This window comes from Pongo pygmaeus, chromosome 11 (genome assembly GCF_028885625.2).
Source record: "Pongo pygmaeus isolate AG05252 chromosome 11, NHGRI_mPonPyg2-v2.0_pri, whole genome shotgun sequence".
NCBI classification, from domain to species: Eukaryota; Metazoa; Chordata; class Mammalia; order Primates; family Hominidae; genus Pongo; species Pongo pygmaeus.
Genome location: NC_072384.2, coordinates 133519158 through 133632115, shown reverse-complemented (window position 1 = coordinate 133632115; position 112958 = coordinate 133519158). Strand labels below are relative to the sequence as shown.

The window sequence follows — 112958 nt, the reverse complement described above, 5'->3', positions numbered from 1 at the left end:
TGGGATGGATGATTTTGCAGTCTGAGGAAAGGCTGTGACAACAGGGGTGGCCCAGCTTACGGATGCCCGTGTTCCTCTATCACTTACCTTGAGCCATCAGATGTTGAGATTGACCAAAGGGAGGACTTAAAGGAGGATATGACAAACGTGACCTCTTTTCCATCTTCCTTTTCCTTCATGTATTCCCCCTCGTCCGTCCAGAAGGATCTGTGGTACTTTGGGCCACTGTGACCCTCAGGAATCCTGGGATGTATTGGCAGGCCCAGAGCTGACCACAGAAGCACTCCCTTCTTCCCTCACCTCCTCAGCACGCGCTTCTCAGGTGCACATCCAAGAATAGCAAGAATAGCCAGGCTGTATTCATTTTCTGCTGCCACTATAACAAATGGCCACAAACTTGGTGACTTAAAACTACATACATTTGTTCTCTACAGTCCTAAAGGGCAGAAGTCCTGAGTCTGTTTCACTGGGCTAAAGTCAAGGTATCTGCAGGGCCACGTTCCCACAGAGGCACCAAGGGAAACTTCCTTGCCTTCTCTGGCTCTAGAGCTGCATTCCCCGGCTGGTGGCCCCTCCCTCCATCTGCAAAGCCCAAAGCCGAGGATCTCACTTCAGTGCTCACAAGGCCTTCTTCTGTATTGAATCTCTCTCTGCTTCCTTCTTACAAAGACCCTTTGATTACATTTATGTCCCACCTGGATCATCCAGAATAATCTCACCATCTCAAGAGTAAGTGAATCACATCTGCAAAATTCCTTTTGCTATATAAAGTAACATTCAGAGTTTCCAGGGATTAGGATGTGGACATCTTTGTGGGCGGCGGGGGCCATTATTCAGCCAGCCACACAGGCCTTGTCAGGGCCTTGGCTCTCTTCCCCATTGACAGGTATGCCAACTGCCATGCCCCCTCCCCAGCCTTGGAATCCCTTCCCCAGTGGCTTCCCAGGGCTGGTCTCTCAGGCACCAGAAGTCCAGGTCCCTCCCCCTGTCCCAGCCGGGCCACAAAACAAACCTGGAGAGGCACCTGTGACCCGCCTGGCCGGGAAGGCCACAAGGCCATAGAAGGTGAGATGAAAGATGGAGTCTAAAGGGGATGGCTGCACCAGGGCAGCTGCTCAGAGGTGAGGTGAACAGTAGCAGCCCTGCCTCAGATATCTACAAGAACCAGGGCCATGTGGGCTCCCCACACCTGGAGCTCCAGTTCTTCCTGGTCTGTGTTGAGGGGAGTGTGTGGATGAGGACCGGGCTCCACTAATCCCTCTGTGTCTGCACCCCGGTTGTGGGGTTGCCAGGTGGAACATTGAACAAGGCTGGTCCACCAACCCCAAAGTTGGACTGGATGATGGACATCCAGCGTACATGCATGTGTGTACACACACACCCCTACACCCCAACACCCAGATGTCCCAGGCAGTGGCGTTGGGCTCAAAGTTGACCAGAGTAGTCCCGGACAAGGTGCCACAGCCTGGACATGGAGCTCTTGTAGCAGATTTGAAGGCCACCTTCCTGGGCTCCAGAGACTGAACTACTTCTTCCGTCATTTACACATCGGCAGTCTGAGGCTGAAGCACACATTCTTTGTGGTTGCTTATTTATTTGTTTAGAGGTGGTTTTTAAGGGAAGCTCTGGGAAGGGAGGACCTTCTGGAGCTGTGTGTATCAATCTGTATATGTGTGTGTCTCTAAGGATACAAATTTATTACAGTAAAAATTCTGTTTTACTAAATGTATCCTGGATTGGATCCTAGAACAGGGGGAAAAAAAGGACATTAGTGGAAAAACTGGTGAAATCAGAATAAAGTCTAGAGTTTAGTAAATAACCATGTACCAATGTTAATCTCTTTATTTTAACAAATGTACCACAGTTATGTAAGATGTCAACATCAGGGGAAACTGGGTGTGGAGTATACAGGAACGTTCTGTACTATCTTTGTAACTTCTATGTAAATCTAAAATTATTCTGAAATAAAGCGTTTATTTAAAAACTCACTTTCAGCAGGGCATGGTGGCTCATACCTGTAATTGCAGCACTTTGGGAGGCTGAGGGAGGAGAATGACTTGAGCTTGGGAGTTTGAGGCTAGCCTGGGCAACATAGTAAGACCCCATCTCTACAAATTTTTTTTTTTTAATTAGTGAGGCATGGTGGTACGTGCTTGTAGTCCCAGCTACTTGGGAGGCTGAGGCGAGATCGTTTGAGCCCAGTAGGGAGAGGCTTCAGTGAGCTGTGATTGTGCTACTGCACTCCAGCCTAGGTAACAGAGCAAGACCTGGTCTCAAAAAAAAAAAAAAAAGGCTGGGCACAGTGGCTCATGCTTATAATCCCAGCACTTTGGGAGGTCAAGGCGGGTGGGTCACCTGAGGTCAGGAGTTCGAGAGCAGCCTGGCCTACATGGTGAAACCCCATCTCCACTAAAAATACAAAAATTTGCCAGATGTGGTGGTGCACAACTGTAATCCTAGCTACTTGGGGGACTCAGGTAGCAGAATTGCTTGAACCGCCTCCAGCAGGCGGAGGTTACAGTGAGACGAGATCATGCCAGAGTCAGATTCCATCTCAAAAAAAAAAAAAATCAATTTTAAACCCAATATTGAAATTCAGTTGAAACCCAATTTCAGTTTAAAAACCCAACATACAATATTGCTTTGGGAGTTAAACTAGCAAATCTGCTCTTTTGTTCAATTTTTATTTTTTATTGAGGTGTAATATATATGCAGTAAGGCACACAAATCTTTTGTTTTGTTTTGTTTTGTTTTTGTTTTTAGACAGAGTCTCACTCTGTTGCCCAGGCTGGAGTGCAATGGCACGATCTCGGCTCACTGCAACCTCTGCCTGCTGGGTTCAAGTGATTCTCCTGCCTCAGCCTCCTGACTAGCTGGGATTACAGGCGCACGCACCAGGCCTGGCTAATTTTTGTATTTTTAGTAAAGACAGGGTTTCACCATGTTGGTCAGGCTGGTCTCAAACTCCTGACCTCATGATCCACCTACCTCGGACTTCCAATGTGCTGGGATTACAGGTGTAAGCCACCGAGCCCGGCGGCACACAAATCTTTTGTGTATAGCACATCAAATTTTTACACACAAAATCATCCACATAACTAGCCCCAGATCAAGCAATAGAACACCTAGCAGCCTCCCTCTTGCTGTGTCCCAGTCAACAGCTCCCCTCCACCAGGAACAGCCACTATCCTGACTGATAGACCATAGTTTAGTTTTGTCTGTCCTTGAACTTCATATAAATAGAATAATAAGGTGTATACTCATTCGAGTCTGATATCCTTCACTCATCATGTCTGAAAACCATCCATGCTAGCGTGGAGAGCAGTAGTCCACTCTTTCACTGTTGTGTATTATAATATTCCACTTCATGAATATGCCCAAATTTCTGGGGTTTTTTTGTTTTTTGTTTTTTGAGATGAAATTTCACTCTTGTTGCCCAGGCTGGAGTGCAATGGCGCAATCTCAGCTCACTGCAAACTCCACCTCCCAGGTTCAAGCAATTCTCCTGCCTCAGCCTCCGTAGTGGCTGGGATTACAGGCACCTGCCACCACGCCTAGCTAATTTTTTGTATTTTTTGGTAGAGGTGGGGTTTCACCATGTTGGCCAGGCTGGTCTCAAACTCCTGACCTCAGGTGATCCACCGGCCTTGGCCTCCCAAAGTGCTGGGATTACAGGCATGAGCCACCACACCCAGCCCCTAATTTACTTATTTATTTTACTTTCTATTGACATTTGGGTTGTTTCCAGTTTAGGACTCTTGTAAATGAAGCTGCTATAAACAATCTTCTATGTGTCTTTGGCAGCTATGAACATTCATTTCTCTTGGATATGTGCTCCAGAGTAGAACTGCTAGGTCATGGAGTATTTACATGTTTTGTTTTGGTGGATTCCACCAAATTGCTTGCCAAAGTGGTTGTGTCAGTTACTTTCTGCCAGAAATATACTAGAGTTCCAGTGGCTCCACATCCTTGCTGATATTTGCTGTTGTTAATCTTTTAAATGTGGGCATTCTAGTAGATAAGTCTCTCACTGTTTTATTTTGCATTCCCCTGATGACTAACGATATTGAGCAATTTAGTAGCTTTTAGAATATTCTCCTTTGTGAAGTGCAAGAGGATATATCCACATCCCAGAATCTATGAATGGGACTTTATTTGGAAAAAGGGTCTTTGCAAATGTAATTAAGTTCAGGATCTTGGGAAATAAGATCCTCCTGGGCCGGGTGCCATGGCTCATGCTTGTAATCCCTGCACTTTGGGAGGCTGAGGCCAGTGGATCACTTGAGGCCAGAAGTTTGACACCAGCCTGGCCAACATGGTGAAACCCTGTCTCTACTAAAAACACAAAAATTAGCTAGGCATCATGGTGCATGCCTGTAATCCCAGCTACTTGGGAGGCTGAAGCAGGAAAATCGCTTGAACCTGGGAGGTGGAGTTTGCAGTGAGCTGAGATGGTGACACTGTACTCTAGCCTGGGCAACAGAGCAAGACACTGTCTCAAAAAAAAAAAAAAAAAATCACCCTGAATTATGTGAGTGGGCTGTAAATCCAGTCAGTGACAAGTGTCCTTATAAACATAGAAGAGAAGACACAGGAGGAGGAGGAGATGGCCACGTGAGGACCAAGGCAGGGATTGGAGTGATGCGACCACAAGCCCTGGGAGCCGGCAGAAGCTGGAAGAAGCAGGGAAGGCCCCCCTCACCAGGGTCTCCAGAGGGCACAGAGCCTTTCAGACATGTTGATTTCAGGCTTCTGGCCTCCAGAAAGAACTGTGAGAGAACAAATTTCTGTTGCTTTAAGCTACCAAGATTAAGGTAATTTGTTCTGGCAGCCCTAAGACACTAATAACAATGACTTAAGCTTGCTTAATTCTCCCAGACCCTGCCTTACTGCCTGCAAAGCTATTCTCCATGCTGTCTGTCCCAAAGCATTGGCAAGGACACATACACAAATACACACACATGAACAAACATGGACACAGACACACATAGACACACGAACACACAGGCACACACAGATGCACATGGACACACACAAACACACATGCACATGCAGACACACATGGACACACGTGAACACACATGCACACATGGACACACACAAAAACATGCACATGCAGACACACGTGGACACACATGAACACACATGCACACAGTTGAACATGGACACACATGAACACACATGCACACACAACACACTGACATACATGAACACACAGGCATGCAGACACATGGGCACACACGAACACACACAAACACATGGACACACATGAACACACATGCGCACACAGGCACACATGGGCACATTTGAACACGCATGCACACGCTAGCACATATGAACGCACATGCACATGCAGACACACATGGACATGCATGAACACACGTGTGAACACACATGGACACACAGGAACACATGCACACGCAGGCTCACATGAACACACATGAACACACATGCAAACACATGCACACATGGACACACACGAACACACATGAATGCACATGCATATGCAGACACATGGACACACATGAACACACACAAACACATGCACGGACACACATGACACACAGAAACACATGCACACAGAGACACATATGGACACACACGAACACACATGCACATGCAGACACACACAGACACACACACATCTCTGCTAATTTACACCATGGTCTTCCATCTCAGTTCTTCCCCAGGAACACAATGAGTGGTTCCCAAGAAGGAAGGGGTTGAACTAGGAAATTTGTCAAGACCTACACAAAGCTGGGTGTGGGGGACAGGCAGAGAAGGTGACAGCTGCGCTGCAGGACCCTCCACGCCTTCCCTATGGAGGGGCTATGGGAAGCCAGGCACTTTTGGTTTCTGGGCTGAAAATAGAACCTTTTGGGAAGACTGGAACCACGCAGGAGGAAAAGAGCAAGAGGTGCACCTCTCTCCACACACGGGCGCCAAAGGGAGCCCAGAGTGGCCCCCACGTCCAGGGGCCACGGGAAGGAAAGGCAGCCGCAGAGCCTCCCAGCTGGCTGTGCAGGTGAAAGGCAGGCCCGTGTGGTGGGCACCATGGGCTCACTGAGGCAGGTACTCAGCTGGGAAGGCTTGCTTCAGGGTAAACATGAGAAAGACAATCTCCTCGTAATCATTGGCTTCGTACAGACACCCAAACAAGGGGGACCCATCGGGGCCGGTGCCCATGCTCTGGAGGTCTGAGTAGGCACAGCTGCCCTTGGCCAGCAGTACCGGCTCCGACCAGGCCTCAGGAGCTGGAGGTCGCGGGTTGAGGTAGGCGCCCAGGTCGGCCCTCTGCCAGGAGTGTGTGGGGTGAGTGTAGAGCAGCCACTGGGCTGGGGAGCCAGGCCCTGAGCGGGGGCTGGGGAAGCTGATGATACTCCCCTGGCAGCCCTGGGGCGGCGGCTCTGCCAGCTTCTTCACCAGCTGAGACTCCTGGAAATCAAGCCCATCATTGGTGCTCTGGGCCTGGACCCTGGCTCGGAGGTGGCTTCTCGCGTTGAGGGTCACCACCCTCTGCTCCCCAGCCTCGACTTCAGCCACCTGGCACTCCAGGGTGTCCTGGGCCACAAAGTGCCCTTGCGCCCATGTGTGCCCATGGTCATGGCTGAGGAAGCAGAAGGCAGAGGGGCTCGGCCTTTGGATGGAGTGAAGGTTCCGGTAGGCGTAGGCGGGCACCACCAGGCTCCGGGCCCTGTCATGAAGCTGCAAACAATGCCCGGGGCCCACCGCAAAGGTGGACCACTCCCGGTAGGCTGGGCCGATGGCTGCATCAGTGAGGTCTCTGGGGGAGCTCCAGGTCCTCCCGTGGTCAGTGCTGGTGACTTGGCACAGCCGTGTCACATTGGCCCTGGTCTGCAGCTGCTGTTGCTCCGTGACTTGCCCAGGGATGGCAATGAAGAAGAGGAAGAGGGTCCCCGTCTGCGCGTCATACAAGGGGCATGGGTTCATGGACCGATGGCCATCCAGCCGGGCCTGGGCCACCACCTCCTGAGCTTGCCACTGAGTGGGGAGAGAGAAAGAAGAAGGCAGCCTTGAAACAGCTGGGGATGGTGCCAGGAGCTGCACGTGTGGGAGGGGTGAGCACGGGCGTGTCTCCCGAGTTAGAGTCAAAAGTCATTGAGGAGCTCTCTTCACCCAACACTCATATCCTCCTTGCAACATTTCCCCAGAGCTGCGGGGCCCGGGGTGCCACCTTACCCCTCCAAGGCAGCCACACTCGGCTGAGTGATTCTGTTCCTTCCATTGCCATCAATATGCATTTACAGAACACCCACCTGCCAGACCACAAGATACGAAGATGACTCGTGCATGAGCCATTCCCAACTTCATCCTGGTTCCTCCACTTCCCACCCCAGTCCAGCTCACCATCCTTGAATAGCAAAGCCCTGGCAGGAGGTGCGATAACCTGACCAGTACAAGACAGAATGTGACAGTCACCTCTCACCTTCTACACTCCATATCCTACTCATATAGTCACCTCTCACCTTCTACACTCCATATCCTACTCATATAGCCAAGGAGGAGTCACATTGAGCTTCCAGAATCCCCAAGTCTATGTCACGTGTGCTGTCTGTCCCCATTTATTAACAGCTACCCCCATTGAGCAATTCTAAGCACAGACACAGCGCCAAAAGTCTAACATCCACGGTCTCATCTAATGCCTCAATCCCTGGGGAACAGGTGTTAATAGCTCCATTATTACAGTGAGCAAGAGACTGCGACAGGGAGGAGGAGTTGCCTAGGCCACACCTCTGGTCAGTGGCAGAACCAGGACTTGAACCCAGGTCCACCTGCTTCAAATCCCATGCTTTGAACAGCTGTGTAGTAATGACCACAAAGGAATGATAATAATATTAGACTCTTCAAATATGATCAGCCAGCCTTAGGTGCTGTCATCAGGGTTAATTATTTAATCTATAAGATGGAACTTCAGGACACAAGCCATCACCCCACCCCAGGTCCCCAAGTTAATTTTACTCAAATGACACAACCCCCTATTATGCAACACTGAACTATTCCTCCGTGAGGTCATCAAGGATGCTGGGCAACTCATTCAATCTTTCACGAAAACAGATGGAGGCCAACTGGACTAATTCACAGTGAACCCAGAGGTCCAGGTGACCACCAGGGGCACTTTCTCTGCTCTATCTCTCCTCTGGACCGCAGCCATTGAGGGATAAAGTTGTCCCTGTATTTCTTGAGATCCAGGCCTGGCCCCTGATCACAGCAGCAAAGGGTGTGGCAGAGCCCTGGGGAGCCAGTGCAGACACCTCCTGCCTCACCTGAACCTGGCAGGTGGGTGCATCGTAGCCTCCTCTGCGCAGGACAATCAGCTCCGCGTGCTCATCCTTCTTGCTTGCCCGCTGTTCCGCGAAGGCCAGCAGGGTCTGCTGCCCAGGCAGGTAGAGCAGGGCAGGGATTCTGTAGGCATGGGCTCCCGACTGGAACACGCTCTCCTTTTGCAGGACAGGGAGGGACGCCATGGGGCTGGGGGTGGACAGGAAGAGAAGATGTGTCACCTGCAGCCACACCTGAGATGGGCCCAGAGTCATTCACCAAGACAAGTCGGGGCGGCCTGTCCTCCTCCCGCGTGGGGTTCATTCTCCTTTCCTACATCTCAAGACCCTGCTTCTTAATTATGCCTTTGCCTCGGTGGATATCGGGAGCGCGTATTGCAAAAGCGTGTTTTGGATTCGATTTTTATTATAAGTTAACAATGCCCCTTACAACAGATTTTCGATAACCTCCCGCTGCTTTTGCCAAACCCAGCCCATCAATCCAGGGGCAGACCTTGGGAGGACAGCAGTGCAGGCCGGGTGGCATTCGGCAGCTGCCCAAATGCTGGAAAGTGACACATGGGAGCTTTTTATAACTCCAGAGCCCTAGAAAGTTGTTTCAAAAAAAAAGGAAAAAGAAAAGCATGGCTTCTAAGACTCCGCTCCCCAGGCTGCCTGAGGCTGAGGCCCGGCTGCCCCCGCTGCGTGGGCTTTCCCTGAGGCAGCGAGGGGGCGGTGCTGCAGTGGGAAAGGAAGAAACAGCGGCTCCTGACAGCTAACCCAGGCTGGGGGCGTGGGGTGCTCCAGAGGTCTAAGAAAATAACAATTAAAAATAAGTCTTCAGCTAAAAAGGGTAGGGAGGGGACAGAGGTAACTTGGGGACAGTGAGTGACAGTGATTTTCGGGCTGAGCTGCCTAGGTCCCTTTAAGAGGATGCATCCCCCAGCTCTGGGGAGTGTTGGCTGCAGGGCCCTGGCCTGGGGAGGATGGACCAGTTGTTCCCAGATGAAGAATCTGCCCCAGGTCATACCCAAGAAGGGCTGCGTGGTGATTGGTCCACCCAGAGCCTAAAGACCCTCTTCCTGACCTCCTGACCGGGAGCAGTGCGGCTCCAGAGCTCCCTCGGGGCGGCTGGGCCTTCCCTGAGACTGCATTGCAGCCGCCTCTTTCTCTGCTGCTCCTCCCTTTCCCCCCGGAGTCTCCTGCCTGCCGTGGGTCTCCATGTCAGAGCCAGCGTCCTGGGCACCCCGTCTGAGACACAGCCTTTGCAGAGGGCAAGTGGGTGAGGGACCAGCAAGAGGGGCAAGGTTTGCCTTTGTGCACCCTTTCGTCCTGCTCTCATTTTTCTACCACACGCATACGTTACCTATTTAAAACTTAGCTTCTTTGAGAAATAAATGTAATCTATCGGTCTTTCATTCAACCACAGTGAACGTTAATATTAGGACGATGTGAAAAAATAAAACAGAAGGGCAAAAGCTGCACAAGGAAAAAATGTGCTATTCCCTACACTTGGGTGGGAGATTCATGGCTTGGTGATAAAATCTAGTCCTGCAAATTATAATCCAAGAAAACAGGCCTTGATAGACATCGGGAGGCCTATGCTGAAACGTTGTTAGAAGATGTCAGCGGGAAAGAATCAAATATGATAACAAGTGAAAATGAAAATGGAGAACTATGCAGTTTCACGGTGTTCTCTTGAAAATTGATGAAGGATTTATTTAAGCTCCATTGAGTGGGCTCTGGAAAGTGTGTCCTTGATGGAAATTCAGCAGAGTTGATATAATTCAGTTTAAAATGTTTGTATTTAAAATGTCCTCAGGGCCAAAATTTCTGTACGGATTACAATGGCTGGCCTTCTCTATACAATGTGGGAGGAAAGGAGGTAAGAAGGTTAGCTAAGGAAATTTTTTTTTTTTTTTTTTTTTTTTGAGATGGAGTTTCGCTCTTGTTGCCCAGGCTGGAGTACAATGGTGCAATCTCGGCTCACTGCAACCTCCGCCTCCCGGGTTCAAGTGCTTCTCCTGCCTCAACCTCCCGATTACAGGCATGCACCACCACGCCCGGCTAATTTTGTATTTTTAGGTTTCTCCATGCTAGTCAGGCAGGTCTCGAACTCCTGACCTCAGGTGATCCACCCGCCTCAGCCTCCCAAAGTGCCGGGATTACAGGCGTGAGCCACCACGCCCGGCCAGCTGAGGAAATCTATAAAGACATTCCAGAGGGAAAACAAGACAGAGACGTCTTCAGGAGGAATCACAAGGCAAGACACACACCAGGCCTTTGGGGTTGAGTGGGGGTCCAGCCTAAGGCCTCGGAAAAGGGCTGGTGGGCTCCATGAGGTGAGTGTGACCAGAACTGGTGGCTCATGCCTTAGAGAGAAGATGGGGCAAGGGAGAGAACAGGGGCTTCAGGCTAGAACTAGGGAGCGAAGCCACTGGCTGGCCCACCCTCAAGAAGAGAACCACTCTCAATGCTTAAAATTGAGATATGTGGCCAGGCACAGTGGCTCACGCCTGTAATCCCAGCACTTTGAGAGGGAGAGGCAGGTGGATTGCTCAAGTCCAGAGGCTCCAGACCAGCCTGGGCAACATGGCAAAACCCCATCTCTACAAAAAATACAAACATTAGCCAGTCATGGTGACACATGTCTGTAGTTCCAGCTACTCGGGAGGCTGAGGTGGAAGGATTGCTTGAGCCCGAGAGGTGGAGGTTGCAGTCAGCGGAGATAGCACAACTGCACTCCAGCCTGGGCAACAGAGTGAGATCCTGTCTCAAAACAAAAAATAAAATAAAATAGAGATATAATTCACATACTATAAAATGTACCTTTTAGAAGTGTTTGATTCAGGCTTGGGTGCAGTGGCTTACGCCTGTAATCCCAGCACTTTGGGAGGCCGAGGTAGGTGGATCACCTGAGGTCAGGAGTTTGAGAAGTGTATGATTCAGTGGCTTTTTAGTATTTTCATAAAGTTATACAGCCATCACCACTATCCAATTCCAGAATATTTTCATCACCCCAAAAGAAATCCCATACCTGTGAGCAGTCACTCCCCTGTCAATGAAAACAGTCAAACTCTCTAAAATATTTGAAGAGATTTACACTATACTGTACTATTTATACTATTTGGCTATAAAAGAGATTTATAGCCAAATATGAGTAACAAATGGCTCGTGACACAGCCCCAGGAGATCCTATGTGCCCAACGTCGTCAGAGTACAGCTTGGTTTTATACATTTTAGGGGGACTTAAGACATAAATCAATACATGTAGGATGTACATGGGTTCCGTCTGGAAAGGCGGGACAACTTGAGGTGGGAGTAGGGAAGGCAGTTTCCAGATCATAGGTAGATTCCAAAAATTTTCTGATTGGCAATTGGTCAAAAGAGTTTATCTAAAGACCTGGAATCAGTAGAAAGGAATGTCTGGGTTAAGATGAGCGGTTAGCCAGGCGCGGTGGCTTACGCCTGTAATCCCAGCACTTTGGGAGGCCGAGGTGGGCGGATCATGAGGTCAGGAGATCGAGACCATCCTGGCTAAAACGGTGAAACCCCATCTCTACTAAAAATACAAAAAATTAGATGGGCGTGGTGGTGGGCGCCCGTAGTCCCAGCTACTCGGGAGGCTGAGGCAGGAGAATGGCGTGAACCCGGGAGGCGGAGCTTGCAGTGAGCCCAGATTGTGCCACTGCACTCCAGCCTGGGCGACAGAGCGAGACTCCGTCTCAAAAAAAAAAAGATGAGCAGTTGTGGAAACCAAGGTCTCATCACGCAGAGGAGGCCTCCAGGTGGCGGGTTTCAGAGCTCTTCACAGACCTAAAAAGATGCCAGAGTCTTAGTTAATTCTCTCCTGGATCAGGAAAAGGCCAGGAAAGGGAAAGGGATTCTCTACAGAATGCAGATGTTTCCTCACAAGAGACAGCTTTGCAGGCCCATTTCAAAATATGTCAAAGAAATACATTTTGGGGGTAAAATACTTTAATTTCATTCAGGACCTGCTATCTGTCCTGTGATGCTATACTAGAGTTAGTTTGGAATTTGGTGTCTTATTGCTACAAAAAGTCTGTTTCATCAGCCTTAAGATCTGTTTTAGCCAGGTGTGGTGGCTCACGCCTGTAATCCCAACACTTTGGGAGGCTGAGGCGGGTGGATCATCTGAGGTCAGGAGTTCAAGACCAGCCTGGACAACATGAGGAATACCTGTCTCTACTAAAAATACAAAAATTAGCCAGGCGTGGTGGCACACACCTGTAATCCCAGCTACTTGGGAGGCTGAGGCAGGAGAATTGGTTGAATCTGGGAGGCGGAGGTTGCAGTGAGCACTCCAGCCTGGGTGATAGAGTGAGACTCCGCCTCAAAAAAAATATATATTTGTTTTTATGTTAATGCTGGTCAGTTGTATCTGAATTCCAAAAGGAGGAAGGTGGGAGACATGTCTGACCTCTGACCCCCACTTCCCATCATGGTCTGAACTAGTTTTTCAGGTTAACTTGGGAATGCCCTTGGCTGAGGAAGGGTCCATTCATTTCATTGGGGGGCTTAGCATTTTACTTCTGATTTACACTCCATTACCCAGTCCCCTCAGCCCCTGGTAACAACTCATCTATGTCCTGTCTCTCTGGATTTGCCTATTCTGGACATTTCATGTAAATGCAGTCGTATGCTATGCGGCCCGGGCAACTGGCATCTTCCACCAAGCACCATGTTTCCAAGGTTCGTCCAGGTTGCAGCATGTGTCAGTACCTCATTCCTTTTCATGGGTCAGTAATATTTTATTGTATGGCTACACCACAGCTATGGTTTGAATGCTTGTATCCTCTTCAAAATTCATGTCAAAACTTAATCCCCAACGCAATAGTATTAAGAGGTAGGACCAGGCCGTGAGGATGGAAGAGACTAGAACCTTTATGAAAGAGCTTGGGGGAGTGGTTTGTCCCCCTCCACCATGTGAGGACACAGTGTTCGTCCCCTCCAGGGGATGCAGCAACAAGGCGCTGTTAGATATGAGTTCTACATTTCTTTTCAAAGAATTAATATGTCAGTATGTTCAATTCTTTGCCTTCTACTTTTAAACTTAACTTCCTCGTAAAGCAACCTTTTTCGATTACCTGCTCCACCCTGACTCATTCCGATTACTTGCTACCTGGTCTGCCCTGATTCCCGCCAAAGCACTTATCCCATAATTCCCTTTAAATTGGCCAATAGGAATTAGTTTAGCTTGTGCGGTCATAACCCTAGCCAATAGGGGAACGACGCAGCAGCAGGGGCCACGTGAGTCAGGGATAAGAACCCCTTCACCTCCCTTGTCCAAGTGTGCACTCACCATTGCTCCATCTGTAAGGGCACACCCTTCTATAGAAGTAACTTGCCTTGCTGAGAATTAAAAAGAAAATTTTATATTCGAGTGCTATTCCTTTTGTGGCACCAAAACTTTATATGTAAGAGCACCATCTTGGAAACAGAGACCAAGTCTTCACCAGATGTTGAACCTGCTGGTGTCTTGATCTTGGACTTTCCAGCCTCCAGAGAAATAAATTTCTATTATTTATAAATTACTCAGTCTGTGGTATTTTGTTACAGCAACACAAATAGACTAAGTCACTTTTTTTTTTTTTTTTTTTTTTGAGACAGAGTCTTGCTCTGTCTCCCAGGCTGGAGTGAAATGGTGCGATCTTGGCTCACTGCAACCTCCACCTCCCAGGTTCAAGTGATTCTCCTGCCTCAGCCTCCTGAGTAGCTGGGATTGCATATTCGCACCACCATGCCTGGCTAATAAGTCACATTTTATTTATGAATTCATCGACGGATGGGCATTTAGGCTGTTTCTGGTGTTTTGGGCTATTTTGCCTAATGCTGTTATGAACACTAGTGTACAAGTTTTTGTGCAGACATATGCCTCCAGTTTTCTGGGGTACCTGCCTAGGAGCAGAATTGCTGGGTCATACAGTCATTTTGTATTTACCTTTTTGAGGATCTGCCGAATTATCTTCCACAGCAGCTATACCACTCCACATTTTCACAGGAAATGTGCGAGGGTTCCAATTGCTCCACATCCTCATCAACACTTGTTATTATGCCCTTTTAGTTATTTTGATTCCAGCCTTCCTAGTGGGTGTGAAGTGGCATCTCACTGTGGCTTTTGATTTGCATTTCCCTGATGACTAAGGAGGCTAAGCATCTTTGCATGTGCTTCTTGGCCATAAGAGTTGGATTTTAGCCTGGAGGCAATGGGAAGATTTCAAACATTTTTAGACAAGGGAGCGACCCAACCTGATTTATTTTTAGTAAGTGCCCCTTTTGGTTTCAGGGGGAATAGCACAGAAGGTGAGCGTGTTGCAGTTTTCCAGGTGAGATCAAACAAAAACCTGGATGAAGCAGAGACAGTGGTGACTAGGAGGGGCCTGGCTCTTAGAGAGCAGAGGAATCAACATGATCAGGAAAGCAAACTGGGGGAGGCGTTGGGAACACATGAGGTTAAAGTATTTGGAACTGATTTCCATAGTGTCTGTGACTGTGTTCCAGATTCCTCCTTTAGATTCTAATCTCTCTTTTTTTTTGAGATGGAGTTTTGCTCTTGTTGCCCAGGCTGGAGTGCAGTGGCACCATCTTGGCTCACTGCAACATCTGCCTCTAGGCTCCAAGCCATTCTCCTGCCTCAGCCTCCCAAGTAGCTGGGATTACAGGCTCCCGCCACCACGCCTGGCTAATTTCGTATTTTTAGTAGGGACAAAGTTTCACCATGTTGGTGGGGCAGATCTCGAACTCCTGACCTCGGGTGTTCTGCCACCTCAGCCTTCCAAAATGCTGGGATCACAGGCATGAGCGACCATACCCGGCCTAGATTCTAATCTCTTTGAGGATGGGGACAAAGTTATTATTTCTTGTAGCAAGTATTTACTGTGTTCCTACCATGTTCCCGGCATGGATCTAGGAACTTGGGTTACATCATCAATAAACCAGACCAAGATCCTTGCTCTCGTGGAATTTGCATTCTTCGGGGGATGGAAGCATTACGATTGTTGCCAAACACCTAGCTAGGGCTTGCTAGGACCAGAACCTGAACCTGTACAAGCACTTTACAGGGATCGCCTCATTTGCCCTCACTAACCCCAGACTCTGTAAGACCTGGGAGGTGTGGAGTGATGCTCCTTATTGAAGAGATGACAGTGTGGAGGCAGAAAGCTGTGGACTCCTCCTCACCCCAACCCGTACGCAATCTGCTGGTCTTTCAAATGTTTGTCTTGTGTGTGTTGAGACAAAGCCGGGCACTGGAGGTTGGGGAGGAAAAACAGGCCCCCAGGGTCAGCTTGAGGGCTCTTATCTCCCATCCTCAGCAATGCCTCAGCCCTGGCCCCAACTCACACCCACCCACATCAATCCCCAAGTGTCCTCATAAGAATAATACCAGGCTGGGCGCAGTGGCTCACACCTGTAATCCCAGCACTTTGGGAGGCCGAGGCTGGCAGGTCACCTGAGGTCAGAAGTTCGAGACCTGCCTGGCCAACAGGGTGAAACCTCGTCTGTATTAAAAATACGAAAATGAGCTGGGCATGGTGGCAGGCACCTGTAATTCCAGCTGCTTGGGAGGCTGAGGCAGGAGAATCACTTGAACCCAGGAGACGGAGGTTACAGTGAGCCAAGATCGTGCCACTGCACTCCAGCCTGGGTGACAGAGAGAGACTCTGCCTCAAATAATAATAATAATAATAATAATAATAATAATAATACCAAACACTTATATGACTTATACGGCCTTAAAGTGCTGGACACTCTTTCAGTGCTCTCCAATATTTTCTTAAAATGTTTGTAAATTGTATTTACAAATTTTATTATTGACAATACAACTGACAAATATTGATTCATCTAACCCTTGCAACACCCTACCAAGTAGGTTCTGTAATTATTCCATTGTACAGGTGAGGAAACCGAGCTCGCCTAACCCTCAAGTGGCAGATCTGGGACTAAAGACGCTTCTAAGCCCACACAGCACTCCCTCTGAGAGAAGTCCTGAAAATGCCTGCACCTCATTAAATTCCATGCCAGGCTTAAGCATGTCTTATAAACAGCTGGCTCACCTTGACCCAGCCCCCTGGCTCCAAACATTGACAGCTGCTCTAGGCTGATGTAGTGGGAAGAGAACTGAATTAGGAGTCCAAAAATTTGGATTCTGGTCCTAGGTCCACTCCTAATAGTTTGTGCACCTTTGGCAAGAATCTACCTTCCTGGATTCAGCTGCCCCATCTGGTGGGAAGGGAGCTATGTGAGGTGCCCGCCCAGGCCCCTTCCATTGCTAAGGGCTGAGCCTAAATGAGGATCAAGGGGGTGTGGGTCGGGAAGGAGCTGGAACCTGAATGCCCCCTGGTGGGGTGGACAAGGGTCTCAGCAAAACCCAGCCTCACACTCGAGTAGCCAGACAATGTCAGAGGTGACACTATCAGGTTGAATTCTGAGAAATTGCCATTTTGTAGGTTAAAATAGCCAAACAGGAGCAATTTCATAGGATCCCACTAAGGCTACCAGTGGCTGGTGCTGCTCTGGCCTTGCCGGTACCAAACCCAGAGCCAAGCGTCTCGCACATGAAATCTCACTTCTCCCACGCAGCCCCTTCACATCCTATCATAGATATGGGGAAACAGAGAAGTGGGTCAGAGAGGCTTCCCCAGGAGCGCACAGCCAGTTGGTGGTTGAGATGAGTGGATCTGAGCCTGGATCTGCCAGATTCCAGAACCCAACCACTGGGGTTTCCTGCCACGAGCCCCACAGCTGGGATTCTGATGTCTGAACGTTCTGTGAAGTCCCTGACAAAAGACAACATCGGGGGACCGCTGTCCGCCTTCTCTCCATGTCTTGTTGAGAGCACAACCTCGTGGGCACCTTGCAAAGCCTGGGGGGACCTCCCTGCCAGCATTCACCTTGCCCGCTGTGGGGAGATGCTTGGCATTTCACAGACCTGTATGGAGCACCTTCCAGTGCGGGAAACAGATAAACAGAGAAGCCCTGGTCCCTGCCTCCGGGATTCCACAACAACCAAAGGGAGTCAACGTTGTGGGGAGTGGGGAAGTGGTGCCCCGGGCAGATTTTCCCAGAGGAAAAGCCTTTGTTCTTGGCTGAGTTTGGGGTGGGACTTGACCTGCTGGCTCCCACATCAGAATAATGCCATCTCTCCCAACAGCAGGCAGCTCTGCCTCCGGTCAGCTCACCGCACTAGCAGAGCAACCCTGGAGGTAGCAAGCCCCACACATGGTCAGCCTCTTTCCCCAAGAAAAACCCATTTCCAGTGGGTTCCACAAGTCCGCTTGGCCAAGTGCTTTGCTGGAATTCCCAGGCCAAACTGAGAGCTGCGGTGTTGACCCCAAGCTGGTCCAGGACTGTGGGGCCTCCTTTTGGGAATTCAAACCAGAAGTGACTTTAGGACAGAATCAGGGAGTGTTCCTGAGCCGGCTGACCTGAGCCTTCTGCACACGGTCCCATCCAACATGACCGCTGGACAGCCCAAGAACCAAGCGGGGTGCAATCCCAGTGGGTGTGGAGGGGCCATGACTGTCATGCTCTTTAAAATGGCCCTCGTGAAGGCATTTCCAAGCATCGCACCCCGCTTCAGAATTATCCAGCAGGAACAACAACTCTTGTTTATATCAACAAAGGAACTGTGTGAGTCGATTTAGAGATAAGCCCTACCTCCAGGAGTGTCTCAAGCCAGTTCCAGATCAGGGCCCGGTTGTGAAGTCGGGGTGTGCGCCCAGAAGTGGTGGGAGCCCGGCTTCTAGAAGTGCCGTGGCTCCTGCATTCCCCCGGACTCTCCTCGAGTCTCAGGGCCTCCTCTATCAGGTCCATGCCCTATATACACCTAAGGGAGTCCCCAGCATCTGCCTCTCACTCATCTGGCCAAGCACGTTCCAGGAACGATGGCAGCATGTAGGCCCAGCCCTGGCCCAATTAGGATGCGAGGGCTCATTAGTCAGGAGGAAATCTGTCCAGCTCTCCACACAGGCAGGCCTGAATCAGAGGGTGAGCCATGAGCTGTTTCAGTCAAGGTCGCTCTTCAAGTGGATGCGCTGAGCAAAATGTGTGCTCAGCAGGATAGACTTCCCAGGGCCCGGGAGAATCTGGAAAGCTCAGGGGTGAGGAGCCAGGCGAGACTTGGCTGCTCTTCTGGTTCAGCCACAGACTACATGGGTGAGTGGGGCCACTTTTTTGGCCTTTTGGGATCTCAGTTTCCTCCTCTGAAAAATGAAGGTAAAAATGTCATAATAGGGCCTGGCACAGTGGCTCACGCCTGTAATCCAGCACTTTAGGAGGCTGAGGCAGGCGGATCATGAGGTCAGGAGTTCGAGACCAGCCTGGCCAATATGGTGAAATCCCGTCTCTACTAAAAATATAAAAAATTAGCCCAGTGTGGTGGCGGGCACCTGTAGTCCCAGCTACTCGGGTGGCTGAGGCAGGAGAATCACTTGAACCCCAGAGACGGAGCTTGCAGTGAGCTGAGATCGCGCCACTACACTCCAGCCTGGGTGACAGAGTGAGACTCCGTCTCAAAAAAAAAAAAAAAAAAAAAATCATAATAGACCCTAAGCTGCGTGACAGCAGATTCTGAATGCTTTGTTTACTGCTGCAACCCAGTATCTAGAACAGTTTCTGATACATCACTGTGGCCTGATAAACACTCATTAGTGAATGGATAAATGTTACCTTTCCAGGCAGGGCACATGTGAATCTCTCTACCCAGCATCTGGCCCATGGTAGGGACCCATCAGATTTAGCACCTGGCAGCGAATCCTTTTCTTCTCTATGCACCACAACCATGCCCGAAGCTCCCTGGGCCATGAGCTCATCCCCAGAAGGACGAGTCATTTGCTGGCATGCAGCCAGAAGATTTACACCACCTCACTGCAGGTGAACACCAGACAGTGTGGGTGAGGCTGCAGAAGCTGGAAAGATCGAAAGGTGGTCACATTTAGCTCAGGGTAGGCTTTTTGTCTTAGTCTTGAGCCAGGGATGTGGGAGGCCCTGTCCTTTGTTCCCCTCCCTTCCACTGGACGAAGTCCTTTCACGGGGTCTGTGGTTGGCTGCTCAGCTCCCAGTGGTTCCCATGGCTCAGAGCCAAGTGCGTCCATCACACCTCGGCCCCTCTTTTCCTGGAAGGTCAGCTCTCCCTGGCTGCCCCCAGGTCGGAGGGACCTCCTGGATGGCCTTTTCTGGGTCCTCTTGCTCCTGTTCTGGTCTACCCTCTCCCCAGTTCTGAGACAGATGGTCATGTAAGTCTGACCTTGGAATTTTCAGAAGTCCCTCCCAAAGGCCAGCCCATATCGGGGGTCCTCAGCAAACCCAGACTGCCCAGCCAGACTCACCCCACAGGAGCTCAGGGAATCACCTTAACATTGATGCCTTTAGATACAGCCGCAGAAGAGGTATTCTAAAGATGGGTGAAGTGTAAGGGACTAGGCGGGCGTGGTGGCTCACACCTGTAATCCCAGAAATTTGGGAGGCCAAGGCAGGTGGATCACTTGAGATCAGGAGTTTGAGACCAGCCTGGCCAACATGGTAAAACCCCACCTCTACTAAAAACACAAATATTAGCCAGGTGTGGCAGCACACACCTGTAGTCCCAGCTACTCAGGAGGCTGAGGCATGATAATCGCTTGAACCCAGGAGGCAGAGGTTGCAGTGAGTGGAGATCGTGCCACTGCACTCAGCCTGGGCGACAGGGTGAGACCCTGTCTCAAAAATCGAAAATAATGAATAAATAAATAAATAAAAGTCATTATTTAAAAAAAACTGGTGAGTAATATAATGAAAGCCTTTAAAATGTGGTTTAAGGGAGCCCATTAACTCTAACCTGGCCCGGTCACTTAGTAGGAACATATGATTTCAAAAGGACCTGAAAAGCTTGTACAAAGAAGCTTGATTCGGCATGCAAATTTAATGTATATTTGACTCCCAAGGATCAACTGATTGAGTGTTCAAACATCTTCACTGAACACACCCTGTGTAGCCAGCACCATGCTGACTGGGGAGGAGCAGGAGAGAAATATCCTGGGCCAAGTCCCAGAGCTCCAAGTGCTTACTATTTACCTGGCAGGAAAGACCAACACGCAAAAAAAGAGGCCAGAGAGGGCAGGTTTGGGGTGGACTGTGACAGTGACAGTGGGTGAGAACAGGTGCAGTCACGAAGACTTCCTGGAGGAAGAGGTAAGACCTGGGCTAGACCAGGAAGAAAAGTAAAATGTAAGAAGCAGAGGAGAACATTTCAGTGGAGAGCACAGGGCCCAGCGCACAGTGGGTGCTCCGTTGGATTCTGAGGAAGGGAGGGGAGAGGTGTGGAGAAAAATCCCTGTGGTCAGGGGACAGTGCCTGGCTTTCCAGGATCATCATTACTTTAATCTGTTTTCTTTTTGATGGCTTTTATGATTTTTTTCTTTCTCCTTGATGTTCTGCAGTTCCATTATGGGCTGTTCAGGTGTGAATTCACTTTCATTCACCCAGCCTAGGACTCAGCGCAGTTTTTCAACCCAGAATTCGGGTCTTTCTCCAAACCTTGAAAAATCCTCAGTCATTATTTCTTTGAATGTAACCTCTCCTCCTTGAGTTTTTAAAATTTATTCTGTAGATTTTGTTTTTGCTTCTTTCATATTTTCCATGTCTTTACCTGCTGGTGCTTCATTCTGGGTGATTTTCTCAGATATCTCTTCCAAATCATTAAATCCCACCAAATCTTCTTTATTATTATTATTTACTTTAAGTTCTAGGGTACATGTGCACAATGTGCAGGTTTGTTACATATGTATACATGTGCCATGTTGGTGTGCTGCACCCATTAACTCGTCATTTACATTAAGTATATCTCCTAATGCTATCCCTCCCCCTCCCCCTACCCCATGACAGGCCCCGGTGTGTGATGTTCCCCTTCCTGTGTCCAAGTGTTCTCATTGTTCAATTCCCACCTATGAGTAAGAACATGCAGTGTTCGTTTTTTTGCCCTTGCGATAGTTTGCTGAGATTGATGGCTTCCAGCTTCATCCATGTCCCTACAAAGGACATGAACTCATCCTTTTTTATGGTTGCATAGTATTCCATGGTGTATATGTACCACATTTTCTTAATCCAGTCTATCATTGATGGACATTTGTGTTGGTTCCAAGTCTTTGCTGTTGTGAATAGTGCCACAATAAACATACATGTGCATGATGGGTTGTATCTCAAAATAATAAGAGCTATTTATGACAAACCCACAGCCAATATCATACTGAATGGGCAAAAACTGGAAGCATTCCCTTTAAATCTCACTAAATCTAAAGTCGTCTCTATTTAAGATTTTATATATACGTTTGAGATGGAGTCTCACTCTGTCACCTAGGCTGGAGTGCCGTGGCGCAATCTTGGCTCACTGCAACCTCCACCTCCTAGGTTCAAGTGATTCTCCTGCCTCAGCCTCCCAAGTAGCTGGGATTACAGGCACCCACCACCACGCCCAGCTAATTTTTTTATATTTTTAGTAGAGACAGGGTTTCACCATGTTGGCCAGGCTGGTTTTGAACTCCTGACCTCAAGTGATCTGCCTGCCTTGGCCTCCAAAAGTGCTAGGATTACAGACATGAGCCACTGTGCCTGGCCTACATCAATATTTTTTATTTCTACAACTTCTACCTTTAAAAATAATAATTTTCTTTTCTTATTTGATAGATTGTATTCCTTTATCTCGTTAAGCACTTTAAGTGTATTTATTTCTAACAGTTTTACATATATTAATTTATTTAATTCTAACAGCAACTCTATGAAACAGGTGCTGTTTATACCCCAATTTTGCAAAGCAGAAAATGAGGCAAAACGTGATTATGTAACTATTCCAAGGTCACCCAATTAGTGATTTGTTGATCGGGATTTAAAAGCAGAAACAAAGGCATTTTAGCTGTTATGGGCTAAATTGTGTAATCTCAAAATTCATACGTTGAAATCTTCACCCCCAGTACTTCAGAATGTGACTATATTTGAAGATAGAGCCTTTATTTATTTATTTATTTAGAGATGGAGTCTCGCTCTGTTGCATAGGCTGGAGTGCAATGACGCAATCTTGGCTCACTGCAACCTCCACCTCCCAGGTCCAAGCAATTCCCCAGCCTCAGCCTCCTGAGTAGCTGGGATTACAGATGTGCACCACCACATCCGGCTAATTTTGTATTTTTAGTACAGACAGGGTTTCATCATGTTGGTAAGGCTGGTCTCGAACTCCTGACCTCAGGTGATCCACCTGCCTCGGCCTCCCAAGTTCTGGGATTACAAGCATGAGGCACTGCACCTGGCCAATGGGGCCTTTAAAGCGGTAATTAAAGTAAAAATTCGGTCATATTGGGTGGGTCCTAATCCAATAAGATCGGTGTCCTTATAGGAAGAGAAAATTAGGACACAAATGCATGTGCACACACAGAGGAAAGACAGAACACAGAGAGAAAGCCACCATGTGCAAGCCAAGGAGAGAGATCTCCGAAAAACAAACCTGCTGATACCTTGATCTTGAACTTCCAGCCTCCAGAACTGTGAGAAGTTTCTGTTGCTTAAGCCTCTCAGTCTGTGGTAATTTGTTATAGCAGCCCTAGCAAACTAATACACTTACCTTCTTCACACGCAAACATTTCTAACCTTTTCCTGCATCCAAGATCAAGTACTTATGAATGCCAAGTTTGCTAAAACTTTTTATCATCTGACTGAGGCCAGGAGAGACTTAATTGTTGTACTTTGAAATCCCAGGAAGGTAATTATGTCACACACCCACTTCTGAAATGAAACGCATACTTAGTTTTTAAGGTCTTTTTAAATATTATTCTATTGTTTCTATTTTCTCATGTGTCAACTCTCCCATTTTTGTGGGATGTATTTCTTTATGTTGGACTTTCTCAAATGTTTTATAATTTGTTATTATCATGTTTAATAATTTATATTCTTCATATTGGTCTTCCTTAAGACCAATATGTTTTATAATTTCTGCCTATGAGCTCATCTTCAATGGGAATTATCCTTTCAGTGTGATGGTGGAATTGTTCCTGCCAGTGACCCAGATTGTGGCGACCTCCCCCTAGCTGCCTCTGCATAAGTCTTAAGGGGTCACAAATTCTCAAATTTTTTTCTCCATTTCTATCTTGGGATTTTTGTACATCATGAGTACATATGTGGATCCAGCTTGCTCTCCACTTTCTTGTGGGTAATTCTATTTATATCCATGGCCTGGGACATTTTTTTACTTCTGATCTATAATCAACCTCTTCAAGCTTCCTGTTGTGTTCAAGTTCAGAGGCTTTGATTCTTGTTTCCCCATAACCATTAATTTATAACAAACACCATAAGGAATGCATGCTACAGTCCCTAAAGTACTCAGCTCACCAAGGTAAATATAGAATTATCTCTTCATTTATGGCACCTGAACATGTAACTTTCTTGTTTTGAATTGAATTGCATATTTACATTACAAAAATATATATCCAGCGTTTCTGTATGTTCCAGAAAATTTATGGGATCTCGGGAAAGCTATTTAACCCCTTTAGATCTGGCTTCCTCATCCTAAGACTGTAGGGATGATTAAACATGTTAATCCTTGTGAAGCACTTAGAATAGTGCCTGGTTCACAAGTACTCAGTAGATGTTTTGATAAGTATTCCTGCTTCTGTTCAGTTCTTTTTCTTAACCAGACCTGGCCTATCATCTTTATATAGTTAAATTTTACTTTTTCAAATAACCAAAACAATAACAATTAAAACATTTAGATTCTTCTCCTCTTCCCACCCCTTAAAGCAAACTTAACATAAGAAGGTATTTTATCATCTTAAAAAAAAGTCTTATAATGAATTAAACTCATTATATTAATTATTCAATTCCTACCAATGCAAAATTATGAAAATCCCTTTGAAACAATTGGCTTATGACTACTAAGCTCATTAATGATCTATCAAAATTATCACTCAGAAAAGCATCACAAAAGCTTCAGATCAAGGACACCCCAGGCCCTGAAAGGGATTTCTCATTACCATCCCAGAATATTTCTATAGCGCAACAGCCAACAGCCATTAAAAACAGTGAAGAACTTCAAAGTGTGCTAAATTGGAAAACCACCAAAACAGTAATACAGAACAGAACATACATGTTGAGATCCTGCCTAAGTAAAACAAAGGATATAGGGGTGTGTGTGTGTGTGTGTACGCACACAGACATGCAAGGGAGAGAGAGAGAGAGGGAAAGAGAGGCAAGGAGGTAGAGATTATGTATATATAGAACATTTCTGGAAGAGCACTCATAAAACTGTTAACATAGGTTATATAAAATGTTTTTGAGCAAGAAAGTGACAAGATCAGATCTGTGTCAGCAGATTCACATGGATACTGAGTGGGATGGGGTGCTGAGGGCTGGAAGCAATTGGGAGAAACTGAAGCCAAGAGACCCATTTAAAGGACACTGCAATTGTCAGGTAGGAGTTGATGGGGGCCTGTTCTGAGGCAGTGAGATAGAGCAAAGGACAAAAAAGGAAATTAGATTCACTTTAGAAAGCCACCCAATTGTAGCCCCAGGGCCTAGCACAGTACCTACTGGTACTAGGTGCTCAATAGGAAAGAAATGGTCTCCTGTGTGAAAGACTTATAATTTTAATTTTCAAAGTCATCCCACTGGGCACCTGAAAATGACAACCCCACTGGCCCCTTCACCTTCTTCTCACAAGTTCATTTCCTCAGCCCTGGGCCTGGGGAGCTGGGCTGTGGGGACAGGTCCACAGGCAGGTGAATCCAGGGCTCAGGCCTCTACCTGTGCCCGTTGCTGGCCCTGCCCACCCAGGAGGTCCCTGCTGCACCCCCATGATCCCACTCGGATCTAATCCTATACACACACACACACACACACAGGCTACCAACACTTACATTTAGGAGTTGCTTAAAATATATATTTTTTAATGAGTGAAACAATGGAAGAGAGTGAGAAGAAGGATGAGGGTCTCATAAGTGTGACATCTGATGATAGGTTGCAGGAAACAGCCGAAATTCCCAGAAGACAGAGCACTCAGTGGACACCTCTTCAACCTCGGCATGCAGGAAGGCTCTGTTGGGAGGCTTTGGTGGCAAGGGACAGAGAGGGGAAAGAGGGAGTTAATGCACTTATTCTAATATCTCTTGAGCCTAATGCAGGATCTGGTTTATAGTGCCCTGCTCAAATGTTTGTTGAATGAATGAAGGAAAGGTTGGATAAATGGGTGGATGGCTGGGTGGATGGCTGGATGGATATATGGGTAAATGGATGAGTGGATGGATGGATGCTGGATGGATGGATGGAGGGGTGGATGGGTGGATGGATGGGTGGATGACTGGATGGGTGGATGGGTGGATGGATGGGTGGATGGATGAATGGGTGGGTGGATGGGTGGATGAGTAGATGGATGGGTAGATGGATGTGTGGATGAGTGGGTGGATGTGTGGATGAGTGGGTGGATGAATGGATGAGTAGGTGGTTGGGTGGATGGATGGGTGGATGGATGGATGGATGGGTGGGTGGATGAATGGATGAGTAGGTGGTTGGGTGGATGGATGGGTGGATGGATGGATGGATGGGTGGGTGGATGGATGGATAGATGGTGGGTGGATGGATGGATGGGTGAAGGGATGGATAGTGGATGGATGGATGGTGGATGGATGGATGGGTGGATAGATGGATGGGTGGATGGGTGGATAGATGGATAGGTGAATGGGTGGATAGATGGATGGGTGGATGGACGAATGGGTGGGTGGATGGGTAGATGAGTAGATGGATGGGTAGATGAATGGGTGGATGAGTGGGTGGATGAATGGATGAGTAGATGGTTGGGTGGATGGATGGGTGGATAGATGGATGGGTGGGTAGATGGGTGGATGGATGGATGGATGGATGGATGGATGGATGGATGGATGGATGGTGGATGGATGGGTGAATGGGTGGATGGATGGATGGTGGACGGGTGGATGGATGGGTGGATGATGGATGGATGGATGGATGGATGGATAGATGGTGGTTGGATGGATGGATAGGTGGATAGATGGATGGGTGGATAGGTGGATGGAAGGGTAGATGGGTGGATGGATTGGTGGATGATGGATGGATGGATGGATAGATGGATGGAAGGGTGGATGGATGGATGGGTGGGTGGATGGATGGATGGGTGGATGATGGATGGATGTATGGATGGATAGATGGTGGGCAGATGGATGGATAGGTTGACAGATGGATGGGTGGATAGGTGGATGGATGGGTGGGTGGATGGATGGATGGGTGGATGGGTGGATGGGTGGGTGGGTGGATGGATGGGTGGATGGAAGGGTGGATGGGTGGATGGATGGGTGAGAGAATGGATGGGTGGATGGGTGGATAGATGGATGGATAGGTGGGTGCATGGGTGGATAGATGGGTGGGTGGATGGGTGGATGAGTAGATGGATGGGTAGATGGGTGGGTGGATGAGTGGGTGGATGAATGGATGAGTAGATGGTTGGTTGGGTGGATGGATGGATGGGTGGGTGGATGGATGGATGGATAGTGGGTGGATGGATGGATGGGTGGTTGGATGGATGGTGGATGCGTGGGTGGGTGGATAGATGGATGGGTGGATGGGTGGATGAATGGGTGGAAGAGTGGATGATGGATGAATGGGTGGATGGTGGATGGATGGATGGATGGATGGGTGGATGGATGGGTGGATGGGTGGATGGGTGGAGGATGGATGGATGGATGGTGGATGGGTGGAGAATGGATGGATGGATGGTGGATGGATGGATGGATGAATGGGTGGATGGATGGGTGGATGGGTGGATGGATGGGTGAGAGAATGGATGAGAGACTACTTCAATCTGGCTTTCAGGGACAAAACTGAAACTCATGTTTTGTGGCAATCAGATGGCTGTGGGAACTTTCAAAGATGGCCCTCAGGGACCCCCATCCCTGGTATTGTGCCCTGTGTAATCTCCTACCTTTGAGTGTAGGCTGTGCCTGATGACTTCCTTCTAACGAGTAGAATATGCCAGAAGTGGTGGAATATCACATCCTCGAGTATATTACAAAAGACTGACCTACCTCTTCCCAGACTCTCTCCATAGCCCTCTCTGATGAAACGAGCTGCCAGGGCGGAGAGGCCCACGTGGCAAAGGACTGATAGTGGCCACAGCTGACAGCTGAGAGGGGCTGAGGCCTTCATCCTACAGCCCTGAGGAACTGAGTCCTGCCAACCAGCAGCTTAGAAGTGGATCCCCCCAGTGGAGCCATGAGATGAGACCTCAGCCCCTCCAACACTTGGATGGCAACCTGTGAGAAACCCTGAGCAGAGAACCCAGCCAAGCAGTGCCCAGACTTCTAGCCACAGAAACTGAGATGACAAATGAGTGTTGTTTCAAGCCGCACACTTTGAGTTAATTTGTTTCCAGAACAGATAGCTAAAACAAATGCTGATTTGAGTTTTATATAAAGATGGATGTTGTAGCAATTAAACTTGGCAAATGATGGTAGTGGTTTCGATACTAGTTGGCTTGGATTTGAATCCTGGATCCCCAACTTACTAGCTGTGGGGCTTTGAGCAAGATGATCAATTTCTTGAGCCTCTGTTTCTGAATCTTTAAAGTGGGCATAATTCTCTGGTCATAGTAACAACACAAGGATTTCGTAGATTACGTAATATACTTAGCCCAGTGCCTATCATGTAGTAAGCACAGAATAAAAGGAAGCTATTAGAGGGAATAATAACAATAATAGTAATAATGGAGCAAGATGCCTTACAAAGCAGTGAGTGTTCCATGCCTGCAAGTGATTGAGTTAAGGCCAGATGGCCATGGCAGGAAGTGACTAGAACCCTGGAGGACCCCAAAGCCTTTCCCAAATCTCAGATTTGAGGGCTGTGCAGCTGGCCTGGCCAATGCTTGGGGTTGGTGGGCCAGGTGTGCCAGGGGCCCCTCTTGGTGTGACCATCAGCATTACCTTGCACTGGGCAGGCAGCGGGTATTCCAGCCATGCCCAGCCTTCCCCTCAGATAGCCCTTCCCTCCTGCACCACTTTTGTGTCAGGTGTGTGGCTGCCACCCTGACTCAGCCCGTGGGGCCCAGGAAGGTAAACACCCAGCCGGGAAGTGATCGTTATGGGCTCGTGGCCAGCTATGGGCCGAGGCAGGTCTAAAGGTCAGGAATGCTTCCCAGTGAGGCTTTTCCAGGAGAGGACAAAGTTTTTGGCTGTGGGCTCTCCGGGACAGAGTGGAGCGCCTGTGGATTTAGCCGGGGACACACCAGCCTGCTCGCAGGTGCCTGGACAGGACAGGGGACGAGAGAGGAACACTCTCTGAGGAAGCCCAGCTCCTATGAGCTCCTCGCTGGCAGGTGAGAGAATGGTTTTTGTATTTTTTAAAAAAATAAAATGAGATAAAACAAGAGAAGGAACAGAGGTTACTGCTGGGACAGGTAGGAGAGGAGATCACCACCCATCCATTCATTGAGGAGGAGCCCCCAAGAGAAACAGCAGCCCTGGAGGGATCCTGTCTGGTCTCGGCTTCAGCACTGCCCCTCCTGGCACTCGGTTTCACCATCTGGGAATCAGGGTAAGGACTCCTTCCAGACCCTCTTCCATTATGGCTGTGGGGTAAGTGAGATCAAAAACAGGAATGGCTGCATAATTGCAGGGCCCTGTGCAATATAAAAATGCAGGGCCCCTTGTTAAAATAGTAAGACTTTCAAAAGGACAACAACACAGCATTAAAGCAAGCCAGGGCACCTTCTAAGAACAGGGCCCTATGACTGCCCAGGCCCCACACCCGCGACGCCAGTCCTGATAATAAGCGTGTTTGTAAACGGAAGTACCCTGATTCCTGTGTGCCACAGCGCAAATCTCAGGGTCAGGAAGTGCACTTGGGAAACAGAAGTCATAGCCATGAAGTGACAGCCCACTGTGCTTTAGCTCCCCCAGCACTGCCTCCTCCTGCTCAGGAGCCCCTTTCAGAAAGACAGAAGCCCCTACCCCTCAGAACCTTCCCGATTTGTGCACCTGGCTGGCCTCAAGCCACAGCACGGTGTGACTGAAATGTGTGGGGACACAGTTTTCTTGGATGTGAAGGTGGTAGGTTCTTATTGTCTATCTTGATTTAAAATTTGGGACAGTCACACAGTCTCTGGCTGTGCAGAAGTGGGACTTGTGATTCCTGTGCTTGTGACAGCTCTGCTATGTTCCATTGATTATCAATGTATTTCTGCTTTTTGGGAAAATCCTTAATGCAATAAGGCCACTGGTGGGAATCTTCCGGCTTGGATGCTTGCCATGTGTCTTTGTCCTCCCTGCCCCTTCTCTCTCTCTTTCTCTCTCTCTCTCTCTCTTTTTCTATTTAGGCTTCCCCTTTGCCCATGTCTCAGGCTGCCCCTTGGCACTGCTTAGCTTTGAGGAAGTAGAAGCCAGGGTCCCTTTGGGGGTCAAGCTTTCTGGTTCATGAAGGGAGACCACAGACCACCTCCCTCCACCGCACTTTCCTCCCACATCCCTTTCTGGAGCCCAAATTGTCGTGGGAACCCCTCCCAGGGAGGGGCTCCCCACAGGAAAGCCAGGGGTTGATACGAATGACAGTGTGAGTAACATTCCACAGCTTTCTGCCCCAGTGGGGCTGGGGACACAGATGAGGCTAGAGATGGGGGAAGATAAATTGCTTTAAGAAGAGCTGATGCATGCCTGTAGTCTCAGCCACTCAGGAGGCAGAGGCAGGAGGGCTGCTTGAGCCCAGAAGTTATGCAGTGAGCTATGATCATGTCACTGCATTCCAACCTGGGCAACCAGGCAAGACTCTGTCTTTGTTCCTTTTTTTTTTTTTTCATTGCTTTAAGAACTTCCCTTGGCCTGTGGGAGACCCGAAGCTTGTACCAGTAACAAAATAGCCGAGATGTTGTGGGGCCACCCAGAGCCTCTCAAAGGAGACCAAATCTAACCACCCAAGCCTGCTGGCTCTACCAGGGTCACAGGAGCCGTTGTTTGTCCCAAGAAGCTGGTGAACCACCAGCACCAAGTCGGACATCCCATCTCCCAAGATGACGTCCCTTCCCCATCTGCATGGGCCCATTGCCTCCCGAGTAAGGAGTCAGCTCTGATGCTCTGAAGTCACCCCCCAGCACGACCCCAATGGCAAAAATTCTTTTATTCCTTCCTAGATGATTGCTGTGCACTGTGTATGTGTGAGGTTTTGAAGTGGGGCTGGGGACACAGATGGAACAATGGTGGCCCTCAGGCTAGTGGAGATGAAGCGATGCTATATCCCACACCCCCGAGGCCAGGCCAGAAGCCCCACTCCATGAAAAGAGCACAACAGCCCTCTCACCCCAACAACGGTGATAGGATCCTGAGGCTGAGAGGCACCATGGCCCAGCTGAGCAGGGGGTTCCATCTCTGAGCCTGGATGGGCTGCCTCTTTTCAGACACCCCTTCTCCCTACCCCTAAGCCCCCTCTGCCACCACGATGACATCTTCAGGAGGCTGCTGGGCCTCAGGAAAAATTCCTCCCCTTGGCCTGGGACCACCTCTCCCCACCTTGGGAGAGGTTGGACCAGGGGGTGGGATTCTGCCTCCAGACTGGAGGACCCACCCCAAGAGGCTGAGGTCTTCAGGCTTACTCCTCCTCCCTTTGCTTGGCAGCCATCCTGGAGGCCAGGGCCCTGGGAGACCACATGGGATCTGACCACTGAGGAGGGGCCATTTGCTGGAGCACCCTCTGTGGGCTGCTTTTGGGAAACTAGCTCAGGTGGTTGATTAAGGACCTGGGAGCCTGGGTGAGGCCATCTTGCAATCTTTCTGCCTCAACTCACTTTGCCTGTGGACAAGGAAAAAAAATCACGTGTTCAAATGAGGAGGATGGGCACCATCAAAGGGATGGATGATCAGCAAGGCCTGCGTGGAGGAGGTGGCCTCTGAGCTGGGCATCATTCAACAATCTTCCATCACTTATTAATTATTTTCCAGGAAGGGGAGAAGAACTGAGGGGTGTGGTTTGATGTATTATAAAGCAAGGCTCTCTACCTTGAAAATAAGATAGTAATTTTTTTCACACTCACTCGAATTGAATGCTGCAAGTTCTTTAAATAGCATACATTCACAGATAGCACATTCCAGGTGAAGGGACAGCAGAGTTTTAGCAAGAGGGAGGGAGCCCTACAGTTAAGGGTTGGCCCAGTGGAGGCAGAGACAGGGGAGGCATGAGGTCGTTTAAAAGATGCCGGCTGGGAGTGCTGGCTCACACCTGTAATCTCAGCACTTTGGGAGGCCGAGGCAGGTGGATTACCTGAGGTCAGTAGTTCAAGACCAGTCTGGTCAACATAGTGAAACCCCATCTCTACTAAAAGTACAAAAAATGCCATGGTGGTGGGCCCCTGTAATCCCAGCTACTCAGGAAGCTGAGGCAGGAGAATCGCTTGAACCCAGGAGGCAGAGGTTGCAGTGAGCCAAGATCACACCATTGCACTACAGTCTAGGCGACAAGAGCAAGACTCCAACTCAAAAAACGAGAGAGACAGGACAGGTGGATCAGAGGGAAGGTGGAGGGGATGGCCCAACCCAAGATGCCAGGACCCCAGAGGTCCACTGAGATGAGAGTGGGGGTCTGGATGGCCAGCGTGTCCCATGGGAAATTCATCCCTCGCTTCTGCACCCTGCACCTGCTGGCTGTGTCTTGGTTGCCTTCACTTTCGGCTGGAGCTTCATGCACCAGCACCGTGTTTCCCACAGCTAGAAGCTCTGACCTCCAATCATCCAGGAGTTTTATTTTTTATTTTTTTCCATAGAGATGGGGTCTCACCATCTTGCCCAGGCTCATCCCAAACTCTTACACTGCAGCAGTCCTCCCACCTTGGCCTCCCAAAGTGCTGGGATTAGAAGGGTGAGCCACTGCACCTGGCCCCAAGTTGCTGATGAGTTTTAAAATGGATATATGAACTAGGTGCAGTGGTGTGTCCTGTAGTCCCAGCTACTCTGGAGACTGAGGTGGGAGGATTGCAAATTCAGATCCAGCCTGGGCAAAATAGCAAGACTCCCATCTCTAAAAATAAATAAATAAATAAAAAGAAGCTTTTGGCAGCAACATGGGTAGAGGTGGAGGCCATTATGTCAAATAAGATAAACCAAGCATAGAAAGACAAATATCTTTTGTTCTCACTCATATGTGGGAGCTAAAACTGTGAAGTGGGTCTCACGATGACAAGCAGTAGACTGGTGGTTACTGGAGGCCAGGAAGTGGAGCAGGGATGCAGGGATGAAGGAGTGAAAAAGGATAAAGATACTTATTGTCACTGAACTGCACACTTAAAAATGATGAAGATGGGCCGGGTGTGGTGGCTCACACCTGTAACCCTAGCATTTTGGGAGGCCAAGGCGGGCAGATCACTTGAGGCCAAGAGTTCAAAACCAGCCTGGCCAACATGGTGAAACCCTGTCTCTACTGAATATACGAAAATTAACTGGGCATGGTAGCACCTGTAATCCCAGCTACTCGGGAGGCTGAGGCAGGAGAATTGCTTGAACAGGGGAGGTGGAGGTTGCAGTGAGCCGAGATCAAACCACTGCACTAAGCCTGGGCCACAGAGCAAGACTCCGTCTCAAAAAAGAAAAAAAAAAAAGATGCAGATGGTAAAGTTTTTTAAAAAAAGGAAAAAGAAATATCTATTGAAAAACTAAAAAGAAACAGAGGTGCCAATTCACTGTTATTTAATGAGTATGTTTCCTACCAGAGACAAATCCCTCAAAATATAGGCTCTGCAGAAGGGCGAGCAACTTGGACAGTGCCCTTCAAGGCATGAGAGAAGCTTGGGAACCACAGAGGCAGTGACAGGGGATATGGAAGGCAAGCTGGGCCTAAGGCCTTTGACCCCTAGGTCCCACCCCAAAGTGGCCAGGGTCAATCCCAAGGTGCTGACTTGGGGAGTGTTGCTCTATCTTATGTACAAGTTAGTGCGACCTGCTTGTATCAGTCTTTCAGGCTACATGACAGTGAACTCCATGAAGGCCAAATCCCTGGAAAGAACCTCATGCAGCCCATCAACAAGCAATTGCTGGGTGCAATTGCTCTCTGGGCCCAAAGTGAAAAGATGGCAAAACTGCCTGCTCCTCTCCCAAGCTCTCCACCATCATTTCAGGTCCCCGCAGCTGCCTCCATACCCTTTACCGCAATCCACATAAGCAGATCAAGAAAACTCAATTTCCTACTCTCAGCTGATACACTCAGTGTTGCTGAGCCAAAATAGATTCCCATTAAATCCCACCAATGGGGTGAAAAATTTCCAAGTATTTGAAGTTTTTAGAACCCTCGCATATGGGCTTTATTTTTCAGGTGCTCCCAAGTCATAAATCCACTCATGGGAGTCAGGACAAAGATCAAGACAGTTTTGCTCTCATCTGAGTGAGAAAAACATTCCTTGGTGGATTCTTAAGCGTTGGAGGAAAGCCTTCCTTTCTGCCAAGTTCCTTTTTAGGAAATTAGCTTTGGACTTTAAAATGATTTTAAAGTTGTTTCTGGATTGAAAAGGGCATCTGGTGCCTGGACAACTTTTCCTGGTGCCTGAGATATCAGAGCAGTCACTTGCAACTTTCTACAGTTTTCTGGCCTCTTTGGAGCCATTCCTAAATCAAGAGCAAAGTCATTCGCCATTGGCCACCTTGGGTTCCAAGTCAAGGGTAAGAAATGGAGCTCAGGGTCATAATGAAGTCGTTTGGATGCTCATTCTAAAATCAACAGGCTCATCTGGGCTGTGTTTGGGAAAACATTATTATAGCTAATTTGTGTATTCATTGGAGAAATATCATAGAAAATGCCAAAATCAAGTAGCATGCATAGACAGCCAGCATCTTCTCAGGTGAGCAGTGCTAGGGTCCTGCCAGGTTAAAAGCCCCTGGTGTGCATCCTCCTCCCTTTCTCAGCCTTCACTAGGAACCAGTTTGTGCTGCTCTTCTCTGTGAGTTGTCCCCACTGGAGACCCACGATCAGCCTGAGCAGGGCTCACACACAGAGCTACCTGGCGGGCCAAGGGGTTCTTCCTAGAAACCTAGGCTGGGCCATTATCTACCTTTGTTCCCCCTCCAAATTCTCTGTGATCTTTAAAGCTGTTTTCTTAAGAAACGCTATTTGCTTTAAAAGTTAGAATTGTATGTATTTATTTATTTATTTGAGACAAGGTCTTGCTCTGTTGCTCAGGCTGGAGTGCAGCGGTGGGATCATGGCTCATTGCACCCTTGGCCTCTCAGGCTCAAGCGATCCTCCCATCTCAGCCTCCCAAGTAGCTGAGACCACAGATGTGTGCCATCACGCCTGGCTAATTTTTGTATTTTTTGTAGAAACGGGGTTTCGCCATGTTGACCAGGCTGGTCTCGAACTCTTGGGCTCAAGCGATCAGCCCGCCTCAGGCCCCAAAGGGCTGGGATTGTATACAAGCATGAGCTACCATGCCTGGCCCAACATGTTTTAAATTAAAGGTAGTGAGAAACAGTTTAGAAATCATTCTCTTAAGCACTTTGCTGGAGCTGGGCTGCCTGGGTTTGAATCCTGCCTCCACCACCTGCTGGCTGTGTGACCTTGGATGAGTCGGTTAACCTCTCTGACCCACCATGCTCCATGTCCTCCTCTCTAAAAGTGAAAGAAATAGGACAAGTACAGTAAAGATCGTACAGGCTCGCCATGAGTGTTCAATGAGATGGTGCGTAGAAAGCTCTTGGCCCCTGCAAAATTGTAGTTATTATTTTCCTGATATGCCATGAGAAAGAAAACAGATCACTTTTTCCAACACAAAAGTTAACTTTCAGCAGCATTTATCAGTGAATTTATGAGTGCACATAGTTAGAGGATTGAGCTCTAAACAGGAACGTGTACATAAGAACCCTCAAATATAAAAAGAATCGGCTGTCTTGGAAGATTTCACCAAACCAGCTCCACATGCTCTGTGCTTGGCTAAGTTGGAGGTGCCCCCTTCTTTTGATGATGCCATTCAAGCTTACCTGTCATCAGTCCAGAAGCCTCTACAACCCCCAAATCTCCCTTGAGGCACCTGCACGTTAGACCCAATGATGACTTCCCTCCAGTGAATAACATTGCTTGAGAAGTGAAGGCATTTTCCCCAGCAAAACCCTGATGCTCCAATTTTTTCAAAAACTGGCTTGGTAAATGCTGGCGTGGAAAGAGTTTTGGGGAACTCAATAATGGTGAACCCCATAGAGCTAGAGCTCCATCAGTAAGAGTGTGTTAGCTTTCAATTGCTGCTGTCAGAAATTACCACAAACTGTGGCTTAAAACAACGCAGGCCAGGCGCAGTGGCTCACGCCTGTAATCCCAGATTTTGGGAGGCCAAGGTGGGCGGATCACTTGAGGTCAAGAGTTTGAGACCAGCTTGACCAACACTGCAAAACCCTATCTCTACAAAAAATACAAAACGTAGCCAGATGTGGTGGCGGGTGCCTGTAATTCCAGCTACTTGGGAGGCTGAGGCAGGAGAATTGCTTGAACCCAGGAGGCAGAGGTTGCGGTGGGCTGAGATCGTGCCACTGAACTCCAGCCTGGGTGGCAGAGCAAGACTCTGTCTCAAAAAACCAAAACAGAACAAAACAAAAAACAATGCAAATCTTACAATTCTAGAAGACAAGAAGCCCAACATGGCTTTCACTGGGCTAAACCTATGCTGCTGGCAGGACTGTTTCCTTCTGACGGCTCTGGGAGAGGATGTTTCCTGCCTTTTCCAGCCTCCAGAGGCTGCCCGAACTACTTTGCTTGTGGTCTCTTCCTCCATCCTCAAATCCAGCAGCATAGCATCTTCAAACCTCTCTCTGACTCTCCTGCCTTCCTCTAATAAGGAGCCTTGTGAATATACTGCATCCACCTGAGTAATCTGGGATAATCTCTCCATCTCAAGATGCTGAACTTTTTGCCACAGAAGGTGGTCTTGTAAGCACTTGGGCATCCACGCTGGAAGGAGTGGTCCTGTGGGTCAGGAGAGCCTCACCTTCCCAGGTGAGAATCTGGGCAGAAGTGTTCGGTAGGGTGGCTGCTTCCTGCTGGTGCTCAGGGCCTGTGTTTTGGGGGTGTAGAGACAGCCCCAAGGGCACTGCTCCCCCACTGCACTCTCCATGTGGGAACACATCTGCGGAGCAGCCTGCCAGCTCCAGCCCTCCTGATTGTAACCATGGGGCACTCAGAGCCCCGTAGCTGCTCGTACTGGGAACTTACCAGTCAATATCCCAGAAATGGCACATTGGGGGCATGCATGTGTTGGCGCTAATCCGTGCTAATGGTTGTGCGCAGAATCCGTCGAGGACAACGAGACTCAATCTAGGTTGGAAGGGAAAGTGTGCTGTGATAGATTAGCAATGTCTGTCATGACAAAGGAGTAGAGAAAGGTGGTCTGTGTCTGTCTGATCTGCTATCCACACTAGGAAGAAAGTCTTTTTTTTTTGGTATAAATTTAGGGGGTACAAGTGCAGTTTCGTTACATGGATATATTGCACAGTGGCAAAGTCTGGGCTTTTGGTGTAACCATCACCCAAATTTTGTACATTATATCCATTAAGCAATTTCTCACTCCTCACCCCCCTCCCAGCCTCCCACCCTTCGGAATCCTTAATGTCTGTCAGTCCATACTTGACGTCCATGTGTAGACATTATCTAACTCCCACTTATAAGGAAGAATGTGCAGTATTTGACTTTCTGTTTCTGAGTTATTTCACTTAAGATAATGGCTTCCAGTTCCACCCATGTTGCTGTAAAAGACGTGATTTCATTCTTTTTATGGCTGCATAGTATTTCATTGTGTCTATAGACCACATTTTCCATATCCAGTTATCCATGGATGGATTCCACATCTCTGTTATTGTGAACAGTGCTGTGATGAACAGGCAAGTGCAGGTGTCTTTTTGAAATAATGATTTCTTTTCCTTTGGGTAGATATCCAGTAGTGGGATTACTGGATTGAATGGTAGTTCTATTTTAGGTCCTTTGAGAAATCCTCATATTGTTTTCCATAGAGGTTGTGCTAATTTACATTCCCACCAGCCATGTATATGTGTCTGGGTAGGGAGGAAGTTTTTATGAGCAGTCAGGTCCTTGGGAACCCAGGGGACAAGCCGTGCCTTATTTGTGTGACTCTGAGCAGGTGCACTGGTGGAGGCTCTGCATCTTCATGTTTAAAATGAGAGACACTGATCAAGTCCTTCCCAGACCCCTGAGTGGATGACGGGGTCGCAAAGGGGAAGGAGTGCCACTTGCCACCTGTCACAAACTGCCTGCATCTGTGGGTCAGAGGTCCAAGTGCCCTGGCCCTGAGATGGTCCTTGTTTTGGTCACCCCTGCCGTGGTGAGCAGTCTTGGACAGCCTTCCACCTGGAGCAGGCCTGAACCTGCTTCCCCAATGGGTCCTGTTCTGCCTGGAGAGGACTCATCCACTTGTGTGGGGGAAGGGAGCAGGGAAAGGCTGGAAGAAAGTGACCAGGCTAGAGAGACCCCATGTGAAAGGGGCATGCAGTAGCCACCCTAGTCCTGGGAGCAGGTATGGGGGAGGCAGAGCCTCTGGGATGGGACTCAGAGTCATGGTCTGGGCTCTGGGGTTGGAGGCAGCTGTCAGTGGCACCCTAGGCACATTCATGGGTGAAAGCTGACAGCCCAGCACCCAGCACGCAGCTCACTCAAAGTCATTGAACCAGCGACTCCAGGATCGGGGGAAGGGGCCAGGAGAAAGCCTTTGCCTCAACCAAATGGCCACGCAGCCCTGAAGAAAGGCCCCCAGCAGGATGAGGAAGGGAAACTGAAGCGAAGCCCAGCCTGATCCTCAGCGATGGGGAGTGAGGGGAGAGGGAACAGGAGGAAGGGGAGGGAAGGTAGGGGCCAGTAAGGGCAGGTAGGGCATTTGGGCTGCTTCCTAAATGCCTTCAGGAGTGTTGTGAGCATGGGTGTGACATGATGCACTATGTGTTTTTCTACAAAGGACCAGGTTTGGGTGTTTTCTGGGGTTCCCAGCAGTAACCTCATCTTTCCGCCCTGATGGTCTTGACAAGCACTCCACACTAGATTCTAGACAGGAAGAAGACCCTGGAGGGGAGTGCAGATTCCGGGGGCTGAAGGGCAGCTCCTAGCCCAGATCAGCCTGGAGTCAAGGCCAAGAAGTGCTGCTGCTGTGACCAGGGGTTGGGCAAGGGCTGGAGGAGGCCGTGAGAGGGCAGCAGCTGTCCCAATGACATACTTAGGTGTGCAGGTGCAGGTGGAAAGCAGGGAGCATGGGAAGGGTCGTTGGGAAGCAGAGCAGAGGGAGGAGTCCCCAGAAGAAGGGAAGGGGTGGGAGAAGCCGGGCAGGCGCCTGCAGGGCTGCAGGGTCAGGGGCTGCTGGAGAGTTCCTCTCTCTAGCCTCCAGCTTTCTCAAGGACCTTGGGTACAAGGACAGAGGGGCAGGTGAGGTGGGAGGCTGGGGGACCTAGAGAAGTTATGACATGATCGTGACAGAGATGAAGGGGGTGCTTGCTGCAGAAATGAAACTGGCTTGTTGGCCTGTCTTGCAGAGTGACTGAATCACTGTGACATCTGTCTGCCCTCACCCAGGCAAGGAGGTCAGAAAACTCCAACATGCATTAAATGCTGGGTCTGTTGGTTAAAAAGGCAATTCAGGGGCCACACAACAAGGGCCAAGTTGGAGCAACAACCTAGGGCCAGGGGCACAACCACCAATATCGGGTACATGTGATTTGAACATCTGCAGTGTGTGCCAAGTTCTGGAACATCCGAGATCCCCATGGCTGGGACTCAAGGGGCCTCCTGGATGGCCTCAGCTTGGCACTTTTCTGTTGTATTGTGACCATCTGGCCTGCTGGGCTGGGCCTTTGCATCTTTGTTTCTCCAGGGCCTGGCCCCAGGCAGGTGGATTTTCAGTGAACATTTGCTAGAAGAGAAAGGAGCCGATGGATGAACAGACGTCTCCATGGACTTCAGTGGGGGTGGGAGGGCAGGGTGGTGTGTGTGTGGAGTGGCTTCTCAGGCCAGCCCAGGAACAAATGGGACTGAGTCCTCCAGCAAAGAGCCTTAGAGGATATTAGCAAGGAGGGGGAAGGGGAAGGTGCAGGCAGGGCTGCTCCAGGCGGACACCCAAGGGTCCATCTAAGTTGCAAACCATTGCCAGAACCTAGTCAGGAGACGTTTGAAGAGAAAAGCCAAGAGAGGGAGAAGGAGAATTCAGGAAGGATCAGAAACAGGCTACGATCAACATCAGGGGGAAAGAGCACCCCGTGCTGCTGTGGGTCTGGGAGCAGAGGCCAGTGGCCTGGAGGCTGGGCAGCCCCACCTGGGGCACCCACCAGGTAGTCCCAGAGGCCTTCCTCGGGGTGGGGAAGCCCCAAACACTCGCCAGAGCTGTCTCATATGCACCAGGAATGCTCTGCCACCTCCCGGGAGGGTTTGGGTTATTCATGATTAACACACATGGATTCCTGGGCATGGGCAATCACATGTCAGCTAAACAGGACTACAGGAAGCTTAGGGGGCCGAGACCCTCTTGGGATTTGGTGAAAGTCGTGCACCCTCCCCCTGGACCTGAACAAACACACACTCTGCACCCCCTTTCCGGAGATGTGCAGACTCACTGAGGTCAGTGTAAGAAGGGTCCAGGCTCCTCAGAGGCCCCCAGGGGGCTTGTCACAATGACGCCTGGGCCCCACCCTCCAGGCCTCCAGGTACAACCCAAGAATCTGTATTTCTTTAAAGTTCACAAATGCTGTTGCTGCCACTCACAGTGGACCAGGCTGGCATGAAGAGAGGAGGGAAGCCTTAGCTCAGAACAGAAACATGCTCTGGTGTCTGGCTCACCGAGGTCATTTCAATCTAGTGTTTCCCGAACAATCAATTGCTTTCCACATCCACGATATTTTGTGTGTGTGTGTGACAGGGTCTCTCTCTGTTGCCCAAGCTGGAGTGCAGTGGTGTGATCATAACTCACTGCAACCTCCTGGGCTCCAGGAATTCTCCTGCCTCAGCCTTCCAAGTAGCTGGGACTACAAGCGTGCACCACCACCCCTGGCTAATTTTTTATTTTTTGTAGAGACAGTGTCTTGCTATGTTGCCCAGGCTGGTCTCAAACTCCAGGCCTGAAGTCACCCTCCTGCCTCGGCCTCCCAAAGTGCTGGGATTACAGGCATTAGCCACAACGTCTGGCCACATTTACAATTTTTAATATGTCCATGTACTGCCTGTCTTGTTAATATTTTCTACAGATTGCCTTTAAATTAAATTTCTTACTTCATTTATTTTCATCCTAAGCTTTAATATCTGTGAAATCACAGGTTTGATGTGCTAATTGGGTTTTTTTCTAGAATACATAAAATATTAAACTACTGATTTTTTGAACGTTTGACTCATGTCCCTCCTAAAATTACCTCACAGTCACCGGTTCAACTCCCATGCAGCTGGAAGGACAGGAGAATCTAGGGTTTACCCAAACTCTGCAACTACTTTAGATGAGAGACGGATGGAAAAAACCACAGCCCCCAATGTCCCTGCCATTACTGCTTGCTTTCATTTTTTTATTTTATTATTATTATTTTTTAAGACAGAGTCTCTCTCTGTTGCCCAGGCTGGAGTGCAATGGTTCAGTGCGACCTCCGCCTCCCGGGTTCAAACAACTGTCCTGCCTCAGTCTCCCAAGTAGCTGGAATTACAGATGCACGCCGCCACACCTGGCTAATTTTTGTATTTTTAGTAGAGACAGGGTTTCACCATGTTGGCCAGGCTGGTCTCAACTCCTGACCTCAGGTGATCCACCTGCCTCGGCCTCCCAAAGTAGCTGGGATTACAGGCGCATGCCACCACACCTGGCTAACTTTTGTATTTTTAATAGAGTTGGGGTTTCGCCACGTTGGCCAGGCTACTGCTCATTTTTAAAAACACATCTGCCTCTTGAATAACTCACTCACCCAAGCCAGCTTAGAAATCCTGGCCTTTCTGCCCCATGGCCCACACGACCTCGTCACCTTCTGCCTCCCTCTCGCCTTCCGTTCTCGCTGGCTATTCCCGCTCCTCTCTGCCCCCTGCCAAGGCCCCAGCACCCTCTACATGCCTGAATCCCTCCAGCCCACTCCTGGGCTCACCTTACATCCTCAGGAAACCTTCCTCAGGTCTGAGTCACCTCCCCCTACCTATGGGCCTGTGGGGAGACTCACAGGCTCACATGAGGATGTGCAAAGGTGCTTTTGATGCTTCTAGCACTGCACACCTGAGAGAAGTTTGCAGAAGGGAGAGGCCAAAGAGCTTATGTTGGGGGTGATGAGAGATGTTAGGAGTTGCCTCCTGCCTGCTCTGCTGGGCCTGAGCGAGAGGTCTGTCTCACGCCTGGGACCTGCCATGGTTGCACTCAATGCCACTCCAATCCTCATCTCCGGAAGGGGGAATCTGGTTGCTTCAGCCCAGCCTCTGGGTTGATTCCTCCTGGGCCAAAGCTCCACCCTGCTGTGGTCAGCTGTGGCCAGCGGGATGGGGGAAAGTGGCACTCAGGGTGCCCCCTCCAGGGCTGAGGACAAGGCAGCTCCCAAGGAAGGGGCTCGGGAACAGGAAGGTAGGATGGCTGCCTCTGGTACAACACTGGTTCACGGCGCCGTTTCGAGAAATCAGGTTAAACTGAGACTTTCCCAACCAGAAATCCAAGTGTTCCCTTCATTCCTTCTCCAGTTGTTGTGGGCTAAATGTTTGTCTCCCCCTAGAATTCAGCCGTTGATGCCCTAACCCCCTGTGTGATGGTATTGGAGATGGGGCCTCTGGGAGGCATTTAGGTTTAAACCAGGTCATGAGGGTGGGGCCCCATGATGGAATCAGTAGCCTCATAAACAGAGGAAGAGGCTGGGCACAGTGGCTCACACCTGCAATCCCAGCACTTTGGGAGGCCAAAGCAGGAGGAAGGAGGGTGGCTTGAGCCCAGGAGTTCAAGATCAGCCTGGCAACATGGCAAAACCCCGTCTCTACAAAAAATACAAAAAATTAGCCAAGCATGGCAGTGTATGCCTGTAGTCCCAGCTACTCAGGAGACCAAGGCGGGAAGATCACTTGAGTCTGGGTGGTGGAGGTTGCAGTGAGCTATGATGGCACCACTGCCCTCCAGCCTGGGTGAAGTGCCCAGTGAGGACACAGAGAGAAGGCAGCCTCTGCAAGCCAGGATGGGGCCCTCACCAGAGCCTGGCCATGCTGGCTACCTGGTCTTGGACTTACAGTTCCAAAACTGTTGGAAAATACGTTTCTGTTCTTTACACCACCTAGTCTACAGTATTTTGTTATGGCAGGGTTAGCAGACTAAGACACCAATATTAGTCTTGTCATTTTTAGCCAACCTTTTTATAAATCTCCCTGACTATGGGTTAATAAACGAGTTCACAGAAACCCTGACATGCAAATGACCCAATTACTAGAATTCAACAAAGACCCAGTGTGTCATGCAGGCCCCTGCACATAAACATCCCCACTGGGCTTTGGAAATGATGTTCACAACCTTTACGTAGCGTCTGCCTTGCGCTGGGCCTGGGAGCCCAGCAGCCCTGGCCCTCCTCCCTCTGGCTGGGGTGGCAGACCTTGCCCACAGGCGGGAGCTTGCCAAGGGTGGAGGCTCGCTGAGCCGCTCACCCTAGAAGGCCCAGTCCTTGTCCCCAGCTCTCTCCCTCTGGCTCATGCCCCGTCTGATGGCAGGGAAATGTGAGAGACACAGTCACACATGGCAGCAGCTGCTGGACTTCACTTGAATAAAATAGGCGCCCCTCTCCTCTCCCACCAGGCTGAGAGTGGCTGCTGTCACCAGCATGCCCAGAGGGGGCAGGACTCAGCAGTTCCACCCACCAGTCCCTGACACAATGCAGCATAGATGTCATTTACTGGGTCAGAGACCAGGAGAGGGCTCTGACGGACACTCGATTTTTTTTTTTAACTCTATATCCAATTTTTATATTGAGTATTATATACATTTTACAACCGTTGATTCTTTATACACCAAAAAGTAAAAACTATTTTAAAAAGCGGATCATGCACTTAGTTGCAAATAATAAAAAGAGCAGCCTGGGAGGATTGCCATGGTGAGTGTCTGCCATGCCCAGCATCATAATCTCATTTAATCCCTGCTCAGATTTAATCGCTGCTCAGATGCAGGAAGCTTCCAGAAGCGAAAGAGGCCAGAGGAGAGGCAAGTTCGGGTTTGGAAAGATGGCGGATGTTAGAAAATTCCCTTCTGCCTGTTATTCAGGGGTCCCAAACCAGGAGACCATGTCTGTCTCATGACCAGAGACCTAGCACAGTGCGGCATGCAGTCATGCTCATTGTATGAGCGGGCAGAACCCACCCACTGAGGACCCCATATTGAACCTCCTACCGTGAACTAGGAATGCGGCATCACCCTACAGATAGGACCAGAGGCTCCTGGCGTGTGTCGAGTGCCCAGGGAGACCTGGCCCCGAGTCCTGCTAGGACATGCTGGGAGGGAGCACCTTCCTAGGGGTGTTAGGGATCAGAAGAAGAGAGAAGACCAGCCCAGCACCTACAGGGCTGCACAAGAAGCAGGAGACACCCACCCATCCACCACCACAGCCACTGTGGGAAAGACACCTACTGCTGCTTTGAGCCCCTGCCCCCAAACTGCCCAGGGCCCCCTATGTAGAAGGCTTCACCCAGCACGGAGGGAGAGCTTTACTGAGCGGACTGCAGTCCCCCAGCTGGCATGAGCCGGCTGGTGAGTCCCAGGGCTTAGTTCCCCAGAGAGAGCCAGGCCTGCCTTTTCCTGGCCTCTGGCTCTGTCCCTGGCTGGGCTGTCCCTGGTCTTCGCTCTTTGACTGGGGCAGCCGTGCTTCCTAAGCACATGCGCCACACTCCACCTCGCAGGCAGTCTCTCCACCTCCCCTGTGCTGATGACAGCCATACCTTTCTTCTGGGACCTGGAAGAGCCTGGTTTAAATCCCACCTCAGCCACTTACCAGCTGTGTGATCCTGGACAAGTTACTGAGTGTCTCTGAGCCTCAGATTCAATAGTGCCACCCTACTCCCACTCCACTTCCTGGGGTTGTTGTGAAGATCAAATGAGCTCAATGGAAAGGGCCTATCTCAGCGCTGAAACACCCACTGCAGCTTTCCTCTGGGAAGAGGGGGAAGAGCATCTGCTGCTCAGGGCAGTTCCTCTCCAGGAGGGTTTGTCTCCACCACCACCTTCTGGCCTGGGTCCCTGCTGCTCTTCTCGGCCCTGTGACCTCCTCCTCAGAAACCATGGGGTAGGGAAGGGGCTGCAGGTGGCAGAAGCCACCCCCTGTCCTATCGGGGCACTTCTCCCAAACGTGGCTGAGGACTTGTAGTGAAGCTTGCCAGGATCACTCGCAGCCACCTGTGGGTGGACCTGCTGGTAGCGCTCAGTGACGCCAGGCAGAGGCGTGGGCTATCCGACATACAGAGCACAGGGAAGGCACAGCCATCTAAACACAGCCATCAGCTAACACCCCCAAGCAGAAGAGATTCCAACAGAGGAAAAGGACAGAGGGTGGGCCCTGCGAGAGCAGAGGGCACGAGACAGCAGCAGGGTGGCAGGAAGCAGTGGGGAGGCCAGGTCGCCAGAGCCTTGGCTGAGGCCCTAGGGGACGACAGACATCAGAGAGAAGAGGGAGAATGTGGGACCCTTCGCCAGAGCCCTTTCTGAGGGAGAATAGGTAGTCGATTGGTGCCGTGAGCAGAAATCTACAGTGGATATTTCCGTGTTCTAGAAATCTCCACTGTAGGCCCAAGGAGGGTGCATATTCCCAAAGGTGCCCGGGGGTTCTGGCTTGGATGCCAGCTTCACTTCACTTTGACAGTTTCACTGCAGAGGCCTGTGCCACCTCAGGACCCTGCCCTGGTCTCCACACCACCCTGTCCCTCCAACCCCTGTGAGGTGTGCTGCCCCTTAGCGATTCCTGAAAGCAACAACGACAAGGGCAGGCTCCTTTTCCAGAGAAAGTAGAATTCTCACAGTGTGTACCCCAGTCTCAGCCCCAGCAGCCGACTCTGAGAATGTGATAGAAAAGCAGATTCCCAGGGCCCAGGTCGGACCTCCTGAATCAGAAGCTCTGGGCCCAGCAATCTGTGCGTGAACCCTCCTGGTGATCCCTAGGCCAGTGCCGGAGTGAGAACCACTGCCACACGGCACTGAGAGCAAACCACCTACAAGGACGCAGTGCTCAACTATGCGGGTGCACTGAGGAAGGACGCCAGGCACAAGAGAGAACGTTCAGAATGATTCTAGTTCCATAAACTGTTAGAAGTCAGAGGTCACCCTTGGGGGCAGGGAGCAGTGACTTCAAGTGGGCGTTAGGACGCTTTCTGAAGTGGCAATAAAGTTCTCCTTCTGCATCTGGGTTCAGTCTGTAAACATCCAGCAATCTGTACACTTAATATGGGCTCTTTATGTATCCTGCTAAAATTTTTTAAAATCTTTTAACCCTTTCTTTAAAAAGAAAGGGTAAACGATGCCAGGCGCGGTGGCTCACACCTGTAATCCCAGCACTTGGGAGGCTGAGGCAGACAGATCACCTGAGGTTAGGAGTTCGGGCCCAGCCTGGCCAATATGGTGAAACCCCGCCTCTACTAAAAATACAAAAATTAGCCAGGCATGGTGGTGTGCTTGGTTGTCTTTGTGTGTGAAACCATCAAGTTATACTTTGTAGGTTATATGCAAATACTGCACTATTTTACAAAGGGACTTGGACATTCATGGATTTCAGTATCTATGGGGGTCCTGGAACCAATCCCCCCATGGATACCGAGGGAAGACTATATTTAACAAGCTCTTAAACATGTGAGAATCCCTGCGTGCAGCAGCCTCTCTCACAAGAGCCCTTGGTAGAAATTCCTGCAGCCTTAGCACTAACACATTTTCCCAGCAATTGGTCAGTTGCTGTTGTTGTTGTTGTTGTTGTTGTTTTGAGACAAAGTCTCACTCTGTCACCCAGGCTGGAGTGCAGTGGCACAATCTCAGCTCATTGCAACCTGTGCCTCCTGGGTTCAATCGATTCTTGTGCCTCAGCCTCCCGAGTAGCTGGAATTACAGATGTGTGCTACCACACCCGGCTAATTTTTGTCTTTTTAGTAAAGACGGGGTTTTGCCATGTAGGCCAGGCTGGAATCGGTCAGTTTTTATACCTGACTGGAGTAGAATGAGCCACTGACACATTTCTCCTTTTCATGTTGACTGCCAGGAAGCTTAGGGAAGTTTGAGCCCATCCACACTAGAGTCTTTGTAATATGAATTTCTTAACCTTATCCCCCATTCAGTTTTATGCTTGCACCCTTTTATTCTTTCTTTTGTCCTCTTTTGGATTTATGCTGTGTTGGATAAGAGATATATACACATATCCATATATGTATTATAGTGTATGTATTATATGTGTATATACATACAATATATTATACATATACATATGCACAATATGTATATGCATTATACGTATACATATATGTATACGTATTATACATATATATTTATACTATATACATATATACAGTATATATATATGTATTATACTTATACGTATATGTATATGTACATGTAATACATATATATGTTTTATATGTGTGTATATATCCATATATGTATATGTGTATGTATTATATTTGTGGATGCAATGGTATCTTCTATGTTAATTTGTATAATAATGCATAAATAAAACAGCTCCCACATACTGAGTGCCAGCAGTGTGCAACCTCACATCAGTCCCAGGAGTCGGATAACATTTGTCCTCCCTGCAAGACATTGGAGCAACAGGAGGCCTCAAGGGGAACCCACATGCCCAGTGCATTCAGCCAGCGAAGGGCCGAACGAGGATGACAAGCCATACCTGGCTGGCTCCACTCCCCGCTCCCAACACCCACAGTTTCCCCGGTGTCATATGGCAAGCTGTGGGAACCACCAAATTCTTTCTCAAAATATTCTGTGATTTGAAGAAAATATTTAATGCTTTAATTCCTTTGGAGTTTACTTAGGAAATTTATTATGAAGGCTTAAGTTGACATTTTTCCCCAACTGTTAACCAGTATTCAAAACTTCTATTGATATCCCTCTATTTTTTTAGTATCTTTTTTTTTTTTTTTTTGAGACAAAGTCTTGTTCCGTTACCCAGGCTGGAGTGCGGTGGTGCAAACTTGGCTCACTGCAACCTCCGCCTCCCGGGTTCAAGCCATTCTCCTGTCTCAGCCTCCTGAATAGCTGAGATTACAGGCAGCCACTACCACGCCCAGCTACTTTTTGTATTTTTAGTAGAGACGGGGTTTCACCACGTTGGCCAGTCTGGTCTTGAACTCCTGACCTCAAGTGATCCACCCAATTCGGCCTCCCAAAGAGCTGGGATTATAGGCATGAGCCACCGGACCCAAACTAATATCAATTTTATTGGGATAAATTTACGTTTCATACAATTTACCCATTTATGTGTACAACTCAATGTTTCTAGTATTTTTACAAAACTGTGCCATTTTAGAACATTTTCTCACCTTCCCAAAAGAAATCCTATCCCCATTTGCAGTCACTCACTCTGCTTCTCCCACAACCCACCCAGTCCTGGGCAACCACTCATCTGCTTTCAGTCTCTGTGGAGTTTCCCGTTCTGGATGTTTCATATAAATGCAATCATACAACATGTGGTCCTCCCTGACTGGCTTCTTTCACTTAGCAAAATGTCTTCAAGCCTCCTTCATGCTGTAGCGTGTATGAACAATTTCTTCTATAGCTTAATAATCTTTCACTGTTAACAGATCACCTTTTACTTACCCATTCATCGGCTGACAGACATTTGTGGTGTTTTCGCTTTCTGCCAGTTGTGACTCATGCTGCTATAAACACGTGTGTACATCTTTGTGTGTGGATGTATGTTTTCATGTCTCTTGGGAACAGGCTTAGGAAGAGAATTGCTGAGTCATATGATAATTCTATGTTTAATCTTTTGAGAAACTATCAGACTATTTTCCAAAGTGCCCCAGTCATTTTACATTCCCATCTGCAGTGCATGAGGATTCCAATTTCCCCACATCCTCACCAGCACTTATTATTGTCCATCTTTCTTTTAACAGCCACCCTAGAGGGTACTAAGTGGTATCTCATTGTGGCTTTTATTTGCATTTCTGATGGCTAATGATGTTGAGCATCTTTTCTTGTATTTATTGGCCATTTGTGTATCTTTTGGAGACATGTCAATTCATATATATGGGCAAAGGGTCTGAAAATATACATATATAAGTGTGTATATATATAGGCAAATATATATATATATTTTGTGTGTGTGTGTTTATATATATATATAAACACACACACGTATATGGGTAAATATATACTTGAGGCAGGGTCTCGCTCTATCACCCAGGCTGGAGTGCAATAGCATGATCTGGGCTCACTGCAACCTCTGCCTCCTGGGTTGAAGCCATCCTCCCCCCTCAGCCTCCTGAATAGCTGCAACTACAGGTGTGTGCCACCACATCCAGCTAATTTTTGTATTTTTTGTAGAGAGGGGGTTTTGCCATGTTGCCCAGGCTAGTCTCAAAGCCCTGGGCTCAAGTGATCTTCCTGCCTCAGCCTCCCAAAGTGCTGGGATTACAGATGTGAGCCACTGTTCCCAGCCCCATATTTTAATTGGGTGATTTTTTATTGTTGAGTTGTATGAGTTCTTTATATACTCTAGGTACAAGATTCTTATCAAGTATATGATTTGCAACTATTTTCTCCTATTCTGTGAGAATTTTCTTTTCTTCTTCTTCTTCTTTTTTTTAATTTTGTTTTGTTTCAGACAGTCTTACTCATCCAGGCTGGAGTGCAGTGGCACAATCTCAGGTCACTGCAACCTCTGTCTCCCAGGCTTGAGTGATCCTCCCACTTCAGCCTCCCAAGTAGCTGGTATTACAGGCATGCACCACCACGCTTAGCTAATTTTTGTATTTGCAGTGGAGACAGGGTTTCACCATGTCGACCAGGCTAGTCTTGAACTCCTGACTTCAAGTGATACGTCCACCTTGGCCTCCCAAAGTGCTAAGATTACAGCCATGAGCCACCATGCCCAGCCAAGAATTTTCTTGATGGTGCACTTGGAAGCACAAAAGTTTTAAATTTTGATGATGTCCAATTTATTTTCTTTTGTTGCTTGTGCAGTTGGTGTCATATGTAGGAGACCATTACCTATGCCAATGTCAAGAAGATTTAGTTTTCTTCTAAGAGTTTTATGGTTTTATCCCTTACGACTAGGTTTGTTATTTATTTTGAGTTACTCTTTGTATATGATGTGAGGTAGGAATCCAAATTCATTCTTTGGCCTGTGTCTACCCAGTTGTCCCAGCACTATTTGTTGAAGACAACTATCCTTTTCTCATTGAATGGTCTTAGCACCTGTCAAAACTCATTTGACCATGGATGTATGAGTTTATTTATGGATAGCTAATTCTATTCTCTTGACATATATGCCTGTCCTGTGCCAGTACCACACTGTCTTGATTACTGCTGCTTCGTAGTAGGTTTTTAAATCAGGAAGTGTGAGTCCAACTCTGTTCTTTGATTGTTTTGGCGTGAGTCTCTTGAATTCCCAGATGAATTTTATGATCAGCTTATCAAGTTCTGCAAAGAAGCCACCTGGGATTTTAATCAAGTCGTGTTGAATATGGAGATCAATTTGGGGAGTATTGCCATCTTAACAATATTAATTCTTCTGATCCATGAAAATAGGATATCTTTCTACTTATTTAGGTATTCTTTAATTTTTTTCAATAATATTTTGTAGTTTCAGCATCTAAATGTTGCCCTTCTTTTGTTAAATGTATTCCTAAGTACTTTATTCTTTTTGATGATATTATGTATGGGTTTTTTTAAATTTTAATTTATGGTTTATTCCTTCCTGCTATACAAAAATACAATTAATTTGTGTATATTGATCTTGTATTCTGAAACTTTGCTGAACTTGTTTATTAGTTCCAATAGTTTTCTGGGGGTTTTTGTTTGTTTTTTACTGGATTCCTTAGAATTTTCTATATACAAGATTATGTTATCTGCAAATAGAGATAATTTTATGTCGTCCTTTCCAATCTGAATGAATTTTTTCCTCGGCTAAGGGTCTTATAACCTCCATTATAATTTTGAATAGTAGTGGTGAGAGTGGGCATTCTTAACTTCTTCCTGATCTTAAGAGAAAATATGCAGTCTTTCACAATTGAATATGGTGTTTGCTGTGTAGTTTTCATAGACGACCTTCAGCAGGTTTGAGAAAATTTTCTTCTATACCTGGTTTGTTGAATGTTTTTATTATGAAGGGTTGTTGAATTTTGTCAAATGCTATTTGATGTCATATGCCTAATAAGATGATCATGTTTTTGTCCCTTGTTTCATTCATATGGTATATTACACTAATTGATTTTTGCATGTTAAACCAACCTTGCATTCCTGGGATAAATTCTACTTGGTCATAGTATATAATTCTTTTCATATATTGCTGGGTTCAATTTGGTAGTATTTTGTTGAGGACATTTTCTTCTATATTAATAAGAGATATTGGACTATAATTTTCTTTTCTTATGACTTTTATCTGGTTTAGTAGCCCTTCCATTTTTTATATTTGTGAGGCCTCTTCTATAAAATAACATTTTTAGAGATAAGAATTTATTTCTGGGCTGGCCATTCTGTTTCACTGATCAACTACTTTGTACCAATACCACATTCCTTTTATCATTGTAACATTTAATGATATTTGGGAGAAGAAGGCTCTCTTTATTATCTATATTGCTCCAAAAGTTTGAGCTAATTTTGGCTGTTTATCCTGCAGATGAATTTCATAACCATTTTGTCAAAACAGTCTGATCAGTTTTTTTTGATGGGATGGCACTAAAACTATAAATATTAACTTGTATTAAATATTAACTGACTTATTTTTAATATTCCATTTTCCCATCCAAGAAAAACTCATGCTTCTCTAAATATGCAAGCTTCCTTTCATCTCTCAAGTTTTTCCTTTATATAGGTTGTTTGTATTTATTCATACAATTATCCTGTGTTTTCTGGCTTTGTTACTATAATACCATAACTGGAATCTCTCCACTTTACAACTTGTTTTTGTTGACATGCAGTGAGTCTATCTTATTCAGCACCTAGGCTGAATTATTTGTAATTCTAGCAGTTTCAGTTGGTTCTTTGGAGTTTTCTAGGTATACAAGTCACGTCACCTACAAATTATGATTGCTTTAGCTTTCTTCCTGATAACTTATTTGTTTTATGTCTCATTACGCTGATCAAAACTTCTGGAAACATTTTAATAATGATGAGAGCAAGAACCATACTTTTATTGGGAGCATCTCTGATTTTTCACCATTACCATGTTTAAATGTACACAGTCTCTTCTTTACCATGGTGAATTTTCCTTCTAGTCTCATCTTTAAATGTTTTTGCTGGGGATTGGTATTTAACTTTGTCAACTGACCTACCAATGTGCTATATTGTATTAAGACTTTCTAATGATTATGAAATTGCCTCAATTTTATTAAGTTAAATCACTCTGAAAACACTTTGATAAAGAAATTAAAAATCTAATTTAACTGTTCATCCTTATTCCACACCTAATTCTTTGGGAAACCACAGTTTTTGAAAGTATACATATAAAACAGCTTTATTTTTCCCCATCATGACCTCTAACTTCTCTCTGTCTAGACTCATTTCTCTGCTGCATAGCAGGGGTCTTGGTGGTTTGTTGTCCAGGTCCCATAACTTCCCTGTCTCCTTTAGTTTTTAGAATAGACTCATTTCTGTATTTAAGGTTCTGTGTTAGTCATTTTTTCTCAAAAGACATATTTAATTTTTGAATACATAATACTCTGGCATAGTTTTGTTTGTTTGTTTGTTTGTTTTTGAGACAGAGTCTCACTCTGTTGCCCAGGCTAGAGTGCAGGGGCACGATCTCAGCTCACTGCAACTCCGCCTCCTGGGTTCAAGTAATTCTCCTGCCTCAGCCTCCTGAGTAGCTGGGATTACCGGTGTGCACCACTATGCCTGGCTAATTTTTGTATTTTTAGTAGAGACAGGGTTTCACCATGTTGGCCAGGCTGGTCTTGAACTCCTGACCTCAAGTGATCCACCCACTTCGGGCTCCCAAAGTGCTGGGATTACAAGCATGAGCCACTGCACCCGGCCGACATAGCTTTAAGAAACAAAAATGTATTAAAAGGTATATACCTTAAATTCTTCCTCCCAGCCCTACTCCCCAACTATCCAGGCTCCTTCATCTAATTTAATCTTATTTCAGATATATGTGTGTTTGTGTGTGTGTAACCATTGATAATAATTTTGATACTAATTTCTTGTAACTCCTTCCAGAAATTTTTAGGCACATTTGAATAAATTTGAATACATTTCCTTCTTTATACGGATAGAAACATACATAATATACTCTTCTATTCTTGCTTTTTTTTCTCGATTTTTCCTAGCATCCTTTCCTGATCAGTACTGTACATAGAACTTCCTCTTTTTTGCTTTTACAACTGCATCATCTCCCATTTGTGAAAATGTTTAGAATTTTCTCATCTGTGGGGCCAGTTTCTGATTAAAAGACACCCCGGTTGCTTCCAATTGCTTGCCCTTGAACAATGCTGCCATGAGTCACTGGCTCCAGGATGATGCTGGAGTGAGTCACCTGCACCCAGGACACTCCCTACAGTGCAGGCAGATCCAGGGGCCAAATTCCTGCAGGGGAGATGGCTGGGTCAAAGCATATTTGCTTTTTTATTTTGACAGGCATTGCCAAACTGCCCCGTAGGGCTGGAATCCATATAAACTCCCACCAGCAGGGATGGCGGCTGCCTGCTGCCCTTGGCTGCACCAATTACTCTTCAAACTTTTGAGTTTTTGCCAATATAGCAAGTGAAAAAAGACATCTCAGTATGGTTTGGATTTTCTTTCCTCTTATGAGGCACGGGTTGAAAATCCTTTCACAAGATTTTAAGGGTGATTTGTATCAACTTTCTGTGCGCTGTTTATAGCCTTTGCACATTTCAGCCACGTTACAATTTTCCAAAGTTCAATCTCATAGTGTTCAAAGCTCTTCTTGCAGACAGTTTGGGGAGTGGCAAGGAGCTGGCCTGGAGCCACTCTCCCCACCTCCCCTCCTCCCCCAGTGGTGGGGGAGGCAGCAGGGATCTGCCAGCTAAGGCACCTCTACTCGACCAGCTGCGCACAGCGGTAGGCGGCATCCCTCTGGGGTCTTTGAGGTTGTCACACACACACACACACACACACACACACACAGAGGAGACCATCCCTTCCAGAAGGGTGACCACATCTCCCTCTGGCCCTGGGGGCACATGCCTGCTTGCAATCCCTTCTCCAGCTTGGGCCTCCTATTGCTTGGCCCAGTGGCCATCTGGGCAGTCCCCAACCCCTACCACTTGCTGACATTTGGGTTCCAAAGACTCTCAGGGAACTCCAGGGTCTTCTTGTAAAGGGCTGCTCCAAAGGCCATGGAGAACAAAGATAAGGCTGAGGGGGTTCATTTTCTTCAAGGACACACAAGCCACAGTCCCTTTGAGCCCCATGGAACAAAGTCTTCCAGCAGGTCCCTACCTTCAGAAATCCTCCAGCCCAAAGCCAGCTCCATTCCCATGGGCAGCGTATTCCCATATCTCAGCACCATAACCCTAGGCTCTCAGAACCCTTTCCCAGGAGACTCTGGAACGGGCCCATGGGTTCCACAGCCCTACGACCTTCCAGCTGGGAGCCTCTCCTTCCTGCAGGGAGCCCTGGGCCTTTCCGGGGCTTCTTTGGAGCCAGCTTCCTCTTTGCATGGGCTACAGCACCCCCAGAGGGCCAAGCTCCTCCCTTCTTCTTCCTCTTCTTTTATCTGAGAGTGGGGACTACCATAGGAGGCACACCTCCCTCAGTGATCCCTCGGGTTGCCAGCAGACAGACCCAAGCTACAGCAGAAATTTGTTTGGCCTTAGCAGCAATTCCAGAACATCAGAAAAAGTCCTGCTCTGGCCAGGCAGGGTGTCTCATGCCTGTAATCTCAGCACTTTGGGAGGCTGAGGCAGGTGGATCACTTGAGGTCAGGAGTTCAAGACCAGCCCGGACAACATGGTGAAACCTCATCTCTACCAAAAATATAAAAAATTAGCCAGGCGTGGCGGCGCGTGCCTGTAATCCCAGCTACTCGGGAGGCTGAAGCAGGAGAATCGCTTGAACCTGGGAGGCAGACGTTGCAGTGAGCCGAGGTCATGCCACTGCACTCCAGCCTGGGCAACAGAGTGAGACTCTGTCTCAAAAAAAAAGAAAGAAAGAGTCCTGCTCTGCATCTTACAATGCCTCCAACACTTGATGTATGCTTCCTGCTGTATATGTTTCCCCTCTAATTTTGTCTTTTGACTTATAAACTGTGTATATAATTTTTAAAGATATTTAATTGACAAATGTGGAATATGTTCAAGGTATACAATGTAATGACGTGATAGATATATACATCGTGTAGTGATTATCACAATCAAATTAACACATCCATCACCACCTATGCTATATGTTAGATCCCCAGAACTTGTTCATCTTATAATTGAAAGGTTTTACCCTTTGACCCACATCTCCCCTTTGCCAAGGACCCCCAGCCCTTGGCAAACATTGCTCTACTCTCTGCTTCTAAGAGTTTGACTTTTTAGATTCCATGTATAAAACCATGCAGTATTTTTCTTTCTGTATGTGGTTTATTTCACTTAGCCATATACAGAAAGCTCAACCAAGCTCATCCATGCTATTGCAAATGGCAGGATTTTCTCCTTTTTATGGCTGAATAATATTCCACCACATATATGTACCACAATTTCTTTATCCATTCATCTGTAGATGGACATCTGGGTTGATTCCACATCTTGGCTATCATGAATAATGAACATGGGGGTGTAGATATCTCTTCAAGATGCTCATTTTATTTCCTTTGGATTTATTTCCATAAGTGGGGTTGCTGGGTCACATGGTAGTTCTATTTCTAATCTCTTGAGGAACCTCCATACTGTTTTCCATAACAGCTGTTCCAATTTACATTCCCACCACCAGCACACAAGGGTGCCCTTTTCCCACATCTTCTCTCACCAACACTTGCTCTGTCTTATCTTTCTTATAACTGCCATGCTGACAGGTGTGAGATGGTATCTCATTGTTTTGTCTTTTTCTAATGATCAGTGATCTTGAGCGTTTTTTCATGTATCTGTTTTCCATTTGTATGTCTGCTTTTTTAAAGAATTTTAAAGCAAAAGTCAATCTTCAGCAATGCTTCAACATTTTACTTTTTATTAGCATATTTAGTGGAAGAGCCTGCTGGTCCTGCCATAAACTGAATTCTTTTTTTTTTCTTTTTTTGGACGGAGTCTCGCTCTTGTTGCCCAGGCTGGAGTGCAATGGCATGATCTGGGCTCACTGCAACCTCTGCCTCCCAGATTCAAGCGATTCTCCTGCCTCAGCCTCCCAAGTAGTTGGAATTACAGGCGCCTGCCATCACACCCGGCTAATTTTTAGATTTTTGTTTTGAGACAGACAGAGTGTCTCTCTGTCGCCCGGGCTGGAGTGCAGTGACACAATCTCGGCTCACTGCAAGCTCCACCTCCTGGGTTCATGCCATTCTCCTGCCTCAGCCTCTCGAGTAGCTGGGACTACAGGTACCCGCCGCCACACCCAGCTAATTTTTTTTGTATTTTTATTAGAGACAGGGTTTCACCATGTTAGCCAGGATGGTCTCGATCTGCTGACCTCGTGATCCGCTCGCCTTGGCCTCCCAAAGTGCTGGAATTACAGGTGAGAGCCATTGCGCCCGGCCTAATTTTTGTATTTTTAGTAGACATGGGGTTTTGCCTTGTTGGCCAGGCTGGTCTTGAACTCCTGACCTCAGGTGATCCGCCCGCCTCAGCCTCCCAAAGTGCTGAGATTACAGGCGTGAACCATGGCACCCGGCCCATAAACTGAATTCTTAATTTTGCCTTCTAGTGCAGAGGTAGCATCTTCCTGTGGTATGATTGCATTGGGATTTTAATGGGAAGTTGGGAACTGGGATTAACTCAAGCTGTTATCTCATCTAACAGTTTGCTCAGGTCTTCCGACAATATAGAACAAATTCCAGAACTCCCTATACGTGGCAGAAGGAGAAAGGGAAGGAGCACACTGCCAGATATCAGGTGATGGGGGAAGGTTCTAGTCCTGGCTGTTGAAGCTCTGTGACCCCAGAAAGCCCCTCCCCTTCAGCAAATGGCATTGTGGCTGGAGAGATGGCTGGGGGATCCTGAGAGCTGTCCCCAATCTCCCTGTCCACTCTCAATTCCTTATTTCATTTCCTAATTTGCCTGCTTTTCGTTCATTCAACCTCTTACACTGAGAACCCACTATATGCAGATATGCAGATCTCCAAATCATTAACTTCTCAATCTTACGCTCCGAGCCCTTTGGTTCCTTGAAGAGCTGGCTTTACAATTCCATCATCCGCAGCTTTTTTGTAAATAAAAATAAAACGTTTAACTTTTCAGAAGTTCCATTGTCTGAAATTTCCCTGCCCTGCCTAATGCCTACCAAGCCTGCCGCCTCCTTCCCCAGAGTCCTCCCGACTTCTCCTTCCTCCATCACCTACACCAATGGCTCATTTGTGCTTCGCTTGCTGCGGTTCATGCAGCTCACGGTTCCTCTTCTCCATCACGCTGTCATTGGCCTTTTTTGCTGGCCGGAATGTCTAGAATGTTTCACCTCTGGCTCTGCCTCTTCCCTGGAGGGCTCTCTTCACATCACACATTATAGATACAAATCCATAACCTACGACTCTCTGGCATTGGACTTCCTTCCTGTAAAAAACAAATTGTCTCAAACTCTCTATACCACTGTCTTCTTCCTAGGTTTAAAGTTAATTTCATGCCGGGCATAATGGTTTACACCTGTAATTCCAGCACTTTGGGAGGCTGAGGAAGGATGATTGCTTAAGGCCAGGAGTTCCAGACTAGCCTGGTGACATAACAAGACCTCCACCCCTACAAAAAAAAAAAATTGAAAATTAATCGGGCATGGTGGTGTGTGCCTGTAGTCCTAGCTACTGGGGAGGCTGAGGAAGGAGGATTGCTCGAGTCTAGGAATTCGAGTATGCAGTGAGCAATGATGGAGCTACTGCACTCCAGCCTGAGTGACAGAGTGAGACCTTGTCTGAAAAAATTAATTTCAGTGATTTCTGTCCCAGCATCAGGAAAGGGCATGCTCTTCACATTTGACGTACCACTTCTCTTGCACATGATGTTTGTCAGAGTTTCTCATCCACTTCCCACTTTTGCATGAACATTCTAGCCTGGAGGATGTAAAACTGAGCAGCAAGGAGTGGGAAGAGGTGGCCCTGGGGTGGAGAGGCCCGGACTCGGGGCCCAGCTAGACCATGGCAGCCACGTGGGTTTAAGAACGTTCCTTAATCTCACCAGGTTTCAGCATTCTCGTCTCTAAAAGAGATGTTGTTTGTATTAGAAATTACGACTGTTAAACTGGTATTCAATGAGTTGTTCCTGTAATTCATACTTAACCTTCCAGGTTAGTCCCAACCCTACACGAGACCCGAGACCAGGGCACAATGGGCCATTTCCAAGTCCAGCTTCCCCCATAATCTCCCTCTGAGCTCAGGCTGGCTTCCCCCATGCATTCTTGCTTCCTCTCCTAGCGTGTTAATGAGCTCTGCAGCCTTAAGGAAAGCCGGGGGCCATCCTTACTTTTCTCCCTCTTAAGCCAAGGCTCCCTGGCTTCCTTCCTGCGAGCCTCTGCTCAGACAGGCACCCCTGACCTCTCAGCTAACCCTGCACCCCCCAAACCTGCTTCAGGTATTTCCATCCTCAGGAGGGTCTCCATTCTCCCCTTAGGCACCAAACTGCTGCTTTCTGCCTTCTGCCCTGGTCTTGGTCCTAAAAGATCCCCTCCTCCTTCCCTCACCGCTCGGGGACCCTCCTCTCTACCTCCTGAAGCCGACGCTGCCCCCAAGTGGCCAAGGCGTAGTAGGGGCTCCCCCCACCCCCAGGTACAGAACTGTCTAGGCTTCCCGGCCTTGCTCCAAGCTCCCCTTCTCCAGCCCCTTTCCTGTTACTGCCCCTCCCCACTGCTGGCTCCCCAATTTCTGAATTTCCACTTAAGATTTTTCCAGGATCTTTCTCTGCCTCTCACCTTGGTTCACGCTCAGAACACCAAAATGCCCCAATGGGCAGCCATCCCCAGGGCAGGGTGACAGCTGTCTCCCTGTGTGATTGATTGGCTTCTCCACCTTTTCCACAACTGTCAAGGGTTCCATTAGAGAGCCATGCCATGCAGGTCTTCCTCGGACACGGAGTGTCTTCTGGGGCCACTGTCCCAGCTCCTTCCCTTGCAGGGGCTTTTCTGCCAAACCAGAAACTTTATCGGTGCCTCCTTCCTCTGTCTAAATCCTCCTGTCTCACTCTCCCAACTTTGATCCAGGAAGAAAAAAGGCCCAAGGCTGCTGGGCACAGTGGCTTAAGCCTGTAATCCCAGCACTTTGGGAGGCTGAGGCAGGCGGATCACCTGAGGTCAGGAGTTCGAGACCAGCCCGCCTAACATGGTGAAACACTGTCTCTAGTAAAAATACCAAAATTAGCCAGGTGTGATAGCGGGCACCTATAATCCCAGCTATGCAGGAGGCAGAGGCAGGAGAATCGCTTGAACCTGGGAGGTGGAGGTTGCAGTTAGCTGAGATCGTGCCACTGCACTCCAGCTTGGGTGACAAGAGCAAAATTCTGTCTCAAAAAAAAGGCCCAAGACAAACCTGTGCCTCCTACCTGGGAAGAGGCTAAGGTACCAATTCAAGGACCAGGAAGGAACGTGGAAATGATGCAGGTGACCTGGGATCAGCCAGTCCCTCTCTTAGGGGTGCTGGGGGCACCTTTTGCTTCAATAAGCCCCATCTTCCTGCTCCCTTGATGGTAGGTTCAAGCCCTTCTTGTCACAGCAAAGGTGCCACCATGCTGTCCCCCCATCTCAGGCCACACTTCCTGGCCACCTGCCCCACCTGGACCCTAACACACCCCACAATCTCCACAGGTGCCCTGTGTTCCCTCCTTGGAGAGACTGATGATGTTTCAGTGTCACCTGCTGGACAGCAGCTGCCCGTGTGCTCCTGGCCTGGGGGCTGCCCATGCCTCCTGCTGGGCTGAAGCTGAAATCCAAGGTCCCAGCTCCAAGGATTGACCTCCAGTGAAGCTCCCCCAGTCCCAGTCCCAGTCCCCCAGGGCTTCGGCCTCCCCTGTGATCTGCTCCTCACCAGTACCTCCCCTGCAATGGGCTCTGCCACTTCCCTCTCCCTTATAGTCCTTTGTTCCCTCTGGTGGCCCCTACGAGCTCCAAGGAGGCCAGGCCCATCTCACTGAGTTGTCCCCAGCACCTAGAGGGGCCTGTTCCCGAGCAGGTGTATAAACATCCAGTGGATTCACCTTGCGTACTGCCGAGACAGAGCCAATTTATTAAGACAGGGGAATTGCAATGGAGAAATAGTAATTCATGCAGAGCCGGCTGTGTGGGAGATGGGAGTTTCATTATTACTCAAATCAGTCTCCCCAAGCATTCTGGGATCAGAGTTTTTAAGGATAATTTGGCGGGTAGGGTCTCAGGAAGTGGAGAGTGCTGATTGGTCAGGTTGGAGATGGAATCGTGGGGGTTGAAGTGAGGTTTGCTTGCTGTCTTCTGTTCCTGGGTGGGATGGCAGAACTGGTTGAGCCAGATTACCACCGGTCCGGGTAGTGTCAGCTGATCCATCCAGTGCAGGGCCTTCAAAATATCTCAAACACTGATCTTAGGTTTTATAATAGTGATGTTATCCCCAGGAGCAACGTGGGGAGGGTCAGACTCTTGGAGTCAGAGGCTGCAGGACCCCTAAACCGTAATTTCTACTCGTGTAGCTAATTTGTTAGTCCTGCAAAGGCAGACTGGTCCCCAGGCAAGAAAGGGGTCTTTTTGGGAAAGGGCTATTAGCAATTTTGTTTCAGAGTCAAACCATGAACTGATTTCCTTCCTATAGCTTGGCCTGTGCCCAGGAATGAACAAGGACAGCTTAAAGGTTAGAAGCAAGATGGAGTTGGTTAAGTATGATCTCTTTCACTGTCACAATTTCCTCAGTTATACTTTTTGCAAAGGCAATTTCAGGTGCTTAGGAGGCCCTCGGCCCTGGGGAGGAGACATCCCCCTTTCTCTTGTTTTCCACCTTCTCCTACCCTTACCTCTCCATTCCCCTAGTTGAGAGGCAGAAGACGATAGCGAGAGATGGCAGGGCTCCAGCTGCCCCTTCCCTACTGGCACCAGTCCTTCTCCAGATCAGGACTCCTGTTTGCCACTGACCTGCGCAGGGACTCCACGTGCCCTAGATCTGGCCAAAGCAAGGGCCGCTGCTCTCACCCAGGCAGCTTCTCCCTCATGCACCTGCTGAGGATGCCCTGGTGGCCATGTTCCCCTAGGACTTTGCCTGAGGGGGCTCTAGGGACTAGCAAATGGGAATGCTCTGAGAGCTGTCTGACTCACGCCTGTAATCCCAACACTTTGGGAGGCCGAGGTGGGTGGATCACTTGAGGTCAGGAGTTTGAGACCAGCCTGGCCAACATGGTGAAACCCTGCCTCTATTTAAAAAAAAAAATGTAACCAGGTATGGTGGTAGGCATCTGTAATCCCAGCTACTTGGGAGACTGAGGCAGAAGAATCGTTTGAACCCAGGAGGCAGAGGTTGCAGTGAGCTGAGATCGCGCCACTGCACTCCAGCCTAGGCGACAGAGCAAGACTCTGTCAAAAAAAAAAAAAAGAAAAGAAAAAAGAAATGCAGTCTCAGCCCCCACCCAGGACCTCCTGAGTCAGAATCTGTGATTTAACGAGAGCCCTGGATGATGTCTGCATTTAGATGAGATCCAGTCTAGAAACCTCACCTCTCCACACCCACCTTGCCCCTCTCCACATGCCCTGTGCCTTCCTCCCCTGCAGTAGCTGGTGATTGCTACAGCTGAGCCTGCAGCCAGCTCCCCACAACTCCCCACCTCCTTGTCCCCTTGTGTCCTGACCTCCCAGGACACTGATTCACGCACTGATTCATGCAGCCCAGTGCTGGGAGGTGTAACAGCCACCTCAGCTCCTGGGCCTGAAGCTGTACAACTAACATGGAGACAGCCAAATAGAGCCCCCTCCTGGCTCTGATTCTTCCAGGCCTGCCTTCAGTCCACAGTTACAACAGCATCTTTTGACCACATCACAAGTCCCCCCAGCAAATGAGTCAGATAGCTGTAGCGTGACCCCTGTTGCAACATTTGCCAGCCATGCGACCTTGGCCAGATTATCACAGCTCTGAGAGTGGCAGCTGCCTCATCTATAAAGTGGGGGTAATTATCACACTGACTCATGCGGAAGTTGCGAGGCTTGGCTAAGGTAACTCATCCGTTCATCTATTGCTGTAAAAAAAAGATGTTTACAGAGTGTTGTTGTGTGGCTGGCATCAGGAACAACAGAGACCCAAACAGACCAAGTCCTGTCCTGAGGAAGCTTATTAGGAGGAATGTGGACAGACATAGAATGAAGATGTGAGTCTCATGCCAGCAGGTGCTCAGGGGGTGTAAATGAATGAACGAATGAATGAATGAATGAATGAATGCAAGCTGCACCTCCCTCAATCACAAAGCTACCCCCAGGCTCCTCCACCCTGAAGTTACCACGGAATAGAAAGACATAGGTCTAAAGCTACAGAGGAACTTAAGGGAACATCAGAAGATTGGGGTGGGGGAAGCTTCTGGGTTTTCTGGCAGTTAATGGCTATAGACGAATCAAAGCAATTATAAAAAGATTCCAGACGTAGAGCACATTTGCTTAAAATAGTCTATAATTGCAGCGGAATTAGAATTGTTTTACAGATAGTTTTACAATCTCTTCGTGTGTGTGTGTGTGTGTGTGTGTGTGTGTGTGTGTGTAAAATCATCTCAGAGATGGTAAGATCTGGGAATACTTCTTCTCAGGGTTTCAGAGCCTCCTCATTTCAGGGAGAACAATCCCCCTGACTCTTAATGTACCACGAACATCCCTCTAAGGACTCTCTGAGCCTCCCTGGATCACCAAATTTGAGAGCTAGAAGCCGAGAACACCCACCCACCCCATGTTTTCTGGACAGGAAACTGAGGCCCTGACTTGCCCGATGTTAAGCCCATGATTACAGGCAGCTGGAAATGGAGATTCGAACCCAGGTCCCCTGACTCCTGGCCCAGTGCCCTTGGTGGTATATGGTGTGGGCGTCCTTGCATCCCTGACACCGCACAGTAAACGCTGGTGATCAGCACTGACACAGGCAATGTCGACAGAGCAGCAAACACAGCACAATAGGCTACAGAAGCCAGACACCCAGCCTAGGCAGCATGGCAAAACCCCATCCCTACAAAAAAATACAAGTATTAGGCGGGCGCCTGTGCTCCCAGCTATTCAAGGGGCTGAGGTGGGAGGATGGCTTGAGCCCAAGAGGTCGAGGCTACAGTGAGCCATGGATGAGCCTTTACTGCACCACTGCACTCCAGCAACGGCGACAGATCGCCAGCTCCACCTACACAACAGAAAAGGGCAAACCAAGACTCTAATTGGTGGTTGCCGGGGCTGGGTGCATGTGGCAGGGACTGACCTCCGCAGGCACAAGGGGACTTTTCCCTGGTGAGGGAGCTGTTCTGTACCTTGGTGGTGGTGGTGGTTACATGCACTGAATGTGTTTGTCAAAACTAATAAAAAGAGTAAATTATACCTCAAGTTATTTTTGTTTCGTTTTGTCTTGTTTTTGAGATGGAGTCTCGCTTTGTCGCCCAGGCTGGAATGCAGTGGCGCAACCTCAGCTCACTGCAACCTACGCCTTCCTGTTTCAAGCGACTCTCCTGCCTCGGCATCCCAAGTAGCTGGGATTACAGGTGCCCGCCACCACGCCCAGCTAATTTTTTTTTCTTTTAGTAGAGACTGGTTTTCACCATGTTGGCCAGGCTGGTCTTGAACTCCTGACTTCAAATGACCCCCCGCCTCAGCCTGTGCTGGGATTACAGACACGAGCCACCACGCCCAGCCCCTCAAGTTTTTAAGATGCAGCCTAAAATAATGATGATACTGATAATAATAATAACCTTGAAAGCCAAAAAAAAAAAGTTCATGTTAGGATCACAACACAGAGGCCCCGGGGGTCCCCTTGTCAGAGCCAGAAGATGCCTGTTAGCAGCTCAGTCCAGTGTCGGTTAGGGATTTCTGTCCACAAACTTTTCTCCTGGGAGATTCCTCAACCCAACACCGCAAAACCAGTGTGCTCTGACCCAAACCTGGCTTCACTCCTGCTTCCCAGACCAGGAGTGGCATTCTGCCAGGCACCCAGGCCCGCAACAAACATGGGGCCAGCTCCCTCATCCACTGCTCTCAAAACCACCACAAATCACTGACCTGCAATTCTTCCCATTCCTCCCTGTAGCTCTGACCTGGCCAGGTACTCACCTGTGTGCCATCCCCCTCAGGACGGGCTCTATGTCCCCCACCACCCTGCCTGTGCCTCCTGCTCCGGGCCTGCCAGGGCCTCTGGCCACCAACAGGGTTTGCTGGGTGAGCTCCTCGGTCCAGCAGTCAGAGGCCTCCACAGACTGGCACCAAAACACACAACGAATGCCGACATCATCCACCCCCACACCCACCCCACGGGACCCCTGCCCATCACTGTCCGCAGGTCCAGCTCTTCACTGAAAGCAGCCTCAATGCGAGGGTTTGGGTGAGGTGGTAAGCACAGGGGCCAGGGAAAGAAGAGAGAAGGCAATGCCAGGGGCAGGCAGGCCTCACTGAACTCTAAAACCTCAACAGCCCCTCCAGCCTCCATCTGGACAGCTCCAGTGACAGGGACATCAGCCCCCGAAGCAGCCCCTCCAGCTCTGGGGAACTCGGACACTCATGGTCTCCGCCTTACACTGAGCTCAAGGCCATCCTTGTCCCTGGTTCTCATTCTGCCCCCAGGTTCCCAGAGGTCAGATGGGTGACAATGGTGACCTCGTCCCTCCCGAGTCTCTGCCCGTCCCTGCAGCCACTTTTCTGGTGGATCAGGTTCCCAAGTGGAGCAAGCGCAGGGGTCCCCGTTCATCTGGCCAGGATGGAAGCCTCTCTCTCTCTGTCCTCTTGCTGGCTCAAGAATGGTTTCGCTCTTATTGCAACCTCATCCCCTCAGTGACCCAGGTTAAACTTGCTGTGAACGAAAATCACCCCATCTCGCTGGAGCCGTGCGTTCTTTGCCACACATATGACACGCATTGTCCTCCCAGGCGCTCCCGGGAAGGGTGCGTATTAATGGTCCATCCTAAGTGTGTCCTCCCAGCCACTGCACAATCCTCTCTGGCCACCTGAAATAGCAGCGTTGCTTTCTAGTTGGAAGGGGCTTCACCGACCCTATAGTGCACACTCCAACTTCATGGATCAGGAAACCGAGGCCAGGACCAGAAGGGTCAGGTGTTGCTGGGTCCCCCAGCCGACCGTGGTGGGGAAGGCACTCCCCAGGTCCCCATGAGCTCAGGTTGTGCCCCTGCACGTGCCCCAGCTGCTCTGAGGCAACCTCTGAGTACGTTAATGCTCATTTCTGCCTAGCTGACAATTTATAGGGAAGGTGGTTAATAGAACAGGACCAGCCCTGCAACAGGTGGGAAGGAGGTGCCATCCTAGGGCAAACCTTCTGATACAAACCTGTGTCGGAAGTAGCCTTCAGTCCTCAAATCCCCCTACCTAGAAAGTCCTAATTCCTATCTTAGGTAAACAAAGGCATTCTCAGCCTGGGGTAGGGGAAACCCAACCTCCTGACTATTCTACCTGACCACCTGCCCTGAGATCAATAGTGTGGGGCTGGCTGGTGGGTGTAGAAGAAGGTGTTTGGGAACTCAGAGGGACTCCAGAGGAAGAGGTGTGGGGAAGAGGAGGGGTGCTGTGGGAAAGGAGGCGTCTGAAGCCCAGCCCTCCATGCTCCCCATTTCACAAAGGAAGACACAGACAAAAGAGGTGGTTCTTAAGCTTCCTTCAGTCTCTGACCTTTTTTTTTTTTTTTTTTTTTTTTTTTTTTTTTTTAAAGATAGAGCCTCACTCTGTTGCCCAGGCTGGAGTGCAGTGGCAAGATCTCTGCTCATGGCAATCTCCACCTCCCGGGTTCAAGTGATTCTCCTGCTTAGCCTCCCGAGAAGCTGGGACTACAGGCATGTGCCACCATGCCCAGCTAATTTTTATATTTTTAGTAGAGACAGGGTTTCTCCATGTTGGCCAGGCTGATCTTGAACTCCTGGCCTCAAGTGATCCGCTCGCCTCGGCCTCCCAAAGTGCTAGGAGTATAGGCTGGTGCCCGGCCGAGTCTCTGACCATTTTGAAGGTATAATGGAATCTCTGGACCTATAGGCCAGAAAAATGTATATGCTCATACACAGCCTTGTACCCCGAAAACTTCCATAGAATCCATGGGACCCCAGGTTTCAAGCCCTCGGATGAGTGGAGAACTGAGAAGGACTCCTAGCTCGGCTTCTCTGTCTAACACGCTGTCCCACCAGCTTAGACCCACTAAGAGCGTCCACACAGTCCCTCGCCCTGAGCACCTCTACCCTAGAAGGAGGTCTTGGTGGGGAGGGAGGTGGGGTTTGTTCCTGTTGTATCCCCCTTTTCCTATGAAAAGTGTCCTAGTTCAGATGACATGCTATATGGTCACCCCGGAGGGAGGTAACCATTCTATTTCTCCAGCCCATGGTGGGGTGGCCGTGGGATGGGGGGACTTTATTCTTCCACCACGGCCATACATCGTTCCATCAGAAATACCACTAATGCAGCCACTAGACTTGGCCGCCAGCTGATGGCAAGGTTTGTCGCCTTGGGGATCAACCTTGTCCATGTCTAAACTTACCATTGTGAGACATTGCACCAGCTGACAACCTTTTCTCATCTTCCGAGACTTTCTTTTCCTGTCTAGACATTTACGGTCCCTCTCAATGCTTTCCTGGAATTCCCTCACTATTTCTGCTACCCTTTTTCTCTGGAATTATTTAAGAAGTGTTTATTGGAATGTAGTTTCGCAAGCCACTTTAAACATTTCCCCCTAAAAGTGCATCCTATGAATGATATAAACAAATGGCAATTATAAAATGATACATGAATGCCTCCAAATTGCAGAGATTAAGCTGTAATTTTCAGTGGCAAAAACGTGGATACCAGGATGTGCAGATTATCCCACGTTTCATCAAATTCGAATGGGAGTGGAGTTCCACAGTCTGAATAGAATACTTAGCCTGATGACTCTAACTGAAAATTGTTTTCTATCTATTCTAAAGCACTCAAACCAGTGAAGCTTGGGAAAGTCATCGACCTCCAGTCGTTCTGCTGAAAAAAAGCTGGTTCTATTTCCATGGAGACCAGGGAATCTGAAGATTTGGAAAAGACCTGGAGGAAATCAGCAAGTGATCAACGGAACACTGATAATGAACCAGCCAAGGTGAAACCTGAGTTACTCCCAGAAGAAGAGGAGACTTCTCAAGCTGACCAGGATATCCAAGACAAAGAGCCTCATTGCCACATCCCAATTAAGAGAAATTCCATCTTCAATCGCTCCATAAGACGCAAAAGCAAAGCCAAGGCCAGAGACACCCCCGAACGGAACGCCAGCTGCCTGGCAGGTCAGTATCAGGGACAGCTGTCACGGCTGTTCCCTTACATCCAATTGGAGTCATCAGTGCCGAAAAGTCCTCATTAAATGAGAAAGGATAAGTGGCATTGAAAAGTACCAAGGACAGTTTCAACAGGGTAGTGCATTTTAAAACCATTATTAAAGAATCCAAATTCCTCCACTATGATGACGTGTGTACTTAGGAGAAAGGGTTGACCCAAATTAGACAATTAGACAGGCTTCTACTGAAAAGAGATTTCTTGTTCTAGAACTCAGCAAAACACCCCTCGCTGTACATGCATTCTAGGAGGGAGACAGAGCCATCCACATTAGGGGTCATCTGGGAACATGAATTGTCTCAGTGATGAGGTTCTGTCCTGTTCTCTCACTGTGACTGTCATAGCCAAAACTTCTGCTGCTCTGAAAATAAATGAGATTAAAACCTTGGGAACAGATTTGCAGCAAGACTTCTTAATCTTTTAGACCAGTGCCTAGCACATTTTATCTGCTCAAAATATATGTATTGAGCAGAATAAAGTTCAGAAAACTTTACAAATGGGTTGTTGGTGCTACAGACTCTTTTCCTTGTGGCATGCTCCTGTGGCTGACGGGCAGCCCGCTGGGGGTGCAGAATGTGTGACAGTTTCCCAGCCCTGGAGGCACAGCAGCTGCCACCAGACTGTATATGCTACCCTGAGTGTGCCAGAGTGGCAACCCCTGCTAAATCCAGAGACTTCATCAGTGCATTCAAAAGCATTCATTAAACCCTGTATTGGGTAGCTGTTTGCCACACGTTAAACTCCCCTCAAAATATAGAGACTTAAAACAACAATATTTATTATTTCTTATGATTCTGGGGGATGGTTTAGTGGTTCCTGTGTCTGGGCCAGTTTACCTAACCTCTGCAGTCAGCTGGCGGCTCTTCTGGGTTTGGAAGGTGGAGGACAGCCTCACTCATCTCTCTGGTGGTCTGTGAACTGGGACTGCCTGCCTCTGCTCCACGTGGTCTCTCATCCCCCAGCAGGCTGGCCAAGGCTTATGCACATGGAAGTCGGGTTCTGAGAGAGCAAGAGCAGAAGCTGCCTGGCATCTTGAGGCCTAGACTGAGAGACTCAGACCTTGCATAGTCCTTTGCACCATGTTCTGTCAGTCAAACCAGCCCACAGGCCCAGCCCAGACCAAAGTGGGCGGGGAAATTGACCTCACCACTCCACGGCGGTAGAATTTGTGGCTGTTGCCATCCACCACAAACACTAACAAAATCATGTATCAAGCACTGAGTTAAGCAAGAAAAATACAATGATTGAAATACTATCGTCATGGAAGCTCAACTTTTCCATACGTTTGAAATTTCCCATATACTAAAAGTTAAAAGCACATTCTCACACACAAGGAAGCTGGGGTCTCTGCCTTTGAGGAACGCACAATATTGTAATGATGTCATTTTAATGCAAGCCATGTGTGAAAGTTTACAGGAGAGATAAAGGCAAAGCACTAGACCCTTCTGCTGGGATTAGGAAAGGGCTTCCCAAAGAAGATGATATTTCAGATGAGTCTTGACAAATGGGTAAGGACGACCGGGTGCAGTGGCTCACGCCTATAATCCCAGCACTTTGGGAGGCCGAGGCGGGTAGATCATCCGAGGTCAGGGGTTCGAGACCAGCCTGGCCAACATGGTGAAACTGTCTCTACTAAAAATACAAAAATTAGCCGGGCATGGTGGTGCATGCTTGTAATCCCAGCTACCCAGGAAGCTGAGGCAGGAAAATCACTTGAACCTGGGAGGCAGAGGTTGCAGGGAACCAAAACCATGCCACTGCACTCCAGCCTGGGCAAAAGAGTAAGACTCCATCTCAAAAAAAAAAAAAGGATAAGGACATGGCTGGGGAGAGAGTGGGAGCAAACTTGGTTGATTTCATGCAGGTACACAGTGGCTGTGCTAGTGTGCTAGGCAGGCATTTCAAGGGTATTCTTACCATACCCATTTTACAGATCAAAAAATAAACAACTGAGGCCCACAGAGATTGAGCCACTTACCTAGAATCACACAGCTATTGTGTGGTACAGATTGAGCTAGAGTTCAGATCCTTCTGGCTCCAAAGCCTGTGTAGATGGAGAAGGGGGTTACAGTAGCTCCATCCCACAGAAATATGCTGCAAGCCACATACATCATTTTAAATTTTCCGGTGGCCACATTTAAAAAGTACAAATAAATGGGTGAAATTAATTTTAACAATGCATTTTATTAACCCAGCAGATGCAAAAGCTACCATTTTATCCTGTAGTTAATAATCAACATAAAAAATATCAATGAAATAGTTTACATTCCTTTTTTTTGCACGAAGTCTTTGAAATCTGTTGAGTATTTTATATTTGCAGCCCCTCTCAATTTGCATGCCAAATTTTCATTGGAAATACTTGATCTGGATTTAGATTGCATAAAATGTACAGTCAGAAAAGTGGATTTACATACCTAAATTGATCCAAATACCCTTAAAAGTTTCCCAACAACTGAATCAATATGAGTTTGTACTTTTAAATGCAAATTACATTAAATAAAATGAGAAATTCCCCTCCTCAGCCACTTTTGCCAGCCACATTTCAAGTGCACAATAGCTACACGTGGCTAGCGGCCACCCTATTGGACAGGGCAGGGGTAGGGCATTGTAAGCAGACAGAAAAGCAGCTGCAGCTGCCAAGGTTGGGGGTCAGGGAAGTCTTTCGGGGTTGCAAGAAAAGGAAGGCGTAGGGCTGTGTCTGGGATGAAGCTGGGGAGGGAAAGAGGGCCACTGGGGTAAGAGCCTCGAGTTTGTGACCTCCCCAAGCTGAGCCAAGGATGCTGACACCAGATAGACAGAACAGTGCCATCCCCGAAGGTGGCCTTTATGTCCAGCCGTAAATGTTTTCATCAGATTTGCAGGGGTTGTTTGTTTGTTTGAGATGGAGTCTCGCTCTGTTGCCCAGGCTGGAGTGCAGTGGTACAAGCTCAGCTCACTGCAGCCTCCACTTCCTGGGTTCAAGCGATTCTCCTGCCTCAGCCTCCCAAGTAACCGGGACCACAGGTGCCTGCCACCATGCCCGGCTAATTTTTGTATTTTTAGTAGGACAGGGTTTCACCATGTTGGCCAGGCTGGTCTCGAACTCCTGACCTCAAGTGATCTGCCCACCTCGGCCTCCCAAAATGCTGGGATTACAGGCGTGAGCCACCATGCCTGGCCTTGCAGTTTTATTTTTACGGTGACTCCTTCATGTCACCTCCTTGGAGCGAATTCTTTTGACTGCTCAGTACTTCCTGATCCAAGAGTCCAAGGAGAAAATGTCCTGCTGACCTACATGGTGAGAAAGAGCACAGGGTGGGGGCTGGGGAAGAGAAGGAGCAGACAAAATGGGCTACTGGGTCACTCCACAGCCACCAAAGAAGCTCATGATCTTGAGTCACGATGTGTGATTTGGGTCTGGAAGGTGTGGGACATTCTTTGTTTCATCTGCAAAATGAGTACCCCTTCAAAATCACAGCAGATCATTGCCTAAAAATCCCACCCCCGGGTGAGCAGACTTTCTGGGGGAGGCTAACTTGACTTGGTATTTCATATTGATTAGGACTTGGGAATTGTTAGGTGCTAAAAAATTCGCAAGTTGCCAATGATTTTTGACCAGTAGAAATAACACCAATGGTTATGGTTTTATTGCCCTCTAAACATTAGCCAGGTTTGTATTCTTATTTCCAATATCTTTTTTTCCACTGACTAAGTATGTATGTTTATGTATACGTAAATGTATATGAAGTTGCTTAAATCATCATTATAATTTTCTTTTTTTTTTTTTTCACCCAGGTTGGAGTGCAGTGGCACGATCTCAGCTCACTGCAACCTCCGCCTGCCAGGTTCAAGCAATTCTCCTGCCTCAGCCTCCCAGGTAGCTTGGATCACAGGCATCCGCTACCACGCCCGGCTAATTTTTGTATTTTTAGTAGAGACGGGCTTTCATCATGTTGGCTAGGCTGGTCTGGAAATCCCGACCTCAGGTGATCCACCCGCCTTGGCCTCCCAAAGTGCTGGGATTACAGGTGTGAGCCACCACACCCAGCCCATAATTATAATTTTCATAGAGATGGCATCCCAGGCCATCTGACACAGCATAAGGTGTGACAAACTCCCCTTCAGGGAGTGAAGGGAGAGACACCCCTTCCCACTCTGCTTCCTCCACCTTCCAGCGTGACTGCTGCTACTGTCCTAGGCTTACAGAGAATTGCCTGAAAAGGGTCGATCTGTATCTTCTAACTTGCTGCATTTCTGAAATGTCACAGATTCACAGGACAATGGAAAATCTGTAAATGATTCCCTGACCTTGAATATCCCCCGGAGCAGAATGCCTCCTTGCAGAACAGCAATGCAGACAGGCCCAGGAGCCCAGAAAATGAGGTAAGAGATGGCAGATCATGAGGAATGCTGGTCTGGGAAAGATGCACCAGAGGTCATTGCTGCAAAGACTTGACACGGTTACAAGGGTGTCATGTTAAAAAAAATAATAATAACTTTTGGTTGCCCATGCTAAAAAAAATAAATAAATAAAAACTCCAAAATTAAAAAAAATAACTATTGTTTTGTACAGTAATTTTTTAAAAAAATATTTGTGGGCAGTGATGGGGTCTTGCTATGTTACCCAGGCTGGCCTCAAACTCCTGGGCTCTAATGATTCTCCAGCCTCAGCCTCCCAAAGAGCTGGGATTACAGGCACAAGTAACAAAAAAACTATTGTTACTCCTCTGTCACAAAACCGGGAAACTTTAAATACTACATATATCAAGAAATAGAATAGAAAAATCACAGCCCGGCGTGATGGCTCACACCTGTAATCTCAGCACTTTGGGAGGCCGAGGCAGGCAGATCACTTGAGGCCAGGAGTTTGAGACCAGCCTGGCCAACATGGCGAAACCCTGTCTCTACTAAAAATACAAAAAAAAAAAATTAGCCAGGTGTGGTGGCACTGGCCTGTAATCCCAGCTACTCGGGAGGCTGAGGGAAGAGAATCGCTTGAACCCGGGATGTGGAGGTTGCAGTGAGGTGAGATAGAGCAACTGCACTCCAGTGCTGGTGATGGAGTGAGACTATCTCAAAAAAATGAAGGAAGCAGGGGAGGCAGGGAGGGAGGAAGGAAGGAAGGAAGGAAGGAAGGGGAGGGAGGGAGGGAAAGATAGTTCACTGTATCTTGGCCAAGCAGAGCAGCTCGTGCCTGTAATCCCAGCTCTTTGGGAGGCTGAGGCCAGAAGATCGTTTGAGCCCAGGAGTTTGAGGCCAGCCTGGGTAACATAGCAAGACCCCATTGAAAAAAAAAAAAAAATCACTGTACCACCACCACCCAGAGAGGTTTTATTATGTTGTAAATGTGCTTCAAGTCTTTTTTTCTATATGTTTATGCATCCTTCCTTTTCATAAAATGACATCTTACTATAAAATATTCTCCAGTATGACTGGATTGTGATTTATTAATTATGCTCCTATTGTTGGGTTTTGGGTATTGTATCAGTCAGTACCGAATTCAGCTGCTTATTTTAAAACATAGCACAGCTTAACACGGCAGAGATCTATTTGGCTGTTGTGTGAAAGAAGTCTAAAGGGTCTTGACCATGGCTCCTTCATGCCTGCATGGACCCAGGCTCCTTCTAGCTTTCTACTCTGTCATCTGTCAAGGTGACTGCCAAAGCTCCAGCCATCACAGCCACAGTTCAGGTGGAGGGAAAGAGAAAAGCCAGCAAGGGAAGAGCGCGGCACCAGCCAGGTCTGCCCTGCTCTTAAGGAGATTCCCTGAAGCCCACCCAACCATTGCTGCTGATATCTTATTGGCCAAAACTGGGTCACATGGCCACCTCCACCAGCAAGGGAGGCTGGGAAATGGGTGTGTCATTTAAAAGCAGGTCTGGGCCAGGCTCGGTGGCTCATGCCTATAATCCAGCACTTTGGAAGACTGAGGTGGGTGGATCACTTGAGGTCAGGAGTTCGAGACCAGCCTATCCAACAGGGTAAAACCCCGTCTCTACTAAAATATACAAAAATTAGCCGCATGTGATGGTGCATGCCTGTAGTCCCAGTGACTTGGGAGGCTGAGACAGGAGCATCCCTTGAATCCAGAAGGCGGAGGTTGCAGTAAGCCAATATCGCGCCATTGCACTCCAGCCTGGGCAACAGAACCAGACTCCGTCTCAAAAAATAAAATAAAATAAAATAAAAGCCAGGTCTGGGCCGGGTGCAGTGGCTCACACCTGTAATCCCAGCACTTTGGGAAGCCGAGGTAGGCAGATCTCCTGAGGTTAGGAGTTTGAGACCAGCCTGACCAACATAGAGAAACCCCATCTCTACTAAAAATACAAAATTAGCCAGGCATGGTAGCGCATGCCTGTAATCCCAGCTACTCAGGAGGCTGAGGCAGGAGAATCGCTTGAACCCGGGAGGCAGAGATTGCGGTGAGCAGAGATCACACCATTGCACTCCAGCCCGGGCAACAAGAGCGAAACTTCATATCGGAAAAAAAAAAAAAAAAAGTCAGGTCTGTTTCTGCCCTCAGTAAATGGGTTCCATCAGTGAGGAAGAAGGGGACAGTGGATACAGGGGAGGCAACAGCAATCTCTGACCCAAGACAGTTTCAAATTTTTGCTGTTTTGTAAGCCACACTATGATAAATATCACTGTGGCAAAACCTAATGCCCAGCCCTCATTATTTCTTTAAGCTAAATTCCTAGAAGCTTCACAATCTCTACAAATCCCTGAATGGCTACAGGGAAACTGTATCCCCTGTATCTGCACTGGGGAATTGTGAACCAGGCAACAGAGCAGATTCCTAGGACAAGGTGGGGAGGCAACACTTCCTTCCTGAGGTTGCTTTGCCCATTGATCCTTGATCACACACACACACACCCCTATTTTATTTGCATGTAATTAGATACTATGGGTGGATTAGGCTGTTCTTGCATTGCTATAAAGAAATACCTGAGGCTGGGTAATTTACAAGAAAAGAGGTTTGCACTTTGGGAGGAAGAGGTAGGAGGATCACGGGAGGTCAGGAGTTCAAGACTAGCCTGGCCAATGTGACAAAACCCCGTCTCTTCTAAAAATATAAAAATAAGTCCGGGATGGTAGTACACGCCTGTAATCCCAGCTACTTGGGAGGCTGAGGCATGAGAATTGCTTGAATCCAGGAGGCGGAGGTTGCAGTGAGCTGAGATCATGCCACTGCACTCCAGCCTGGGTGACAGAGTGAGACTCTGTCTCAAAAAATAATAATAATAATGAAGAAAAGAAATTTGATTGGCTCACAGCTCTGCAGGCTATACAGGAAATAAGGCAGCATCTGCTTCTGTGGAGGCCTCAGGAAGCTTCCAATCCTGGTGGAAAGCAAAAGAAGAGCAGGTGTCTCACATGGCAGGAGCAGGAGCGAGGGAGTGGGGTGAGAAGTGCCACATACTTTTAAACATCCAGATCTAGTGAGAACTCACTATCACAAAGACAGCACAAAGACATGAGGGATCCGCCCCTGTGTTCCAAACACCTCCCACCAGGCCCCACCTCAGGCATTGGGGATTACATTTTAACATGAGATTTGGGTGGGGACAAAAATACAAACAATAGCAATGGACAATTGTTTCCTGCTGTCTCTGATGTGGCTTAAGCCCCAAGAGCCAAGAACAACACTGTAAATATCTGATCATCTACCTGGGACACAACAGAGACAGTGAAGCCACCTTAGCTCCCCACCCCCCACCCCCACTGGCGGGTATCAACAGAAGTGGGAGTAAAAGTAACTGACAACCGGGACCCAACGCCACAGCAAGAGTCCAAGGGACCAAGAAAGGGCCCTGGAAGTGAAGAGAGAAGGGGTCTCAGGACAATGGCTGTCTGTCAACTGGTACATAAAAATGTTTTAACACAAATATTTCTGCATTTTAACACTAGATGAAAGGGGGACTGACGGGGCTGGCTACTGGGTTTTGTTTGTGTGGAGTTGTCAGGGTGCTGTGAGTTTCCTACCCTTCCCCATGGGAGCCTTTCCCCTTAAGTCAAATGAGGAGGGCTTCAAGGATCCACTTAGAAATCTCTGGAATCTGGGGGACAGGCACCTGGTTCACACCCGGAAACATCCAGCGCTGAACTGGCTGAAGCAGCCTGCGAGGGGAGGAGGGCCAGGGCTGAGCAGGGATGGGGAAGCATTTACACCAAAGGCAAGGCAGAGAGGCGTGATTTGTCAGAGCCAAGTGTGGGTCTCCAGGAAGAGAGCCAGCTGTGAACTCATTTGAAAAGGAGTCTGCCCAAGAGCACTTCCTGCTGGAGTCCCGGCTTAAGAGCTTTGCACATGCCAAGGAATTGTGGTCAGAGACCTCCTGGGAGGCGTGTCTAAGGACCCCTCACAGGGCCCCACTCTGAGGGCCCAAACAGCAGCTGGGGGGTGAGGAGAAGATGGAGCAAGATGTAGGGGCTTTGGCTATGGCAGGGTCTGCACCTGGAGAAGGAGAAGCAGACAGTCAGGAAATCGCTTTGGGCTGCTCTCTTTAATACCCAGCGAAAGAATCCATTTGCTTATAACTTCCAAGTAGCCAGCAAAGCTTTGCACGTGGCCTGCCTGAGGTTTCACACAAGGCCCAGGCAGGTGGTGTCAACCTACAGAGCAGGGTGAAGTGGGGAATCTGGAGGAACAAGTGAGCCACTTCCTGTTTGTACCCCACCAAGTCCAGCTTGCCCATGAACCTGCGCCCCCTTCTGTCTTGGTGGCTTAGTGAGCACAGTGGTTTTGGGGAGCACATTGATGTTGACTGCCTCCAAAGCAGGAACCGCCAGCTCCACTGTGCCACATGTCGCTATTACATTCTCTGAGCTGGATCTCCATGGTGAGATAAGTCATGATACACTGCTGTGGAGACATTTTCTAGACAAAAGCCTCCGATGGGCTATCAGGTTCGGAGGGCTTTGAGTTATTGCTTTTAAAGGTAAAGTCCAAAATATGCATTTCTCCTGGGCATGCTACATTCACCATGGGCGAGCCCTTCCATCTAATGGAAGCTTGTCTGATGTGAAATTCCCGGGGTCCTCACCCATTCTCTGTCGTTTGCTCCCGGCTTCTCTTGCTCCATAGCATTTTGAGTCAGGTCTGTCATCCACATAACTGAATCCCTGCTCTTGCCCACATCTCTGTGTCGCTGTCTTCTCATACTGGGTCCCTGATGCAAAGTGTCGTGGCTGATTTTGAGCATCTCTGGTTCAGTTTCCACAGTCACCTTCCCAATTTCTTCATCCATTCCTATTGAAGTCCATTTTGCTCTCATACATCATTCTCTGTCTCCTTGCTTGATTTGTGCATAGAAAGGCAGGTTTCATGATCTAAATTTAGCAGAGGAAAAATACCAACAGCAACTGCAACAACAAAAACCCCTACATGGCACAAAGACTGGTAACAATTAAAGAGAGATTACAGCATTTATCTTGGAAAAGCCCCAAATATTTCATCTCCCTGGTTTGTTTTTGGAATCGTCGCTGTTGTTAGTGTATTCATAAAGGTGATTTAAATAATGTTTTATTGAAGGTCATCTTACATTACAATAAAATGTTCAGATCTTGGGTCTATAGCTTGATGAATTTTTACACGGGTACTACACCTCCTTGACCATCAAATGGACCAAGATATAGAACATTTCCATTGCCCCAAGAGGGCCCCTCAGGGCCCTTTTTTAAGTCAATATCCAACTCTCAGATGTAACCATCTTCTAACATCTATTACCATCAGACTGTTTTTGTTGGTTCACACAACAAATGGGATCACATGGTGTGTACTCTACAGTGTCTGACTTCTGTTGTTCAACATAATATTTTTGAAATTCATCAATATATGTGTACCAGATTGTTCTTTTTGTTCTTTTATTTTATTTATTTATTAATTTTTTTGAGACAGAGTCTCACTCTGTCACCCAGGCTGGAGTACAGTGGCACAATCTCAGTTCACTGCAACCTCCACCTCCCAGGTTCAAGTGATTCTCCTGCCTCCCGAATAGGTGGGATTACAGGCACCTGTCACTACACCCAGCTAATTTTTGTATTTTTAGTAGAGACAGGTGTTTCACCATATTGGCCAGGCTGGTCTCGAACTCCTGACCTCAAGTGATCCGCCTGCCTCAGCCTCTCAAAATGTTGGGATTACAGGCGTGAGCCACTGCGCCTGGCCCAGATTATTCTTTTTTATTGCTGAGAGGTATTGCCACAATTTGCTTACCTACCCTTCTGTTGATGGATATTTGAATTGTTTCCAGTTTTCGGCCATTATGAATAAGGTTTCTATGAACATCCTTAGACAATTCTTTTTGTGGATGTATGTACTCATTTCTCTGGAGTGTATACCCAGGAGTGGACTTGCTAGGTCTTAGGATAGGTGTACATTTTAATTTAGTAAAAACAGGCAAATAATTTCTCAAAATGGTTGTACTGTTTTACACTCCCACCAGCAAGGCATCAGGGTTCCAGTTGCTCCAGATCCTTGCCAACTCTTGGAATTGTCGGTCTTTGTAATTGTATCTGTCTTACTACATTGTGGTTTCTCACTATGGTTTTAATTTTCAGTTTCCTGATAACTAAGGATGTGGAACACCTTTTCATATGTTTATTGGCCATTCATGGTGCCTGTTTAAGATGCCTAATCATTTTTTATTTTTTATTATATTTTTAATTTGTAGGAGTTCTCTATATATCTTGAACACAAGTCTTTGCTCAGATATGTGTACTGTAAATATTTTCTACTAGCCTGTGACTTACTTGTCTTTTAAGTTTCTTGTCTTCTTCTTTTTTTTTTTTTTTTGAGATGGAGTCTCTCTCTGTCACCCAGGCTGGAGTGCAGTGGCGTGATCTTGGCTCACTGCAACCTCACCTCCCAGGTTCAAGCAATTCTCCTGCCTCAGCCTCCCAAGTCGCTGGAATTACAGACTCCTACCACCACGCCCAGCTAATTTTTATATTGTTAGTACAGACAGGGTTTCACCATATTGGCCAGGCTGGTCTCGAACTCCTGACCTCAGGTGATCTGCCCGCCTCGGCCTCCCAAAGGGCTGAGATTACAGACATGAACCACCGTGCCCAGCCAAGTTTCTTGTCTTTTAATGAGCAGAAATTTTTAATTTTGATGAAGACTAAGTTAGCAATTATTTTATTATTTGTCTTTTTATATCCTAAGAAATAGTTGACCACTTCGAAGTCATGAAGATACTCTGCTACGTTTTCTTATAGAAGTTTTAGACTCTTCATTTTCACATTTGGGTCTATAGTCCATATAGATCTCTAGTTGCTCTTGCACTGTTTATTGAGAAAGCTTTCTGTTCCATCAATGAACTGCACTGGTACTTTTTTCAAAAGTCCAATGACTGTAGACATGTGGGTCTATTTCTGAACTTTTATTCTGTTTCATTGATCTAATTTTCTATCTTTATGCCACTACCATAGTGTCTTAAATACTGTTGCTTTATGCTTAATCTTAAAATCTGGTAGTGTAAACCCTCCTACTTTGTTCTTATTAAATATAGTCTTGACTATTTTAAATCTTTTGCATTTCTGTACAAATTTTGGAATTGGTTTGTCAATTTCTACCAAAAAAAAATCAGCTAGAATTTCCGTTGAAATTGCATTGTCTCTACAGATAAATTTCAGGTTTAATGCATACGTTAACTAGCTTGACTTAGTCATTCCACAAGGTATGTATATTTCAAAACAACATATTGTATACAATATATACAATTTTTGTCAATTTTTTAAAAAAATTAAGGGATCATTGACACCTGAATATCGGCAACTTAAATTGTTCAAACTATGAACATGTCCTAATCTTTCATTTATGTAGATATTCTTTAAATTAATCCAGCAATGATTTGTAGTTTTTAATGTAAAGGTTTTACACATATTTTAAATAAATTTGTTTGTAGGTATTTCATGTTTTTTACCTATTTTAAATGCCAGTGTTTTCTAATTTCATTTTTCAATCATTTTTTGGTAGTATGTAAAAATAAAATTAATTTTTGCATGTTCACCTAGTATCCTGTGATCTTAATAAATTCACTTATTTGTTCTTTTTGAGATGGAGTCTCACTCTGTTACCCAGGCTGGAGTGCAGTGGCACCATCTCAGCCCTCTGCAACCTCCACCTCGTGGGCTCAAGTGATTCTCCTGCCTCAGCTTCCCAAGTAGCGGGATTACAGGTCCCACCACCACACCTGGCTAATTTTGCTGTTGTTGTTGTTCTATTTTTGGTAGAGACAGGGTTTCACCATGTTGACCAGGCTGGTCTTGAACTCCTGATTTCAAGTGATCCTCCCACCTCAGCCTCCCAAAGTGCTGGGATTACAGGCATGAGCCACTGCACCCAGCCATATTTCTTTCTTTTCAATCGTCATGCCTTCTATTTGTTTCTCTTGCCTTATTGCATTGGCAAGGACTTCAATCATAGTGCTGAATAGAAACGGTGAGAGTAGACACCTTGTCTTATTTCCTGGCCAAGGCTGCTTTGATGACAAAGATCAGAAGCCTACCCAAATTTGCTCAAGTAAAAGAGGGATATTGTAAGGATGCTGGATCCTGGAGACTCCAGGTAGAAGAGATGAAGCCCATCTTTCCGTCTTTATAAGAATGAAGAAGCCATCAAAAACCAGAGCCGCTTTATCCTTTTCTTGGGGGCCATGAGGCCCCCTCCTCCCTGTTTCTCTCTGTGGACTGCTCTGTTGTCCTGCTTCTCTGCTTTTCAGCTTGCACTTGACATGAATGGCAGTCATTGCCACAGAGACCATTCATCTCGGCTGGCCACGCAGCCACTGGGGACTCTTTTTTGTGTCTCTTAGAGAAAAGGAATTTCTAAGGAAATAATCTGGTTGGGAGCCTGAGGCAGGTGGATCACAAGGTCAGGAGATCGAGACCATCCTGGCTAACATGGTGAAACCCGTCTCTACTAAAAAAAATACAAAAAATTAGCCAGGTGTGGTGGCGGGTGCCTGTAGTCCCAGCTACTTGGGAGGCTGAGGCAGGAGAATGGCGTGAACCCAGGAGGCGGAGCTTGCAGTGAGCAGAGATCGTGCCACTGCACTCCAGCCTGGGCAACAGAGTGAGACTCCGTCTCAAAAAATAAAAAATAAAAAAAATAATAATCTGGTTGACCATCCTTGGGTCAGGTGTTTATCTCTGGGTCAAACAGCTAAAAGAGCAGGCAGCAGGATTAATGGGGCCATTCCCACCTCATCAGTGGGAGCTGTGCTTGGGAGAAATTTTAAATATGTGAAGGTGAGCCAGGCAACCCCAAACATATATAGTGTAGTTAGAGTCTGGGTCTCACACACAAGAGAATGCCGAAAGGGACTCGGGTGAGGTAAGAGCAGAGAATGGAGATAAGAACAGTGGGGGCTAGAGGCAGTAGATTAAAATGCAGAGTCTTCAGAAGCCCAGAATGGACCCAAGAACCAGTTCTTGTTTTCAAGATGTGGTGTGGTGCTGATGTGGGACATGGGATGTTCTTCTTGGTAGTCAGTGCCCATCCTCAGAGAGTTCATCCAGGGCTGCTTTGCAAGTCGTCTTCAGTATACCAACCAGCAGTGAGTCATGGTGAGCTGGGCAGCACGGCAGGAGGGAAGCACAATCACTGCAGAAAGGTGTTCTGTAAAGAGGAGCACAGGAAGCCAACTTACATATGTCAAGCACCTTTACACTCACTGTCTCATTAAATTCTCTGGCCATTATCCCCATGTGTTGTTTTTTGAGATGGAGTTTTGCTCTTGTTGTCCAGGCTGGAGTGCAGTGGGGCGATCTTGGCTCACTGCAACCTCTGCCTCCCAGATTCAAGCGATTCTCCTGCTTCAGCCTCCCAAGTAACTGGGATTACAGGCATGCGCCACCACGCCCGGCTAATTTTGTAGTTTTAGTAGAGACGGGGTTTCACCATGTTGGCCAGGCTGGTCTCAAACTCCTGACCTCAGGTGATCCACCTGCCTCAGCCTCCCAAAGTGCTGCGATTACAGGCGTGAGTCACCGCTCCAGGCCTAGGCTCAACACAATTTGGTCCCTAGCCTTAAGGCTGCATAGCTACCTAGTGAGACAGCCAGACGGTGAACCCAGGGGCTCTGACTCCACACCCATGACTTCCCCTTTCCAGGCTGCCCGTGAGGTATGGCCAGGGTAATCACGGCTGTGAGAAGGAGGGTGTTCCTATTAATCTGCCCACAGGAGGCAAAGTCCAAAGCACCCAGTACATCACTGACTTGGTCCCTTGGGGTCTTCTCAAGTTCAGGTGTTATATTGGGACTTTATTCCTACAGGCACAAGGTCATGAATCAGGGTTCTAGTCCCAGAAATCATTTCATATCACAAAAGTGCCACATTGCTAAATAAATGTATAAGAAAAAAACTTTAATATGTGCTTTTATAAGTTGATATTTAGTATACAAAATTAAGCTACCTCTAAAATATATGGGGCCATTTTTCTGGATAAACTAAGCAAGCATCAGCCTTGTTAAAACATTAGCCCACTGGCCTTCCTCTGTTCCTGGCAATGGCCAGGGGGAATAGCAAAAGTGCATTGCTCCAAGAATGCTCAGCCTGCATTAAACATGGGAGTCACCTCCAAGGTCAACACTCAGCAGGGACAGCCTGGGACAGCCACACTAAGTGTTAACAGCTTTGCTCTAGCTGGTTGGTGCCATACCTGGTTGTTAAACATTGTGACTATCATCCACGGATCCACCTAAAAAATGGCCATTGTTGCCTGGCATGGTGGCTCACGCCTGAAATCCCAGCACTTTGGGAGGCCGAGGCAGGCAGATCACCTGAGGTCGGGAGTTCAAGACCAGCCTGACCGACATGGAGAAACCCCTTCTCTACTAAAAATACAAAATTAGCCAGGCATGGTGGTACACGCCTGTAATCCCAGCTACTCGGGAGACTGAGGCAGGAGAATCATTTGAACCCAGGAGACGGAGGTTGCGGTGAGCCGAGATTGCGCCATTGTACTCCAGCTAGGGCAATAAGAGCGAAGCTCTGTCTTAAAAAAAAAAAATGGTCATTGCTGTGGAATCGCCCATTGCCACCAATGGCTCATGCACAGCATGGTGAGTCTTCAAGTGCTGATGCTGGGCAATGTCCAGTTTCCACACTGTTCCTTGTATGTATTTCTATGAAAATGTACAAGTTACATGTTCAGTAAGCCTGGGGCAGCTTGTCAAGTGTTTATCGAAGCTAGCTTGGGTTGTTCTGTGAGAGTGTCTAAACACAGGGACAAACACTGGGTAAAACAGGAGCTGAAGAAACAGCTCTTGACTCTAATCAAGCCTGCAGCTCTAACCAGGAATCTACAGGAAACACAGGGGAGAGAGGAACAGGTTAAACAACACCATGCAGGCACAGTCATAAAATCCAAACAGGATGAATGACCCAATTTCTCAAGGGGAAAACTGCAAAGAGAAAAACAAGAAAGAAAGGAAGCAATTAAAAGAGACTAAAGAAATATCAACGGATTGCATTATACAAACCCTATCTGAATCTCTTTTAGAACACACTGTGAGGAGGGGGTGTTTGAGCCAATATTTGATCATGTTAAGAAATTATTGATAGTCTCTTTAGGCATGCTAATGGTATCGTAGTTATTTTTAACCTATATTTAACCTCAATATCTTTTAGAAATACAGTCTGAAATATTTTGGATGAAGTTATATGTTGTCTGGGATTTGCTTCCAAATAATCCAGGCCCGGGGAGGAGTGGGTGGGAGTGGAGATGAAAGACTGGCCATGAGATGAGAACTCTTGAAGCTGGGTGATGAGTATTGGGGGAATTAATTATACTTTTCTGTCTATTTCAGTATATGTTTGAAATTTTCCATAATGAAAACTTTAATTTTTAATATGTTTATTTTTTTAAAACTTGTTTTTTAAAATACAAAAAGACAGGAGGTTGCATATAGAGACCCTTCAGTCTTGCCCACCCAGTTCTGGTCTCCTTTTCTGGGAGGTTGGCAGAATCATCAGCTCTTACCATTGACCGTGGTGGCCCAGGTGGCATTGACTGTAAGCTCCTCAAACATAGGACCATGCCAAGTTTTGTTGCTTCCTGAGCAACTGGCACAGTGCAACACACCAGAGCAACTCAATACTTGCAAATGATTGATGAATGAATAAATGCATGCATGCCGACTCCCGGGCAGAGGCTGAGATCTAGGAGCTCAACCACTGACCTCTTGAAAACACACCTGTGCAGACTGGTCCAGAAGTATCCTGGGACTGTGCAGACCAAGGCTCTTGCAAAGAGGTCACAATGTCACCAGGATAGATGAACACTCCATGCAGCTCTGGCAGAAGTACAGTATCTCTACCTCAGAGGGGTTTGCCTGCCCGGCTGCCTTTTGGTGATAACCCATTTTTCTACCTCCCCTAGTAATATAGGAGACCAAGTACCCTCAGCAATAAAAATACAAATGGAGCATCATAAATTAATTTCCTCTCTGTCATCCCTCGCTTGGGTGCTAGCTGAGGTCCCAGCACTGGCCTCCTAGTTCTGCAGAAACAAAGGACACTAGAGCATCGGAAGGATCTCAGGCTACTTGGACACGGTGACTGAGGAGAGGTTTGAATTTTCTATCTGTGAAACCGTTTCTATTTTTACACTGTCTCAGAACAAATATAACTGTGACTTATGTTTCACAGTTTATGCAGCTAATTTCATACACTTTTGACAGCTCTATCTTATTTTCAGCAGTTCTAAATGTTTTTCCCCTTCGAGAAGTTGAAGGGGCATATCCCACACCTCTCCATGAAGAGGTGACTGGGCTGCAGGGCAGGTGGTTCTAGGTGTGACACTGGAAGAGGACACAGTCCCAGCTCTCCCTCCCCTCCTGGGCAGAGGCCCACACCCAGAGGTGACCAGACAGGTGCAGAAACTTGCGTGTGACTCAGATCTTATGGGATCATATGGACAGTCTCTGGGACTTATGACTACTTTCACATCTAACATTAATATTAATAATAATTGAGCCAGGCGTGGTTGCTCACACTTGTAATTCCAGCATTTTGGGAGACCCAGGCAGGCAGATCACCTGAGGTCAGGAGTTCGAGACCACCCTGGCTAACATGGCAAAACTCTGTCTACTAAAAATACAAAAATTAGCCTGGCATGGTGGCGGGTGCCTGTAGTCCCAGCTACTCAGGAGGCTGAGGCAGGAGAATCATTTGAACCCGGGAGGCAGAGATTGCAGTGAGTCCAGATTGCACCACTGCACCCCAGCCTGGGAGACAGAGTGAGACTCCATCTCAAAATAATAATAATTATTAGTAGTAATAATAACAATAACAGCAACAACAGGCTCTGGGGGCCTGAGCTTGAACTGTGGATTTTCTCTACCTGTAATTACATCTTTAGTTTTTAAACTCCTGACATCTTCTCCCTTGTTAAATTGCCCATTTAGATTTATTTTGCCTTATTTTGGTTATTCTAGCTTATCGTACTTATTCTTTTAATTTTCAATCTTCCTTACTTTGCCCTTTTACCTTCCTTCTTATTTTCTATTTTAATCACCTTTTAAATGTTCTCCCTTTGTGTTTTAGCTATATCATGTTACCACTATTAAAATTCAGCACTTCTGGCTTTAATTCTTAATGCCAAATCTTTTTTCCCCCCTTAATTCTGTTTTTATCTTCCTATTTAAATTCCTAAGCTTCTGGGGCCAGGGTTGGTCTTGGATTTATTGTTTTATTTCCTATTTCTTTTTAACCATCATCCTTCATATGCTCTTTTATTTTGTTTACTTGACTGTTTATAACTGTAACTTTTCAGTAACCTAATTTTTTTTTTTTTTTTTTTTAGATGGAGTCTCGCTCTGTTGCCCAGACTGGAGTGCGGTAGCACAATCTCAGCTCACTGCAACCTCCACCTCCTGAGTTTGAGCGATTGAGCAATTCTCCTGCCTCAGCCTCCCAAGTAGCTGGGATTACTGGCGCCTGCCATCATGCCCAGCTACTTTCCATATTTTTAGTAGAGACGGAGTTTTGCCATGTTGGCCAGGCTGGTCTCGAACTCCTGACCTCAGGTTATCCGCCCACCTCGGCCTCCCAAAGTGCTGGGATTACAGGTGTGAGCCACTGTACCCAGCCTAATTCCGGTTCTTAAACTCCTATTTTATTGGTTCTATCAATACTTTATGGATAATATTAGTTACTGTTTCTTCTGTTAGTCACAATCTTATATTACAGCCAAATCTTTTTCTAATTCTTTTGAATTCTTAATTTAAGATGTTTACCTTATGGGCTGGCTCTGCGGAGGTGGTAGAAGCTGGGACTGATGGACCCATAAGCTTGTTTCTCTCAGATTCTCTCAAAACCCCACCTGTTCTGACCTTAGCAGGGCCCAGCCAGGTCCCCTCAGAGACAACCACTCAGAGTGGTTGAGCCCTGGATCCTCCTGATAGCAGCATGTGGCCTTGGGTAAATAAACCTTTGCTCTCCCCAAGACTCAGTTACCTCACATTTACAAGGAAAGGAGCGGCGTCTGAAACCAGAAAACACAGTAGATAGGGCCCAGCACATACAAGCACACGCTAAACTGCAGTCATGTTTGGGGGAGATTGAGGAAGGATATGTACAATACAGTTTCATTTCTGCAAAATTCAAAAACACACCAAACTGACAAGGTAGCCAGCCCGAGATGCAAACCCTTAATCTAATATGAGAAAACACCAGAAAAGTCCCAATTGAGAAACATTCTACAAAACATATTGGTCTGAAATCTTCACGAGTGTCAGAGTCACAAAACCAAGCAAATGTCCTGCTTGGTGGCTCACGCCTATAATCCCAGCACTTTGGGAGGCCGAGGCGAGTGGATCACTTGAGGTCAGGAGTTCAGGACCAGCCTGGCCAACATGGTGAAACCCCGTCTCTACTACAAATAAAAAAATTAGCCAGACGTGGTGGCACATGCCTGTAATCCCAGCTACTCGGGAGGCTGAGGCACAAGAATTGCTTGAACTCAGGAGGTTCAAGCACCACTGCACTCCAGCCTGGGCAACAGAGCGAGATTCTGTCTCAGAAACAAACCAACCAGCCAACAAACAAAAACAAGCAAAGACTGAAGAACTGCTCCCAGTTTAAGGACAGCAAAGAGCTGATCAGCTGGCTCCCATGACGATCCTGGACTGGGTCTTTTTACTTTAAAGGACATCATAGCAGACAATAGCAAAAAGCTGAATGGAGTCTGAGGGTCATTGGTGATAATATTTCAAAGCTGACTTCCTCGTTTTGATGGTTGTGTTTGGGTTATACAGGAGCTAGTCCTGGTTCTAGAAAATACACACTGAAGTATTTGGGGATGATGGGATGTCAGGTCGGCAGCTGACCCTCCAATGGCTCAGGAAAAGTTTCTAAAAAGTTCTTTGTACTGTACTTGCAATTTTTGGTATTCTTTTAAAGTGTAAAAAACAATTAATATCTTGAGGGAAAAAAGACTGCAAGCTCTGGAGACTCCCAGGCTTGACCTTAGGCAGGTTATTTCGGCTTTCTCTGCCTCAGCGTCCTCATCTTAAGTTGGGGAGAGTTAGAATATGAATAGGTGTATTACAAAGAAAAAATAAGCTGTTATCTGTAAAGTGCTGAGAACAGCGATCGGCCCCCAGCGTTCGTGATCTGTTACTATGTCTCGATGGTTGGAAAGTGTCCTCACCACAGGCCCTTTGCACCTGCTGTTCCCCCACCCACACTGGTGCCTGTCATCCTTCAGTTCTCACTTAGCTTCTTCTGCAAAGCCTTCCTCAACCTGCCACCCCTCCTTCATGCTTCCTGCCTCAGATGGCATTAGGAACTCCTCTGTTTTTTTTTTCTTTTGAGACGGAGTCTCACTCTGTCACCCAGGCTGGAGTGCAGTGGCGTGATCTCGGCTCACTGCAAGCTCTGCCTCCCAGGTTCACTCCATTCTCCTGCCTCAGCCTCCCGAGTAGCTGGGACTACAGGCACCTGCCACCACGCCCGGCTAATTTTTTGTATTTTTAGTAGAGACAGGGTTTCACCGTGTTAGCCAGGATGGTCTCGATCTCCTGATTTCATGATCTGCCTGCCTCAGCCTCCCAAAGTGCTGGGATTACAGGTGTGAGACACTGCACCCGGCTGGAACTCCTCTCTTAAGCTCCCACAGCATCCTACAATATCTCATCACCTAGATTAACATGTCATTTTCTGGCAACTTATCCATCTTTTCTATTACACAATAACTCCAGGGCTGGACTGGTGTCTTATTCACTGTCATATCCCCAGGCCTAAGACAGTTAATGAATGAATGAAATCCTGGATACCCACCTCCCCTGTCAGAGAGAATAGAATAAAGCACCCTCCTTTAAGTCGAGGGTGTGATTCCAGGGCCCAGCTCGAGAGGGCTCCATTCACAGTGTCTGTCATCTACGTAAAAGATACCCCCGTAGTTGGACAGTGCACACCCTGAGCCACCTGACACTGCAGCCCTGACTCTAAACGCAGTTCCCTCGGTAGACATTTGGTTCTGTTATCCTCATATCAATAGGAAGAAAGGATTTTTTTTATAGTTAGTAGCTCTAAAACAAAAATTGTTATTTTTGGCAAAAGCTTCATCCCTGCAAATTTGAGATATCATTCATTTATGAGTTCATTCATTTAACAAATATTTATCAATCACCTCCACTGTCCTGAGTGCCAGTTTCTATCAGAAAATGTCTTATCTGGTGGCTCAAGGAGACATTTAGCCACCGCTTCCCCTGGCAGCTTCCCAGGAAACTCCAGTGCACCAAAGCTGGTGTTCCAGGGGCCTATTCCTGGACCTTAGTTGTGTGGCCCCTCTGCATTCCTACTGGAAAATGCTCCCGGGCCCCAGTCACCTCAGTTATGCTCCATGGAAGAAACTGCATACATCCTGGAGCACCAGAACTGCTTTTCTGGGAGAAGACCCCAGCCCTGGGCAGATCTCTCCCTGGGCAGGCAGCCAGGATACAGAGGATTTTGATCCCATTTCCTAATTTTCATAAAGGAATGTATATCAGTGTCATCAACAATGTATCTTAAACTTTTTATTTTTTTAAATAAAAAAAGAATGTAAGTCAACTACCTTCTGGCTCAATTTTTTTTATTTTTTGAGCATGTTGGTTGTGTAGGAGTAGCTGTCTCATTTATTAAAACTGAACAATATCAAGAGGCAGATACACTGGTCACTTTTCTCTTTCTTTCTTTCTTTCTTCTTTCTTTCTTTCTCTCTTTCCCTTTTTTTTTCTTCTTTTTTTTTTTGACACAGAGTCTCGCTCTGTAACCCAGGCTGAAGTGCAGTTGTGTGATCTCGGCTCCCTGCAACTTCTGCCTCCTGGGTTTCAGCGATTCTCCTGCCTCAGTCTCCTCACTAGCTAGGATTACAGGCATGCGCCACCACACCTGGCTAATTTTTGTATTTTTAGTAGAGACAGGGTTTCACCATCTTGGTCAGGCTGGTCTCGAACATCTGACCTCGTGATCTGCCCACCTTGGCCTCCCAAAGTGCTGGGATTACAGGTGTGAGCCACCGTGCCTGGCCCCGATCGCTTTTCTTTTTTGTTGTGTTTTTTTTGTTTTTTGTTTTTTGTTTTGAGAGTTGTCTCACTCTTGTCTGCACTCTTGTTGGAGTGCAGTTGCGCGATCTCGGCTCACTGCAACCTCTGCCTCCGGGTTCAAGTGATTCTCCTGCCTCAGCCTCTGGAGTAGCTGGGATTACAGGTGACTGCCACCACGCCCAGCTAATTTTTGTATTTTTTAGTAGAGATGGGGTTTCACCATATTGGCCAGGCTGGTCTCGAACTCTTGACCTCAGGTGATCCGCCTGCCTTGGCCTTCCAAAATGCTGGGATTACAGGCGTGAGCCACTGCGCCCAGCCCACTGATCACTTTTCAAAGGTAGATTGTTCAAGGCAATTGATTATGTTTCCAAGACTTTCCAGCAAGAAGATGGCAGAGTCAGAAAATAGACACCCCCAAAATATTGTTTAGTAAATAATAGCACTTCCATGGAGAAATTGATATGTGGAGTTAACAGATCTAAGATGAGAAAAATGTAGTAATCACTGTGAGGATAATCAATATCTCTATTAAAAGGCACTTGCTGCTCTTATAGATCATCTTCCAGAAATCCTGGAACTTACATCTACTGGTAGAGAAAACGATGTTCAAGAAAATGAAGCGAATGGCAATGAGCCAAAAAGTTCCTCAACTTCCTAAGTATTATCCTAACTCTACAAGGTTGCCAGGAGAAATCAGTGAAAGAATGCATTTAAAATGGTTCTTGCCACGTAGGTGCTCTGTAAATAGATGTCTGTTGGAGTCTGAATTTCCTCTACAAGTCTTGCATCAACATGATTCTTAAGTATTGTCCTTGGAATTTATATCCATATTCCCAGTTCCCATTGATATTACTCGGGCTTTACATCTGAAGATGCACCTGAGTCACCGTACAGGGCGAGTATATTCCAGGTCTCTGCCTGAGGCGTGACCCTCACCCCATCTCCAACGGAGCCCTGCTAAGGTAGCTGGAAGGCTTTACAGCCCATTTATCCTTTTGATGATCTGCGTTTTATCCCTGGACCACACCACGCCTTCCTAGGGCTGTGTGCTTGGACTTTATCATTTTGTACTTTCCCTTCGCCCTTCAACTGTGGCAGAAACGTCTCCACTGAGCTGTATTTTGATAGCATGCCCCTGGCTTATGTGAAGAAATGCTATAAAAAAAAATAATAAACCTGCCACTCAAAATTCCCTGTTACATTGACTATAGCAGTACCATTGAGCATGTCATTCTTCATGCAGTACAAGAATCCATGGGAGAAATTACTGGTTTTGCTCCTAAATAACATGTTGGGATTTCTTTTGCACAGGGGGAATGCAGAGGGGTTTCAGACTGCAGAGACAGAAAAGAGCAAGTGATGTGCACTGAGGAATCCTGGTGGTTCCTAAGTGCAGCCAAGCCCTAAAACGAAGTGTGAAACTTCTCTGATTCCCTTTCTGTCTCTGACATGGGTAATTGGCGCTGGCGGCCCCTAAAGCCTGACACTGCCAGTCATGCAATTGTAAAACCTCCAAATTAAGACCTCGACTCCACAGTGTAGAATAATAGCATGCTCTATTTTGGCCAGGTTTAATTACTATGCCAAGACTCAGGTCTTCCCAGGTTGCAAATTCACGTGTCTGCAGAGAGAAGGTTGTCATGCCTTGGACTGGGGAGACAGCTAAGAATCTGTGGGTGCACAGCATCAATGGGATGGCTGGATCCGAGTTCAAGGCAGAACATCAAATGACAGGTGGTTTCGCTTTACAGAGGGAGGCTGTGATATGGAAAGGGGACCTCAGGAGGTGCCAGGGACGATGCACATCTGAAAAGCCGTAGACATCGAGGTAGCGCATGGCCACCAGAGAGGCTAAAGGCAGAATGGTCCTGGTGTCTGCCCATCTTGGGGCTGTTGTTCCGGTGAGTGCCACACTCACAAAATGAGGCAGTGGCACTGGTTGTCTTCACACCTTTCCTAGCAAAAAGCTGAAGGTGCCGGCCTCTAAGACGGCCCACTGATTGCTTCAAGTCAGTAACAGCCAGCTGCATGCTGGACGCCGCTGGGTCTGAGGCCTGATCATCTGTCAGGGCTTGGAGATACTGGATGCTTAATAGCCACGCATTGAATAAATAAATTACTGAGCGGTTGGCAGTTAATGTACATTCATCAGCTGTTCCCCTTCCATGTTTTTTTCTTAAGCATGTGGCGAAGTCAACCATATGTTAGCGAAAAAGACACCAGACAAGGCAAGTCTGGCTTGGAGGGTTTCAGATCAAACTCTCAGACAGGGGTTGAGGGACAGGCAGTGGTGAGGGGATCTCCTGGAAGTGACCTGAAGTCACAGCAACTGTTCAGGACTGAGGAGCCTCCTTGCTCCCGCCCAGTCCATGTGCACCTGGAATGGGGCATGCCCAAGGCCCAAGAGGAGGCCTTGCCCCTTGGTAGTCTTTTCTGAAAAATCAGAACACTGCTGTCTTGCCTACCTGAAGGCAGGGGCTGGACCAAAGGCCCTGGGAGGCTCCTCTCTGCCCCAGATCCTGATCTCCTGGGACAGAGAAAGCGACGGAGAGTCATAAGCACCCATCATACAGTCCAGCGGCGAAGGGAAGTCGGGATTTGGGGGTGGGGGGCCCCACTGCCACACTCAGCACCTATCAGCCTATCACTGACACTTTGATCTACAAATCCTTTAGAAATAAGTTCCTTTTCCACAAAGCGGCCCGTGTTAAAACATATACATATCCTCATACCAATAACACCGCATGCTGTATTCACAAATCAGTTAGAGAAACATGAACATTCCTGAAATTAAAACCAGCAAAACTCATGAAGAGATCATTCATAAAGAAAGAATATAAAAACACGATTAACCAAAAAAATAAACTTCACTAGTAAAGAAAGAAATGTAAACTAAAACGACAACATTTTTCATCCATCAAACTGGTACTTTAAAAAATATTTCTGGCTGGGTGCAGTGGCTCATACCTGTAACCCCAGCACTTTGGGAGGCCGAGGCTGGTGTATCGCCTGAGGTCAGGAGTTTGAGACCAGCCTGGCCAACATGGTGAAACCCTGTCTCTGCTAAAAATACAAAAATTAGCCGGGCATGGTGGTGGGCACCTGTAATTCCAACTACTCGGGAGGCTAAGGCAGGAGAACCACTTGAACCCAGGAGGTGGAGGTTGTGGTGAGCCGAGATCGCACCATTGCACTCCAGCCTGGGCAACAAGAGTGAGACTTCATCTAAAAAAACAAACCAAAAATTTATAACACTAAGTACTAGAAAGACTGCAGAGAGCCAGGCGCAGTGGCTCACACCTGGAATCCCAGCACTTTGGGAGGCTGAGGCAGGCAGATCACCTGAGGTCAGGAGTTCAAGACCAGCCTGACCAACATGGAGAAACCCCTTCTCTACTTAAAAAATACAAAATTAGCCGGGTGTGGTGGTGCATGCCCGTAATCCCAACTACTCGGGAGGCTGAGGCAGGAGAATCGCTTGAATGCGGGAGGCAGAGGTTGCAGTGAGCCGGGATTGCGCCATCACACTCCAGCTTGGACAACAGGAGTGAAACTCCATTTCAAAAAAAATAAAATAAAGAAAAAGAAAGAGTGCAGAGAAAGACACTGGCTGAGTATAAACCAGTATAATCTTTTGTAATTCCATAATATATGTGAAAAGCAGTAAAAATATTCCTAATCTTTGGCCCACAGTCTATCCTGAGAAGATACTGAGAAATCAGACAAAGATGTTTATTACTATCACTGAGCTATTTGCAGTTCATTGAGTCAGATGATTAATGTTTACGGAGCGCCCACTATGATCCAGGCTTTGTTCTAGGTACTGGGGATTTATCAGTGAACAAAAGGGACCAAGCTCCACCTTCGTGGGGCTCACGTTCAGGCAGGTCCTGGCTCCACAGAGCTCCCAAGCTGGGCAGTGACCAGCAAAGGTCTCTTCCTTCCCTTGGCCTCTGCGACATCCCAACCTCAACATTTCACGCCGGACATCTGACTACATTTAAATTTGATTGGTTTTTTTGTTTGTTTGTTTTTTGTTTTTTTTGAGATGCAGTCTTGCTCTGTCGCCCAGGCTGGAGTGCAATGGCGTGATCTTGGCTCACTGCAACCTCTGCCTCCTGGATTCAAGCGACTCTCCTGCCTCAGCCTCCTGAGTAGCTGGGATTACAGGTGCCCACCACCATGCCTGGCTAATTTTTGTATTTTTAGTAGAGACAGGGTTTCACCATGTTGGCCGGGCTACTCTCAAACTCCTGACCTCAAGTGACCCGCCCGCCCCAGCCTCCCAAAGTGCTGGGATTACAGGCATGAGCCACTGTGCCTGGCCAAACTTGATTGTTAATCCATTTCTTTCAATCAAAGTGCTGCTTCTCTAAATACTTGTTTTCCCTTACCTCCAACTTTTTAAAAAGAAAAAATATTAAACATGCAGAAAAATCAAAAGAATAGCACAATAAGCTCCCATATGGCCTCAATCTAGAGTCAAAAATCTATTAACTCCCCGCATGTTGGCATTCTCTCTCTTTTCTCTTTCTCCCTCCTTTATTTCCCCTAAACTGTGTGAAACTAAATTGCAGACATCATTATTCTTCACCCCTAAATACCCAGCATACAGCTTTTAAGAATAAAGACATCCTTCTATATAACCACAGTGCCATTATCACACCTAAGAAAATTAACAATGATTCTATATTTAATATCCAGGCTGGTCCAGCGTGGTGGCAGGCACCTGTAATCCCAGCTACTCTGGGATTGTCCGAGGCAGGAGAATCACTTTAACCCAGAAGGCGGGGGTTGCAGTGAGCCAACATTGCGCACTGCACTCCAGCCTGGATGACAGAGTGAGACTCTGTCTCAAAAAACTAATAATAATTATATATATACACACACAAACACACACACATATCTCCAGGCTATATTCAAATGACCCCATGGCCCCCAATTGTCCTCAAAATGTCTTTCACAGCTGGTATTTGTGAATCAAAATTTAATCATGCCACTTGGGCCATATTAAAAAGATTGAATCAAACTCTAAATGCCCTGACTATAATTACACATTCTACATAGGTAACAAAATATCACATGTACCCTATAAGTATGTGTCAATACATTTTTTAAAAGATCTAGTCAAGTTTCAATCACTGCATTTGTTGGTTTGCTATCTTTATATTCCTGTAATCAAAAAAGATCTCTTCATCTTTCTTTCTCTGTTACTGACAGGCCTCTTATCTTGTAGAATGGCCCCATTGTGAATTTGTCTGCTTCTTGGTGTATTAACTTGTTCCTTTATTCCCTGTATTAGTCTGTTCTCACACTGCTATAAAGATGCTACTCAAGACTGGGTAATTTATAAAGGAAAGAGGTTTAGTTGACCCACAGATCTACGTGGCTGAGGAGGCCTCAGGAAACTTAGAATTCTGGAGAAGGTGAAGCAGACATATCTTACATGGCAGCAGGTGAGGGAGAGTGTGTAAGAGTTCAGGAAAAACCACCATTTATAAAATCACCAGATCTCGTGAGAATTCACTCATTATCATCAGAACAGCATGGGGGAAATTGCCCCCATAATCTGGTGACTTCCCTCCCTCGACAGGTAGAGATTGCAGGTCCCTCCCTCAAAGTGTGGGGAATACAATTAGAGATGAGATTTGGGTGAGGACACAGAGCCAGACCGTATGACTCCCTGTGTCTCCTTTAAACTGGAAGTTGGGTCTATGCACTTGATTGGATTCAGGCTAAACATTTTCAGCGAGAATGCATCCAGGTGATGTGTACTTCAAGCTGCATCCCATCTAAAGGCACTCATGTCAGCTTGGCCCATTATTTCTGATGCTACATTTGGTCATTTGGTTAATTTGGAAGTTGCCAGATTGCTGCAAAGTAAAGGTACAATTTTTCCTTTTGCTACTAATAAGTTATCTGTAGAGTGATGGTTTTAGATCACACAAATATACTCTTTCCTATTAGCCTTTCAACCAGTGGCTTTTAACATCCATTATCAATCTTTCCTGGACCAACTATTACATTGTTGCAAAATGGGAATGTTCTAGCACTCCTCATACTTACATTAGTTGATTTTCTTCTGTGAAGAAGACCCTTCCTTTGTTTTTTGGTTTGTTTTCTTTTGTTTTCGAGTATGACTATGGACTCATGGTCATTGTATTTTTAATTCAATGTGTTTTAATCCATGATTGTCATATTCCTTCTGAGGCTCAAACTTTCACATAGGAGCCCCTCCCAGCTGGCTACACTGTCCCTTGATATCTCCCCAGCTGTCTTTGAACACTTCCTTCACTTCCTTGCTTTCAGACACAGCATGCTTTCCTACGCTTTCTGTATTTCAGACATGGAATCAGCCATTTTTCCAAGGAGCCCTAGCTCCATTTAGTGGAGAATGTTGTTTAGAAACCAAGATCTGGGCATTAGATGTGCTCGTTACTACTGGTAGGTCACTGCTTCTAGGACTATTCGGCAGTCAGAGCTAGGAAATTGCGCCCATGTATGTGTGCATGTGACTTCACATGAATACCCTAATTCCAATCCATACACAGTGATGGTTACTCCCTGATTCTATATCTCACTTTTCTTTTTTTGAAAATTTTTTATTTCCATAGGTTATTGGGAAACAGGTGGTGTTTGGTTATATGAGTAAGTTCTTTAGTGGTGATTTGTGAGATTTTGGTACACCTATCACCCGAGCAGTATACACTGCACCCAATTTCTAATCTTTTATCCCTCACCCCCTTCCCAACCTTCCCCCAAAGTCCCCAAAGTCCACTGTGTCATTCTTATGTCTTTGCATCCTCATAGCTTAGCTCCCATTTATGAGTGAGAACATACAATGTTTGGTTTTCCATTCCTGAGTTACTTCACTTAGAATACTGTCTCCAATCTTATTCAGGTAGCTGCAAATGCCATTAATTCATTCCTTTTTATGGCTGAGTACTATTCCATTGTGTGTGTATGTATATATATATATATATATATATATATAGCAGATATATATTGCATATATCTATATTGCATATATATATAGCATATATATATATATATATGTATATCACAGTTTATCCACTAGTTGATTGATGGGCATTTGAGTTTTTTGCAATTGCGAATTGTGCTGCTATAAACATGGGTGTGCAAGTATCTTTTTCGTACATGTTGCTTTTCTAACAGTGAGAACCAGGTCCTCAACATCAGTATGTTGTGAGACATTGCTCTATTCTACAAATGCACACAGAACAATTTCAGAATGACTCCACCTGTGCCATAATCAACAGTAAATCTATTGTCTTGGTTGCTAGGGCTGCTGGAACAAAGCACCACAAACTGGGTGGCTTTTAAACAACAAAAATTTGCCCTCTTGCAGTTCTGGAGACCAGAAGTGCCAAAGCAAGACATCGTCAGGGCCACACTCTCTCTCAGAGCTGTGGGGAGAAGCTGCTCCCCGCCTCTCTCTGGCTTCTGGTGGCGGCTGGCACCCTTGGCACTCCTTGGCTGGCAGATGCCTCACCCCAAGCTCTTCCAATGTCTTCACATAGCATTCTCCTTTCTCTGTGTCTGTGTCTATGCATCCAAATTTCCCTCCTCTTATAAAGACACCAGCCATTGGATTACAGCCCACTCCAATCCACTTCAACAAGGATCCTATTTCCAAATCAAGTCACAAGCATGGGTACCAGGGGTTAGGTCTTGAGTATATATTTTTAGGGAACACAACCCACAATGCCAACTAAATAAAGTGTAAAATTTATCTCTTTTTTTTTTTTTTAGTCCTAGAATAGACCTCAGTCAGGGTATAAAAATAAAGTACTATGTTGAAAAATTACTTGAACTAAATTTTTTTTCCTGTGGGGTTATGTTATCAATGTTATAATCACTTAGGTTCATTTGTTTTGGTTTCTTTTCAGTTCTAGAGTTTATTTCATACTTTTAGATTTCTTTTATTATTTGAGCATATAAAACATGTGCATGGCTTATAAGTCAAAACTATAGGCCAGGCGTGGTGGCTTATGCCTGTAATCCCAGCACTTTAAGAGGCCAAGATGGACAGATCACCTGAGGTCAGGAGTTCGGGACCAGCCTGGCCAAAATGGTGTAACCCTGTCTCTACTAAAAATACAAAAATTAGGCAGGTGTGGTGGCAGGCGCCTGTAATCCCAGCTACTGGGGAGGCTGAAGCAGGAGAATCACTTGAACTGGAGAGGCGGTGGTTGCAGTGAGTCGAGATTATGCCACTGCACTCCAGCCTGGGCAACAGAGCAGGACTCCATCTCCAAAAAGATATATATATATATTCAGAAAAGTCTTATCCCCTAGCCCAACTCTGGAAGTAACCATTTTTATTAATTTCTCTTTTTTTCTTTCCTTATTTCTTTTTGGAAAAAAAAAGAAGTGGGTTTATAATTGTTTCACTTCCCTTTCTATCATTAGTTCACAAAAGTAGCACACAGCACAGATACTCCATCCCTGGCTTCTCTCACTGAAGGTGGGAAATCACTTCATTTCAGTCCCAAGACACCTTCTTCATTCTTATGTCTACAACACCATACCACTCCTCTGGGTGACTATACCATGGTTTATTCAGTCAGTCTCCTTAGGATAGGTACTTAGGTTGATTCCAATATGTTACTTTCAAAAATAATGCCACAATGAATAACCTTGTGCATATCTTTTCTTATTTCAGAGTGTGTGTCTGCAGGGCAATTATTAGACGTGGCATCACTAGGTGGAAGGGTACATGCACTGGTAGTTCTTTTTTTTCTTCTTTTCTTTTTTTTTATTTTTTCCCGGATGGAGTTTTGCTCTGTCACCCAGGCTGGAATGCAGTAGTGCGATCTCAGTTCATTGCAAACTGCCTCCTGGGTTCAAGCAATTCTCCTGCCTCAGCTTCCCAAGCAACTGGGATTACAGGTGTGCAACCACCACGTCCGGCTAATTTTTGTACTTTTAATAGAGACAGGGTTTCACCATGTTGGCCAGGCTAGTCTCAAACTCCTGACCTCAGGTGATCCGCCCGCTTCGGCCTCCCAAAGTGCTGGGATTACAGGCGTGAACCACCGCGCTGGGCCTGCACTTGTAGTTCTATTACTTAGTATCAAATTCCCTTCTCTATGAGGTTGGATAGTTTTGTTCTCCAATCAGGAATGTATTTCAGTGTCTGTTTCCTCTGAGTTTTAGTTTGGTAATCACAAGAGATGTCAATCTTGAAAATGTAGAGCATTCCGGGCGGGGCGCGGTGGCTCACGCCTGTAATCCCAGCACTTTGGGAGGCTGAGGTGGGCGGATCACGAGGTCAGGGGATCGAGACCATCCTGGCTAACACAGTGAAACCCCGTCTCTACTACAAATACAAAAAATTAGTCGGGTGTAGTGGCAGGCGCCTGTAGTCCCAGCTACTCGGGAGGCTGAGGCAGGAGAATGGTGTGAACCCGGGAGGCGGAGCTTGCAGTGAGCCGAGATTGCGCCACTGCACTCCAGCCTGAGCGACAGAGTGAGACTCCATCTCAAAAAAAAAAAAAAAAATGTAGAGCATTCCACCTTTAAGGCAACTATACAGTCGGTGGAGACAGCACAGGAAGTACGGAAACTGAGGCCCTGGGTTTAAGGAAGGAACAGGATATATTCTCAGGGGTTTTCAACGAGAAGAAATTTTCTCTTTGTGTTCTCTTCTGTCATTGCTCTGACTCACGCCTGTGGAGACGGCTCTCTTTTCTCCTGGTAAGAATCTATCACTTCTTAACAGAAAACTCAGCTGGTGACAGGTTAGAGACTCTTTTTTTTTTAAGAACAAATGCTAATTTCAAATAGAAACTTGTATTTCTGGCAAGACTTTCCTCTGAGACCCCCACAAAAAAGGAAGGAAGGAGAGACCTATTAAGGGCCATCTATCTTTTTAGCCAAAGCTCAACAGAGAAGCAGGCCTAGACAGCCCACTGACTGGGACAAATAAAAGCTACTCCAAGGGCTGAGCAACATTTTAGAAACAGCAGTAATTTAACATGCAATCTTCACTGCATGGAAAAAATGAGACACGGCTTTAAAATTAGAAAAAGCAGCTGCAACTGGTCAGTTCGGGGAAGGGATGAACAGTAAGTGAAAAAAAAAAAAAAAATTTCACTTCTCTGCTGGTAAACTGATTCCCCCCCTGGAAAATAATGGTACTACTTGAGCTCAAGGTACACTTATCATTTTCTTTTTTTCTTTTGTTTTTTTTTTTTTTTTTGAGACGGAGTCTCACCCTGTCGCCCAGGCTGGAGTACAGTGGCACGATCTTGGCTCACTGCAACCTCCACCTCCCGGGTTCAAGCGATTCTCCTGCCTCAGCCTCCCAAGTAGCTGGGATTACAGGTGTGCGTCTCTACGCGCTAATTTTTGTATTTTCAATAGAGACGGGGTTTCACCATGTTGGCCAGGCTGGTCTCGAACTCCTGGCCTCGTGATCCACCCACCTTGGCCTCCCAAAGTGTTGGGATTACAGGCGTGTGTCAGACAGCTCTCAGAGCATTCCCATTTACAGGCGTGAGCCACCGTGCCCAGTGGTACACTCATCTTTTAAGGGAGCAGGAAAGAGATATTTATGTTAATAACTGAAAGGAAAAGGGTCTGGAAGATGTCCCTGTCTCTGTAAATCAGTCGATTTACCAAGAGGAACCTGACAATCCCTAAAGAATGTCCACGTGCTTTCAAGCTTCCCCCAGATCTGCTGATTCAGCAAGTATGTAGAAAGCCTCAAAGGTATACTCAGTGCTCTGCCCCTCACAGTGACAAGTGGGGCAGGCTCACTCAGGCCAGGTCCTGTCTCCTTGCCCAGTCCAATAGGACAGAGAGTTAACTTCCCAATAAAGTGATCAGGGTTTCTGATAGCCCAGGTGAAGTGCTCCGGAGACTTAAGAGTGAACAAACACAGCCAGCCACTGGATGGGATGGGGGACTTCCTGGAGGAGGTGGCACTGAGCCAGTAAAGGTGGGATGCAGCCATGCAGGAAGGCAGGGAAGGGCTTGTGTTGTTAGAGAAACCTGCCTTTGAGTGGAGGTGGTGATTTCTTTGATGACTCATCTGACGGGACTATGGCTTCCATTTAAAAGGAAGAAGCATTCTGGTTAGGACTTGTATATGTGGATTTATGGAAGGAAAAGGGGAATTTCTGGAAAAGGGACTATTTTTATAACCAGGCAGATTAGAATATCAGGTAAGTGCTTTAATTTTCACGATGCCAAGAAGTAATTTACTGTAAAATTTGAATTCGTGATTCTTTGCAAACTGAAGAGCTTTTGCAGAGGTAGATTTATGTAGTGAATTGAGGTGTTTTTCCCCCAAATAAATCTGGAGACTACAAAGCAGTCCATCATTTTCAAGTGGACCAGGCTCCCTATGGCTACGTGAACGCTTTAAACCCATGCTCTACATTTATGTGCATTAAGGGATTGATGTTGTTTCTTAAAGTAACTTTCCCCTCCTTATTACATAAGTGACACATTTATGGTAGAAAAAATTTTAAACACGTATGAGTAAAAGTGAAACCGCCTTTGCAAAATTATGACTGAGACAGTGAAAGATCTAACTTAATTGACTCCATCTTCCTTCTAACCTCCAAGCTGTCCTTGTTCATTCCTGGGCGTAGGCTGAACTAACTTTGGGAGAAACTTAGTTTATAGTTTATAGCTTAAACAAAGATGGTAACAGCCCTTTCCCAAAGCAGACCTCCTTCTTGCCTGGGGACTAGACTGCCTTTGTAGGGCTAACATTAGCCACAGATTAGAAATTATGGTTTAGGAGTTGTGCAGCTGGAAGTTACAAGATTCTGACCCTCCCTAAACTGCTCCTAAGATCAGTGCTTCAGATATTTTGCAGACCCTGCACTTGATGGATCAGCTGGCACCACCCAGATCAATAAACTGGCTCATCTGATCTTGTGGCCACCACCCAGGAAATGACTGAGCTCAAGAAGACAGCTCTGACTGCCTATGATTTCATCTCTGACCAATCAGCACTCTTGGCTTATTGGCTTTCCCCCACCCACCAAATTATCCTTAAAAACTCTGCTCCCTGAATGCTCCAGGAGACTGATTTGAGTAGTAATAAAACTCTGGTCTGCCGCACAGCCAGCCCAGCTCTGCGTGAATTACTCTTTCTCTATTGCAATTCTCCTGTCTTGATGAATCGTCTCTGTCTAGGCAGCCGGCAAGGTGAACCCCTTGGGCAGTTACGAAAGGAGGAAAATTCCCTTAGAATCCAACCAACCAGCAACAAGTACTATGAAATATTTTTGGTGATCAATCTTCTAGTCCTTTAAAAAGTATATATGCATGCTTAAAATTCCACATATAAAAGTCTATTTATAAACAAAGTAAGAGCATACTACCATATAGTTTTGCAATCTGCTTTTTTATTTAAAATACTATGGATGTTTTTCCAGATTATTAAATGTTCTTCTAAAATAATGTTTAATGCTGTAGTCTTCCATTTGAGAAATATGTGATCATTTAAATAGTCAATCTATTATTGGACATTAAATATTTCCCTGTTATAAATAACACTGTAAAAAAATCCTCACTGCTCATTTTTTGCACGGACTCTCAATAGTTCACTAGGAAATATTCCTAGAAGTAGAATCTCTTTGCCAAAGAGTGTGGAGCATTTGCAGATTTATGATATGTGTTGTCAGACTGCCCTCTGAAAGGTTGTATCCATTCACACTCCCGCCCCCAGGGGCAAATGAGAGCTTCCACCCCTTGGCGACTTTCACAGCTTGGCGACCACTGGCTGTTCATTTTCAAAACTCTTTGATTGCTGTGTTTCTGATATGCTTTTGAAATACAGTGTTTTTCTTTATGGTGATATTCATTTACTGTGTGCTAATTTGTACGGTGCTAGCACCAGTTTCCTTATGAGACACTCTGAAATAGAAATATCAATCATAGTGAAAAACTATGAATTCTTGGGAAGAAAGGAATTCTGTCAACATTACAAAGTCAAGGACCCAGAAACAAGGATTTTAGTGGCACGTCACACCTGTGTCTCAAACATCTCTCCTAGATGGATCCATCCTTACCCAAAACACTGGTCTTCTCATGAGACCTCAATTTTTTTTTTTTTTTTTAAGTGGAGTCCCACTCTGTCGCTTAGGCTGGAGTGCAGTGACATGATCTCGGCTAACTGCAACCTCCGCCTCCCAGGTTCAAGCAATTCTCCTGCCTCAGCCTCCCGAGTAACTGGGAGTACAGGCGTGCACCACCATGCCCAGCTAATTTTGTATTTTTAATAGAAATGGGGTTTCACCATATTGCCCAGGCTGGTCTTGAACTCCTGACCTCAGGTGATCCATCTGCCTCGTCCTCCCAAAGTGCTGGGATTACAGGCATGAGCCACCGTGCCCGGCCAAGACACCAAATTCTTGAACAATTAGTACTGGTAACTCAACAAAGAACATTCTACAGGATGTTAAAGGTGAGGTAGTTGTTTCTGTTTCAATAGGAAATGTAAAGTTTTCATATTACATACTAGCTTTTCATTATGGAAGATATTTTTCTAAAATCCAGTTATTTGTAATTTTCAAGGAACAATTTCTTATTATTAAATACATGCTACTTCTTCAAGTCTACTTTGTTTATGAGTGAATATTTTTCTTTCTTGTTTCATAAAGTTTCGCTCCATTTGGTTAATGGTTAAGGCAATGCATTCTCTGTTACCATACTGAATGCATTTTAGCACTAAATGTAGACTACTTAAATAATAATAATATCACTTTCTATTTGTTTCGTTTATTATAGCTTACAAATTGGTCTCACTAATATGGAACTACATTAGATTTAACTATGTAGTTTATGAGGTGATTTAAGATGAATAACTCTGAGTGCAAGGAAATGGGACTGTTCATTCCTTTACATGTTGAGTCCTTTTTTTTTTTTTTTTTTTTTTTTGAGACTGAGTCTTGCTGTTGCCCAGGCGGGAGTCCAGTGGTGCAATCTCGGCTCACTGCAACCTCTTCATCCTGGTTTCAAGGGAGTCTCCTGCCTCAGCCTCCCAAGTAGCTGGGATTACAGGTGCACACCACCACACCCAGCTAATTTTTGTATTTTTAGTAGAGATGGAGTTTCACCATGTTGGCCAGGCTGGTCTCGAACTCCTGAACTCTAATCCACCTGCCTCGGCCTCCCAAAGTGCTGGGATTACAAGTGTGAGCCACCACACCTGGCCTAGTTTGAGTTCTAATTAAGAATATAAGAACCCTGTGGCCATAACCTGACATCTAAATTATGTGCACCTAGGCAACTCCTGATCTCATTCACTTCAAATTTCACCCTCAGCATATCCAGGAAATTACCATATTTATTTCCTTTTTTTTTTTTCTTAAGACAGGGTCTCACTATGTTGCCCAGGTTGGTCTCGAACCCCTGGGCTCAAGGATCGTTCCAAGTGATCCTACATCTTGGCCTCCCAAGGCACTGGGATTACAGGCGTGAGTCACCACACCCGGCCTATAGTATTTACCCCTTAGGCGCCCCTTGCTTCAGGATGCTTCTATTGGTCAAAAGCCCAGGCTCCTCTTGGTCAAAAGCCCACAGCCAAACTCCCAGACCCTATGTATCCTAGGATCCTTGGTTAGGAATAGTCCAGAGAAACCCATATCTCAGGATGTCCCTCGTTTTCCACAGTTTCAGATAAACACACAAGCATCCCAGCATCTTAACCATGAGTTATCTGGGGCAGCCTGTTTTAGGCAATTCGTTTCCATGAAGGCTATGCAATAGTCTGCATCTCATAATTGGTGATATGGCTGCAATTTGTCCAAGCCTTTTAAGGACACATGAACCATCAAAATGCTTAGGAAATTCCAATGTTTCATTAGCCAAGCAATATCCTCCAGGCTGCCTCTTATGCCCTGAAAAAGAGCAAAATTCTTGGCCATCTATTTTTGATTCAGAAAATGAATTCAGCATAGCAATCTCCAGTCTTCAGCAATTAAGCCCTGAGATGATGGATCTGCTTCCCATGACCATTGAAACTCATCCAGTGCTACCATCTCTCCTTAAAGCAGACAAGGGTTTGTAGGTGTCTCCTGATCCCTCTGGCCTTTTCCCTAGTTAACCAAAAGCATGACCGTCCACCAGAGTAACACATCCCAAAAGAACAAAAACAAAACACTCTTCACCAAAACACTGAATCCAGTTTTGATAGTTTTTTGGACTCGCAAAGACAGACCATGACTAGCTACCTCCCCCAAGCTTTAGGCACCAATCTCAGAAGCCATTACCTGCTAGTTCCCAAAGAGATCGGTTGAAGAAACATCATTGACCCAAGATACACAAGATGGGATACCAAGCAAAAGCTGATGCTCCACTCAATAACTGCAGGAGAAGAAAGACTCACACCAAGGGCATGGCACCACAGAACCCACTGGTTTCCCTATATTAACTCATGAGCCAGCCCCTTTCCAATGCCTCCTAGAAGTGCTGGTGCTGAGGATGCAGAGATCAATGGCCTCTTCATAGTTGCCCCCAAAAAGCTCAGGTTCACTGGGAGGAGAAACTGTGCAGGCAGTGCTAACAGAAGACAGGGCAGGGCCTGGGAGCTGTCAGGAGTGACTCAGCTTTCATCTGGCTGGCCCCAGCCTGGATCGTCCATTAACTCCACTGAGCAATGAATAACCCACAAGGTACTGAAGAGTCACTGAAGATAACAGATATGTGGGGTCAGACATGTGTGAGGAAAATTAACAGAGCAGCTGCATTTAGGACAGATGGAGGGAGGGACAAATAGACCAGAGGAAAGGAAGGCTGTTAGAGGAAAGTGGTCACTGTGTTCTAAATCAGATCATAGGCTGGGTGCAGTGGCTCACACCTGTAATCCCTGTACTTTGGGAGGCCGAGGGGGGTGGATCACTTGAGGTCAGGAGTTCAAGACCAGCCTGGCCAACATGGTGAAACCCCATCTCTACTAAAAATACAAAAGGTAGCCAGGCATGGTGGTGCACACCTCTAATCCCAGCTACTCTGGAGGCTGAGGTAGGAGAATCACTTGAACCTGGGAGACGGAGGTTGCAGTGAGCCAAGATCGTGCCATTGCACTCCAGCCTGGGCTATGAGAGTGAAACTCCATCTCAAAAATAAATAAATAAATAAAATAAAATAAATCAGATTAGAGACCTGCAAAGTTAAAGGACAGTCTACAAGACCACTCTCACTTTTGACATGAACGGCAGAGTTTGGGGGTGCCCAAATTCACCCTCAGTTTCAATAAATTGCTAGAAGAACTCACAGAACTTACTGAAAGCTGTTATACTCACCATTACAGTTTATTATGGTGAAAGGCTACAGAGTTAAATGAGCCAAGGGAAGAGATGCATGGAGAGAGTCCAGAAAAGTTCTACTCACGAAGCTTCCAGTGGTCTTCTCCCTTGGGAGTCACAGATAGTGCTAACCTTCCCCTCAGTAATGTGTGACAACATGCTTGGCGCACCATCAACCAGAGATGCCCACCTGCGCCTTGGTGTCCAGAGTTCTTATTGAGGCTTGGTCACAAAGATGTGATTGGCTGCCCAGGTAGCTGACCTCAGTCTCCAGCCCTTCTGGAGGCAAAACTGATACTACATGACCCAGAGACCCCACCCTATCCAGAGTGGCCCAAGGCTCCTGGGTAAGGAAAGAGCCTCTTTTCAGACAGCACATTCCAACAGCTTAGAGAGCACCTCCCAAGAGCCTAGGGCAAAAGCCAGACCTCTCTTTGGGTAAAGTTAATTCTTTACCACACAGGGATAGACTGATTTTGTTTTTAACTTATTTCCAAAACATGATACAATCCCACATTTACAAATTATCTTCTTGATGAAAAGTAAGGAAAAATCTCCACCTCCACCTCACCGGTAAAATACTTCCAGCCACACAACAAAACAATTTATTTTTGGAAAGTCTCCTTGTGGCAAAATCTTTTCATCCACAGAGTATGGGTTTCTGGGTATCTCACTGCTGCGGCGACAGAGGCGGTCCCTTCCTGAGCATCTATCCTACCGTTTTCCTCACTTTCCCCCTAGATTTGTGGTCCACTTAACTCTTGAGGCTGTAGCCTTCTGTGGATCAACTGCTGGTTCTGCCTCTGCGAATTAAATTTGTTGATTTTCAAAGCAAGTAGAAAATGTGTTCTGAGAGTGACAAAAATAACCTACTGTGTTTATGGATTTAAAAGATACAGTTAATTAAAAGCTACCACATTCCCTATATATATTTGAGAAATGTCTTCTCACTACCAAAAAGGAAAAAAGAAAATTCAATGCATTTTCCTACTAAATATAACAATACAAATGTTTTGAAACATTTGATAGTCTGGTGACATACCATGTGACCCTGAAAATAGAATAAGTGAATAGCAATGTGCAGTTCCTTATTTTATACAATATATACAATATAGTGTTGAATCACTATCACATATTTCCAGATCTGCCATTAGCTAGCTCTGTGGTCTTCAGTTTCTTTTTTTTTTATTGAAATGGAGTCTCACTCTGTCAACCAGGCTGGAGTGTGGTGGTGCGATCTCGGCTCACTGTAACCTCCACCTCCCGGGCTCGAGCAATTCTCCCGCCTCAGCCTCCCGAGTAGCTGGAATTACAGGCATGCGCCACCACACCCAGCTAATTTTTGTGTTTTTAGTAGAGACAGGGTTTCACCATGTTGGCCAGGCTGATCTTGAACTCCTGACCTCAAGTGATCTGCCCGCCTCAGCCTCCCAAAATGCTGGGATTACAGGCATGAGCCACCAAGCCTGGCAGGTCTTGAGTTTCTTATTTAACCCTTTGGTCTTGTTCCTTTGGTAAAATAAAAGCATTGAACCAGATAATCTCAGCTTCCATCCACTTCCTTCCAATGCCAGAGATTCTCTCTCAGGATCAAGAAAAATTTTATAAACATAAACAAGAACTCCTGAAGGCTGAAGTTACTACGTAAATAAGAACGCACTTTGCTTCCAATATTTAACTTTTATAACCCAAAGGAAAAAATAATCTTTAGATAAAATACCTAAAATAATTAAATACTTATTTTTAAAAATATAACATTAATTCATTCACCAATTATTAGTATTATTATTATTATTATTTATTTTTTTTTTTTTTGAGACAGAGTCTCACTCTGTTGCCCAGGCTGGAGTGCAGTAGTGCAATCTTGGCGTACTTCAACCTTCACCTCCTGGGCTCAAGTGATCCTCTCTCCTTAGCCTCCTGAGTAGCTGGAACTACAGGCACATGCTACCATGCCTGGCTAATTTTGTCGTTTTTTCTTTTTTAGAAACGAGGTTTCACCATGTTGCCCAGGCTGGTCTTGAACTCCTGGGCTCAAGCGACCCACCTACCTTGGCCTCCCCAAGTTCTGGGATTACAGGTGTGAGCCACCACACCCGGCCCATTCTCAGATATTTATAGAACACCTACTACGTGCTAGTCAGGTATAAATATTTGAAATATTTATCAATACTTTATTTTGTGAATGATTCAGAACAAAACGTCAGTTAAAAGGAGATTTTAATAACAGCCTGCCTAATAAGCACTAAACGCAATGGAAAATGGAACACGTAGAATTTAGCTGAAGGTTACATGCCTTAGAACTCAGTGACTTTCTAAACTGATTTTATAATTACAAAGATATTTTTAGCTTATTTTTTACTGGAAGCCTTTATGCTCATCTTAATATACGTAATTTCACTTTAATATTTTCTTTAAAAAAAAAAAAAAGAATCTTCCTCTTTGGTGCAGCAGAGCATAAAAGGAATAGCTTCCATTTAGTGCTACATCAAATTCAGGGACGGTGAAGCCACGCAAACCAGGCGGTCCTATACTTGCCCATAGAATGTTTTTCTTTTTTCTTTCTTTTCTTTTTTTTTTTTTTTTTTTTTTTTTTAGATGGAGTCTTGCTCTGTCACCCAAGCTGGAGTGCAGTGGCGCAATCTTGGCTCACTGCAACCTCTGCCTCCTGGGTTCAAGCGATTCTCCTGCCTCAGTCCCCCAAGTAGCTGTGACTACAGGTGCGTGCCACCACGCCCAGCTAATTTTTGTATTTTTACTAGAGACGGGGTTTCACCATATTGGCCAGGATGGTCTCAATCTCCTGACCTTGTGATCCACCTGCCTCGGCCTCCCAAAGTGCTGGGATTACAGGTGTGAGCCACTGTGCCCCGCCTCATAAAGTGTTTATCTCTGGCTCCTGATGAAAGATGAGTGAGGCAGCGGGGTGCCCATCCTGAGGAGCCCATGGCTTCCTGGAAGGATGCCCTCATGACAGAACATCACAGTACCAGGCAGCAACTGCAGGCTAGACAGCAGAAGGGGCCTGGTGGGGACACCCAATGTGCCTAGACCTGGAAAGGCGAGGGCGTCACTAGGAGAGCATAGTCCTAGGGGAGGGAACAGCACTTGAAAAAGCCCAGAACCTGGAAAAGTGTGGAGAGGCCAAAGCCTCAGAGAGCTGGGGAGGCCAGTGCCCATCACCAAGCTCACAAATGCATGGGACAGCTGGTGAGGGACCTGTCGCAGCACAAGGGGCTGGGCTTCACCCTTGGAGGGATGGGATTCCAACTAAAATGTTTGAGCAAGGTGGGGACAAAATCAGACCCTTATTGCCAGAGAGGGGCAGAGAGAAGGATGGCTTGGGGAGAGGAGGGACTTGCAATAGTCCAGTTACCAGGGAAGGGGACCGCTTGTGGGATCCAGGGAGCTTGGTAAGCCATTGGCACACTAGGTGACAGGAAGTACAGAAGCGGAGGCCAGCGCCCAAGTTCTACTTGGCTCCTGGTTTGCCGCTGGGGAGGGGAGCTGGGGGAGACGGTGGGTGCACTGTCAGTTATGCTGAATTTTAGTTGTTTAGGGGCTGCTGTGGACTAAATGTTTAATCTCCCCCGCAAAATTCCATCACAAGGTGATGATATTGGAAGGTAGGGCCTTTGAGAAGTTGGGTTTAGAGGGCAGAGTCCTCATGAATGGGTTTAGTGCCATTTATTTATTTATTTATTTATTTATTTATTTATTTTTGAGATGGAGTTTCACTCTTGTTCCCCAGGCTGGAGTGCAATGGCACAACCTCAGGCTGGAGTGCAATGAACCACAACTTCTGCCTCCTGGGTTCAAGCGATTCTCCTGCCTCGGCCTCCCAAGTAGCTGGGATTACAGGCACCTGCCACCATGCTCAGCTAATTATTTTTTTGTATTTTTAGTAGAGACAGGGTTTCACCATGTTGGCCAGGCTGGTCTCGAACTCCTGACCTCAGGTGATCCACCCACCTCATCCTTCCAAAGTGCTGGGATTAAAGGTGTGAGCCACCGCACTCGGCCCTTAGTGTCCTTTAAAAGAGACCTCAGAGAGCTCTCAAGCCGTCTTTCTAACACATGAGGATACAAGGAGTCAGCCGTCCGCAGCCAGGAAGCGAGCCCTTCACAGAACCAGCCCAGGCTGGCACCATGATCTCAGACTTCCAGCCTCCAGACTGGGAGAAATAAATTTCTGTTGTTTATAGGCCCCCAGACTATAGCACTTTGCCTGAACTAAGACAGAAATTGATACTAAGAAGTGAAGGTGCCGCTAAAAATGTGGTAGTGGCTTTGGTAATGAGTAGAGGCTAGAAGAGTTTTGAGGCACATGCTAGAAAAAAAGCCTAGATCGCCATGGATGGAATTTGAAAGGGGATTCTGGACCAGGCCTGGTGACTCATGCCTGTAATCCCAGCACTTTGGGAGGCTGAGGCGGGTGGATCACGAGGTCAGGAGTTCGAGACCAGCCCGGCCAACATGGTGAAACCCCGTCTCTACCGAAAATACAAAAAGTTTAGCCAGGCATGATGGTGGGCACCTTTAATCCCAGCTACTTGGGAGGCTGAGACAGGAGAATCACTTGAACCCAGGAGGTGGAGCTTGCAGTGAACCAAAGTCGTGCCACTGCACTCCAGCATGGGCAATAGAGCAAGATTCTGTCTCAAAAAAAAAAAAAAAAGAAAGGTGATTCCGGAGAGAACTCATAAAGAATGGGGGGAGCTGTAGAGAACACTTGTATCTTCTTAGCCAATACTAAGTCATCACGAACAGAATGTTGGTAGAAGTATGGATTTTACCATACCAGTTACCATTCTAATGAGGCCTTGGAAAGCAATGAGGAGCATGTCATTGGACACTGGAGAAAGGGCCGTCCTTGTCATAAAGTGGCAAAGAACTGGGCTGAATTGTGCTTTGTGGAAGGTAGAAATTGGATATTTAGCTGAGTGGATTTCTGGGCAAAGTGTTGAAGGAGTGGCAGCCAGATGATTTCTGAATAGCCTCTTGAGTCATTCTCCCCTTGTCTGGAAGAATCACATGTGTTTTCAGCCAAATGGTTCTATGTCCAGTCCTGCAGGGTCTAAGAAGTCCAACAATCTTCCTTCCTTCATTTTGTCCCACTTTCTCAGTTTCCTCAGGCCCAGCTGGCACTGTTTCTGCTGGTAGAATCTCACCTCTATTCTTGGCTTTTGTTGGGACGGTTAAGTCTGTATTTCACACCCACACTCATCTCCTTATCAAATGGTCTGTCCATCACACCCTTGGTGTTCTCTTCTGAGTGTTTTCTCATAGCTTGTAATATGGAAAGGCTGAGGATTCTTTCAAATCTTTGAATTCTGCTTACTTTTTGCTTAACAGCTCCATCTTCAAATTACTCTTCTCTTCTCAAATTTTACTATGTTTGTTAGGAAGAACCAAGCCACTCCTTAGACACTTTGCCCAGAAATCCACTCAACTAAATATCCAATTTCTACCTTCCAAAAAACACAATAACTTCACACCTCTGACGGAGAAGCGTGGTATGGGCCACCAAATAATGGAGAGGCACAGAGTAGACAGTGCCCCACCCAGCTGTGGGGGTGACAGTGCCACACCAGTGGGCACTGCAGGCAGAGCATCAAGGCACAGAGCATTATTCTCCAGCTTTGGAGAATCTTCCTCATGGAATTTGCCTTGCTAGGCTTTAAACTTAGTTGGGACCTGTCACCTCTTTCCTGTTCTCTTCCTTCCTTCCTCTTTCTCTTTTTCTATTTCTCCCTTTTGGAATGGGATTTTTTATCCTCTGCCTGTCTCACCATTGTATTTTGGAAACACAGAATTTTTCTAGTTTCACATGTTCACAGCTGGAAAGGAATTTTTGCGTTCAGATAAATCACACCTTGGGTGTCACCCACATCTGATTGAGATGATATTTAGATGAGACTTTGGACTTCAGACTTTAGAGTTGATGCTGGAACAAGTTAAAACTTTTGAGTTGTTAAGATGGAATGAATGCATTTTACATGCAAGAAGCACATGACTTTTGGGGGACCAGGGGTGGAATATTGTGGACTGAATGTCTGTGTCTCCCCCTCCCGCAACATTCACATGTTGAAATCCTAACTCCCAGGGTGATGGGTATTAGATGGTGGGGCCTTTGAGAGGTGACCAGGCCATGAGGGTGGAGCCCTCAGGAAAGGGATTAGTACCCTATCAAAGAGACCCCAGAGAGGCCAGGTGTGGTGGCTCACACCTGTAATCCCAGCACTTTGGGAGGCCAAGGCTGGTGGATCACAAGGTCTGGAGATTAAGACCAGCCTGGCCGATATGGTGAAACCCTGTCTCTATGATAGGGTGAAACCCCGTCTCTACTAAAAATACAAAAATTAGCCAGGCGTGGTGGCGGTCGCCTGTAGTCCCAGCTGCTCAGGAGCCTGAGGCAGGAGAATCGCTTGAACCCGGGAGGTGGAAGTTGCAGTGAGCTGAGATCGTGCCATTGCACTCCAGCCTGGGCAACAGAGCTAGACTCCATTTCAAAAAAAAAAAGAGAGAGAGAGAGAGCCCAGAGTCCTCTCTCCCTCTCTTTGCGTCATGTGGGGCTACCATGAGAAGTCAGCAGTCGGTGACACAGAGGAGGGCCTTACCAGCAACAGACCATGGTGTCACTCTGAGCTCAGCCTTCCGGCCTCTGGAACTATGAGAAATGTGTCTGTTGTTTACACTGGGTTCTGTTGACACCCTGTATTACTCCGCTCTCACGCGGCTGATAAAGACATACCTGAGACTGGGTAATTTATAAAGAAAAAGAGATTTAATGGACTCATAATTCCACATGGCCTCACAATCATGGCAGAAGGCAAAAGGCACGTCTTACATGGCAGCAGGCAAGAGAGAGAATGAGAACCAAGCAAAAGGGGTTTCCCCTTTATAAAACCGTCAGATCTTGTGAGACTTATTCACTACCAGGAGAACAGTATGGGGGAAACCACCCCCATGATTCAGTTACCTCCCACCGGGTCCCTCCCACAACACGTGGGAATTATAGCAGCTACAATTCAAGATGAGATTTAGGTGGGGACACAGCCGAACCACATCACACCCAGTCTGTGGTATTTTGTTATAGCAGCCAGGACAGCCTAAGATGTGGGATGGCCAGATGGAGATGGCCAGTGAGCAGAGGAACACACCAAGGGCAGGAGGTGGCTGCCTGGAGATACCTGGGTCCATGGGAGTGAGTCAAGGAACGGCGGTGCTTGGCTTGGGAAAAGACCAGATGGTTGTCTCGAATATTCTCAGGCCGTAAGGGCATGAAGAGATCAGACCTGCCCGTTCTGGCCTCAAAGGGGGAACCAGGGCTAAGTGGCAGCTTTAGGGACTGGCTTTGAGTCTACCTGAACACCCTTTTCTAGAGTCAAAGCTAGGAAAGTCAGACCACGTGGGAAGGAGAGCTCCCTTCCAGGCAAAAAGCTTAATGCTTCTCAGCTTCCTCCCCAACTCTCCCTTGATCACACCTGCCTTATTCAAGACTGGTTAAGGATCCATTAAAGCCAAACAATTAAGGAGTAACTGCACCGCTGCCACCAGGAATGTTTGCATCCCCCTCAACGAAGAATTTGCTAATTTAAACAAATGCCGGGTGGGTGGAGCGTGTGGGGGACTATGCTCCGCACTCCACCCCTGCCCCTGGGGTATCCTCAGGGCCGTAAAAAGGACAGGCCCGGCTGCAGGCGCAGGCCGCGGTCACCCACGGGCCCACCCAGGTGAGCCGGCTGGCCTCCGGAAAAGGACACCGGGCAGCGTGCCAGGGGTCTTCGCGGGAGGGGGGGACACCTTGCTAGATATCCTCGCCACACCTGAGCAGACAGCATGATCCCTGAGCAGAGGGCGGCTTGGCTCGGCCCGCAGGCACCTCCAGGCCTCGCTCTTCCAACTGTCCTTTCTCCTCTTTCTGATCCGCGAGCGGACTGACCCAGCTAACGCGAAGGCGCAGAGTCCAGGAGTCGATGTCACCGGGCAGGGCAACCCGGGAGAGGTTTCGGGCACTTGGTTTCTCCTCCTTTCGTGCCCCCAAACCCATCCCGGACCCGCCAGGGTCGTGCGTAGCTGAGCGTGGCTCGTCCTGCGACCAGACTCGCCCGGAAAAGACCTCCGCGCTGGCCCCCTCCCCACCGCGAGGCTCAGG

The 112958-nt window shown here is 47.0% G+C and overlaps 2 protein-coding genes across 2 annotated transcripts; one reads left to right on the top strand and one right to left on the bottom strand.

The window, feature by feature from the left end:
- Positions 1–6060: 6060 nt before the first annotated feature.
- On the bottom strand, positions 6061–8486 carry NEU2 (neuraminidase 2). The gene is made up of 2 exons (XM_054477563.1): positions 8286–8486; positions 6061–7002 (listed from the first exon to the last, which is right to left on the bottom strand). Exons 1-2 carry the CDS (start codon positions 8484–8486, stop codon positions 6061–6063), a joined length of 1143 nt encoding a protein of 380 aa, XP_054333538.1.
- A 20043-nt stretch (positions 8487–28529) lies between these two features.
- On the top strand, positions 28530–71387 carry LOC134737719 (ephexin-1-like). The gene is made up of 3 exons (XM_063648117.1): positions 28530–28635; positions 66597–66938; positions 71235–71387. The coding sequence occupies exons 2-3, from the start codon at positions 66671–66673 to the stop codon at positions 71351–71353; spliced, it is 387 nt and encodes a 128-aa protein (XP_063504187.1). The 5' UTR covers positions 28530–28635; positions 66597–66670; the 3' UTR covers positions 71354–71387.
- The last annotated feature ends 41571 nt before the right edge of the window (positions 71388–112958 follow it).

Bases quoted from the DNA above. Each gene is read 5' to 3' on its own strand.
- NEU2 (XM_054477563.1), bottom strand. From the start codon at position 8,486: ATGGCGTCCCTCCCTGTCCTGCAAAAGGAGAGCGTGTTCCAGTCGGGA. The intron at 7,003-8,285 runs GTGAGGCAGGAG...CTCCCCACTCAG, and splicing joins CACCCACCTGCCAGGTTCAG to TGGCAAGCTCAGGAGGTGGT.
- LOC134737719 (XM_063648117.1), top strand. From the start codon at position 66,671: ATGGAGACCAGGGAATCTGAAGATTTGGAAAAGACCTGGAGGAAATCA. The intron at 66,939-71,234 runs GTCAGTATCAGG...GAAATGTCACAG, and splicing joins GAACGCCAGCTGCCTGGCAG to ATTCACAGGACAATGGAAAA.